The sequence below is a fragment of the Trifolium pratense genome, linkage group LG6, assembly GCF_020283565.1.
Source record: "Trifolium pratense cultivar HEN17-A07 linkage group LG6, ARS_RC_1.1, whole genome shotgun sequence".
Classification (NCBI taxonomy): Eukaryota; Viridiplantae; Streptophyta; class Magnoliopsida; order Fabales; family Fabaceae; genus Trifolium; species Trifolium pratense.
Window position 1 is genome coordinate 34,606,991 of NC_060064.1, and position 142,658 is coordinate 34,749,648.

Here is a 142,658-nt window from a genome sequence, read left to right on the forward strand (position 1 = left end):
CAAAATTAAATGTCAAAGTAATATAAAATCGAGACGACCATATGTAAAATTATATTTAAATTCTATACAATTAGGTGCAGTCACGGATCTTGCAATTTCTACCTATTCCATCTAAGGAATAGATTGCTGACATATATTCACTAAATCTCTTCACCCTTGTCCTTTCCACAATCTGCAAAGCAAGCTTGGAACAATTGATATCTATTCGGGCTTAAGGGAATGACAAATGTGAAGATAAGGAAGCATAGCCTTGTTACTTGAATTACAAGTTTCCCAACTAACTTAAAAGTTAGGTGGTAACTAATTAACTAACTTGTCTCATGTTTGTTAAGATTTGTTTCATTTCTTAACTACTCTAGTTATATTGATCTTAGTTCTTGAGATGTAAATACAAATATGAGGCATATCATTTGTATCAAACTGTTTAGTGAATAAATTAATTTTATAGTTTCTATACGCTTATATATCTCGCACCTATTTTTTTTTCCCCTTTCTGTTGGAAGGTTGATGATGGTGGGTACTTTTTTGAACAAGATGATGGTGGGTACTTCAAATGATGAATCATTCATGTGTTGTAGTAATTGAACAAATTAAGGAGAGTGGTATTTATTCACTTTATATTGCACATCATTCTTATGCTAAATGCAGAAGTAAAATAGATGGTTACTTTACATAATCATATTGTTTTTATTTATTGAAGTAGCTAATTATAATTATGTAAAGAAATTGTAGTTCTTCAAATTAAATCTTTCGAAAGTGAAACACTTGTGGCTATAAATTCCACCCATAAAGTGGATAAGTGGAGCGTCCAAAGTTCAAATCCCGACTCTGCATATAAAATGTGATATACCTATCAACTAAACTAAACTTACAAGGATTACATATTGATTTATTCGGAATGAAAACCACTTTAACAAATATGGACTAACCATTAATTATGACTATAACATTGAATATGTGTTAGCATGGTAACAAAATCCGTATTCGTGAGTATTCCACAAAATTTGTCCTGAATTTGATAGAGAAAATTTTGAGTTGATTAAATTTGGATTTTTCTCAATTAAAGTGACTTTAAAATTGTAGTTGATACTATCTCTTCTAGGCAAGTAGGAATATTTGATTTTAGTATGTTGATTTCCTATATTAAGTCGTTGTTAATGTTGAATTCTAACTTTGAGATAAAATTTGTAAAGCGACAAGTAAATATGGTTGCTCATTCACTAGCACAAGCAGCCTATTTCATGACTAGTCGCTATATTTTCGAGTCGATTTCTCGTTGTATTGATAAACTTTTTAAGAAATAAAATGAGTTAAGTTTGCTTTTGTAAAAAAAAATAAAAAAAAAACAACTTTTTTTGCAGCGCCCCTCATTCCTTCTTATACACACGCTCTCGTAAAACTCTAAAATTATCCCTCTCGCATACTCTAAAATACAAACACATTTTGAACCCTAGAAGAGGAACATTGATGAAAGTAATGTATCACATAATGTTTAAACTTGTTTTATCTAGGTTTATACACGTTCAAGACATGCACTCACATACATGTTGAAAAAACTACATTTAATTAGTTGACTATGTAAATTATGTATCTGATTTATAACTAGAACATCGACCCGTGTGATGCACGGGTCTAATTAGCTGTAAGATATGTAATTATAAATTACGATATGATAATTGCAATAATATAGGGTATATGAAAATTTTTGAGTAATATTAAACGATAGTTCAACAATAATTTTGGATAAATATTCATACAAAGGAACATATATTACCGAAGACTTCCTTATAGACCACATTCGAAGTTTTAGTCGTATCTTCGCTGTTTTAGTCTTAGTCGTATATAGCGTCGAGGTTGAGGTTAAAAGGTTGAGGTTAAAATGGTTGAAGCTAAAACATATCATCAACTACATGCCATATGACCTTGTTGGTCATGCAAGTTAAAGTCTGGCATTATTTACATCTAACGCTAAGTAAAAATATTATTAGCCAACTATAAAAATAACATTGTATAGTCCAACAGATGCTAAAGACAGCTAGCGTCGATCTATCCAACGCTAAAGCAAATCTCTAAAAAGTCATGTACATTACCTAGCGGTTGGTCCATCCAACAATAAAATTGGAGAATGAAAAATTATTATTAATAACAGTGATTTTGAACTATATAATTACTGCCAATGCAACATATTTTACATCATTTTATTTGTGTTAGGACATTATAGAATACAAAAGTGTTATATATGTGATTATTGATTTGTCCTGCGTTGTTCTTCTTTCCCTATCATAGAAATCAAGGTCAAAATATTATAAACCAAATATAAGAAAAAATAATAAAAGTAACAAAAGTTAAGTGACATTCAAATAAAATCATGGACTTTAAAAAACAAGATCATAATTTTTCAACTTACATGTTAAGTGCAGTAACAATTATAATTAGAGCACTTGGCAAGTTTAGGAGGATAGCACAAATAATTTGGACAATCATTGTCAGTCCTGCACCTCTTAAATTCTGTGATGTGAAAAATGTAAGAATATGTTAATAAAATTTGATGACATATTTATTAAAAAAAAAAAGGTAGAAAAAGGAAAATTATTATTAATAATAGTTGCACTAATAAATATTTTATAAATATTTCAAGTTGAATTCAAATTTTTTTCTCTTGATGTTACAAACTCAAACTTTTATTAATACCTCTTAAAAATTATGAAATATTGTGTATAAGATAAATAATTTTCTTTGAAAAGGAATAGAAAAGGAGCTTACCACCGTAGCCGATTACCAAATGAAGTAGTGAAAGAAAGAGGATCATCGCACAAACAAACTTCTGAATTTCAGCCATATTAATATTTCCTCCTTTGTATGGCTGAAATTTGACCAATTTATTTATAATGTAAAAAACATCATCCTCTATATATTACTTCAATTTAAAATATTAAAATTATTACTTGTTACAAAATATCTTTTGTAAAATTATAATTTTTTTTAACAAGAAATTATAATTATTATTAAATGTCTCATAAACACTTCTTCAGGTTGTCGACTTGTCATAATATTTGGCAGCGAAATGTCATTACAGATGTTGGTGCATCTAGGTGTGTGTCCAGTGGGTTAGGGAGCGGATCAACTTATCACTTTATCGTTTATTGTAATCAAATATCTCCTATCTGGCATGCTACTCTTCGGTGGTTGGATGTTGATGAGTGGGTGTCCCCTCGTAGTAATCTAGGGTTGTTTGAGGTTTTCCTGGGTATGGGGGGTAAGAAAAGTTGTGTGGTTATTAATTTGGCAAATGCTAATTAAATAGATTTGAGAGGTTGTTAATTTGGTAAACTATTATGTGGACTATCTAGAACTAGTGAAATGATGTACTCTTTTTAGAAGGTACTTTTTATGTTGAGTGTTTGGTCGATAGAGTGAAACTTTTATCTTGGAAATTAAATGGTTTCTAGGTAAAAATTATGGCATCACGTGTTCCTTTTATAAGTGGAATATGCACCCTATTTTTTGTTGGAACTAGGTCTTCGCGAGGTCTCTTGGTGGTTGATCCTTACCTCTATCTGGTCTAAGGGGTTTTGGATCTTCTTGTAGTCGGAAGTTAAGGGTGTTAATTTGCTATTGGTGTGTCCATTTGTTTACATGGGTTATAATTAACAAAAATGTTATTCAAACACATATACAACATTTATATACTTTTTACTTTTTTTAATATTTTTTGCATGTTTCGAATTGCGTGCTGTGAGGGAAGAGAGAGAATGTGTCGTATTTTTGTCTACAAATTTGTGTTGATATATCACTCCTCTTTAATTAATTAGGTATTATAGTGGAGAGTATTTCTAATATCTATGTGTTGTGATTATTCTATACTATTTTTGTCGTTTTTATATAATATTATATTGCCATTAAAAAAATGCCATGCATGCTTTGTCCATTTATCTCAACCTTTCATTATTTGTTTGATCAGAATCAACCTTTCATTAATATTTGTATTTCTGTCTTAGTAGCCTTTCATGATAGGCAAGAGAAAAATACCAAAAGAGCAATAATAGTTTTATACAATTGCGAATATACAATTGAGGCGATTATCAAAAATAAAAATACAGTTGAGGCAATTATATATTTAGGGGGCATATCATATGATAATGTCTTTTATATATGAGAGTGATGAGAATAAATTATAACCATTAGATTAAAATGAATGGCTGAAATTAAAACATAACTTTAGTGAGTCATTTGCAACAAATCCTAATTTTCCTAAAAGGACAAAAGTTTTGGAACATAGAGAGTATGTAAATAGTGTATATAGTCAAAATAATTCACTCATTTTAGAACGGAAGGAGTAATTAAGATCAATAGTTAAACTTTAGTCCCAAGAATTTGAGGCCTCAACTTTACCAACTAAACTAAAAAAAGTAATACTTAAAATTTAAATGTCTTATTTTATATTTATAACTAAATGGAACTTTTTTGAAGCCTTTGTTCCCGGCTATATAACTTTGGTGTCTAAAATCCTTGCTTGTTTAATCCTTGGACCGATCCTCAATCCCATAGGGATCTAAAATATTGATATTTTGAAAAAATGATTTTTTTATTTATTAGAAAATAGGTTCATCACAAACTCCAACCCCAATTCTTCATGCTTGTTATGTTATGGAAATCAAATTATTAAAGATAAGACAAACTAATGTAACTTATGTCTCCTTTCGGAGTATGTCGGACACCGCACATAAGTATATTTTTAGTTACGGACAGAAACTGGCTTTTCTTTTATTATCCACTTTTTTTTTACTATTGATTTTATTTCCGCTATCCATAATTTGATTCCGTAACTTCAAACCTCGTCAATATAAGGATTCATGATGATATCAAATGTTGTAATTTTGATAAGGATTATTGATTGATGATTAGTAACAAATTATTCCTCCGCCCCACAATGAGTGAGTCAGTTGACTGTGTCACGCATGTCAATGCATAACTTTGACGATTAATATTTTTAATTGTATAATAGTAAAAATTATCAAAATATGATATTTTGAAAATACTCATCGAGATTAATTCAACATCTTATATGTTAATATTTATTTTTATTTATTAGTAGAAAAATAGGGTCAAAATAAGATATGTTAATAGTGTATATAGTCAAAATGACTCACTCATTTTAAGACGGATGGAGTAATAATCTTAGGCCGAAGGAATTAAAGGATCTCCTCACATATCAATGCCTCATCATCATCATCATCATTTATTTACTACAAATGACATTCATGTATTGAATAACATAAATTTAAAATCGCTAAAAATCGAAAATGATAAATCTGCTAACAAATTCTATAATTTACTTTCGATTGTAAGGGATTGAGTACCCCTTATATTCCTTATAATACTATTTTATTTGTCAAAAAAAAACACTTTTACCTTAAAAAATAATAACATTTACCTTAAACATTACTATTTTTCATGTTTGTCCCTAAATTATTACACTTTTTTTTTCCTTCTTAATAAAAATCAAAGTTTCTTCCTTTCTTCATTTTCCTTTCATTTCACACAAATCCCAACAATACCCATTTCACAAAACTCGAACTTTTTCTCATCAATGGCGGATCCAACCAAAGTTGTATGTGTATTAATGGATGGTCCCGCCTAGTTCTTTTTCCCCTGTCATAGTAAAAAAAAAAGTCAAAAAATTATAAGCTAAGAGGCAATTTATTATAGCTTATTTTAAATAAAAAAAATCACTTTTTTTTATAAATATAATCACTTTTTATTGTTTTGTGTCTGTTTGTTACAGATTTTTAAAATAATCATAAGCTAAAAATAATCAGAAAACAGCTAAAAATGAGAAGCTACTAATGGTCCGTTTGTTACAGATTAAAAAAATAGTGATTTTGATGTAAAATAATTTAGAGATTAGTTTTTAGAGATTTTTAGAAAAGTTGAATTTACTTTGTGTTTGTTTATTATAATGAAAATCACTTTTTTTAAATAAAATAATCTTTAGTTTGTTTGGATACAACTTATAAAAGTGATTTTTTTAATTACAAATAACTTTCTTATTTTAACATTTCTTTTTTCTCTCCTCTAAAAAAAATCTATTATTTTATAAGCTACTCTTAGCGGCCGTTTGTTATAGCTTATTTTAGAAAAAAATCACTTTTTTATAAAAATAATCACTTTTAATTGTTTTGCATCTGTTTGTTACAGATTTTTAAAATAATCAGAAAACAACTAAAAATGAGAAGCTACTAAGAGTAGCTTAAAAATAATAGATTTTTTTTAGAGGAGAGAGAAAAAAAATATTAAAAGAAGAAAGTTGTTTGTAATAAAAAAATCACTTTTATAAGTTGTATCCAAACAAACTAAAGATTATTTTATTTAAAACATATGATAAACCATTTAGTATAGAAATATTGCTATTTGTTTTTGACAAAAATAGAAATATTGCTCTTAAGAGTTGGACATTTAATTTTTAAAAAGTCAAATAGTTGTATTTTATAATGTAATAATTCAACTTTTGAATTTCTTAACATATATCTTCAAGGAACGCATTAATAGATCCATAAAATTATAGACGAAACAAGATAACTTTTCAACTAACCTATTTCGCAATAACAAATATTAGTAAGACACCTCCCTTCACCACAAGAAAAACACTTCCCAACTTTTGGAGAGTCACATAACTTATCTGGACAGTCATAATCAGTCTTGCAGCTACTAATTACTAGTTCTGTGATGTGAAAAATATATAAAAGAATGTTAATAAAATATGATAATTTTATTTTGTTCCAATGATGATTTTTTTTAAATACGAAAACATCATATTAAGATATTAATAACAATTGCACTAGTGAATACTACATATTTTGGACAATTCTTACATTGGCACAAACCAAAATAAAAAATATTTGGGTGCATACACATAATTGAAAAAAAGTTAAATGCAAAATATTTTAATAACATCACTGGATATTATTTATTCATTTTTTGTATTATTTTTTATTTAGTTTTGTGTGTATGCCTAAATAATTTATATTTTAGAGTTGTGTCCAAATAAAAATACCTCACTTATTTTACAAATGTTTTAATTTGAATTTAAATTTTCTCTTGATATTACAACATCAATCTAACTACAAAGTTGATACCTCTTAGACTAAAAGATTATGCAATTTTAATTTCTGTATAAGAAAAGAAACATAAAAGGGGCTTACCAATTGGGTTATCAGAGCTGGTTACAACATGAAACAGTGAAAGAAAAATGGACATCACATAAACAAACTTTATAATTGCAGTCATATTTCTCCTCATTTGCATGTAGTATAGAAACAAATTAAAAGTTTGTAAATCAACCAATTTATTTATAATGTAAAAACCATCATACTCTTATTATACTTCAATTAAAAAATAAAAAATATTACTTTGTTACAAAATAACCTTTTTGTTAAATTAAAATTATTATTAAATGTCTCATAAGTACTAATACGTCATGCTTGACCCTTTATCTCACCGAAGTGGTGAGTTTAACTTTTTATTGGCAATCATAGTTAGTCTATTTTTTTTATCAAACTTTTATTATTATTTGTATTTCTTTTGATCATTCATGATAGACAAGGGAAGTACCAAAATGAGAAATAATATGTTTTAAACAATTGCAAAATGTTGGGTCATAAGGGGTTCATGGATCATCACATCGGGCCTTGAACAACTACACAAGTGAGTTGGACATTATACTTTTACCTAAAATTTTAAGATATTAGGTTTTTGGGTCATCTCACTTATAAATTATTCAACATTCACTATTTGATCTGATGTGGAACTTAACTCACACTTGAAATACCAATATCTCCCTCCACAAGTGTGAGTCCATCCATTATTTTATGGGTATGCTCCCCCTCGAACGAAAGTTTTTCATCCACTTCTACTGTTGTTGCTTAGTCTTAACGGGACACGTCGCCTAAACACCTTGTCAAGAAGACTTTAGACACAAGGAACCGGATCAACAACCATCGGCTATGATACCACTGTGGGATCATGAGGGGGCCCGGGGATCATCACATCCTTGTACAATTCAAACATTCCTCTCTCTTATAAATCATTCAACATTCCTATTTTATCTGATGTGAGACTCAGCTCACACTTCAAATTCCAACACAAAATTAGTTGTCGAAGTAATATAAAATTGAGACGAACATATGTAATTTTTTTTTAAAATTCTATACAATTAGGTTCAGTCAGGGATCTTACACTTTCTACCTATTCCATCTAAATAATAGATTGCTGACATATATTCACTAAATCTCTTCACCCTTGTCCTTTCCACAATCTGCAAAGCAAGCTTGAAACGATTGATATCTATTTGAGCTTAAGGGGATGACTAAACTTAAAAGTTAGGTGTTAACTAATTAACTAACTTGTCTCATGTTTGTTAAGATTAGTTTCATTTCGTAACTACTCTAGTTAGATTGATCTTAGTTCTTGAGATGTATATATAAATATGAGGCTTATCATTTGTATCAAACTGTTTTGTGAATAAATTAATTTTATAGTTTCTATGCGCCCATATATCTCGCAGCTATTTTCTGTGTGCTTCTTCAAACCTTTCCTGCGCTCATTTTTTAAATCAATGAAGCTCAATCTTTTCCTGGGTATGGGGGGTAAGAAAAGTTGTGTGGTTGTTAATTTGGCAAATGCTAATTAAATAGATTTGAGAGGTTGTTAATTTGGTAAACTATTATGTGGGCTATCTGGAACTCGTGAAATGATTTACTCTTTTCAGAAGGTACTTTTTATGTTGAGTGTTTGGTCGATAAAGTGAAACTTTTATCTTGGAAATTAAATAGTTTTTAGGTAAAAATTATGGCATCGCGTGTTCCTTTTACAAGTGGAATATCCACCCTATTTTTTGCTTAAACTAGGTCTTCACGAGGTCTGGCTAATTAGAGGTCTCTTGATGGATGATCCTTGCCTATATCTGATCTAAGGGGTTTTGGATTTTCTTGTAATCGGAAGTTAAAGGTGTTAATTTGCTATTGGTGTGTCCATTTATTTACATGGGTTATAATTAATTAGATATTATAGTGGAGAGTATTTCTAATATCTCTGTATTGTGATTATTCTATATACTACTTTTGTCGTTTTTATATAATATTATATTGCCATTAAAAAAATGCCATGCATGCTTTGTCCATTTATCTCAACCTTTCATTATTTGTTTGATCAGAATCAACCTTTCATTAATATTTGTATTTCTGTCTTAGTAGCCTTTCATGATAGGCAAGAGAAAAATACCAAAAGAGCAATAATAGTTTTATACAATTGCGAATATACTTGTCGAAATAATATACAATTGAGGCGATTATCAAAAATAAAAATACAGTTGAGGCAATTATATATTTAGGGGGCATATCATATGATAATGTCTTTTATATATGAGAATGATGAGAATAAATTATAATCATTAGATTAAAATGAATGGTTGAAATTAAAACATAACTTTAGTGAGTCATTTGCAACAAATCTTAATTTTCCTAAAAGGACAAAAGTTTTGGAACAGAGAGAGTATGTAAATAGTATATATAGTCAAAATGATTCACTTATTTTAGAACGGAAGGAATAATTAAGATCAATAGTTGAACTTTAGTCCCAAGAATTTGAGGCCTCAACTTTACCAACTAAACTAAAAAAATTAATACTTAAAATTTAAATGTCTTATTTTATATTTATAACTAAATGGAACTTTTTTTGAAGCCTTTGTTCCCGGCTATATAACTTTGGTGTCTAAAATCCTTGCTTGTTTAATCCTTGGACCGATCCTCAATCCCATAGGGATCTAAAATATTGATATTTTGAAAAAATGATTTTTTTTTATTAGAAAATAGGTTCATCACAAACTCCAACCCCAATTCTTCATGCTTGTTATGTTATGGAAATCAAATTATTAAAGATGAGACAAACTAATGTAACTTATGTCTCCTTTCGGAGTATGTCGGACACCGCACATAAGTATATTTTTAGTTACGGACAGAAACTGGTTTTTCTTTTGGACAAAACTTACATGCATTTTCATACATGCATTTCTTACTTTTCCTCTCACAAAGAGGTAGTTTTTTTTATTAAAAATTAATTTTCTTTTATTTTTTCAAAATGAAAAAACACAAATAACCACCTCTTTGTGAGTGACAAAGTAAGAAATGCATGTATGAAAATGCATGTAAGTTTTGTCCTTTCTTTTATTATCCACTTTTTTTTTACTATTGATTTTCTTTCCGCTATCCATAATTTGATTCCGAAACTTCAAAACCTCGTCAATATAAGGATTCATGATGATATCAAATGTTGTAATTTTGATAAGGATTATTGATTGATGATTAGTAACAAATTATTCCTCCGTCCCACAATGAGTGAGTCAGTTGACTGTGTCACGCATGTCAATGCATAACTTTGACGATTAATATTTTTAATTGTATAATAGTAAAAATTATCAAAATATGATATTTTGAAAATACTCATCAAGATGAATTCAACAACATCTTATATGCTAATATTTGTTTTTATTTATTAGTGGAAAAATAGGGTCAAAATAAGATATGTTAATAGTGTATATAGTCAAAATGACTCACTCATTTTAAGACGGATGGAGTAATAATCTTAGGCCGAAGGAATTAAAGGATCTCCTCACATATCAATGCCTCATCATCATCATCATTTATTTACTACAAATGACATTCATGTATTGAATAACATATATTTAAAATCGCTAAAAATCGAAAATGATAAATCTGCTAACAAATTCTATAATTTACTTTGGATTGTAATTGAGTACCCCTTATATTCCTTATAATACTATTTTATTTGTAAAAAAAAACACTTTTACCTTAAAAAATAATAACATTTACCTTAAACATTACTATTTTCCATGTTTGTCCCTAAATTATTACACTTTTTCTTTTCCTTCTGAATAAAAATCAAAATTTCTTCCTTTCTTCATTTTCCTTTCATTTCACACAAATCCCAACAATACCCATTTCACAAAACTCGAACTTTTTCTCATCAATGGCGGATCCAATCCCTATCTCAAAACCCCATTTGCGGATCCAACCAAAGTTGTATGTGTATTAATGGACTGTCCCGCCTAGTTCTTTTTCCCCTGTCATAGTAAAAAAAAAAAGTCAAAAAATTATAAGCTAAGAGGCAGTTTATTATAGCTTATTTAAAAAAAAAAATCACTTTTTTTTATAAAAATAATCACTTTTTATTGTTTTGATTCTGTTTGTTACAGATTTTTAAAATAATCATAAGCTAAAAATAATCAGAAAATAGCTAAAAATGATAAGCTACTAATGGTCCGTTTGTTACAGATTAAAAAAATAGTGATTTTGATGTAAAATAATTTAGAGATTACTTTTTAGAGATTTTTAGAAAAGTTGAATTTACTTTATGTTTGTTTATTATAATGAAAATCACTTTTTTTAAATAAAATAATCTTTAGTTTGTTTGGATACAACTTATAAAAGTGATTTTTTTAATTACAAATAACTTTCTTATTTTAACATTTCTTTTTTTCTCCTCTAAAAAAAATCTATTATTTTATAAGCTACTCTTAGAGGCCGTTTGTTATAGCTTATTTTAGAAAAAAAATCACTTTTTTATAAAAATAATCACTTTTAATTGTTTTGCATCTGTTTGTTACAGATTTTTAAAATAATCAGAAGCTAAAAATAATCAGAAAATAGCTAAAAATGAGAAGCTACTAAGAGTAGCTTATAAAATAATAGATTTTTTTTAGAGGAGAGAGAAAATAAATGTTAAAAGAAGAAAGTTATTTATAATTTAAAAAATCACTTTTATAAGTTCTATCCAAACAAACTAAAGATTATTTTATTTAAAGAAAGTGATTTTTATTATAATAAACAAACACAAAGTAAATTCAACTTTTCTAAAAATCTCTAAAAACTAATCTCTAAATTATTTTAGATCAAAATCACTATTTTTTTAATCCGTGACAAACGGCCTCTTAGTAGCTTCTCATTTTTAGCTGTTTTCTGATTATTTTAAAAATCTATAACAAACAGATGCGAAACAATTAAAAGTGATTATTTTTATAAAAAAGTGATTTTTTTTCTAAAATAAGCTAGAACAAACGGGCTCTAAGAGTAGCTTATAAAATAATAGATTTTTTTTAGAGGAGAGAGAAAATAAATGTTAAAAGAAGAAAGTTGTTTGTAATAAAAAAATCACTTTTATAAGTTGTATCCAAACAAACTAAAGATTATTTTATTTAAAAAGAGTGATTTTTCTAAAAATCTCTAAAAATTAATCTCTAAATTATTTTAAATCAAAATTACTATTTTTTTAATCAGTAACAAACGCACCCTGATTTTTATTATAATAAACAAACACAAAGTAAATTCAACTTTTCTAAAAATCTCTAAAAACTAATCTCTAAATTATTTTACATCAAAATCACTATTTTTTTAATCTGTAATAAACACACCCTAAATATGAGAAAAAATCTTGTCAAAACAAAAAAAAAGAGAAAAAATAATAGTAACAGTAACAACCGTACATATGACATTCAAATTAAATCACATGCTTTAAAAAATCAAGATAAGTTTTCAACTTGCATGTTAAATTTCATCTTAATTAAATTAATAAAAAATGTTTTAAATGTTAAAAAACATGGCATCCATAGAAAAGTAAAGAGAAAAACTAAAAATATTACCGTACATCATTTTATTTGTGTTTGACAAACATAGAATACTAAAGTTAATAATATGTGAGTAATTATATGTTTTTCTGTTGTTCTTCTTTTCGGATCATAAGAATACGTGCCTTAAAAACATATGATAAACCATTTAGTATAGAAATATTGCTATTTGTTTTTGACAAAAATAGAAATATTGCTCTTAAGAGTTGGACATTTAATTTTTTAAAAGTCAAATAATTGTATTTTATAATGTAATAATTCCACTTTTGAATTTCTTAACATATATCTTCAAGGCACGCGTTAATAGATCCATAAAATTATAGACGAAACAAGATAACTTTTCAACTAACCTATTTCGCAATAACAAATATTAGAAAGACACTTCCCAACTTTTGGAGGGTCACAGAACTTATCTGGACAGTCATAATCAGTCTTGCAGCTACTAATTACTAGTACTGTGAAAAATATATAAAAGAATGTTAATAAAATATGATAATTTTATTTTGTTCCAATGATGATTTTTTTAAATACGAAAACATCATATTAAGATATTAATAACAATTGCCCTAGTGAATACTACATATTTTGGACAATTCTTACATTGGCACAAACCAAAATAAAAAATATTTGGGTGCATACACATAATTGAAAAAAAGTTAAATGCAAAATATTTTAATAACATCACGGGATATTTTTAATCACATCACTGGATATTATTTATTCATTTTTTGTATTATTTTTTATTTGGTTTTGTGTGTATGCCTAAATAATTTATATTTTAGAGTTGTGTCCAAATAAAAATACCTCACTTATTTTACAAATGTTTTAATTTGAATTTAAATTTTCTCTTGATATTACAACATCAATCTAACTACAAAGTTGATACCTCTTAGACTAAAAGATTATGCAATTTTAATTTGTGTATAAGAAAAGAAACATAAAAGGGGCTTACCAATTGGGTTATCAGAGCTGGTTACAACATGAAACAGTGAAAGAAAAATGGACATCACATAAACAAACTTTATAATTGCAGTCATATTTCTCCTCATTTGCATGTAGTATAGAAACAAATTAAAAGTTTGTAAATCAACCAATTTATTTATAATGTAAAATCCATCATACTCTTATTATACTTCAATTAAAAAATAAAAAATATTACTTTGTTACAAAATAACCTTTTTGTTAAATTAAACCCTTTATCTCACCGAAGTGGTGAGTTTAACTTTTTATTGGCAATCATAGTTAGTCTATTTTTTTTATCAAACTTTTATTATTATTTGTATTTCTTTTGATCATTCATGATAGACAAGGGAAGTACCAAAATGAGAAATAATATGTTTTAAACAATTGCAAAATGTTGATTGTCAAACAAAAAAAACAATTGCAAAATGTTGGGTCATGAGGGGTTCATGGATCATCACATCGGGCCTTGAACAACTACACAAGTGAGTTGGACATCATACTTTTACCTAAAATTTTAAGATATTAGGTTTTTGGGTCATCTCACTTATAAATCATTCAACATTCACTATTTGATCTGATGTGGAACTTAACTCACACTTGAAATACCAATATCTCCCCCCACAAGTGTAAGTCCATCCATTATTTTATGGGTATGCTCCCCCTCGAACGGAAGTTTTTCATCCACTTCTACTGTTGTTGCTTAGTCTCAACGGGACACGTCGCCTAAACACCTTGTCAAGAAGACTTTAGACACAAGGAATCGGATCAACAACCATCGGCTATGATACCACTGTGGGGTCATGAGGGGGCCCGGGGGATCATCACATCCTTGTACAATTCAAACATTCCTCTCTCTTATAAATCATTCAACATTCCTATTTTATCTGATGTGAGACTCAACTCACACTTCAAATTCCAACACAAAATTAGTTGTCGAAGTAATATAAAATTGAGACGACGATATGTAATTTTTTTTAAAAATTCTATACAATTAGGTTCAGTCAGGGATCTTACACTTTCTACCTACTCTAGTTAGATTGATCTTAGTTCTTGAGATGTATATATAAATATGAGGCTTATCATTTGTATCAAACTGTTTTGTGAATAAATTAATTTTATAGTTTCTATGCGCTCATATATCTCGCATCTATTTTCTGTGTGCTTCTTCAAACCTTTCCTGCGCTCATTTTTTAAATCAATGAAGCTCAATCTTTTCCTGGGTATGGGGGGTAAGAAAAGTTGTGTGGTTGTTAATTTGGCAAATGCTAATTAAATAGATTTAAGAGGTTGTTAATTTGGTAAACTATTATGTGGGCTATTTGGAACTCGTGAAATGATTTACTCTTTTCAGAAGGTACTTTTTATGTTGAGTGTTTGGTCGATAAAGTGAAACTTTTATCTTGGAAATTAAATAGTTTTTAGGTAAAAGTTATGGCATCACGTGTTCCTTTTACAAGTGGAATATCCACCCTATTTTTTGCTGAAACTAGGTCTTCGCGAGGTTTGGCTAAATAGAGGTCTCTTGATGGATGATCCTTGCCTCTATCTGATCTAAGGGGTTTTGGATCTTCTTGTAATCGGAAGTTAAAGGTGTTAATTTGCTATTGGTGTGTCCATTTATTTACATGGGTTATAATTAATTAGATATTATAGTGGAGAGTATTTCTAATATCTATGTGTTGTGATTATTCTATACTATTTTTGTCGTTTTTATATAATATTATATTGCCATTAAAAAAATGCCATGCATGCTTTGTCCATTTATCTCAACCTTTCATTATTTGTTTGATCAGAATCAACCTTTCATTAATATTTGTATTTCTGTCTTAGTAGCGCCTTTCATGATAGGCAAGAGAAAAATACCAAAAGAGCAATAATAGTTTTATACAATTGCGAATATACTTGTCGAAATAATATACAATTGAGGCGATTATCAAATACAGTTGAGGCAATTATATATTTAGGGGGCATATCATATGATAATGTCTTTTATATATGAGAATGATGAGAATAAATTATAACCATTAGATTAAAATGAATGGTTAAAATTAAAACATAACTTTAGTGAGTCATTTGCAACAAATCCTAATTTTCCTAAAAGGACAAAAGATTTGGAACAGAGAGAGTATGTAAATAGTGTATATAGTCAAAATGATTCACTCAAAATGATTTGGAACATTTGTATTTCTCTCTTAGTAGCCTTTCATGATAGGCAAGAGAAAAATACCAAAAGAGCAATAATAGTTTTATACAATTGCGAATATATATACTTGTCGAAATAATATACAATTGAGGCGATTATCAAAAATAAAATAAAAATACAATTGAGGCGATTATATATTTAGGGGACATATCATATGAGAATGTCTTTTATATATGAAAATGATAAGAATAAATTATAACCATTAGATTAAAATGAATGGTTGATACTCTATCTAATTCACCTTTTAGTTCTTCGCTTGATGTCATGGATTATGCACCATAATCTTATAATTATCAAATTCAATTCTACAAAACCAACTTCTTTGTAATTCCATAACAAGAAGAAGAATTATTGTGAAAAATCTATAATTGAATTTCTTTTCTTCCACGATCCCAAGACAAGGAAATATACTCACTACATTGATCATAGTAGATGCAACAAAATAAAATAAAAATATTGAACAATGAAAAATTAAGTTTTATCGACATAGGAAACTGGGTTCATGTTATACTTGTGCAGTGATTTTTTAGCTTCTTCTAACTTCTAGCTACGGATTCAAGATTTTTAGTTACGGACAGAAACTGGTTTTTCTTTTATTATCCACTTTTTTTTTTACTATTGATTTTCTTTCCGCTATCCATAATTTGATTCCGTAACTTCAAAACCTCGTCAATATAAGGATTCATGATGATATCAAATGTTGTAATTTTGATAAGGATTATTGATTGATGATTAGTAACAAATTATTCCTCCGTCCCACAATGAGTGAGTCAGTTGACTATGTCACGCATGTCAATGCATAACTTTGACGATTAATATTTTTAATTGTATAATAGTAAAAATTATCAAAATATGATATTTTGAAAATACCCATCGAGATGAATTCAACAACATCTTATATGTTAATATTTGTTTTTATTTATTAGTAGAAAAATATGATCAAAATAAGATATGTTAATAGTGTATATAGTCAAAATGACTCACTCATTTTGGAACGTTAATCTTAGGCCGAAGGAATTAAAGGATCTCCTCACAACAATGCCTCATCATCATCATTTATTGACTACGTACAAATGACATTCATGTATTGAATAACATAAATTTAAAATCGCTAAAAATTGAAAATGATAAATCAGCTAACAAATTCTATAATTTACTTTGCATTGTAAGGGATTGAGTACCCTTTGTACTTCTTATTATATCTAGTAGAGGCCACTTCTAACATGAAAGAGTGATACAAGTGGTGCACGGTGCACCACTTGTCAATATCTCGATAACGAAAATAAATTTTATAAAATTCGTTGGGTTGAAACTTTATATCATATAGATCATTCATATAAATCTTTAGAAAAATTGAACATCATTTGATGTGTTATTGAGACCGACCAAAATTAACGGTATTCAGTAAAAATTCATAAACTGTTAATCTTAATGAGTCTCGATAACATATCAAATGATTTTCAATTTTTCTAAAAATTTATATGAATGATCTATATATATAAACTTTCAATCTAACTGTAGATTTTATAAAATTTGTTTTCGTTATCGAGATATTGACAAGTGGTGCACCATGCACCACTTGTCTCACTCTTTCATTTTAGCCAAAGCCTGTAGTAGAAATAAAAAGTTTGTAATTTGACAAATTTATTTTTAATGTAAAAAATTCATAGCCTGCTTAATTTTACTTCAACTAATAGTAATAAATTATCATTTGTTACAAGAAATCCTTTGTAAAATAAAAGTTATTGTTAAATGTCTCATAAGTATTTCAATATATACATGTTTTTCCTTTTATCTCACCGAAGTGATGATTTTAACTTAGAAATTAGAAATCTTGGTTGCAATAAAAGTTAACCCATTTATTTTATCATCTTTTCATTATTGTTTCATTTCTCTTAAAGTATCATAAAATCTTATTTTATTTCTTAAAAATGTGTTGTATATTAAGTGTTGGACATTCGTTTTAATTTGACCCTTTCTTTTACCAAATATTTATTTTGGTCATTTAATTTTTTTTATTCGTTTTATATATTTTTAAATTTTAAGTGTTGAATATAGTCCTTCTATTGGTTAAGAGCATTTACAATAATATAAAAAATCTGAATACCCGATGTTTAAGTTTCCTAAAATATGATTGATTCTAAATGGCACTTGGGCAAATATTTTGTTCATTCTTGTAAAACAAGTTTAATGGATATAGGAAAACAGAGTAAAGAAATTTTACAGACTCAATCAATCACAATTATGTTTTCCGTCTCATCATCCCACTTAATCCCACTTTTTTTATATAATAAGGAAGGTTAAAACATTCTTATTAGTTGAATGTGTAAAAAAAATTTACTCTGTCTGTTTATGTCCATTAAACTCAAAACATAAACATAGTAAAAAATGAGAGCTGTTATTTTAACATAGAAATAAACTGATGGACACCGTCTGGCTATGTGTGACCGGCAGATATGTGACATGCAAACCAAGGTGAGAAAAAACACTAAAAACTCCCAAAAGCTATAGCATACCGTATTTTTATTATGTTTGTGTTGGTGTTTTGTGCTCGAAAACCATTTCCAGTAAAATATACAACAAGATTAATGTTCAATATTTATGGCAAAAATAATGCGAATATCAGAATTTGAACTCCGGTTTTTACAAATTACATATACAATATCATTATCATCTGAACTATGCTCATGAAAACTTAATATTCAATATTTAAGAAAGATAAAAATGTGCATAAATATTTTTTTGGAATCATTCAAATCACAGTTTTTAACACCTTGAAAAAGATTTATAACTTACACCTTGAAAAAATATGAAGAAAAAAAAAGATTTTTTTTGGACCTTCAATAGGTGAACTTCAATCACTAGACTATAATCTCTTGAAAATTTTATTTTGTCAAGTAGTCTTGTTGACATAATTTCACCTTTTAAAATGAATAAGTGAAGTATCTGTGAGTGTAGTTCAATAGGTAGGCACATTGCACTATATATGCAGTGGTTGGGATTCGAACACAGATATCCCACTTATTCACCTTAAAAAAATGTGAAATTTCTAGTTACTAAATTATTTGATAAAAAAAATTGAATAAGTGGAGAATTTTAAATTCGAATTTTGTGTATTGTAAGTGATCTATAAATTAGACTTGAAATCTTTTTCATTTTTTCTGCATATATATAAGATAGAGCAAATTATTTAATTGTGTAAATAGTAGCTTACAATCGCTCTACAAATGTCTCAAAATAATTCCTAAAAAGTGCACTAGATTGGAGTTTATAAACCATGAAAGGATAAATAAAATTAATAATAAAATGTCATTTTTAAAAATAATGAAACTCAAATAACTATCAATATTTTTATGTGAGATTCTTACCAAGATCAAGTGGACTATTGAGTGACTTAAAGAGGCAAACACAACATATCAATATACTTAAGAAACACTTAATAACGACCCTAATTTTATCAATAATTTCTTTCAATGTGCTACAAAACATATAATTGAAATTAAATAGAGCATTGGTTTGTTTACTATATAAATGGATTTAAATCGATTTCTATTTGTGGCATGCATGCATGCACATGAAAAAAGCATGACAAAATTTTTCAAGTTTGTTTATACTATGATCATTTTACTTTTTGTGTTTTTTGTTGCAATTGAGGCCTATGGTAAGCATTTTTTCCCCCACTATTTTCAAGTTTTATTCTTGACATTATAGATAATTTATTGACCATTTTCAATAACATATTCTTGTTTTACATCACAGGTCAAAATTGTACCTCGGATTGCTCAAGTAGTCCTTATTTGCCTTATGAAAAACCAGAATGTTTGAAGGGTGAATGTTTATGCATGTATACTAATTAAGTTGAAAATAATTTTTACTTCTATGCCTACACTTCTTAAATGTCACAGTGAAGATTGTTATTTCTAATTCCGGTCCTAAATATAAGAAATAAAACACTTTTTAGATTCATTGAAAAATATATGTATTTAATTTATAATATTAGACTAAAATATTTTGTTTCTTATATTTTGGACCAGAGAGTACTATATTTCTCTAGCCTTTTAATTTCTTTGACATGACAGGTGGAATAAAACAAGTCATAAATAACTATATGAATCATATTTTTTCAATACAAACAAAAATAATGTTATTTAATTACATTCTCCACTTTACTATTCTTTGAGTTTACAGTATTATAGGTACGAAGTTTCTATCATATATTGTTAATTAGCAGTGATTAATTTCCGTCGAAAATTTTTTAAAAAGTTTTCATATGCAATGATCGAACCATTGATTACTTAATTAAATGGTCAAATTTTCTTATCACTTGGACCAATTCCATCTATAATATATTATAAATGAACCTATAACGCACATCCATTTAATTTTTAGAAGAAGTATTTTAACAGCTTATCATTAAAAAATGGTTAAATTAAATACAACTTGAGGTGCATTTTGCTAAATACTCTAAAAAATAAGTGGGTATAAGTTAACTCCAATAAGCATTCATAAAAATGCATGTTGCTAAAATATTTTTTCATAAAAACTGAACAGAGAAAAAGGAAGAAAAAAACAATTCGTGGATGTTTAAAAATCACAAACTAGAACCTTATAGTGTATAATGGGATTAATATTTCCATTTGCTTGATAAGAATAAAATAATTAATTTTTGTTTGGTAAGAACATAACTATATATTGATATCAGCAATGAACACATAAACAAACATACACTAAGTCATTGGTCTTGAAAATGATTCATGCCATGCCATACAACACGTGTTTCCAATGAGCTTTTCCTTACAAGATTGATCTAAATTTTTTCATGTTGGAACTTTTGGAGAAGTTTCCACTGTGATTAGCAATATGACTAATCTTCGTTAAGAAATTTGTGGAGCACATCCATATAAGTTAGAAATTAAACTCCTAATCCATGCTTAATTAAGAAGAACAAGACTTATTGGTCTATTTTATCTAATTATAACTCATACTTAATATACATCAGCATCTCTCATATTACATAGTTAGAGACAGAGTGAATCACAACCAATCATGGTGGGTCATTGCATGGGAAATTTGTATCTCTCTATCTATAAATATAGTATTTTAATATTCAATAACGGAAAATTCCAGATTCCTTTTTCTTGTAGTGATAATAGTTGGATTACGATATTAAAGGTGTCTATTGTCACCCTTACCCACACCAAATTTATCCTAATTTATTGCTCCTTTTGTAGTTTCATAACTAGCATGTTAATGTTACATAATTATTATTTTTTAATAAACTCAATTCATATCATTAATCAAATACAATTGTTAATATAATGAGAAATTAATCCAAAAATATAACAATTGGTCCTAAAATATGCCGCATTCGCTAAAGTGTGAGTGGTCATATTTATTTGACGTTAAAAACTTTACCTCGATGTTGGGAGCTAATAATAACATAGACTTAATATTAGAAATTTGAGTGCTAAATTCGGATGAATCATATATGTCGCATAGAGGAAGTAGCTTCAATAATAATTTGTGAGTCATTTTCTATGATCAAATGAGACTAGCCTCTTTATGTGACTTACTATCTTTGGGATCTGATACTACACCGCTGATCAAAACCTTCGTGCTTCCTTCATAGTCATAGTTTCTCCTTCAATTATGTTGAGTCTAGCATGAATGACATTAAAACCTACCAACATAAATCTACCTTGATGATCTCGTAGATACCATCCCCAACTTATTGCATTAGTTGTAAAAAAGAAGCTAGCATCTACGTTGCATTTCAGGTAGCCTTGCGTAGGAGGAAACCATTGATCTAATGTGTGACCAACATCTTTGTGTGATGTTGGGACTGTCTTGGCAGCAACCAACCCATTGACGGTTGCCCATTCGGTTCACATGCTCGCCGCTTGCAATCCCACGTGTCTTGCGCTAGTTTTGACTTCACTCCAACTTAATTATTCCTAGTATGTCAAATTACCCACAATAGAATAGACATCGTGTCCGCCACTTCCTTACTTTCCTTGCAACAAACATCAAAAGAAATTTACTTTTTCGCGCCCTCCAAAAAACCTCATGCGCCTTCTGAAATTACCAAACTAACCTTCCACTTTCTAGTTTGCGAGCATTTTTTGCACTCAAAGTAACAAACTAAGAAGGATAAATTATGAATTATCGAAAGAAAAAATTCAACCGAATATGTAAAGATTTTATTAGATCTCTTTTCCTACCATCAATTATGGAATTAGTGTAGTTATCTAATCAACAAATTGCCATTTTCTTATAGCAATAGACAACTCAGATTTTAAGTTCAACAAATCCAAAGTAAAATAATTTTAAAAATAACACTAATTAAAATCAAATTATCTTAAACAAGAATTATATACATAAATAATTGACCAGACTTTACTTATCTTATAGTCGAACTCGTGATTCTTAATCCTCTTTCCCTAAACAAACAGCCTCTATACATAATTGTTTTATAGTTTTAATCAGTGCATTAGAAAATTTGGTGAACATCTATCATGAAATGGTTGATTACTTAGCAGTTAATCAATAAAAAGATAAAAAGATTCTTTTCTCTATGCCCCAACTCATTCAAGTATATAATAACGTCTTGCCTTAGTCTTGTAATGATCCAAAAACCTTTCTCAAATAATATTCCCAAAAACATTGTAAAACTCAAACCAAAACAAGGGCAATTCCGTCATTAAAATAAAACCGTAATAATTGTCAAAGACACTTTTTGAATCTTACCACATTGTATTAACCTTAAATAATTACCTTAAACATCTAACAAAAAATAAAAACATTTACCTTAAACATTAGTATTTTCCATGTTTGTCCCTAAATTATTGTACACTTTTTTTTCTTCTTCTTCTCAAACAAAATCAAAGTTTCTTCCTTTCTTCATTTTCCTTTCATTTCACACAAATCCCAACAACACCCATTTCACAAAACTCAAACTTTTTCTCATCAATGGCGGATCCAATCCCTATCTCAAAACCCCATTTGCGGATCCAACCAAAACCAATCAAAAAAGGTAACTCTTGTTCAGATTTCATCATAAAGTCTCTATTTTTAGCAATTTTTATAATTCTTGTTCCACTTTTTCCTTCACAAGCTCCTGAATTTTTGAACCAAACCATTCTAACTAAGTTATGGGAACTTCTTCATCTTCTTTTCATTGGCATTGTTGTTGCTTATGGTCTTTTTAGTAGAAGAAATGGTGATTTAGAAACTAATTTAGAAACTCAATCTAGTTCTGATGATAGTAATAATAATGCTACTACAACACCTAGTTATGTTTCTAAATTTTTTCCTGCTTCAACTATTTTTGGTGATGATAGTGAAAATTCATGTGGGTTTGATGAGAATAAGATGATGCATTGTTGGAATAATTCTCAGTATTTTGATGGTTCTAATGAGGGTAATAATAGTACTGTTGGTGTTTTTGATGAACAGTACAATACCGAAAAATTGTCGGTTTCTGATGAGAATTTTGGTTATTCAGTTAGATATGATGATGGAAATGAACCACATACCAATGTGGTTCAATCTTGGAATTCTGAGTATTATTATACTGAGCCTGTGGTTGTTGCTCAACCTTACTATGGTAATGGTGAATGTGGTGATAAACCTCTTGGATTACCGGTTCGAAGTTTGAAATTGGTTGAAAGGAAAGTGGATGGTGGTTGTGAATATGTCAATGAAAATGAGAGTGATTCGAGTTTAGGTTCAAGAAGCCTTTCTTCTAAGAGGTTAGATGTGAGTGAAGATAGGGAATTTGGGGATATGGATCCTACCAATTTGGAGAAAATGTTTAATGATGCTGCTATTGTTGGTGGTGGAGTAGCTTCGCCAATTGAATGGAATTCGAGGTTTGGAAGGATAGAAAGGGAGAAAGTTTATGGCAATGTTAACGTTCCTTCGGAATTTAGGTCTTTTTCTGTTGATGAGACTAGATTTGAAGGACTTGGTTCAAGGTCTTTGCAGTCTACAACATCTTTTTCTTCTCTTCCAAGTATGTATTCTTCTTCCTTTGATTCGATTGCACCGGATAATAGCAATACAGATTTTCAAGAGGATGAAATGAGACAAAAGGTGGGTTCTTATGCACCTGCTTCAGAAAAGATGAACTTTAATGACAAATATGTGAGACGAAGGAAGACTTCATTTGTGCCTGCTTCGGAAAATATGATTTTCGAAGAGGAAGATACGGAACAAAGGATTCAGAGAAGAGATTTGGGAAAGAAGATTTCCGAGGGCCGTTCTTTAAGAAACAGAAGAATGGGAGCTAAAGGGAAACATGCTGATGGTGTTCATCCTGCAAATGTCAGGCCAATGTCTGTTGAAGAAACTCAATTCGAGCATGCTGATGTTTCTTATCCTGAAAATTTCAGGCCAATGTCTGTTGATGAAACTCAATTCGAATCACATAGTTCACAGTCTTTCCAGTCTAAAGGATCTTTTTCTTCCAACACAAGAATGTATTCGGTATCTTCAGATAATATAGAGTTCCAAGAGGAAGATATGGAGCAAAAAGAGACTTTCCCTTTGCATACTTCAGAAGATGTGATTTTCCAAGAGGAAGATATGGAGAATAAGAATACTTCCTATGTGCATGCTTCCGAAAATGTGGATTTCCAAGTGGAAGATTCAGGACAAAAGAAGACTTCGTTTGTGCCTGTTTCTGAAGATATGAATTTCCAAGAGTTGGATTTTGTAAAGAAGATTTCTCAGGTGTCTTCAAGAAACGAAATGATGGAAACTAGAGGGAAACATGCGGCTGTTTCTCATCCTTCACAATTCAGGCCAATATTTGTTGATGAAACTCAACTCGAATCACGTAGTTCACGGTCTTTGCAGTCTATGGGATCTTTCTCGTCTCACACGAGTAACGCGAGTTTACGTTCTTCTGTAGATTCTGTTTTGTCAGATAATATGAACTCATTGCAGGAAGCTTTAGGAGAAAAGAAGAGCTTGCATGGATCTTCTTCGTCCTCCTCGTCAAGTTCACCATCATCTTCAGCTAGAAGAAACGGCGAAACTTTGTTGCAACCATTTGAAGGTGGTGGATATAATATCGAAAGCTTGCTCCAAGATGACCTGAAGAGTAATCTAAATGATAACTTGAAGGGTAAAAGTGGACTTGTAGGTGAGGATCCACCTGGCAACAAAGAGTCGGTGATGCATAGTTTGCACTCGGACTCAGATAAGCCAGCAAGCCTAGCAAAAGCTCTATCGAAGATTAGGGGGAAATCAGTTAGAACAAGAAGAGCCGCTGGAATGACTTCAGGGACGACGAAAATTGATGAAACATCCAGCAAGCAAGGCGATGAAAAAGCTGTAAAGAAGCCTAATGATGTTGATACAGTAACGAGAAAAGATAAAATCAAAATTAGAGAGCCAGATCTTCTATTGAAAGGGATCAGTAAGAAAACTCTTGATTGCTATTTCCCTAATCGTGATGAGGATACTTTTTCGAGTCATCGTAAGAGAGATAAACCAGAACCATCGAAGACCGTGCATAAGGAAGACTTAGATAACAAGCTTGAGAGCATCCAAGGTAGCTCGGACGAAGATGTGGTGTCCGAATATATCAATGATTCAGGACTTGATTCCGAGGTGGATAAGAAAGCTAGTGAATTTATAGCAAAGTTCAAAGCTCAGATTAGACTTCAGAAAATTGGATCAATTGAAAGATCAAAAGGTCAAAAAATGTTTGGAAACAACAATGTTAGGTGATTTGTAAACTACAGTTGTTCATCAAAGCAGTTTTATAATTTCTTGTTTCATTGAGCTTTCTTCCATTTAGGATATTGGATTTATAGATCAAATTCTGTTATTTTGTGGCATCAGAACTTCCACTTATTTTTTTTCTCATACAACTAATTGCTTTCAGTGCCTTTTTTATTTCGTAAAAGTTTATAATTTAGTAAGAATCTGGTTGAAATTAACACTCCAAATGAATGGCATATGAAAATAGTGTCTAGATCTGTTATTATGAGAAAAAATGTTGAAATTTGTTTCTGGAATTGATATCAGGTGTCAAGGTTGAGACTTCATTCAAGTCTTAATCTCTTAGTGTTGCTTCACTTCTAAATGACACAAACCACTGACCTTTTTCCATGTATATCTAACCATTTAAGGATTGTACACTAATTATCATCCATGTTCCTATCTTCATTGAAATGTAACCAATCGGAACCACTGGTTTTTTGCTGACATTTTCAAGCGATATGAGAGACTCGGTTTTATCTCCGTGCAACTTCTTACAATAACAATATCAGCTCCAAGAAGTGTCTATTGCATCCTGAATGCATCCGAAACGCCACTATAGTCAGAAGGCAGCATTTTGTCCTTAAAATGTTGAAGGGCTACAACATTGTTTTCATCTGAGTTTTTAAATGATGTGCGTGGTTCAAACATGTGTTTAACGCAGTTTAATGAGTAGTTAATTGTTATATCAAGATTGGATAATTTATTCAATTGAATTATATTAACCACAAGTTTGAACAAATCTATAAGTGTTCCAACAACTTGTAGATTTGAAAACCAGAAAATCATACTACGTAGTTAATCTTGTTCAAATTTGTGGTCAAATTCAATTGATGATTAATGAGCTAGACCAAATAAAACACTTTATTAACCACGTGTGTGAACTACTTGCATTACCATTTTTAAAATGTTGTCCATTTATAACAACCTCTGAGAATCTTAATACTTCTATTATTGTGTTTAAAAGAATAATACTCCACTCCGTACCACAATATATGTCATTTTGTGGAAAAAATGTGTATCACAATATATATCGCTTTATATTACTAATGAAACGTTTAATGCTATTTTTCCTATTATACCCTTAACTACTCCCTCCGTCCCATTTTATAAGACCTCATTTGACTAAATGCATTATTCATATGTTTTGTTTTGACCATATTTTTCTACAAGTATATACATGTAAATATTATCATATAAGATCTTGTTTGATTTGTTTCAACGAGTATTTTCAAAATATCAAATTTCTATAATTTTTACTAATGCACAATTAAAAATATTCATAATCAAAGTTATACATTGGTGTGCGTGCAGTGGTCAAATAGTCTTTATATTTTGGGACGGAGTGGGTATTTATTACTCTCTCTTCTTTCAATTCTTCAATTTATTTTTTTCATACCATAAATAAAAGACAATTTTGTAAATCTAACTAATAATCTCTCTTTTTCATACAACACTAATTATCTTTCTTAATACGTGTAAAATTGTCAAAATGACATATAGTATTATGGTACGAATGGAGTATCAATATCAATGGTTTAATTATTGAGCTAGTATCATTCTCCTAAGCCGCGCCGCACAGTTCCTTCCTACCATAATTTTATCTTTGTTTCTTTTGTATATTGTTCATCATTAGAGGGGTGATTTTTGATCCAAAATCACCCCTCTTGATCGTTTTTTGTTTTTTTTTATTTAAATAAGTGATTTTCACATAGTTTTAGGTTTCATTTGAGTTTTCTTCTTTGTGATTTCTCTTTTTGGTGTTGTTTTAATCCCGTCTTTGTCCGGAGTATTTGTTGTCCCGTCTTTGTGCGGTGTTCAATTGTTTCAGGTTGAAGGATTCATTTGATCTAGTGCAGATCCAATCGATGTCGACTTTGGTGTCATCAACGCTACAGATCCGGAGGCATGGATATTCCGGACACTTCAATATAGTCATACTTGTAGACATATGTAATTTGCTTTTTTATGCTATTAACACGGATACTGTGAGTTTGTTCGCAGATTTATCCTTTTATTTTTAGCGAAATTGAATTTGTATTGCATGTACTCCAACAATTTGAATGAATGAATATCTTTATCTCTCAGAAGAAAAAAAAATTATTGAGCTACTATAGGACCCACATAACAACCTAATATTGACAAGTGGGTGATTATTAGCAGTTTGTGTTTAATCATGTTCGAAGTGAACAACAACCCAATTTGTGATGATGAAGCATCCACGTGAACATGACATACAAGATTGTTGGTTTCATGGTTAAAATCTGTTACAGATTCTTTCTCTCACTAGTGGATTCATACTTAAGGTTGTTGAAGCATATTACTCCCTCCGGTCCTTATTATAAGGAAAAGTTTGCTTTCTAGATTCATGGAATGTTTGATGTATATAGACTATTTTATGAACTAGATACACCAAACATTCTATGAATCTAAAAAGCAAATTTTTTCTTATAATAAAGACCGGAGAGAGTAAAATATACTCCCTCCGCTCTGGTCCTATATATAAAAAAAAGTTGACTTTTTAAATTCATTGTAAAGTGGATGTATCTAGACAATAATATAGTCTAAATACATGAATTCTACAATGAATCTAAAAAGTGAAATGTTTCTTATATATAGAACCGGAGGGAGTACTGGTATGCAAATAATTTTCTTATAATTTAATTTATATATACCGACAAGAGATACATTTACATGATACACATTTTGCACATGTTGGGGAGAAAAGGAGGAGCTGTGTGTTAATGGAAAAATGCTTTTTGACAGTGTCATATACATTCTATTGTGATGAGAATTATTACAGGCTGTAAGCATGTTCTACATGGACCACAAAACACATACGAGACACAACCACATAATTAATTCATTTTATGCAAATTAACAGCGAGTTCTTGGTGCATTCCTGGTATCTATTGAATATTTGAGTTGTTTTGTTTTGAGTTGTTTTGTTTTGAGTTGTTCTGTTATCTCAATGTATGATTCATACTTGGGAATGATCTATTGAATCCTAAAGGATTGACGCTTATGAGATGGATAAATAGTGACTATGTCACACTTCAGATGGAAGGAAAGTAGAGGATTAAGATAGAAGAGTCTACATAGTTTACTATGTAGTCGTTTATTTCATGGTTGTAGACATGAAAGATAAGTTTCTATAATCTCTATTGCCCAGACAAGAAATTTATCTTTACTCGGCTCAGTCTCTTCAAACCAATTCTCATTATTATTTATTTGATACTTAGATTAACATGTTACTTATTTATGTAACTCAAAATACTGACCTAGAAACGTGAAATCTATAATTTTTGCGTTTTAACTACCTTGATTCTGAGGTAATTCTAGGTTCAATTTTTACAATAAATATTGAACTGATAACTCATCTAGGTGATTCCACCGGAGCCTCATGATAAATAATATTCTCATCAGCACTAGGATCGGCATGATACTGGCCATATGTTGCATAAACACCAACCATAACAATGCTTAGAATCACAAATCTAAACCATGCTTCACGATGTAACTGCAAACAAAAGTTCATAAAATAATCAACTTTAACCTCTTCAAATATATAGTAATATTTTTGCTAAAATTTCGAAACGGAGAGATGGGCATACCTGGCCAAATAAGAACATGTTGAAGAAAATGCAAATGCTCGGCACAATAGGAACTCCTGGGCAAGAAAACCCTACTGAATCTCCATAAACCTAGATAACAAAATGATAAAACAGAACGTAATTAATGAGAGAAATCAACATCCAAATGAATGTTACGTGAAAAAGACATCAAAATGAAGGCTCATGAATTACAACAAGTTTAATGTTATCATGTCTGATAAGCATAGCAGAACTTATGGTCCTGGGATTGCTTTTCTATTTGTGTTTGTTATCCATCTCTATATAATAAATTTGAATTCTCATTCTCGAGTATGAGATAACCTCAGTACTTAATCTTCTTCTCATGTAGCCATGCCGTACCCTCCTGCTCATGAAGTGATCACTTGTTTTCTTCATGTTGTGATGTGTATTCTGAACTTCCATATTAAATCAAATCAAAATATTAATGTTGTTCTTCATTTTTTTTATTAAATCAAATGACATTTTTACTTCTTAATTTATTAAATAGTAGTTACATATTTTAATCGATATTAGACCTTAAATGAGTAAGGCAATAACTAACCAACAATTTCATGATATAATCCTTCCTCTACTAATGACAAGATTCAATTAAAACTTGTGATGCATAGGTAAGAGTAGGGTACCACTATGAGATATAACATTTAAAAAAAAATAAAAAAATCAAGGTACATCGATAAAAAACATGAGCTAAATTGCTCAATTCACATCAAAACATCACCGTAAAAGTTTAAAAAATAACAAATTGTGATAGGTTACAACAACAAATAACTCAAATACATACATAAATAATATTATATTATATTAATATATGAGAACACTGCAAATTTCACACTAAGCGGAATAATGAGAAAAAAGGAGTACCATACGTGTGCTAGTACCGGGTATGTACATGGTAGGTAGTTAATAAAATTAAAAATAAATAACACTGACCTGGCGGAAATGAAGAGCAAGAGAAGCACCAATTGCAACAACTATAGCCGCAATCACAAAGATAAATGAAACTTGATAATGGAAAAGGAGTCCCGCAGCAAATCCAGAAAGAGCAACAGTAATGAGGAAAATTATACCCTCCAGCCGCTTAGCCGATGATACTTGGCTATTTGTCCTATCCTTCCAGCGAAGTACAACAACGCATGCTGAGACAACTGAATAGCCAGTCTGAAATAAGTGAATATATCAGGCAAGGGGTTTTATACACAACTATAATGTAAATATATTTTTGTCAAAGCACGGCATGTGGCATTATTCGCTAAATGGAATCTGAATACTTTAAACAACACAGTAATATTCTTCTATTAGTGCATCTGATGTGTAGAGAGTCAAAGCATCACACAGAATGAACCCCACATATTTAACCCAGTACATGTTCAATATGGATATAGGAAATTCAGCCCTTCATAAAATACGATATGACTTGGGTACACTAATACAAATACAGACAAGAAAACACATTGATATTTCGAATTATATATAACCATACTAATGGGCAATGATCACAATTCACCAAAAAATACTTGATCATAACAAAAGAACACAGGCACACATAACATAGGCACATATATTACACTTGTCCATATCAAACTGTATTTTTTTCCCCACTATATATGTCACAATTTAAAAATTTCTCACCCTACCAATGTCAGAATGCAACAAAAAAGCAACGTAAGTCCTATTTAAAAATTGATTTTACTCAATTTAATTGCCTATTTTCATCTTGCACATTCTCATTATTGAAAAAGGAAAAGCTTTTAAGTATGATTCATTAAAAGACAACTCTGCTAAGTCTGGCACCATCATCAGTGGATCATGCGTCTTCACTAATGTCCCGCAACCTTGTATAGAACATGGATACTTTAGCAATTTTGAAGTATATGGACTTCATAGATACTTCTTAGTACAAGAGATAGAACATTCTAGTCCATACATTATGTTGACTATCATGATATTAGAAATTGACACTTACCAGCGTACCAACGGAAAGAATGTGCGATAGTATTTTCACATTAAGCAACCCAGCCAAAATACTGGCAACACAGCCAACCCAAATCTGAGAATAAAGAGGGGTGTGGCGTTTGGGGTGTACTTTAGCAAATATTGAGGGTAGCAAACCATCCCTGCCAAGTCCAAGATATAGCCGAGACTGCTTATCAGAAAGAAAAAACCTGTCATATATGTACATTAGCAAATGCCACTAGGCACATCAATTAATATTCAGCGTGATTTACCTGAACATAGAGACCAACAAGGAGTGCTGTTGTAAGTCCAGCAATAGCACCAATACTAATCAGAACAGAAACAAATTTTAGACCCTTAGATTTAAAAGCATCAGCCAAAGGAGCATCTTCTCCTAGAAGATTGTATGGAACCATTCCAGTAATGACTAAGCATACTCCAATGTACAATGCAATACATACCAAGAGACTTCCAATTATGCCTATTGGCAAATCCCGCTGAAATGTGAAAATTTAGAAAGAGAAAATATCATGAACTAATTCGTGAAAATAGAAAGAGGACGAAACTCGCAATGAAAAGCATGAGTTTAAATCAGACACAGCAGATGAATATATTATTGCAAGATAGTTTCTGCTACACAGCTGTTCAGTTGTAATATTACAGTTACAAAAGAACTTCAAGTTAATTGAGAACTACTGTTTAAAATCTGAATATCTACTATTTACTTATAATATAATTGATGGAAAAATAGCAAGAGCCGACTATGGCATTTGGCAGCAGATACATAAATCCAAATAGGCACTATTTACTTCTAGCATTTATCATTCTCAACATAAACATCAGATAACAGATATCACATTTATTCATAAAGCACTGGAAGAAGACAACAAACCTGTGGCTTCTTAGATTCTTCAGCAGAATTGGCAACTGCATCAAACCCAACGTACGCAAAGAAGACTACAGTAGCGCCCGTGAAGACGCTTCTCATACCATTTGGAACAAAGGGAGACCAGTTGGAAACATCAACCTCAAAAGCTCCAGCACAAATGACAATAATAACAATGATTACCTGCAGAAGACAGTAAAATAACTAGTGATTCGTTTCTCACATGAAACGCAACATTAATGCACTACTTAATGTTATGTATACTCTAGTAATTGCTGAGATGGAAAGGAACCTTGGTCACTGTCATAAAAGAATTCACAGCTGATGATTCTTTAACACCAAGACAGAGAACTAAAGTGAGAAGCATTAGGAGAATCGGAGCTAAGATATTGATGGACAACACGCCTCCAATGTTTTGACCGTGTCCAATCCATGCTGGAATGTTATCTTTGAACACAGGGAAGATCCCTAGAAATGAAACAATGTAATTTGCTAAACTTCTTGCTATGCTAGCTGCCCCAATATGATAGTCAAGCATTAGTTGTGAAAAAACAAGAAAAGCAGTAAGTTCATTAAAAGCCGTATATGTATACAGGTACGCTCCTCCTACTACAGCCGGAAATCGAGAAGCTAGCTCCGCATAACATAGTGCATTTATAACACATGATGCTCCAGCAATTATAAAACTTATTGTTACCCCTACATTACAAAAAGAAACCATGCATAAGCCACAAAGTTCAATGTACATAACAGCAAAGTAAGCATTATTTCCTGAATTAATGATCAATCTTAAAGCAGGTATATACAGAATTACAGATAGATGCATAAAAGTAAAAAATTATTGGAAATTGTGTATTTCATTTACTTAAAAGTAAAAAATTATTTTGTCCAAAACTTAATCAATATTTGAAGTATCCTTAACATATGCAGCGATACTTCAAATTAAATGAGTGTCTAGTGTCTAACCAGTGTCAAAGTCTGACACAGTACTGACTACTGACACATGTTCTTACATTTAATCGCTTCCGTTTTCTCGAATTACTACCAATATATAGGTGTCAGTACCGACTACCGACACATGTTCTTACATTCAATCGGTTCCTTTTCTCAAATTACTACCAGTATGTAGGTGTCAGTACCGACTACTGACACATGTTCTTACATTCAATCGCTTCCGTTTTCTCAAATTACTACCAGTATGTAGGTGTCAGTATCATGTTCTTACTGAATTGTGTCTGGTTTCAATGTTTCAAAGCTCTATTCTAAGCTGGTACTATAAGATAATAATAAAAAACAAAATAAAAAACATAATTAAACTAAATAAAATAATTAAACTATTTTTCAATAATAAAATAATTAATTAAAATAAATAATGCAATCTAAAAAAAATGAAAATAATGAGGCATAATGTATCTGGTCCATAATTAAGGCCGGATACATTAGTTATCCAATGAATCTAAAAATTTGAAATTTGTTTATAATTAAGGCTGAAGAGAGTGTCTGGTTTCATTTTTTCATAACTCATTTCCTAGGTACGTGATTTAGTGTAGAGTTCACTTTCAACTCAAATATTGGCTCTGGTTTCAATGTTTCAAAACTCTATTCTTTTTTTTTTGGTATACTGTTTCAAAACTCTATTCTAAGCTGATAAAAAACAAAATAAAATAATTAAAATAAATAAATAATCCAATCTACATAATTAAACTAAATGCTCCAATTTACATAAATATCACTATTTTTCAATAATAATAATAAACAAATTGAAAAATTCCATTTTTAGCAACAACAAAAAAAACTGAAAATACTCCGAGGCATTCATACCAGGTCCGGCGTCACGAGCGACGGTGCCGGTGACGACAAAGATACCAGCACCGATGGAAGCTCCGATCCCGAGAAGAATAAGGTCGAAGACACCTAGTCGGCGGGAAAGACCACGGCCGGAATTGTCGCGAGCTGTTTTCTCCGCCGGAGAGACTAAGCGCTTAGATCGGAGCGCCGATGACCAGAAACGAGAACAACAAGAAGAAGATGAAGAAGAAGTGTTACCTATTGCCATTGAATTTTATTTATTGAAGAAAAAAAGCTGAAAATAAATTGAAGAAAAAAAGAAAGAAAGTGTCACTGTTTTGATAGTATTGGCAACAGTTTTATACTACTCCACTGGATTTGGATGATGAAGAATTGTAGTGTTGTAAAATCCAATCCAATCCAAAAATCAAGATATAATAAGAAACAAATAGTAACGCTTCGACAAATCACGTTTTTTTAGTTTATTTGTCGTTTTTATAAAGGTAAAATAATAAATTTCTTTAAATGTTTTGTTTGGAAAATTAATTCATTAATTATTTGTTTCCCAAAATATATTGTAGATGTATCTTAACCAACATGTTGCTTATTGTGCGTGTAATTGGTCTTAATTTTTAACAAAATACATTAAATATTTTTGTCCAACTTTTTTTATATTTGATATTATTTTCATTATTTTTCATAAAAATATTTATAAATATCTCTTTTTTAAAAAACTCAGGTAAAATTTGATATCGTCATTTAGTCGTGACTTCTCTATTATTTTGGACGCACAAAGTAATTTTATTTTGTTTAAGGTAGAGTGGTTTTCTCTGTATATAATAGTTGGGGTGTGTTTGATCGATTAAAGAGTAAGTAATTGATAAAACAATACAAAGACACAACAACACAATACATGGCGGAACAACACAAAATAAATTTTTATGATTGAACAATTTTTTGTCTTATACGAAGTTTGGTGAACAAAATGGTATTTTGGTAGTTAAAAAATTTGTACTTAAGATAAAAAGATATGTTGTGGTTTAGTCGGGGACAAAAAGGAAAAGGAGAGAGGTGATTTTAAGAAATTGCTTTATTAAGAAAATGACACCACTACCCTTGAAAATGGATGTATGAAGCAAAAACAATGGTTCTCGAAGTCATTTGTATTTTAACCATAACTAGTTTAAAGATTAGTGTATTCACACGGGTCTATTGATTTTTATTCGATATTTAATTTTGTCACTACATTACGGTAGAAAATTTATTTTGAATAGAATATTTAAAAGTTTGTTATATAATATTGTTATAATATTGTCAACTCGATAAATAGAAACAAAGAAATGCAATATACATGGTAAGAGATGATTTATATTTTAGAGAAAAAGATTACTGCACATGATTCCACAGGGAATCATGTGTAATATGCAGTCACTTTTTATCATACACTTCAACAAACTCAAGGTATATTACTTGATGATCTACACTGTCTTGGTGCCCTGGAGGAGCTTCACATTGCATCATGTTTTATGCATGCGTTGCAAGGTATGTGTTCTCGAATTTTGACCATTCGTTCATGTTGTAAACTAATATCCTTGTCTGAAGGCATGATAGACTTGGCTTGTCTTGAGAGACTTGAAATACAAAGTTGTCCACAACTTGTTTTTCCAAGTAATTTGAACGGGCTAACTGCCCTTCGTCAAGTGAAAATCATGGACAATGATGAAAAACACCATGATTCTAGAGGGCTTAAAAGCTACCAGAAACTTGCAAGGTTGTGCAATATAGACACCAACAGTTTGCTAGAGTTTTGGTGTAAGTACCGAACCAATTTACCCAACAAAGGCGTATTAGCCTATCTAGCTTTTGTGAGGCGTAAACCACCAAAATTCATTGGAACAAAAACCTTTTCCCAAATAGCAAGGTTAAGGCCTTTGTGATTAATACCTTTCCAAATGAAATTTTCTTGTTGTTTTGTCAATTTGGTCACCAATTCCTTCTATCAGCCTTGTCTAAGAGCTTTTGTTAAAAATTGAGGAAGCTAAAGCCAATCTGCAAGCCTTGTCCAAAACTGAGGAATTCCAAAATTTGGATATTAGCCATAGCTCTATCCATCTTTTTTGCAATAGACCTTTGACCTCTACAATTTCTATGCCAAGTGAACTTTCCTCCCTCAGCATGCATATCCAAGAGATTGCATGAGTCATGACATTGATTAAGTCTTTAAACTCAATCATCAACTACATACTAAAAGCAGGAAAAACCATATACCAATTCCAAGTAAGAAGTATGATCTAGGTAGCCATAACCATTTCATCTCCTCCATGCATGGAGTCTCAGGCACATTTTTAGCAGTATTAATCAGGGCCGACCCAAGATATGTTGAGGCCTAAAGCGAAAATTCAAATTAACGAGGCCTTTTGGAAATAATGAAAAATATTAATTAAAATAGCGGTCGATGTACCTAGAGCAAAACGTGTACTTATATTAAAGTTATATTCTTTCCTTTCAATAAGAAAAATATTATTATAGATAGTTAATATTTATTTTTTATTTTTTTAAGTCACTAGATTTGATCTAATAATGAAGAATTTGGATAGTATGCATGAGGTCATAGGCACGATCCTCATTGCCGACATGTAAAAAAAAAAAAAAAAATTATCTAGTGTTTGGTAATTGTTACCAACTCCTATTACATTTCTATTAAAATATTTATTTAGTGCTTATCATTGTTAATTGATGATCGTACTTCACTGACATGAAACTATTTGTGGCAGTTTTTTTTTTTTAAGGAAAGACTTATAGCATTTCATTATTAACTATGTTACCAATATATATTAGTACATCAATAAAGAGGTGGAAACTAGCTAGAGATGTGGCCACCCTTCCTAAGGCATGAGCAACCTCATTGGCTTGTCTCCTAATAAACTCGATATGAGAGTTTCTAAAATAAGTGTTATAGACACGTACGCAATCCTTAATAATATCTCCGAGCTCAGACGCGTTAGGAGCTTACTATGGAAACTAGTGACAACATTTTTTGAATCAAGTTCAAAATCAACATTTTCCAGCTGCAATTCATGGACCCAATTGAGAGCACTGAGTAAGCCAAGAGCTTCTCCTATATCGACATCGGTAATGGGCGAAAGCCATTCTGTTTTGGCCAAAACAAACCTTCCTTGATCATCTCGGATGCATATACCTATTCCAACTTTGTTATGCTGTTTGGAGAATGATGCATCTATATTGCATTTGTACCGACCAGTTGGAGGTTTTGACCAACGAATTGCAGTATTATATTGTCGTTGCTGGGAGTGCAAGTTCTTGTGATTCTGCGCACCTTTCCAATCTGTAAGCAAGTTGATAGCACGTACATGTTGAAACGGTTCAACCCCGTCTCTCCAAACCTTGTCATTTCTTTGTTGCCAAATACTCCATAACAAAGCCATGAAAAGTGACACTTGATCTGAATTGAAAACCTGTAACACATAGAAGATAATGTCTGCAATATTATTATGTTGCAAGTGAGTTTGCAAAATATTCCACCATCCAACACTTTTCCAAATTTCCTTTGCATTAATACACAAGAGGAATATGTTAAAACTATGTGTGTTAGTTCTTAAATTTTATAAAATCGTATTTAGTTACGCATTTCATATATTTAACAAAAACCAATTAAGTTTATTAGATTACTATTAATCAAATCATTCACGTGGTATTCTTTTGATTTTTTTTTATAAGCGTATTATTTTGATTTATTGATTGTATGAATAACTTGTAATAGAATTTATTGTTGAAGAGTTTGAGGGAATGTCAAAATAATAAAAGATCAATGTTTGAGATCACAAGAGAGGATCATAAGAGAGTTGATGTGAAACTTAACTACTTATATTTGAAACTCAACAATCCCTCCTAAGTGTTATGTTTCAAGTGTATGTGGTTAAGTCTTACATCGACTATAAATGAGTGGTATATGAGTAGTGGTTCATCTTGGTGTGAGACTGAATCCTTGTATCAACTATAGCATGTGGAAAATCACACTTAGGGGGAGATTTTGAGTTTAAAGTGTCGCGATAAAGGCTCAAATCAACTATAAATGAGAAAAATGTGATATGGTTTTTTGTGTTTTTGGTATTGCGAAATTTGGTGAGATATAATTTTAGAGAGAAACCTCTCCTCAAATATAGGGTTATATGAAGAATGCTAAAGTTCTTGTTTTATTCATCATGCTTATGACTCTATATATAGAGCTACATAAAAAAAAAACACTAATCTTATAAAAAATTCTAAAGAAATCTTAAATATTATAAACAGGAATATAAATCATAAACCCTATATTATTTTATTTCAAATATAAATCTAAAACTATATTTAAATATAAAATCTTCCAAAATATATTTAGCCATTATTCCCAACAAAATGTTGGATATGTAAGACATGTGACCCATATCAAAAGTCTTAATGTTTTGGGCGAAGGTGTGACGTCTCAGTTGTAATCATGAAGTATTGACATGTTACTCTGGAGCTCCCACAAACTCTCCAACACTTAATACATCTAAATAGTAAGTCTAAGTTGGAGAGTACGATCATCTTAAGTAATTCAAGAAAAATCACCAATTTACCCAAATTAAATACACACATTAACCTCACGACAAATATGAATTTGTCGATGTGTTGATAAAGAGAAAAATCCAAACTATATTTTGCATCTAACTATAACGACAACTATATACTTTTTCTTGTAACCATATTATTGACGTTAATGTTTCTTGGATTCTGTACGACTAATTTTCGCCGAAAATTTGACATTTTTCAGTGAAATCTCTTATTTCAATAACATTTTTCATCCGCAAAATCTATCATTTAAACCACGTGTTTCATCCGTAAATCGTGAAATCTCTCATTTAACCACACGTTTTCATTCAGAAAACATTTATCATCTAAAAACCTCGAATTCAAAAACCCTATCAAAAGAATCCAATTCGAGTTCATTCCACTCTAACCGACTAACCGACATAATGACAAGAATACTCCATACTATTTGTTTTTTTTTGGTATAAGTATTATTTTTTTATAAGTTATACTATAATATTTATAATTTGTTATTTAGTCAAACAAAATAAATTTTAAACATATTTTAACAAACATATTTAGATGTGTAAAAAAAAAAAACATATTTAGAGATACAAAATAGCTTATTTTCATTAAAAAAAGTGCTTATTTTATGAGCTGTAGAGTTTCATATAGGCTTGTTTGTTCTCTCCTTCCCCATCCTCATTCTTCATTCTTCCTTCATTCACCCCTAATGCTGTAATTCTCTCTCTCGTTTTTGCTACATTTTCCCTTCTCTCTATCCTTCATCAATCACCTTCCTCTTCTCAATCATCCCTCACCCCTTTCACTTCTTGCGTCGCAACTCTTCCATTCATCACCTTGACCCTTTTTAGGGTCTAGGTTCAATTCTCTTCATATCAATACCCTAATCAATCAGCTTCGTTTTTACTTATTTTTTTACCCTTTGAATGCATCTGATTTGTGTTTTCAACCATATTATAGCTTGAGCTCACAGGTTTGATAATAAAAACCATTTTTTTAATACTTTTTATGTGTTTTTTATCTTGATTTAAATTCTGGGTTTTGTTTGTGTAATTGTATTTTGAATTGGGTTGTTTTGTTTTGTTGATTTTCAGTACTCTTTGTTTGGGTTGTAATTTGCTTAATTTTGATGTATGACTAGGGTTTTTTAGGGTGAAAGGTTGGCTTGTGTTTTTCAATGGTTTTTGGATTTGGGAAATTGAGGTTGTTATGTTTGTTGAATTGTTTCAGTGGTATTGATTGGAATTTGTGTTTTTGATGTTGAAGGTGTAGGTGTTGAATTTGGTGTGACTTTGTTGAAATATGAGCCGTAGAGTGAGGAGGAAAGTGGCAAGGAAAGGAAAAGGGAATGTGGTTTCGAGTTTCCCTGAAATTGAAGACGTGGTTGCGGATTTGGAGCCCCAAGGCGTTGTTGATTGGAGGAGTTTACCTGATGATACAGTAATTCAGCTATTGTCATGTCTGAGTTATCGAGACCGAGCTAGTTTATCAGCAAGTTGTAAGACATGGAGGGTTCTTGGTAACTCCCCGTGTTTGTGGACTTCTTTGGATCTCCGTTCGCACAAGTTTGATGCCAATGTTGCATCTTCACTTGCTTCTAGATGTGTGCATCTTCAGAAGCTTAGGTTTCGTGGTGTGGAGGCTGCTGAGGCACTACTTCATCTTCGAGCTAAGAACTTGCGCGAATTAAGCGGTGACGGTTGTAGGAAGATGACCGATGCAACTCTTGCTGTGATTGCAGCCCGGCATGAGTCACTTCAGAGTCTTCAGCTTGGACCAGATTTTTGTGACAAAGTTACTAGTGATGCTATAAAAGCAATAGCTCACTGCTGTCCTAGTTTGAATAAACTCAGGCTCTCAGGCATTAGGGATGTAAATGCTGATGCTATTAATGCATTGGCTACCTATTGTCCAAAATTGACTGATCTCGGGTTCATCGACTGCCTGAGTGTTGACGAGCTTGCATTGGGAAATGTGCAATCGATTCGTTTCCTTTCTGTTGCGGGGACACCAAGTATGAAGTGGAGTGTGGTTTCACATCTTTGGCATAAGCTTCCGAACCTGATTGGATTAGATGTTTCAAGAACTGATATTGGTCCAGCTGCTGTTTCTAGATTGTTATCCTTATCACCAAATTTGAAGATTTTGATTGCTTTGAATTGTCCTATGCTCGAAGAAGAGACTAGCTTTTCTGCTAGTAAATATAAAAACAAGTTGTTGATTTCCCTATCAACAGATATTTTTAAAGGACTAGGTTCTTTATTTTTCGATAATACAAATAAAGGAAAGAATGTGTTTTTGGACTGGAGGAATTCAAAGAGTAATGATGATAAGGGCCTTGATGAAATTATACCTTGGCTTGAATGGATGCTATCACATATACTTTTGCGTTCTGCTGAGAGCCCTCAACAAGGAGGTCTTGATAATTTCTGGGTTGAACAAGGTGCGTCACTTTTGCTTAGTCTAATGCAGAGTTCTCAAGAGGATGTTCAGGAGAGGGCAGCCACAGGCCTTGCAACTTTTGTTGTAATTGATGATGAAAATGCTAGCATCGATTGTGGAAGAGCTGAAGCAGTTATGCGAGATGGTGGTATACGCCTCCTTCTTGGCCTTGCAAAATCATACAGGGAAGGGCTTCAGTCTGAGGCAGCCAAGGTATTCTCTCTTTCCATTTGTATCTGTCTGTTCCTTCTGACCATTTCTAATAACTTCTACTAATACCGTGTTGTTTGAAAAGTTTATACTTATTTCTTGAAATTTTCTCGAATGTATGATGGATAGACACCAAACACGACATTGAAATGTCTGACACCGATAATTATTTTAAAAAATGGAATTTTTGAATGTAACCACACGTGTCGGTGTCGTATGACCGTGGCAGGGTCAGATATCGGACTTGCCTTCTATCTGAAGTGTTAGTGCTACATAGCTCTCGATAGCCAATGCTTTTTGCATGCATATCCATTGTTCAGTTTATGTGCACTGTGTGATGTCTTTGAATGTTTTGCTTAACAAGTCTGACCAAAGAAAAACCTGATCTGATGAATATCTGCGTATATATTCTCTGAACTTATTAAATTTTCAGGCTATTGCGAATTTGTCTGTGAATGCCAATGTGGCGAAGGCGGTTGCAGAAGAGGGTGGGATTGAGATTCTCGCTAGTTTGGCTAGGTCAATGAACAAACTGGTGGCTGAAGAAGCTGCTGGAGGATTATGGAATCTCTCTGTTGGAGAAGAGCACAAGGTTAGATTTCGTCGTATATGATATTATTTTTCTTTTTGAAATTTAATGTATAAGGTTTGGACTAAAAGCTGAAGTGGCTTCCATCGTAGGGTGCCATTGCTGAAGCTGGTGGAGTACAAGCGTTAGTGGATCTTATATTCAAGTGGTCCTCTACTGGAGATGGAGTTTTGGTAAGTTTTTTGGTTTTATGATTATGAATGTGTTAACTATTCTCCATTGTTTTTTAAACCTAGAAGTGGTTGTCGTTTCTACTTGTAGATCTAACAGTGAAAATGTTAAGTGCCATTTTGTCCCTTCCCATGTTCAGTAATAGAAGTTGCGGTTTTACATTGATTATTTTTTCCCTTTCAGGAACGTGCAGCTGGTGCATTGGCTAATTTGGCTGCTGACGACAAGTGTAGTACAGAGGTTGCACTAGCAGGAGGCGTACATGCTCTAGTGATGCTTGCGCGTAACTGTAAATACGAGGGAGTGCAAGAGCAGGTAGTAATACTTTATTAGTTGACCCTACTTAATGAGATAAGGCTTGGTTGTTGTTTTGATGACTGGTAATTGTTAATTCCTCTTAAACACTAGGCTGCTCGTGCATTGGCTAATTTAGCTGCTCATGGAGATAGCAACAGTAACAATGCTGCTGTCGGACAAGAAGCGGGTGCTCTTGAGGCTCTTGTTCAACTTACACGTTCTCCTCATGAGGGTGTCAGGTAATCTTCTATTGATTCTCTGCATTTAAAATGAATCCTCTGCTTCATTGATTCTCTGCATTTAAAATGAATCCTTCTGCTTCATTGATTCTCTGCATACATTTTGTTTCCAAATAAAAGCATAAAACCATTCATGTACCTTCCCTTGCAAAATTAAGCTTTTGGTTGATTGAGTATTTCGAGATGGTGGTCAGTGCATGAGTCTATGAAGTCTCTCCTCTTTGTTGGTAATCCATCCCATGGATACTTGGAAAAATTATCACTTGAGCATATCATTGTTATTTGTTATTTAGTCACATTTAATGGAGAGAATATTGGAAAGTTGAGTGAGAAAGATGAAGTCTTATGGGTTATTGTTAAGAATGGTTTAAGTGGCGTTGTGAAATAGCTGCTATAGCAGCATTATAGCGTAGCTGAACTTGAACAAATCGGTTATCGTTCCATGAACACTATTTAGTATTTAGTACAAAGTGTTGTCAAATAGTGGCTATAGCACAGCATAGTGGAATTTGAAGAAACCGTTATTTTTCGTGATGTGCCATTGACAACACTGGGTTTAAGTGAGGAACATATAAATGAAAAGACTCAGACACCTTGCTGGTAGGTTTCAAGTTAAGTTGTGTCTTTGAGACCACAATTGAGGTTTGTCTTGTCAGGCCCATTGATGTCACTTAGCCCATTGATGGAGGCTTACCTTTTGGACTTCCCTTGACTGCTGAACTGGTTGTATTAAAGCCACATCTATTTGTGCATTATCCACATGTTAATGCCCATGGTTCTTGCATGAAGGTACGGTATAAGTGCTGCTCTGACCACAAGGCTTAGAGTAGAATCCTTCCCATTCTAATAAATTAAAAAGATTGAAGCACATCCTTTGAATTTAACCACACTTCAATTCTGAAGTGTTCTTACATGAGTGGTGTGTTACGAAATGTTAACAGAAGTATAAGGTATAAGAGCTGCTCTGACCACAAGGCTTAGAGTTGAATCCTTCCCATTCTAATAAATTAAAAAGATTGAAGCACATCCTTTGAATTTAACCACACTTCAATTCTGAAGTGTTCTTACATGAGTGGTGTGTTACGAAATGTTAACAGAAGTATAAAATTGTTCATGTGCTTCACCTAAATAACTGGCTTATGCTTTTTAGATAGTTGGTTCTTGATAATTTTCCCTCTAGTGGTTCTCTTTGTCATGTACACTTGTACCTGCAAAAATATTACATTCATTCCCGTGTTGATTTGAAAATTTGTTGTAATTCTGCAGGCAAGAAGCTGCTGGTGCACTTTGGAATTTGTCATTTGACGATAGAAATCGAGAGGCCATTGCAGCAGCTGGCGGAGTTCAAGCTTTGGTATGTTTTGTGCCTTGCTTAGCTAACAATTTTTTTTTCTAGAAGAGGAATACCATTAAAGAGAAAGAAGGTGCAAGGGAGGATTGTATACCTTCATAAAATAACTGAAGAGCCGAGAAAGCAAAAAAGGAAAAACCTGCATTAGAAACCATGACAGACTCCACAATTTTATAACCTATATGAGAAAACCGAAATGAGAGGCTCCACAATTTCCTTAAATACTAACTCAAGATTCCTCAAAAGTATTTTTCTACAAAACAAAGAAGAATCCAAATTAAAACTCACAACAATCATCCCTTTATGGCTTGACCTTTAACTCACAAATCAACTTCAAAACTTGAAACAGACCCTATTAAAGCCATCTATTTCCTTCGTGAAAAGACTACCTTGACATACCTTTCATGTTCTTTTATTTTTTTATTTTAAATAGATCGTCTAGAAAGAGAAGAAATTACAATTAATTTGGGGTGGGGGGAGAATCCTCTTTAACAAAGAAAATCACACAATAACTAATCGAAATGACAACATACATGGGGAAAAGTTGCCAAATTCCTCAACATATTTTTTTATAGAAACCCCACCCTTGAAAAGAAAATATACCCTGCATTAAACGGAAGCCAAATGCATACCCTTTTTCCAAATTGAATATTTTGCTAAATTAAGCTCCTTGAAAAACTGAGTTACTCTTCAACTATATATATGCACCAAATTTCGGTGTTGATTGCACATTGTCACATGAATTTGCCCTTTTTACTTTCACTAAAAGACAGTTAAAGCTAGTATTCAAAATTTTCTCCAAATGTAAGAAACATGAATGAAGAACTAGTTCAAAACTAACATAACGTTAACACATTAAAATATATTGCGATAAATATTAATTTTCTACTGCAATCAGATTATATTTAACAATATTTAGAGAGACTATTGGTTAATGTTTCCCAACTATTTTCAATTTTATCTCACAGTTAATTAGCTGTAGCTATATAGATAAATATAACTATTTGAATAAACAATCAATTCAGTCCCTAAAGTTTCACTCTTTCAAATTCAGTGCCTAAATTATATAAAAATATTAAGTATTCCCTCTAGTATACGAAATCCGTCCCTGTAGTCCCTGCTATTAAGATATTAGAGACTAACATGATGGATTTTCATATAGTCCTAGGACTACAATGATGGATTTCATATACTTCAGGGATTACTTATTATTTTTTATACATTTTAGGGACAAAATTGGAGAGAGTGATTGTTGGGCATAAATTTGGTATTTATTTGTTTAATTCAAAGGTGGGACCAAATTATATGCAAATGCATACTTTAAGGACTACTGGTTTATTTGAATTATTTTCTTTTTCCAAATGAAAATCAATCTTTTTGGATCTTGTGTAATTTGTTTACAATAGCATTTATCTTTGGAGTCTAAAATGTTGATTTTTATGCTTTTACATTGTGGTTTATGTAGGTTGCTCTTGCCCAATCTTGTTCTAATGCTTCCCCTGGACTTCAAGAGAGGGCTGCTGGCGCTCTATGGGGATTGTCAGTTTCTGAAGCCAATAGGTACGATTTACAGTTCCATTTATATTATATTCCGACAGTATTGCTCTTGTGAATCTTTATCCCTGGGACATTCTTTTAGAACACTTTTATATGATGGATTATTGGAGTAGATCGGTGGACCTAAACAGTGTTTACCGGTTGACCAACCGTCATCCTGTGATAATTTTTTTCTTGCCAGCCGTGTTCTTCTCTGGTTTGTCTTTCTGTCAGCCGCTTCTTAAAAGCAGCTGCTGCCGTCAGAACTGGCCTCTCCCGATGGGACCATCCCCAGAAACGTGCCACCATCAAACCTTTCACACACAACTTGAAGCTTTGGCATTTTTGAAGCCCTTTCCGTCATCCGCTTCCATCGTAGCGGCGAATCAAATCTGGCTGCTTCCACCTCCAACAGACAATCTTCAACTTTGCAAATTGCAGCCTTTGCATTCCAGCACAGTTTCATAACTGTTCTTCGAGTTGTTGATCCTAGTGCATATTTGGTACCGTTGTTTTTTCCATCATTGTTTTTTGGGGGCTGATGTATCTATTTTCTGCTAGCTATTTGTGCCCCTTCTGCCAACAGAATACAATCCACTCATGCTAATTTTTCGAAGTTGTTTGATGAACTACCGGCTGCCTATTTTGATTTTCTGATGTGGTCTAAACAGTGTCAAACCTCATTCCTACTGCGCCTCTGTTGAGCACCCTCGTGACTCTGAAAATGCTGTTACTGGTCTCTCCATATCTTCTTCAATTGGTCCTTAGGTCTGAATTATTCTTCATCTTTCAGCAATTTTATCATAAAATAAAATCATAGTTTGGTGTTTGCATTTGTACTTTGTTAAGTGATAATGTGCATGAATACTTATCTCAGTCATTTCAAACATTTATGGCTTCTCATGGCATTATTCAACCAAACGTCTTGTGCTCATACTCTTCAACAAAATTGAGTTTTGAACGTAAAAAGTGTCATCTCATTGAAAGAACTCAGACCTACTAATTCATGACAATGTTACTTTTTGAATTTTGGGGGATGTTGTTCTTTCAGATGACTTCCTCTGTTCTTGATAACCAAGTATCTCACTCAATGTTATTTCTCCTTCAGCCTCTCAATGTTATTTCCCCATCAGCCTCTTCATTCTTTGACATGCCGTGTTTTTGGGTCTACTTTGTTTTTGTTCATATTCTTGCTCTTGGTCATGAATCTCATGATAAATTGTCACCTCATTTTCTCAAATTTTTTCTAGTCTCGTCTATGTGGCCTTCTTTGAGTCTGTATCTTTCTCTGGACTTTCTTCAACACTCGAGTCTAAATTAGATGCTTTACTGCTTCCTCCTGTCGCTGCTGAGTACACTCCACAGTGATAAACCAGGCTCAAGCGAACCCTGTTCCTTTTCGCCTCTTACATTGTTGGCAATTTCCACCCTTCAGGAAAGGGATATGGTCTGCTTGTAATCGTTCTCCCCATTATGTCAATTGAGCTATCGTCCTCTGTCACCTATGCATTTTCCCTGTCTTTTGTTTCTATTTCGAAAACTGCAAGTGAAGCTCTTTATCATCTTGGGTGACGAAGAACAATGGTTGATGAAATGTGTGTGTTAAGGAAGTCAATTGTTGGATGTTGGTGGGTTCTTATGGTTAAAATTAGTCCTAATGGTCAAAGTTGATTGATTTAAGAAAATACTAGTTGTTAAATCTTATACACAAGTATTTGGTTTGGATTATGGAGACACCTTCTTCCCAGTAGTGAAAATGACATTTGTTTGCTTGTTCTTGTCCATGGCTACTATTTGCCATTGGTCTCTTCATCAACTTGATATAAATAATGCTTTCCTCCATGATGATCTAATTTACGGAGTTTATATGGAGAAGCATCCTGTATTTGTTGCTCAAGGGGAATCTACAGGTCTAGTTTGCCACCAATGAAAATCTCTATATGGCCTTAAAACTTAGAGCATGGTTTAGTAAAAATTGCAGTGTTGTTCAGCAGTTTGGTATGATTAGAAGTGAGTCTGATCACTCGGTTTTCTATTGCCATTTAACCACAATTTGGATTTAATTTGTTGCGTATGTTGACAATATTGTCATGACAGACAATGACCATCAGGGAATTGCTCAAATAAAAATGTCACCATTTTCAGACAAAAGATCTTGGCAGACTTCAGTATTTATTGGGGCTAGAGGTGGCACAATCCTAGGACGGTCTTATAATTTATCACAGGAAGTATCCCATTGACAGTCTAGAGGAAACAAGTTTGATGAATGCGAGACCTACTAACACTCCTATGGATCCCATCATCCCAATGTCAAGCTTTTACCAAATCAGGGGAGCCCCTCTCAAATCCAGAAAGATACAAAAGATTGGTAGGCAAACTAAATTACCTCACTGTCGCTCACCTAGATATCTCCTTCGTTGTTTGTGTGGTAAGTCAATTTCTTAACTAACCTTGTGAAGAACATTGGGATGTCGTTATTCACGTTTTGAAGTACATGAAGACAGCTCTAGGGAAAGGTCTCATTTATGAGAACCATGATCATACTTGAGTTTCTAGGACATTGTCCACTAGCCTAATTTCCATACAAACTCACAAAAGACCTATCATGTAATGTCTTTTTTATAACAATGCTTGTGTTTTCCAGGACAAGAATTCGGGGAGGACGATTGGAAATGCTAGAGAATGGAATGACCTTTATTATTGTAATAACAAGAATCAGCCTCCAAATCTACTCAGAAACAACTTTTTTTTTTTTTTCTAAATAAATTAAGACCAATAGGGAGAAGGTTCTTCTGTACGACTGTCGCCTTGGCCATCCTTCATTTAGAGTCATAAAATAGTTATTTCCTTCCTTTTTTAAACATTTAGATGTTGAAAGTCTTTGTTGTGAGTCATAAAAAACTACTTTTTCAGTTTTATTTTGTTCATGCATATGTACGGGGTCCCTCAAATGTTCCAAATATATCAGTGCACATAGGTTTGTAACCTTTATTGATGATTGCACTTGGGTTACTTGGGTCTACTTACTAAAACAAAAATCTGAAGTCAGTTCTGTGTTTCTTCAATTTTTCTCTACGGTTAAAAACCAATTTGGTGAATATTAAGAGGATTAGGTCTGATAATGCCAAAGATTAATTTAATCATGGCTTTAATTCTTTCTATCAAAAGAAAAGCATAATTCACAAGTCCTCATGTGTTAAAACACCCTATCCAAATGGGAATTGGTTCCTCTACTAAGTGGAAAGAAACCAATAGGTTGCAGATGGGTATGCACTGTAAAATACAAGGCTAATAGATCTATTGAGAGGTACAAGGCAAAATTGATAGCCAAAGGATTCACTCATACTTATGGAGTATATTACTCATAGACATTTGCACCGGTTGCAAAAATGAATAATGTCAGGGTGACATTATCCTTATTCCTTAGCAGCTATATACAATTGGAACTTGCACCAATTTGATGTAATAAATACCTTCCTTCATGTAGAACTTGAAGAAGAAATCTACATGGACGTACCCCCAGGATACGGTGAACATACTGCTGCCAACACTGTGTGTAAGTTAACAAAAGCCGTATATGGGCTTAAACAGTTGTCACGAGTTTGGTTTGGGAGGTCTAGGCTTCAAACAAAGCCAAGGATCTCATAACTTTTTTATTGAACACTCTGAGTTAGGGGGAGTGTGTGTGTGTGTATTATACATATGCTACAACTTGAGGGAGAGTGTTGAAAATGTGCTACAGCTTGATCAGGATCTTTGTAATTATCCTATATTAGGAGTGTAATCATTATTATATTAACATATATATTCGGTTGTCTATATTGCGAATTTACACATGGTTATCAGCATGTGCTTTTCTTTTTTCCCTCTTAGCAGCATTATAAACCGTTCCAATCAAATGACTTGGCCAAAAATAGAGGAAAAAAACTAGAGGGCCTTTTCTGATCTTCTCAGTTTCTCTAATAAGATAAATGATCTAGTAGTTTTGTATGTTTTTTAATTCTGTCTTGTATTCTAAAATATCTTGTAATGAAAGATTTATAACATTTTGGTTTCATTTGTCTAATATTTGGATTTGAGTTTGACCCCCAAAGTGGTCATTCGACAATTTCAGTATCCTTCGGCTTAACATTCATTTATGTCGGTCTCTGTTTGTTCAGCATTGCCATTGGACGGGAAGGGGGAGTTGCACCTCTGATTGCACTTGCACGGTCCGAAGCAGAGGTAATTTATTTTCTTGATGTCTAATGTCTATGGATAATATGTTAATTTGATCAATGTCAGACAACTGCATAGCAATGCTGAAAAGTTATCTCATTTCTGTGAATTGGTTAGTTCATTGCCGGTCTTCGTAGCAGTTTTTAAAGTTACTTTAGACTATATTATAGTAGTATCTGTCTCCACTTATATTGGTGTGTTCTGCAAGCCTTTTTCTCTTTTGGGTTTGTATTAATAATAATTGCTTATAATAATTAATTAATGGTACATAGCACTCTTCATCAACTGGTTAAACAGACATAACTTCAATTTCTGCTACCCGCAAAGCCGTTGCCAGTATCTTCCTCTAGTTTTTAAGAAAACAACTTCTGTAGGTTATGATAAAATGTTCACTTGAGTTATTACAATATCAGAATTTTTAACCATATATACTAAACCCTTTCATACTGTAATCTGATAAAAAACAGGTTATAAATAGCTGATATAGGTTGTGGAATTTGAAGAATTAGCGTTGTAAATACACTATGTAGTGCAAACTATTGGTAAATGGTGGCTATAGCAGCGCTATAACACTGTTGCATAGTGGAATCTGAAATAATTTTCGTACATGTCAAATGCTGATTAAATCCAAAATAATTTTCGCTTCCAGGATGTTCATGAAACGGCTGCAGGAGCACTATGGAATCTTGCTTTCAACCCTGGTAATGCTTTACGAATAGTGGAGGAAGGTGGAGTAGCTGCACTTGTTGATCTCTGTTCTTCATCAGTGTCAAAAATGGCACGGTTTATGGCGGCATTGGCTTTGGCCTACATGTTTGATGGGAGGTAATGATCGTTACAAACTTAAAGTTTATTAAGCTTTAGACTCTCTTTTGGTAAACAACTTAGTTAAGTGCTTATGTTTTACCTATTTCTATAACAAAAGATAAAATAAAGTCATTGTTTTCATACAAGCTATAAACTGTTTTCGTAAGCTATCATAGAGAGCTTATAAAAATAAGTTGAAAATAGCCTATAGAAATGTTGTAAGTTGTTTCTATAAACTCTCACAAGTGTTTATGTCAGTAGATAAGTTCAAATAAGCCAATCCAAAATAGACCCTTAGTTTGAAAGGGAGTGTTAGATTATAAGAAAATGATATTAAAATATCTTAATAGTAATTTGGAGTAACTTAAGATTATATATTTACGCATTTATTATAATTTGTTTCCTTAGTATTAGGAGTCTACTATTAGTATAAATAAGATTAGTACTTTGTCTTCTCCAATATCTTACAATATGTCATTTACAAATACCAAATCAATACAGTTCGGAGTTGTAACTGTTTTTTCCTCCCAACTCCCATTAGTAAAATGAATATGTGAAGCAAATGGAAATGGTGAAATAAAGTGTTTAGCCAATTAAACTTGATATGATAGGCTGTTTCATGCATATTATTTGAGTACCACTACCTGTTTTGCAGAATGGATGAATTCGCTTTAGTAGGCACCATGTCAGAAAGTGTTTCTAAGAGCGTGGGCCTGGATGGAGCCAGAAGGATGGCTCTGAAACACATTGAAACATTCGTCCGCATGTTTTCTAATCAACAAGCATTTGCGGCTGCTGCTGCGTCATCGGCTCCTGCAGCACTAGCACAGGTTACTGAAAGTGCCCGTATTCAAGAAGCGGGACATCTTAGGTGCAGGTTTGTGTTTCCTTCTAATGCCAGATAAAGTAGCTCTTTTTATTAAGTTGTACGGTACTAACTAACTAATAAACAAACTGTGTAGCACCAAAACTTAAACTTTAGATTGAAGTCGTGTCTGTGATTATATTCAATTACTTCCTTTTATCAGATTAATACTAGTGTCTTAGTGTCATGTCCGTGCTTCAAAGCTAACTCAAAATGTATCTAGTCATATTTTCTTATGATACAAAGCCATTGCCAGCTGCCGACCATAAATTTTGCATCAAAATTTATTTGTTTTATATTTTTTTAATGAAATAGTGCATACAATTGTAAATTGTTTAGTTATCTTTGTGTACTGAATTAGTCATGTCATGCTAATTTTGAGCAATCATCTTATTCTGAATCCCCATTTCATGAAAACTAGACCAAGAAGTGTAGTGGAGTAAATAGTTAGTAAGAAATGATATTAAGCAATTCTTTAGTATAACTTTTTTCTATATTAGAATGCATCATTCATTGATTTAATGAAAATGTTGACTGGTAACTCCTGCATATCTAACTTTCATCACACGGTCTTATTTTTCCATCAATCACACATCATTTTTTTAATTTTGAAGATATTTACCGTATTTTATTTTGATTGCTCCTCAGTGGTGCTGAAGTTGGAAGATTTGTTACTATGCTACGAAATCCGTCGTCAATACTCAAAGCTTGTGCAGCATTTGCTCTTCTACAGGTAACTGTAGCATCCTACTTGGTTTTCATCTATACTTGGTTTTCATCTATACTGTGATTTTAAATAAAGGTCCACGGTCACGATTTGGGCAGTGACCTAATAATTTTGATATTGCCAAAACTGTAATGTGACCACAATTGAGGCTGTGTCAGCCACATTTAACTGCTATTCTTCACAATATTGAGGACCGCGACATTGTTGCAGCTGCTATTTAAAACCCTGATCTATACCGAGTTTGGAATCTGACCTGTATCGTCTGGCTTTCGATTGCAGTTTACAATTCCAGGTGGACGACATGCTACACACCATGCCAGCCTCATGCAGAACGCAGGTGCAGCAAGAGTTCTACGCAGTGCAGCCGCCGCAGCAACCGCGCCTCTTGAAGCAAAAATCTTTGCCAAGATTGTTCTTCGTAATCTCGAGTATCACCACCTAGAGCATACTGTTTAGATAAAATGCATCTGTTGTTTAACAGTCCATTTTCTGAGACCATATTGGACATTGTGAATCTGTGATATTTCACATGTACACAAACTTCCAACTTGCCATAAGAACACTGCTCACTGATCTTTGTTAGAAGTGAAGCATGTTATAAATTGACAAGGTTGGTTCTCTTTATCTTTGGCCTTTTTTCAGAACTTAGTGAAGAGTTCTTATACTTTGAGATGTATTTCTAGCCCTTCTTGTAACAATCTTTTCATGTCAAGGCTAGACTAGACTAGGCAAATTGATATAAATTTTATTGCCTTGATGAATTTTTTTTTATTAATCTTTGTATTATTTCTGTATAACTATAAAGTTTAGAGCTTATTTTAAGAGACTTACTAAAGGCTCAGTTTTACTTCAACTATGAATTAGTTTATGTTTGGATTGAATCTCAGTGGAACACATTTATAATATATCACTAGTTTATCTTTGAACTTACAATGGATTTGGTTAAAGCTACACTTTGAATAAAATTAAAAGCAACAAAATATTTTATTCATCACTATTCTATGGTATCCATTTGAGCTTCTCATAACCCATTTGAGCTTTTCACTTTCACTTCCATTTCAAATTTTGCATAATTGACACTTGGTCAAGAAAAGTTATAAGGTTAAAATTGGTTTTACAACTTGATTTCAAATTTTGCATTTTATACTCAAGATGGAGACTAGTTTATAGTTGTGATTTCTTCCTATTTTAGCATATTTTGTCTGTCTTTAACTTTTAAAAATAATAATGATTTTCTAGTCATTTTTTTTTATTTATTTATTTTTTATTTATTTTTATGATTGTCTCTTGTAAGGGACAAATCATGTGAGAGGTGCAGGAAAGAGATTAAAATGAGAAACAGAAAACAAAGGAAAAAAAATATATAATGTGATGAGATGCAATAGAGTGAGCACAGAAAAAGATACTAGAAATAAAATAAAATAAATAAATTACTCTTTTTTTTTATTATTATTTATTTGAATAAGTTGTTAACTATGATTTCTTAAAAGACAAAGTGCTTAACTATGATGAAGAACACTTGTAATCATTATAACTACATGTTTGTTTTCTTTTTGAATGACTATAAGTACATGTTAGTGACAATTAAAAATGATGTGAGATTAAGTAATGGGTTATTTTGTTTACAAACTCATTATAAATATTAAATTTCATCAAACCATAGCTAATTAGGCCAAAACACACATTATTTCATATAAATTTAGAATTTGCTGCTATTTAATCTTATGCATAACATGTATAATTGTAGTATTTTTCCTTTATATACTAATATCTTATTTCATTGTCAAATGGAAATGGATTTCTTGTGGTAATCAATCACCAAAGTAAATGATCTCAATCGTTGTTCAAGATTGGAGATTAAGATTATAACTTAAATCATGATGTGAGTCATTTGATTTCTATATATGTAACAACTTAGATGAATCGACTATACTTAATCTAAGGAAATTTTGAGTGCAGAGAATCCAGACCTTTCCGCGAAACATTATTAGTCATATAACAATATTACTAAGTAAGATATAATAAATAGGAGAGAAAAACAATGCTTTTGTTCACTTTGTGACAAGTGATAGTTGTTGGGGGGAGGAGTTTGTAGCAAAGTCTTTTTGCAATGGTAACTCAAAGTGATAGCAAATAATTAATCTTCAAATGAACCTTCTTCGTAGCTATACTTGTTTTATTGTAGATGATGGCTTCTTATGTTGGTATCTTCATCAATCACTGAATCACAAGGAAACATAAAGAATAATTATGCAATTAAACATAGTAACAAAAATAGACTAGTTTGCTATCACCAAAAAGGACGAATTTCGGGAGAACCCGAGTTCGATTCCTGGGTGGAACAATTTCTTGGCCAGGCTTTACTTATCTCACGGCCGAACTTTGGACTACTACTCTACTAGGGTCCCTTTCCCCTAAGAACCAGATGATTATAAACCAAAAAAAAAAAAAAGAGTAGTTTGAAATATAGCGAGATTCAAATCTATATCCTTGTAAGATCTGACTTGAATCCTTATCGACTGAATCAGTATATGTTGGCTAGTTTTATATATTACCCTAAAAAATAACTAACATTGATACATAATAATAGTTGACCTAATTTATTTCTTGATCAAAGTAAGAAATAAGGTTTCATTTATGACTAATTACAACATAATTTGAAAGAGGAATTAGCATACCAACCAACCTTATTATGTTTTAATATTTGTAATATACTTGAGTAGCATGTCAACAACTTCTGTTGAGACCTTTGAACCTGATTTCTTTAAGTCTTTAATCTTAGCATCTGTCTCTTGGTCAAGCCTTTTAACATTTGATCCAGAGCTCCCAGTTGTCTAAGGAAACTCAATCCAACAGTAAAGAAAGAAAATTCTTTAAAAAAAAAAAAAAAATTGTCAAACTTATTTAAAATTTGAACTATGAGACTTTAGATATCATTTGAAACACATTCATTATATGTATGAGTGTGTATATGTCTTTTTACACATGTATTCAATGTCAATTTTACGATGCAAAAGTGAGATATGTCTTGCATCATGTACACCTTAGTTTTTACTAATAATTCAATAAATTTTAACACTGTATCAAATGAGATACGATGAGATCTTTATTAATCTAATGATGAAAAACACATTTGTGAATGGTGCAAGACTATTTTACTTGTGCACATCGGATAAAACCTTCAATCAAATAATGCCAAATAAATATTTATAGTGACATTTTATGAACTACTTAAAAAAGTGGCACTATGGAGTAATTCGACGGAATGCATGTGTAATTTTTTTTTTCACATCGTCATTGTGTATATAAATTAAACTCATCAAAATATATAAATATGAACGTTTACCTCTGAAAGTGACTTTTGATATTCTTCTTCCATTTGAGATCTGTATTGAGCTGCCTCCTTCTCAGCCTCGTCTTTTGCTTGCTTCAACCTTTGAGTCCTCACTGAGAAATTTTCATTCATTTCATCATATTGATGAAAAATATGACTTATAAATATTTTTCAACGTACATTTTAACGTGCGACTCAACAATGAAAAGTGTGTTTGTAACTTTGAAGCACCAACAATTATGATTGAAGGGATGTTTGGTGTTCCTCACATGTGACATGTCGGTGTCACACATTAACATAACACTGACACATGTAATTATAGTTAATAATTGTCTTAATCTATAATCAGCGTCGATGTGTCAGTGCCGTGTTTTGTATATATGTGTCAAAGAGATAGGAATAAAAAACAATGGATCTTAACTAAAAAGAACATTGAATCTTACAATTTCTTGCATTAGAAACAATATGTTGAGCTTCTTGTTCAGCAGTTAGAAGCATTTGAATGCCACCTTGACCTTTGAAGGGATCCATGATAACTATAGATCAACAAAATCAACATTCATAGAAATCAGAAAATGTATATAGCTTGAAATAAAATATATAACTTTGGTTACAATTCAACATTTATGAAATGAGAAAATATAAAATAGTTTGAAGAAATATAACATCATTTTTCTTACCAAAAGAAAGGTAACAATTTCAAAATAAGGTGTTGGAGGAATATTGAAGAACTTTGATATGATTTGATGGAGAAATTGTTATCAAATATGAATTCCCTAAAAGCAATGCGAATGAAGTTTTGTTACATACCAAGTCAAACTGCGAACTTTGTGTGATGAGATTGGAAAGTTATTTATTAGAAAAAATATATGGTTATTGTAAGGAAACACAATCCTGTTTTATTTTGTGATTTCTTTGCGTCGGTGCGTCTCGTCTTCGTGCGGTGTTTGTTTGATCTCCGTCTTCGTGCGGTGCTTGTTTGCTTTCCTGTTTGTTGCGGCGTTCGTTTGATTCAGATTGACATATCAACTTTGATCAACTACTGATTCAATCAATGACAAGGTCATCAACGATGAAGATCCGAAGACATGGTATTTCGGTTACTTTTATTTTGTCACATTATTTTTAGGCTTAAGCATGTCCTTTTATGCTATTAACTTGGATGCTATGAGTTTGTTGTGAGTTTGTTCGCAGATTCATCCTTTACGTTTTTAGCGACATTGAATTTGTGCTTGTATCTGATGTATCTATCAATTTGAATGAATGAATATTTTATTTTAGTAAAAAAAAATGATGATTAAATAATTAATGTTAGAATTTAAAAATAATTGTTAATTTTCAAAAGGAAAATTATACTCCCTCCGGTCTTAAATATAAGAGAAAATCTACTTTTTAGATTCATTGAGAATCTAATGTATTTGGTCTATGTTATAAGCTAGATGCATTAAATTTTCAATTTATCTAAAAACTAAATTTAGGATCAGAGGGAGTATAATAACGAGGAGGGATCCGTCTATTCCAGGAGTAAGTCTCCATTGACTTACTCCGCTTAATAACTCGATATCAACATTATATTTCTTCAATCCAACCATTAAATTCAAAGATCTTATTGAGTATATCAACTCCATAAATTTTTATAAAAATATGATAATCTTCAAAGATATTTTTTTTTAGTAAAATATTCTTCTACTTCGAAAATTATATATGTTAATGTGAACATTATTATGCACGTTATTACAATTGTAATTTCTTAGTCTCCGCTTGGAAATGGAAACTGAGGCAAGTCAAGCTCACTTGCACCCACAATTTCGCATACTTTTATGTCGATTTTCCATCATATCTTCACCTTCCATAACCGGTTTTTCCAACCTTTCCTCCTCTCTATCCATACTTTCGTCATTTTTTTCCGGAATATCCTTACTCAACGAAACAAAACGAGATTCTGTTGAATGCTTATGTATATTAACTCTTGTCAGAGTAACATCCAGTCGGAACATGAGAATACCTCCCCTCCGTTGCCGGTGTGTTGTTCTTTATAGTAGCCATTTTCCGGTTTCTCCTTTGTTTTTGCACAACCCTCCATGGTCGTCAGCTCCAATCCCTACATTCTTCTGATTATTCACCACTCCACTCCCAGCATTCTCCCTACCTTCATGTTGGTTAATATGCACCATCCCTTTGTTCGGACACCCTTCTTTGTAATGTCGAAACCTTCCACAAGTTATGGGCAACAAATGTAACCTTTTATAATCTATAGTTAACCTATTCTTTAAAGTTAGTTCTATAATACTATATGTTGATTGCGAAGAACTTGGCAATATTTTATGTCAGGCTGAACTTGTCATTACAATCTTGTAATTGGTTTAACCGTTGCTCAACAATTTCCTATGGATTCGGATTCGAACTTATGTATCAATATTTGAAAAATATTTCCAAATTGAAATCTCACACACCCTATCGACACTTATAATTTGTCCCGCACGGGTACATGAACTAGTTAATATATAACAATCAATTATCAACTGTATTTGTTTTATAAAATTATCAACAATAATTATCAATGCTAATACAAGAAATATACATTTCATTTCAGCAGAGACCAAACAATTTTTCAAGGTTGGAATCAAGAATCTTTCATTTGGTCCTTCAAATATGGCACTATATGATTATGGTCCTTTAAATAAGGCACTATATAAGTTTTCATGTCACTGTGAGTGATATCCAGGTGATCTCCTGACAAGTTAAAGAATTTAACTTTCCCAGCTTCGTCTAATGTCCTTAAGCCAATCCAATCTTCAGTATACAACTTAGTCTGCACAAAATGATATAAATAGCTTAAATATGTTTTGAATTCCTAAGAAATACAAATATGTTAGACAAAAATAAAATGTTTTACATAGTATTAAACACTAACGCATACACCGAACATTAACATCAACACCAATAAGAAAATAAAAGGCAATTGAAAGTAACCACATACATCGGTATTGGACACTACTACACACATTCAATTTAAATGTAAATATTAAAAATGAAACAAAAAATAAAATAAATTGAGGCCTATTTCTGAAACAAATCATATATTCAAGAGACTGACACGCAACACCATCAAAACAAAGGAAAATTCCATTATGGACCACTGTGATAGACGGTCTACCGTAGATCAGTGATGAAAATCATTCAAAGTTTCAACAACGTCGGGCATCACATTCCTAAAGTAGAAGTTCATGCTCCTCGTCTTCACTCCTCACAGCTGAGACGGTGACTTGACCGGTGCCGGTTAGAGAAAAAACAAGGGAAAACAAACATGTATGCACCAAAATTCAACTCATATTTGTGTTTCTTTGTTTTTGTTGAACCGGCACCGATCAAGTCACTGTCTCAGTTGTAAGGACGAGGAGTAGTAGCAGTGTGAACTTGCACCTCGAAGGGGCGTCATCGATCGGAATTAGAAATTCAAGTGATTTTTAAGTACAGGAAACTGCGGACCATAGAACCCGCCTCAAAATAGAAAAGAAGTTGGGTAAGCAACAATGCAAAAATAAAGACATGAAATATTTACCTGTTGTGGTTGTAAAACAGAATGCAAGGCACCATCTGGATAAAAACCAAACCATGCTGTTTCTTTTGGTATTAAAATCGTATCACTGTCAAACTAGTTTTCATGCAGACAAACAGAGAAAGATAAGCCATATTGACATAATATTTTTAAATGGGAAAGTTCTAAATTAACAAGAGAGGTCAGATGACATTGCAATAGAGTTTTTTTTAACGCACCATAATAAGGACCAAATTTTCTAAGCTAGCAAATCGTTGGCTGTAAGTGGAGTTCCTCTTATTGATGATTTCATTGTTAAGCTTTGGAAGGAATTTACATCCCTTAAGGTAGCCAGCAATATCCTGGAGAAAAAAAACAGAACATTTTTTCTTTCATCTAATTTGTAGGTCATGTCCATAGTGGGGAAATTTGATTTGGTATACCATAATAGTTTACTAATGTGTCGGACATTATGAAGTACTGAAACCGACACCAGATACGTGTGGTCCTGATACTAACACGTTGACGCTAGTAATAACCTAAGAAAATGGAATTATTGAATGTGTCACGCATTGGTGTTCGACACCAACGTGTGTTGAACACCAGATACATCTTCAATTTGATGCATCGGTGCTACATTCAATCAAACAAGCAAAATTCAGCTTATATTAACTGATTCGTCAGTAAAATGAACGCAATTGACACAAGTAAGATCAAGACTGTATTGTTAACAGTGTAATAAATTGCACTAATAACATCTCCCTGTATGCACGGCTGAGATGTTTGAGGATTGAAAGAGATGTCCGACACAAATATCATCCAAAATAATAGGTACTTGAGAATAGCATGATCATACTCACTATTGGCATTTTAACATAGCCACTGGGAGCCAAAGAATTCTGCATCAACACATTAGATAAAGTTAGGGAAGTATGTCATGTGTTTTAGAAATGGATTTCAGAAGATACATATGTTCAAAATGAAAGTATGAACTACATAATTATCATCTGAATAAAATAAAAAGAATAAAAAGGCAAAGTTGAAACCTGGACTAGGCTGCTGTAGACCCCAAATTTTATTACATCGTCAATAAGGGTGCATACTTTCTCAGACTGGAAAAATAGTGAGAAATAAAACTTATGTTAATTATTAAAATTTAACAGATATTTAACAGCTTAGTTATTAAACTTTTAAATGTTTTTACTCAATCAACATGGCAGAATTCATGGCCTGCCATATGTATTAAAAAATGAAAATAAGATAAATTTTGAAATTGAGGGTGTTTTTCCTATCATTAATCAAGAAGGAAGATCTTTCTCAGCCTAATTGAAGAAATGAAGAAAGATGTGTGGATGGAGTAGTGAACAGAATAAACAAGTAAAACTGGGCAATTGCAGATTGCGAAAAATAGTGGGTTATTCAAATTCTTCTACACTGCAGCATTATAGAGCCGCTATAGCCATTATTTGACAACAATTTGAACTAAATAGAGTATCGTGAAACAATAGCAATTTGACAAAATTAATTAGTTCACCCAGGTTTTGGGGGGCGGGGGTTTGAGTTGTACAATACAGGGCAGGTGGCAAGAACTTGACAACTGGTGATTCAAAGAAATGAAATTCAATAAAAATCCTAGAGGATCGTCTGGAGTAGACATGCACAGACTCAAACTTCTCTTGTCTTTAAATACTTAAAAAAATATTATTTGAGTTGAGCCTTCAAAACACGTACATCCTGTCACATTGTGTTACTGAATGTATACACATTGTGACCAATCAAAACATGAAATTTCAGTCACCGTAGGTTGGTCTAGTTGGTAAAGGTGTCACAATCCACAAGGACGTAAGTTCAAATCTTAATGGGTAATCTATTAGTAACTCTGTAAGTGCTCTTTGAACTGTGACCGTAAGGCTCGACCTGACTCTGGTGAGTCTTCAGAACCCAACTCTCCTAAACTTTATTCATAATAAAAAACTTTCAATTTCCAGATTCAGTGCAATGTCTATGACAAAGAGAATAATATTGAAAATTCTCTATTTATCTGACCGGGCAACTTTGGCGTCTATGCCAAAATAATGTATCATTAGTCTCTGCTGTTTAACATAGAAAGCCATCATCCAGTGGATCAAAATCATTTTTATCTCTTAACCTTAGAAAAAGAAATTAGAATATAGAAGAATGACAGAGACTTTCTGAACACAACAGTTTTTTTTTTAACAAGTTCTGAACACAACAGTTGAAGGATCACATACCCCACAAAATGGAATAGAAGCAGTACCAGCATGTGGACCACCAAGGGATATAAAATTCTTAACCTGTCAATATTACATATAAAGAATAAAAGTGAAATAAACTACATAAAATATTGGTTCAAAAGAATAAGTACCAAGAGCTAAGAAAACATCCAGTCTTGCAAAAACTATTATTATCAAAATTATTGGGTTAAGCAATACCCAAATTATTAAAATCATACTAATATGATATGAATAATATGTTACAAAAGATAAAATGCCAACCCTTTATTTTATATTATTATACTAGAATCCAAGTTTTAATTTATAGCAAACAAGTTAGTCCTTACCGGAGGTCCGCCATCACAAAATTCAATAATCCCTCTACCAATCACGTTGCCCTGATAACCAAAAGAACTAATATGCTGTTAAAATAGGAAAACTTTTATTGAAATGTATAAATAGTCAAACCCTAAGATGACTAAGATTAGATTTAGTTTAGTAATGAGCAAAAAAATTACTATGATGATAAAATAGAAAATGTTATTGAAATGCATGTATAGTCAAACCCTACAATGTGATTTAATATAGTAATACTAATAAGCAGGTCTAGTACGAGATTAGAGTCCCATGTAGGCTAGGTGGCAACAGTGGAGTGTGGGAAGCACAAGAGGGATTGGACTTTAAATGGGTGGACGTAAAAGAAAAAGGGACTAAGAAATAAGCGACTAAGGCATTGAAGGGATAGATCATGGCTTCCCTCAAATGCCTCAAATCATTTTTTTTACCACATACAGAAACTGATAACACACCATTCTCAACCTCACCTGCATAAGAGTAATAATACTCTGCCATCTCTAGCATTGTATCTCCTTAAAAAATGCTGAGTAATACTATACTAGAATACAAAGGTCAGGCCTGAAAAAAACTGCCATAATTTTCTGGTTTGGATGGCTCTATAACTACCAATAGGCTGAACTGTTTTGGTTAAAGGTCCAACTCACTAGTTATTGGTCTAATCAGAAGAGGCCAGTGCAGGTTTAATTTTGTCCATTAGATTATTGCAACAGGATTTCATGTTTCACTTTCTTTTACACCTCTACCATTTATTTCAACTAGTAGTTATAATAGTTATAATTTTATATATCAAAACAAATACACATAAGAACCTGCAAGGTATATATGGAAACATAAATAACTATATCAGATCTATGTCCATAGATATGTGCATTTAATCCATAAATATTATATTGTTGCAGGCTTCAATGCACTTTAAACATATACAAGCAAAATAGATGAAGTTTGGCCTCTTAAAAGATATTGTTCTTTACTAAATTCTCAGACAATATTGGATATGGACTGGATCCAAAACATCAAAGGACAAATCAACACATTCTCACAGCACTGATTGCAAAAACAAAAATGAAATAAAATTATAGTTGCATATAACAGATTTACCTGAGAAAGTCCAACAATGTTGTAACCTTGAGTTAGATCACTCATTTTCTTTACCTATAGATAGGAAGAAACACTTGTTTAAAAACAAAGTATGATCAACTACCGGGACAGAAAATTACCAAACAACTTCACCACCTTCTCACATGCAATTGCTGTCTGCAAGGATAGAGTAAATCAATGGTTACTAAAATTGTCAAACACCAAACATCATTAAAACTGATGCAATTAATTCGCGAGTCACCTGTTTTAATAGGGGCTTGGTCCAAGAAGTCCACATTCCATTTCCAATTTCTCTACAGATAGACCAAGTACACATAACTAAATATAGATATAGAATTGTTACATCCCTAATTTAAATTTCAGGGTTAAAAGAAATTCATATTGTGAAAGATTTTACACAATTGCCTATACTTATTGCACTCTAGAACAAAGATTTTGAATATGCTATATGATAAAAACATAGAATAATAAATAATAATAAATTTAATAAAAGCTTACAGGCAGTATCCTTGAGAACCAGACCAATCACTTAAAAGCTTCACAAAGTTTTTGATTCCTCCATTCTTGCATTGATCTCCAATACCTGACAAAAAGTTCAAACACAAAATCAGTATCTTATGGTTATAGTTGACTATCCAATAATTTTTCAAAGATCAAGTATTCTTGCTAAAACATAAATTCAAATCTAAATATCTACAGCATTCATTTTGCAGTAAAAACAATTTTCATGACTTGTGTTAGGCATAACTCCTGTTAGGATACCCAAGTTTCAATAATTCCTATTATGATTTTCCTGAACTAATGCTAGTTTCCTTTCAACTATATCATTTTCTATCTTAACTAGGATTTCCTTTCAATAATAATTTGCTTTTAACTCTGTTGTTTACTATTTACCAAGGTTTTGGAACAAATATTCTAGATGCTGTATCACTTTCTCCCATATCTTTCTGTCCAAGTTCCTAACATTCTATGAAGAACCATAGGATTATCATAAGATATATCATGAGCATTAATGTTGGACACCCCCTACAAAGAAAGTCCAAGTCATGATGTCTATTGACAAGGCATCCAACAACAAACTAGAAACTATAATAGAAACACAGCTCTACGAGAAGATGGAGTTGCTACAGTTATTAGTATCTCAAACTGTTCTGATCAAGTAAACTCAACCAGCAAGAGAGTGACTTGAGCACTAACTGAAAAAGGAAACCAAAGGACAAGCACATAATAACTATGCTATCCGCTGCGAAGTATAAATATAGCATGAATTTCCTCGTTGGGAAGGTGGACACCCAAATGGGATGGATCACTAGAGCTGAAATTATGTTTCTGTTTCCATCACACATCGGAAACCTTGGGATGAATCAACTGCAAGTCTCGTTGTGTCAACAGGGTTTCCAAAAAGTTCAGGGAACATAAACTGGGCTACAACATCAAGGTCTTTTGTGTCTCCACGACTGCGATTGAGAACACATCAACCTTCAATTCATCTCATTATCAAGGATTACAATGCAACCTTAAAACCTTTGAATCAACCTACCTCAAAACTCACCTAACCTTAAATTACTAGTAACTCAGACTGTTGTTCTTCGGACTATACTCTTTTCTGTTATGCATATATAAACTCGAATTTCCTCAAATGTTAAGGTGAGTTCTCTGATGAGATGAATCCTAGAGCTTAAAAACTTTTCACTTCCACCATACACCAAAAGCTTCTAAAATAGAGCAGTTGATCGAGATTCAATGCTTAGATATAATTTGTTTGAGTATGTTTTAATGGTTCCTACTCCTCAGCTCAACTGAAAAGTCTGCCACCGGAATCTGGGTTGCGATTCGCGAAGTCAAGGTTTTTGATGTCTCAATTACCACAATTGAGGTAACTTAACCACCACAATTCTCCTCATTGTCAAGGATCGTGACACAACCACAACCATGGCTTAAAATCTTGGTCAAGTCAACACATATCAGAACTTATGAACCAGTAACAATTGAGGAACAAAAATATATATTAAATTAAGCTAAAAACTAAACTTTGAGTTAATCAAAAGCTGACCCAACATATAAAATTGAAGCAACAAACTGATTAAGAAAGATTGCAACATAAACATGCAACAATGAACCATGAAAATTACACAAATTGCTATTTTTAGTTAAATTAAAGAAAGATCATAGTTGAAGACATTTTATCAAACAATAACTGTGCAAAGTGATTAAAGTAGTCAATTAGATGCAGAATTAGAAACATAATTGAAAATTTGAAGATGAAACAAACCATGCAAGACGATGAATGGAAGAGATTGAGAAACAGTGATGAATGCGAGAAAGAAGAGCACAGTGACCATAACTCGTTGGTTAACCATTTTCAAACCAAATCAAGTGAGTGGCGATGAAACACACAGGAAAAAATAATTCTTTATTCTTACACTTTGTTGGACAAATTTGAAATTTCAAAAACTTAAAGGCTATGTTTGGATTGATGGTACAGAATGGAATGGAGTGGAGCGGAACGGAATGGAACACAAATTCCGTTCCATTGTTTGGATATTCAATAGCGGAATGGAATAAAATTACCACTCCATCGTTTGGGAAATGAACGGAATGAAATAAATTATAACATTTTTATTCCAATTTTACCCTTACTTTAAAACATTGAACTATAAGTCATAACCCCAAATGCCAATATCCTTATTTTAAAACACTAGTGCAGAGGCAAAATTTCAATAGTCAAACATGAGCATCAAACATGATAACAATCAAATACTAGTTTCAAATACTAGTTTCTAATCACCTAAACATTGACCATAACTTTTTCATTGCTAAGGGAGGGAGGACATAAATTATAAAATAGTACATGGTGTATGAGTTATATACCAGTCATATACCTCATCCCCAACACACAAAAATTGCACCCAGTAACACTGTAACAGGACATAGACTTCCATAATCAAAAACAAAATCCATATAAGAATTCTTAAACCAACATGAGTACAAGGTCACAAAATTATAATACGAGTTTATCATATCTAATACTAAATAAAAAATGAATAACGTGTGTATATATATATATAACAAAATCAAATTAGCAATGCAACGAGTTGCACACAGTTAAAGGACAAACAACGATGAAGAAGAAATGTGAAGAGAAATGCAAGCATGTAATAGAAGAGAAGAGTAGGGACAAAATTGTAATTATATTATTAATGTGTTTCATTCCATTGGATACACCCCAAATTGGATGAAATGAAAAATTGAAGGAATGAGTGGTATTGGATGGAATGAGTTCCATCATACTCCATTCCATTCCATTCATTTTGTACAAAACCAAACAATGGAATCTGGCTTTATCCCACTCCACTCCATTCCATTCCACCACTTTCCATCAATCCAAACATAGCCTAAGGGACCAATTTGCAAATTTAGAAAACTTTTAGGGACCAGTTTGCAAAATTGAAAAAATATAGAGAGACCAATTTTCATTTTTATATAGGACATTAATAGTATTTCTTCATTTGGTAGAAAAAAATTAAAAAAAAAGTTATTTTTTCTTTTTAAGTCATAGACGAAATCATAAATAGCACAAAAATTTACACCTATTACAACGTATACAACCTAACAATAGCGAATCAACACGCACAAGTGGTAGATACTTGAGTCTCTTAACCATTTGATTCTGGGTTTGATCCCCGACCGGTGCGTATGAAGAAACATTTGCTGGAGAGGTCAACCCCTTAAATGAATCTCAATTATCTCGAGGGGATTAATCTCTGCAGTTGCGCGCGGATGATACATTTGATTTACCAAAAAAACCTAACAATATCGAGACTTTTACAAGTTGAGTTAAAACCTACTCCCTCCAACCTTAATTATAAGTAAATTTTCACTTTTTAGTTAGTAATAACAAAAAATAATATTTTTTTATGATAAATGATAGTTTCATATTTATTTTTTATTTTTATCCGGTTCACCGGACGACCTAATCTGATTCGTGGATCAGTTCTGACATCAAGTGATTTCAGCCTCTTTCCTATCGTAATTGCGGGAAATCGAATCATGATCATTCCTATCAAGTCAAGTGTCAATCACCAAAGTTTTTTTGTCGGGTCAATAATAATAAGCTCTCACACAAAAATAATTAAAATAATTTATTAAATTTTTTCTTGAACAATTTAAAATAATTTATTAAAGTACCTTGCCTTATTGACGTCTTGATATATTTTGCTTGCATTGTCTTTTTTTTTCTCTTTCTCTCTTATTTTTTTTTTTTTGGAAAAATAAAAAAAAAACAGAAGAAAATTTTACAGTCACAAATTCAAACAAACAATCGAGTAGTGTCAGTTTCTCACCTGTAAGTGTTTTTCTATCTCTCTTTTCTTATTTATTTCAAGCTTTCGATTCATGTGTCTTTGATTTTTGTTTCTGGTACGATAATAATGTTCTGTTCTGTCTATTACTTTTATTCCATAAAAATTGAATTTTTATTTTATATTTGTTCATATTTTCAATGAAATTTTTGATTTTGATGATTTTGCAATTGTTAATCTGCAATTTCTTCATATGGGTCTATGATCATGTCAAATTTTTCTTTGATTATGATGTTGTTGCTATGCTATGGTTTCTGAACAGGTAATGATTGAAAAAATTGAATCAAAATTGGAACTTGACAAGACAGAAGAAGGTGACCTAGGAAAAGACAACAATGTAACAACTGTTGAAACTGTTTCAATTTCAGAACCAAATGAACAAAAATTGGTTTTGAAGGTTGAAACTGAGGAGGATGTTGAAGTTAATATAATTGGGAATTGTGGTTTGAAAGGTGTTGAAGATAATTGTGTGGATATTATTGAGATTGAGAGTTCTAGCTCCAGTTCTTTTGATGGTACAGGATCTGATACTGAGCTCAGTGATTTTGATGATGAGGTTGAAACGCGGCAGCGCGAGGAGTGGCGTAAGTATTTGAGGTATGTTTCGAAATGTTTTAAAAACTGGACTGAACTAGAAATGTTTCGAAGTATTTGAGGTATTCGTAGGTCGGTTTGATCTTGGTTGTGCTTTAATTTGGTTGAACCCTGAGATTGAACTAGTTGAGTCGCGGTTGGCGGTTCATTTCGTTTTATATTTTTCGTTTATTTATTTCTTTTACTTTTTTGATATGGTTTAACCGGTTGAAGCATGACTTAGAGATTTCATTGTTTTGATATCCAGTCTGATTTTTAAGAGATTGATGTTCTAGCTAAGGATTGTTCCAGTTTGGGTTCGAATTTGGGTTATTTGGAATGATAAAAGATTGATCTTTTAGACTCGTATTCATTTTTCATTTTGCTTATAGGGATGTGCTTTGTATTATATTTATAAGTTATTTTCCAAGAAGCATCCACATCCTTAGTTGTAGGTGTGTCCTGTGTGGCTGTGTCCATGTCCAACACGTTTAGGACACCGACATCGGTACAACACGTTCAAACACCTAATTTAGATGTCCAATTAAAAGGGAACTTTTTAATTCGTTCTGACATGATCGGGGCATCATTCTGGAGGAAAGGGGAACTTTTTTTTGGTGTATTGTGCCTACTTTTTTATGATTTTGTTGTTGTATTCCATAACTTGTGTGGATATTTATAGTTGTTTTGGATATTTTTGTGCTTTTGATTGGTCGGATTTTGCTACATACTTTGACAATAAATCATCAAATTTCACCTCCTTTTATGTGTCGGTGTCCTACATTTTGGACATTAGTATGTCTATGTGTCCGTGTCTGTGCTTCATAGGTTCTGATGATTGAAGTTGTGATACATCATAAATCATAAGTCATATTTGTATGCCCAAATTATCTTGTCTTGATCGCCATATGTTTTTATATTAGGATTTCATCCAATTGCTTGTTTTAACTTTTACACTGTTAACTATTCAGAAAGAGAAAAGTGACTGATCATTGGAGGAAGTTCATTCGTCCTATAATGCTGCGCTGTAAATGGGTAGAGCTGAAACTGAGGAAACTTAACGCCAAAGCACGGAAATATGAAAAAGAGATCGCGGCATACGATCAACAAAAACAGCTTGATTTCTTGAAGTTTGCAGTAGATGATTTTGATGTCAAGTCAGTACCTAGATCTGAAGGAATTCAAAGGTATAAAGTCATGAGGAGAAAGAGAAGGAAGAGAGCTGAAGAAGAATGTGATCCATCATCATATATGTCAAACCATCGTTTATTCTCTTACTATGGTACGGGATTACTTGGTTTTTTGTAGTATTTTTGTTTTCACCAATGTATTTCTTTTTGATAATATACTTAGTTTTTTCTCTTCTTCGATTGTCCAGAGAATAACAACCGAGATAATGTTGCTCCCGTGGAAGATCTTCCAAGTGATGTTGTGAGTAAGTAGCAGTAATATATGTGTTATTTTTCTTATTCTTATTATTTATGCAACTAATAAAATCTGAATCGTCCAGTCAAAAAAAATAAAATTGACTCGTCGTTAGCTTTTTTTTTAACAAAACTGGCTTTAATCAATTGTTATATGTGTCTACATATTCCATGAAATTCTAAATTTTTAATCCTACGTCTGTTTCATTGATATGAGAAGGTGATATTGATTTTGCTGATAATGTTCGGGAGTTCAAGGTGAATAGTATGCGGTCTTCTGTAGATCATCATAATGATGCTGATAAGTCTGCAATTGACACCATTGAAACTATTGAAGAATTGTTGTCAAAAGTTGAGAAATTAAAAACTCGGATTAATACTGTGATGAATGAAAATCCAGGTAAGTTCTGTTCTGTAACTCAATTGAGCAAAATTAGGCCATCTAATGGATTTAATCATTTTGTTCATAATTCTGCTTCTTTTGCCGGTTACAGGTAGTTTTGTTAAGGCAGAGGTGGAAGATTCACTTCCGACCGACAATGCATTACGAACTCATGAAGCAAAAGCTCCTTTGATTGAAAATGTAAGCTTTTTCCACTGCCTGCACCATGCTCTTGGTTTTGTTAAGTTTCTATTACACATTTGCGCCATTTAATATCTATCCATGAAGAAAGTTGTGTACAATTCACAAGAATTAAGATGCCACAGAACATTTATAACCTTGTTTTTGTTTATTCTCATTTCTTGTTGTCCCAAATATATGTCTTTGGCGATTGATTTTAAAACGTTCTTATGCATGTGTATAATAAAATGTCCTTATATAAATCCTCTTGACCTTCAATAACCCTGCCGTGTTATCTATCTGTATTCTTTGTTGCTTACTTTTAAGTGTTGTCTATTACGGATAGTAGAAAATAACAGTTTGTACAAATTCTGCTATGCTACATTGCAATAGTCCCGCTATAGCCTTTATTTGAGAACACTATACTAAATAGCGTATTGCGGAACAACAGATTGTATGTTAGTATAGAAAACTTTGACCAGTTATTGTGTTTTAGGATTATTACAAACATTGTAAATTTGTAATGTTGTCATTTTCTTCTATACAGATCAACAATCAAGTTATAATTCAGAATCAGACAGCTAAGAAAGAGTTGCATGATTTTACGAATGTTATAGTAAAGTTTGAGGATAAATCAGTTGAAGAGCAGAAATTCATAGCTGCAGCTCAAGTTTCAGACTCTGACATTGACACTAAGAATGTTGTACCTAACATTGGTTCTATTAAAGCATGTTCATCATCTCAGACTCATTTCCCTAGGAACACAAGGAGGGTAAAGAGGAAATTTGGCCCTTAGAATTGAAGCAGGAGATAACTGGTGCCATTGAATATGTAATTGTTATTTATTCATTAAAGAGCTTGTGGATACAATGATTTACAACATCATCATCATGTGTAAATTGTGGTTTACTTGGTATATATTTAACTGCATCAAGAAAAGATATTTTTACATTATGTGAATATGGAGAGCATACTCTTTCTTCAAGGATGCTTTTAATTTTATCTATTGGAGAAATCTTGTATAAGGGGGTATTGTTTGTTGATGTACTTGGTGATTATTATTATTATTACTTCAATAACTGAGTGGATATTTTCTTTTTTTATTCTGCACTGTTTTGATATTTGAGTAAATTGCTATTTTGGTCCTTGAGTTTGTAACATGCAGTAAAGGCAGTGTTTAAACTTAACTAAACTAAAAGTATATCTTTGAAAATAGCTCGCGATTAGTCAAAATTGACAGTTTTGTTGGTTAACTTCACAATAGTTAGCATATTTTAGCATGACCTAGAAATATTCGTTCGTCAATTGTGGCTTTTGAGCGCTGTCTATGGTTTGTCTCTTTCTGCCATTCGTGGATTAACAGTCAAGGTTATTTATTTCATTATCTTTTTCCTTTTTCATTATTGGAAACTTCAGTTAAATTTATTGATAGAAAGGTTGTAAATTGATAACTAAAGGCAGATAATTTGATCATATTGGCTAATTTAATTATGCTGGATACTATATAAGTTGTGGTAGCATGAAATTTATTGTTGATGCTAACTATTTCCTTTTTGTTGACTGGTGATTTGAAATGTATCTCTTGCACTATGCACCATCATGGTAGTGCAGGGTGCATCAGACAAATATTGAAGAAATTGATTAAATATTGCATAATATAATACAGCTGCATTGTTGTAGTAAAATTTTTTTTTGAACAAGCCAAAATGAGACAAAAAGAAGACAGTATAGAAAAATGGAAATAAGCCACTACAATTATACTTTTGGCAATGGGATTAAACCTCATTGAAACACCAAAAAGTGATTCAAAGCACACTGGTAGTTACTAGATGCAATCACAACAACAAAAGGAAACAAGAACAAATGATGACAGTATAGAAAAATTGAAATAAGCCACTACAGTTATACTTTTCAGCTCCTGAATATGTTTCTGATAAAAATGAATCCAATTTTACTTTTGCTTTCATCTTGTTCATGCACTGAATATTAATGTATTAGAGGTATATCAGAACTGTTGTTTTTTCATGTTGTCAAAATGCATATATTGCACTATCATGTCACAGGTTCAAATATTAGTTTGACAAGTCAATGTTAGGGATAAAAAGCTGACAATTCTCTTACATTAAATACAATTACTTGTAGCTATATAAGCAATAATCCTTATAGTATCAAATTCAGACAGATTCATCTGCTTCAATTCATTTACATCTTGCACTTCCTTGAAGCCAAATGTGGTTTTGTAAAAGAAATGATTACTAACTGTGTGTCATGGAACATGAAGAGTAAAAAAATGATGGTTCAATGGCTTGGCTCACCAAGCTTTTTGGACCGGGAATGCTGTGGCCTGTGATCCCTCCACTGTTAAGAGAAGGAGGTGTTCGCTGCTCTGTGAAACCAGCCTAACGCAGTGTCCTCCGGTCTAAGAGGCAGGAGACCTGAACCTTCGCTCAAGTCCCATGACTCAACTCTCAACTTGGAGTGGGCAGGCCAACATGGTGCACCCTCCAGACCAACCTGACAAGCCAAAGCTGTGTTCCATCACCTTAATGCCCCCACTTGGGTTACAAGTTGAAGTTACCCAACTCAGCAAACTAACTCATGTGTCAGATGTTTATAAAGAGTCATTTTTGTTATACTCTAGGCAATGTGGGACTTAGAAATGACATAGGATTGGTTATTTGCAGAGTTTTAATCATTGAGCTTCTAGTTCACACATCACACCACTGATTATTGAGTATACAGATTACAGAAGCTGGCCTTTTGTTAAATCGCCGATGCAGCCAAATAAATCAACCAATAACTCCTCTAATTGAATTCATCTATATCCTTCTAGAAACAAGAATAATCACCCAAAAATATATAAGGATTAAGAAGTAAAAACATAACATATAGTGATGCCTATTCAAGAGAAAAAGACTTAGATGAATTTTGTTTTCCCTATTAAAGTCAATCCACGATGTTTTCTTCGATTGTTTCCAGAGAAAAGAATGTTGGAAGATGGCAGGTTTGTTGAGCGTGGTTCAGCATCATGTTCGTAATCATCAATCTGCTGCAGCAGTGTTGTTTGAAAATATGAAGCTGTGCGAGGACCGGGTGGTAGCAGGACGGGTGGCACTAAAGGTGTGGATACTGTTGCAGAATCGGAATAATTAGGTGTGGAATAATGATATATTTATGGCAGAACAGCTGGGGAAACAAGTGTATAATATGTGGCAGGATTGGTAAGTTTATGTGCAGAAGAGCCTGAAAAACGACAGCAATAGCAGGCCTAATTTTGATGCTTAAGTAGTACTAAAGGTCATCATAGAATCCATTCCCTTTCAATAGTTGGTTCTGTGTTGCGATCGGTTTCCTCTACACTTTGCAACTTTTCCTGCTGTGGACTTATAGTTTTTTACTTGTTAGTTATTATTCAGGTGAGTATGTTATCCAACTAGAATGACAAAGTAATGTAAGATTAGTTCTTTTTTATCTTTCAAAAGATTATGAGCTTTACGTTGATTAATTGTAGTTTTTGAGCACTGTCTACGGTTTGCTTATTTCTGCCATTCGTGGATAAACTGTCAAGGTTATTTATTTCATGATCTTTTTTCTTTTTCATTATTGGAATCTTCTGTTAAAGTTATTAAGAAAAAGGTTGTAAATTGATAACAACTTACGGCACATAATTTGATCATAATAGTGACTAATTCAATTATATGTTGGATACTAGAAGTTGTGGTAGCAAGAAATATATTGTCGATGCTAATTATTTCCTTATGGCAAAATCTAATACAGCTGCATTGTTGGAGTAAAAATAATTAGCAGAAAAAGAAGACAATGTATAACAATTCAAATAAGCCACTACAATTATACTTTTTGGTAACCTCATTGAAACACCAAAATGTGGTCCAAAGCACACTGTTAATTACTAGAGGCAATCAATCACAAGAACAAATGAAAACTATACCAGACAAAGCACACTCTTATTATAGGCAGTCACAACAATAAAAGGAACTAGAACAGATGAGAACAGTAAATACAAAAGAAAGAGAAGCTTTTTGTTTTCAACTAAAAATAACCTTTCAAGCCATCCAAGCACTTCCCAATGCCACTCCGCCAACAAGACCACCTATATACCCGATCAGAATTACATTCCAGTAAAGTTCAAACAAAGATTCCGAGTCATTGTCACCATCAGAGGCAGAAGGTGGAGAAAAAGAAGGCCCTTTGTGATCTACACATTTGTTCAACAACTGATCCCCACACAGACCTTGGTTACCCTTAAATGAATTATCTTGGAATGTAGAAAACTGCTCATTTTGAGGTATAGGACCTGAGAGATTATTAAAGGACACATTAAGGAACTCCAAAAAAGTAAGTTTTGCCAACTGTTGTGGGATCTTCCCTGAAAGAATGTTTAGAGAGAGATCCAGTGCTTCAAGGTTTGAAAGATTCCCTAAGGAAGATGGAATGCTGCCAATTAGGATATTGTTTGACAAGTTGAGGAAAACAAGGCCCTTCAAGAAAAAACTAAGCGGTAAAAATATAATCCAGTAAGTAATTTGGAGAAATTATAGCAAAATTGACAAATTTGTAGTTTAGTGAGAGTATCAAAACTCGAATTATAATCCATGCATAATGCATATTACATGCAAAGCTCCTATCAACTAAATTATGTTCACGGTAACTACTTTAACAAACTTTTAAATAAATACTTATTTATTTACATAATTTATTTTTGTATTAAATCTTTGATTCTCAATAAAATAATCCAATATTCCAGAGTTCCGTCTCGAAGCAAATGATGTCTTAAATTTATTACTCCCTCCAATTATTTTTATAAGAAACACTTTGAAAAAAACACAGAAATCAAGAAAACACATTGTAAATGTTATTTTCATTTAATACTCTTAGAAATTTAAATTTATTCTATATATACCCTTATCTAATTAATCTTAATTCAACTAACTTACTTATTTTTAAATTTTCTCTCATAATAAATAAGGGCATAAGGGAAATTAAACATTTAAAACATTTGAAAATTGATCAAAATTTCTTATAAAAAGTACCAAATTTTTTCTCGAAAGTGTTGTTGCTTATAAATAGAAGTGGAGGGAGTATTATTTTGCATGGGTTCAATACGAAAATGCAGAATCTATCTAACTTTCTTCTCTTCTCTCTCACCATGGCCATATTTCAGTTCTTCTCTCTTCCTAAATTGAATCTTTGTTAGAAATCATGGAATCGAAGGGATAAAAATCATATATGTCGGCAAGGTAGAGAGCATAACGGTATTCATGAGGAAGATACTCGTAATTCATATTGATTGATAAAAGAATGAGTAAAATGTACAATGGAATAGCTTATTTATAGGACTATTTGGAGTAACTAACTCCCTAACTAACTATCTAACCTCCTAACCAATTTAGTAACATATCAACTAACTCTTATTGATTAACTAAGGATCTATATTCTTAACAATCTTCTATGTATAAATTTCTGATTCAAATCATCAATTTGAGTTATTAAAAGGTTAAGGTAAGAATAAAAATTCATTCTTCCACCTTCTACCTCTGACATTGCTAAACCCTAGGCCCCATTTGTCAAAATTCCATTTTTCATCTTTTCTCTTAATAGAAACCCTGCATGTGAAAATCTTAGCCCTAATTTTAGTTATGTATTGTAGCTATTTAGGATGAAGTTAGAAAATTTCCCATTTTTCCTCTTTAGTAAAGTTACTATAACTCAAAATAGGGGCTGATGAAATAATAATTTAATTCTTTCCTAATTCTGAAACCATAGGTTAGATGACTAATGGTTAATTAAGCTGGTTTTGGAATGTAAGCTGTTAAACTCTTTGGTGTTGTTGGATTGATGCATCTGATATATGTTATAGACCGGATACATTAGTTTTCCAATGAATCTAAAAAGTGGGTTTTTACTTATAATAGTGACCGGGTGGATGAAGTCTTTAAAATAGTGAATTTATGACAGTAATTAAAACAGTGTAGCTGCTGTCGCGTTCCCAAATTTGGTGACGTTAGGACCTTCCCGTAGTAAATAAAGTCCCATGTTATGCCTAAAGTTTAGTTCCATAGATTTTGGAAGCTAATTTAAATTTTAGACCGAGGATTATGCAGACTTAGAACCCCTAATGAGGTAGTTTCCTAGTAAGAAAATCATTAGGATAACAATAAGTTTTATCCTAGGTAGTTTTTTACTAACTACAGCCTATTATTTCAGTTGATCGACAAAGAAATTGAATGGTTAATTTTAAGCAATTCCACTAGAGAAGTGATTATTAGCCTTTAATGCTAATAGGATAGGATTTATGTGCAAACATTGGATCTAATAGGCTTTGTATCTAACTCACCTTTTATTGTTTTTGTTTTGTGCAGAACACAAGTATTTAAGAATGAAGAGACTTAAAAGACAATTTGTAACTGATGAAAAAGATACACAAACTGATGTTGGTTTAATTCAACACCTTATGTCAAAGAATAGCGAGGAGGTTTCATTTCTATCCCTTTATTCTCATCAAGCTAGTGCAATATATAGTGATAGAAAGTTAATGGAGTTTTTTGAATTCAAAATGTGGATTTCTATGTCCATAGATGATGATCTAATCAAATTAGGAGAACTACTAATATCACTACAAAAATACATGGTTGGAAAAAGATTTCTCCTTCTCATAGATAATGTTTGGAATCTTAAGAAAGAGAGGGACATGTTGTTCAAAAATTTGTTAAGCATGAGATGCAAACAAGGGAGCAAAGTCATTTTAATTACATGTGCAACTAAGATATCTGACTTACCAGATCCTATTCTTCTGAAAATTCTTTGCAAACTCCCTATTAGAACTGTTTTTGCTTGTAAATGTGTCAGCAAAGAATGGTGCACACTAATTGAGGATCCTATTTTTCCAAAATTGCACCTCGGACAAGCTACTTTCTGTCCAATATTTAGAACAATTGAACCTATAAGTTGGCCTAGTTGCTTGCACATGCTTGAGGTTATCAAAACTACTGACCTTGATCAACCATTGAAGTTGCACTCCAAGTTGTTACCCCCTGATGTATCATTCCTTCATAGTACATGTAGTAAGTTTGAAACGCCTAAGTTTGGTGTAGTGAACTCTTGTAATGGCTTGCTTTGTGTGTGCACTTGCCCTGACAATGACCCTATCTATGTTTGGAATCCTATTACTGGAGAATATATATTGACTCCGGAACCTGAAAGAAACCCACCACATTATTCAAATTATGTTGTTTCTGGTTTTGGATTTAGCTCAAAGGCTGACCAATATAGAGTGATGAGGGCATTCGGTGCGGTAGAGAGGGGGGACATATCTACAATAATTGTTCAGGTATGGACTCTTGGTTCAAGAAAATGGAGAACCCTCAGTGAATTGTTTCGTTGGAAAGACTTTGGGTTGAAAGCAACACATAGTCGAATATTTTCTCGAGCACCATTTAGGCAATCATTTTGTGTATTATACCTAAATGGAGCTGTTCACTGGCTTGCTACTGGTGGCTCAAGTTTGATATACATTTGTTCCTTCAACTTCGATCAAGAGAAAATAATTAAATTGTCACTACCTGAAAGCTTTAATGAAAGTGAAGAGAATCGTGCAATTGGAAACATGAGACTAGGGGTGTTGCGTGATTGTCTATATGTAAGTGATGTAAGGTGCTATGCTCACTTCGAATTATGGGTACTCAAAGATTATAACGATGACAAGTTTTCTTGGACAAAAGAGGTTATAATTGACAACTTTTCTGTCGACATTTGGCCTAGGGGTTTGTATCGGCCAATAAAGTATCTTGACAATGGAGATCTGTTAATATTCCACCCTAGTAATGCATTGGTGTGTTATAACCCAAAAGAAGAAAGCTTTCGTTATTTCAAGATAGGTGAAGCTGATTCAGAGTTTGATATGATTCCTCACATTCCTAATCTAATCCGGATGAAAGATGTTATAAATCTAGAAGGATTGCAAGTAGAGATTCTCAATGTGAGGTAATATTTTATATACTTTTCGTTACATTTCTTTTCCTTATCAATCAATTTTAGTAGATCTGTTTGTGTAGATTTTTCGTTATATTTATTTATGTTTCAGCTCTCTTATCCAACATTTTTCCGTAATAAAGTTTAAATTTTTTGTGATGATATATTAACTTTGGTTTACATGTTATCTATTGATGAAGGGTAAATCTTTTGAAGAAATTATTGGTTAAAATTTGTAACAAAATAATTCTTATTAATGTGTAAAATTGTGATAATTTCTAACTATTGTATGTGATAATTTTTTAACTATTGTTTGTGATAATTTTTTATGTATGTATGTGTGTATAAATATGTCATTCTAATATAAATTGTTTGAATATTTAGGGATGGTGGTGAGTGGTCACCTCAAAATTTGAAGGAGTACACAGAACTTGCGTTGGATGAAAAAAATGAGGATTTTATATCTGCTGCATTTTCTAAAATCATGGAATGGAATTGACATTTTCTATTGTCATCATAATTATGCTAGGGCCTTTTTCTATTGTCTCATTTGTTTTAATTTTAATGTATTTTTTAGTAGCATGTTCTAATGAACTTTGTTATTAGCATTGTTGAAGCTGATATGGATTAAATTATATGATGTCTTATATATGCAATTTATTTATATATTTGCTCATGTCTTCTTTTTTTTTCTTTCTTTTCTAATGTCATACTCATGTAAAATTGAGAATAAGAATAGCTTGAGAGTCTTACACTAGATAAGACATCTTCTGATAAATATATTTACAAGTGAAAGACATTTCACTTTACAAGTCGGTTTTTGGTTTTGTGGAATTTGGTTTTGTGGAAGTTGAACTAAATTCAATCCAAATTTGAACAATTACCAACATTGTATAAAAATTCAAAAATAGTGAAAATGAAATTATAAAATATCATTGATGTTTTTAAATTGTGAAGTGTTGAACATGATGAATTAATGTCAAACAGAGACAAGAAATTGTGAAGTTGACTGGTGTTTTTACCTTTTTGTTTGAAGGAGAAAATGGTTTGGTAATTTAGAGTTTGGTCGGAAAGTAATTATAGTTTGACCAATGGTTGTTTCAGTCAAGGATTAAACTCAAGTACTTCCGATTGATTCAACTACTTGTGAACTTGTTTTCCTAATATTTTTCCTTTATTTTAATTTTTTTTTTCTGTCACTTCAAAACTTTCTGTTCATTTGGGACACATACATATAGTAATTAAAATGGCACAAAAAAAGTTTTCTAAACTAATAATTGTCCTAAGTGAATAAGAAGGATCAAAAGTGCAAGTATGAATGCATGGATTAATGAACTTTTAATAAAAAATAAAAATAACTTTTTTGCTTCAGTTACAAGCTATTCCATGCCTAGAATCAGGCCAATAAACAGTAAAAGATTTGATATATTATACTAAATTAAAGCATAGAAACTAGAAAGTAATTCTTTCCTTTAAAACAGAAATTAGAGATACCCTTAATTTAATCCACCACCCTAATATTTCTTGATATCATCATAGTTGATTGCTTCTATATATTGTTCAAGTACAAATTGTACAATCATACAAAGCATTATGGGGATGAACACAAGTTTAATGAGAGGAAAAGGTTAATATTGAATTTGTTTTCCTTTCATAAAATTAAATACTTATTTTTCTACTAATTAATAATGCTTTATTATCATTTTGATTTTGCATCATAGGATTGTCAACTTCCCAGATATTGAGTTTGGTAATGAACAAACTGTACAATCAATTTGTTGAGAAAGATATCAAAGAGTTTGAAACATTCCATGTTGCTATTCTTGATACCTTCAAGTAAGCATGTAATTCCAATGAAAATTTAATCTCCTCTTAATTTATTGCCTTTGAGTGATTAAGACTATTGTGGATTATGATATTATACGCTAATTTGACCGAATCCATAACTAGCTAATAGAAAAAATGTTTAATACTTGAAGAAACGTGATTGAGAGAAGAGATCCTACTAAAGATGGTTGGTCAGGTTCATCGATGTAGATTGGTCGTCATTAAAGTCGATGGATACTTCACAACTATAACGTTATAGAATTCAATATGGTTAAATGTATAACATGCAATCTCGCAATTTGATTTTTGCATTATCACCATAACAAAGAATTAATTTTTATGCAGCACTGTCAACATGGCTTTACCTGGGAAGCATTATGATGCACCATCATATAAGGATGTAAAGGTTAGTTATCTTCTCATACAATTTGTACTCAATTGCATGCATCTTGTGAAGCTTCATTAACAGTTCAGATACTTTTAAATTTTAGTTTACGCTATATATAGTGTAAAACTGGTTTACACCAGGATGAAAAACCACAAACTTCTAAATAAGGGCGACCGGAAGCTCCCACGAAGTGAAGTCTTTGAAGGGTAAAAGTATGCAGCCTTAATTATCCTTAGTGAAGAAATATTCTCAAGATTTATGTTCAGACCTCAAATCTATTACCCGGTTTACACCAAAAAAATACCTCAAGTTTGGATATTATATGTAAACCATCATGTAGTCTCAATTCGCTAGCAATGTGGCTATTTGGTGTATCTGAGCAATAACCTCCAATTCGAGGCTAAGGAGCTAAAGGGTTTGTCAGCCCTCGTGCTGTGTCAATGTTCGGATTTCAAGTCCATTACAAGGCTTTTCTGAGGTTTTGTCCACTTTGTGTCTTATGTGTAACCTCGATTCTAAAACAATGTGTGATGTTTTAGTGTACCGGAACAATTTCATTCAAACTTAGCATAAACCAGTAAAATTTTCATCAACACACAATCACTTGCATGTTTTCAATCATGCAGGAAATTTTCAAACAATGGAAAGAATGCAATGAAGAATGCAGAAAGAAAATGTTCACAAACTTCATGAATAAGAATGTGAATCTAAACAAAGTAGATGAATCAATGATAATCACTGCAATAGTTGCACCACCAGCAGCAATGGTGGCCAAAAGAACAGGACAAACAACATTACCTCAACTAAAATTCATGAATGCAGTCCCTGATGTTGTTTTTGTTCCCTCAGCTACAGTTTTGGCTCTGATTGCTGTCAAAATCCTAAGGTTAATGTTCCTAGGAAACACCATAACATCAAAGGGTACAACAGATAACATTGTTGATCATGTAGTGCAACCCTCAAGTGTTGATAACATGATTCCTCCACCTGCACTTGAAACTACATTAGATCAACAAGACATGCTAAAGACATCATCAAATTCAGATGCAAAACAAGACATGATTAAAACTGCAACAGATGCACATCTACTCACAACTAAGGGAAATTATTGTGCCTTGTGTAAAAAAGTTCATGATTATTGATTGATCAACAGTTAGAGGCATATACAAGCATAAGCCTAAGATTAACAATAATGATACAGAATTGTCTAATTTCTCACTAGTGATATAGTTCATAATTGAAGGAAACAAAACTCATTCAGTCAATAAAAAAAAAATCAAATTAATTGAAGAAAATTTCATAATCTTAGTAGATGAAATAAGGAAATTTTAGAGTAATCAAAGAAATTAAAAATGATCCAATCAAGTTTTGTGCTCCAACTCTTACAATTGCGGTATTGGGACTAACTTATCTTACAAAACCGGCATGTTAGGTGAGAATTGCCTCTTAATTGTAAACCCTTATCCAAGTCATCTCACATCCGATGTGAGACTTCTTAACACACCCCTCACGCGCAACACTATTGGGCTTGTTGCGTGAATATAAATGGTGGGTAACCTAACGGATCTTGGAGAGACTCTAATACCATCTTAGAATTGGGATATTGGACCGAACTCATCCTTACAAAACCAACTTGTAAGATAAGGATTGACTCTTACTTATTACATCTGATGTGAGAGTTCTTAACACCAACTTAGTTCCAAAGAAAAGTGTGTTTAGATGAAAGTGTTCAAACACATCAATAATACTTACCAGGGAATGGAACCATTTTGCCTTTCGAAGCCTCTCAGAAGACGGTGGCGTTCACGCTCTGTTTCGCTCGATAGCTCTCCGTGTCTCTCACGCTCGCGTGGAGCTCTCCCTCGTCTCCTTCCTTCCCTTTTTTGCTTTCGATTTGTGTAAGCTTTTCCCTCCCTCCTTTTGCCTCGTCTGGATCCGGCGGAAAGAGTTTTGCCAGAAAACTTTCGATTTGTGTCAGGGCCGAATTGCAGGTATGCTTTTCCTTTGTCGTCTTTCCGTTTGTTTTGGCTATAAGTATCGGGTTCATTTTCGTTTCATTCCTCATTCCGTTTCGATCTGTTTTCTTCTCTTTGTGTTGCTTGTGCTTGTTTTTGATTTCTCTTCCATGGCTGGTAGATTTGATTTTCTGTGCGATGCGGTTCCCGGGAGGACTTCCTGGCGATTCAAGGTTAGGGTTTCAAGGATTTGGGAGGTCACTGGTTATATGAGGGCTGATCAGGTCAATGCTGTTGAGATGGTTCTTTTGGATTCTAAGGTTCGTCTTCTTGTTTTATTGGTTGTTTATGGTTGATTTATATTTCATTGTGATTGATTTTTGGTAAATTGATGAATTGCTTGTATTCATGTTGATTGTTGATATACTGTTCCTTTGCTAAATGTATATAAGAACCAAGGACTGTTGATGCGAGGGTTATTTAGTTGGGTTGAGATCATTAGAAAAAAATAAAGCATGTTGCCTGTAAATAAGAAGAGGAGGGGTGGAGAGGGAGTGATATCTTGTTATTATTTAATAAAGGATCTGGGACATTCGGTATAAGCAGATGCAGATACCCCAAAGTTCTGCGGTGTTCTATCTTTGTAATTGGGGTTTGGACCTATTTCTTTCTAATAAGATATTGTGTTGTTATAAAACTTCAATCTAAAAAAGTGAGCATATCCACTTTCAAGCATCTCCAAGTATTGTATATACAATATAAAGTGATCTGATACTGATAAAGATAAGAAGTAGAAGTAAAATACTAAATCACCATGTACTAAAAGGAAATACATTCACACTTCACATATACACAAGAGAGCAGAGAAGTATATACTCACTTGTTCTTTGTTTTATATTTTGGTTGTTGTTTCTTGTTCCATTTTTTAGGGTGGAAAGATTCAAGCTACTGTGTTTTATATTTTGGTTGTTGTTTCTTGTTCCATTTTTTAGGGTGGAAAGATTCAAGCTACTCTTCGGAAGCAGTTGCTGTATCTGTTTCAGAGGATGTTGGAGGAAGAACTTGTTTATGTTATGTCCTTTTTCACTGTGACTCCCAGCTCTGGTGCTTATCGGAGCACACACCATCCATATAAGCTTGTTTTTCAGATGAAGACTAGGATTGAATTGTGTGAAAGCCCAGAGATTCCTCGCTATGGTCTTTCGTTGAGTACCATTGCTGAGATTTCTGCTGTGCGAGGTTAAGGGGACAGGAGGTTGTTATCAAGGTGCAAAGGCCTGGTCTCAAGGATCTTTTTGATATTGATCTTAAAAATCTGAGGGTCAGTGTTAAACTTGTTGCTGTGTGCATATGTAACATTACTTTTTGATAATTTTATTACCTTGTCCTTGATTTATCTTATAACTTTTATTAACCTGCAAAAATTGACTTACATATTTAGAAGATTATAAAAATTGACAAGTCTGCAAAAATAGCACGACGGATGTTTAATAATATGGTTTCCAGCCTTTGAAGACTTACAGAATTTCATAAAACACTGATATCTGGGTCTTCTTTTGTCTCTCCAGGTTATTGTCGAATATCTTCAAAAAATTGATCCTAAATCAGATGGTGCAAAGAGGGATTGGGTTGCTATTTATGATGAGTGTGCTTCTGTTTTATATCAGGTTCTAAGTTTTCATTGTATTGGTATAATCTGTCATGGCCAATTAAATTGCGTAGGAGTGCTACTCATATAGAGTTTGATTAGGTTCAGGCTAATGGAAAGGGTTAAGAGGCTGGCTCTGCTTTTGGAATGGCATATGGGATAACCAAGGAAGTTCTTTTGGGTCATGAATGTGGAAGCCTGTTGAGTGCAGGGAATCCAACGGACTTGAAATTTTAAAAGAAGCTTTTATGTTGAGAAATGTTGGAGTTAATTTGGGTTTTGTTAAGAGTACCACATTAGATGTGAGATGACCTGACATGAGTTTATAAGGTTTATCGTGCAACTAAAATTTCACTGTATCCACTTAGAATTGGGAGTGGAAAATTCAGGGTTGAGTTTGCCTTGTGATTTTATTTTTCTTACTGTTTATTGAAGGGAAGCATCATCAATTTTCATAATCTGGGCCAATTTTTTCTTAGATATAAATTATGGAGAACAGAATTATGCTATAGAATGCTTGTTTGGAATTATCAAATTTAAATGTTTACTAACCTTTCTTGTTACTGAGAGGCAAATCAACATCCACATCCACATTCACACTTTCATGTGATTAACTTAGGACTTTGTTGCTTTCTTGCGTGGTAAAACAGTTATTTGATGCATGGACTCTGCATTTGTTTATGTTGTTGCTGGAGAATGCAATGATATAATTTTCTTAATGCTTTTTTTAGGCAATTTTCAGAATGCTTATTTACGTAAAAATATGAAATTCAAATCATTTCTTTTCCCAACTACACCAGTTCTACTTTGGTCTCTAAATATGTAACAGTATTTAATTAATTCTTTGTGATCATTTTTACATTATGTTTACTTCTTTCAGATTCTGTGGAAAAGCCAACATATGTTAGGTTTCTGGTATCAAACTCTGCTGCTGGTTCTGTTATTGGAAAGGGTGGTTCAACTATCACTGATTTTCAGTCACAATCTGGAGCACGAATCCAGTTGTCGCGCAACAATGAATTCTTCCCTGGAATTACTGATAGGATTATCATGGTATCTGGTGCAATCAATGAAATACTAAGAGCCGTATTCAAAGTTGCTCAGTGAGGTAGTCACTTGATATTGATTTAATTAGTTAGTGGAAATGTGGAATAAAATATGTCTTGCATTGCTTGCTTGCTTCTGAGCTTAATTTGCCTTATATTATTAGCTTCATAGTGAGGATGACAAATGACGTTGAGCCAAAAACAAATGTGAGACTCATTGTTCCTAATGGTTCTTGTGGTGGAATAATTGGCAAGGGAGGTGCTACCATTAGGTACCATTCCTTTTCTTTGTCAAGTTGTAGGGCCTACTTGTTTGCAATATTTATGAAATTAGCCTTTATCATTAGTTTTTGATACTTATGCCTTCTGATTTGTGTTTTGTGAATATGTTTTGAATTTTGATTTCAAGAGGTTGTTTCTTATATGAATGCCGGTTCTTTGTTGTCAGAGTTTTTATTTCCCTATGACCTATGCTTCCCCTGCAGTTAATTACATTAGTTTTGATATATGTCAATGTCAAGTGACATATACTTTGTTTGAGAAGAAAACTTAGCTAGGATATTTCAAATATAATGTTAGTGGATCAAATTGTGTTCTTATCCAGCATGACATTACCTATAGTCTATATGAACCAACTTATATAATATCTGCCAACTGTAATGAATGTTCTGTTCTGCTTAATTTGTTTTTAGTTTCTTGATTACATAAAGTTATAATTGTGGTTTGGTGGTTTTTCGTGGTCGTGTAATATTTCTAATCTTGTAGCAATAATTGAAACCAATTTGGTCAAATATAATAGGAAATGTTTTCTTTAAAGACAAAATGAAAGATGCTTTGGCTTAATCACAAATAGTTGCAAAAAGTGAGAAATTTAAATGGGTAAGTGTCCTACTCTTTTTTTTTTTTTTTTAAATAGTTAGTGGTTAGAAATTTCACTCGTAAATATTTTGATAAGGAAAGAAGTATATGGTTGAAGAAATTTTGGGACGGTTGACCGAAAAAATGAAATAGTGATAAAAATGTAGGAATGACAAAGCGGGAGGGACTCGTCGGACAATTGGGCCGGATTTGTGTGATCCAAATGAAAAATAGCTTCATTAGCTTTCTTAGATTAATTCCCATTTTCAGCTAACAAAATATTATTTTAAAATTGGACAAATTGTGTTTATGGATTGAAATGTGAAATCTGTGCAATTATGTCTTAAAGAAGTTGGGACTGTGTATATTAGTTGATGGCAGTGTCTACAGTGCACAAGTCCTTTAAAATTTTTTACGGTGAACAAGTCATAAATATTTTTATAATTTTATTATTCTAATTTTTGTAGATCTGAATCGAGAGAGAGAGAGATATGTATCAAAACATAACCTGTGGGTGGAAATTAAAGAGGCGATTTTTCAAGATATGTATCAAAACCAATACTTGTTTTACGGGATCCAAGTCATCATCATCATCAAGTATGTTTGTAATTTTCCTTTACCATTTATCAATTGTATTATTATTATAATATGTCACTGGATTTGGTGTTTTGTTATTCATTCATTCTTTAATTTTTCGAATAATAATCTTCTATTTATTCGCCTGTGGTCATTTTGCATCTCCCCCTTTTGCACAATATGAAGATCCGGATGGATGAGATCCACAGCCAAGTTTAAAAAACTGAAAAGGTAAATTCTGTCATATTTATTTATAGTCATGAGATCTTTTACCTCTTCCAATTCCAAATACACCAAGGATTTATTATAAAATTCCATGATGATGTATGTATGTATGTATGTATGTACAGTATGGTGATTGGTATTGTAGGCAATCCCTTGGTTAGTCGCGGGCTGGGGTGATTAGAGAAATATAAGGCATGCTGCCAATGAATAAAAGGGCTGAGAGGGAGGGAGACATGACTAGTCATTAGTTAATGAATTTCGGTGTTAGGGCAGGAAAGTTGTAGACCCTCAAGTTTATGCAGAATTCCAATTAACTAGATTTTCCCTATTCCTTATAATAAGATACCTGGTGCCTATTAATTGCTATCAGAGTGACAACTCATATCGGCCAAGAAATCTGGATTTATTCATGTTTTTAAATATAAATGATGGAGATTATTTTTGTCTGATATTTTTTTAATTTTTATCATAGCAGTTCTAGATATTTTTCATTATAATCTGGCAATGGTGACTGGATCACGACGGTCCCCTTATCCAACACTTTTAAATATGATTGCATTTTTATCCTTCCAACAAATTTGACCAAGGTTGGAGTTGTATGGCTGTCCTTGTTTTGGACAGTCTTTGGAAACCTACTGGAAATAATCAAATGCCAGCAAATAGTTCTTGGAAGTATGCAATTCAGAGTATTTTACACAACCCTTTTCCACGAGGACAAGGTAATAGGGGATAGTATTAATAGGTACTTCCATGGTCATATAGCAAGTTATTTTAGGTTGGGATGATTAGAGAAATAAGTAATGCTGCTTATAAATAAGAAGATGGGTTGAGAGGGAAAAATGGCTAGTCATTTCTGCGGGCTTTAGGGTAAAAGAAGGTTGCAGACCCTTCAAGTTCTGCAGCATAGTAATTAAGGGGTCTTTCTTTACTCTTTGCAACAAGATCGCCGGTTCCTATCATGTTTTCACACACGCACCGAGGATCTTATACATGATCGATTCATAAGGCTTTTCCAACACTAAACTAGCAAATAGCAAGTTGGTAAAAATGTGTTGGCTGTTTTCTGAGTTCCTTAGTAATGATGTGTTCATTGTTTTCTTTATATGTTAATTTATCTATATTGATGTTGCAGGTGTAATGATGTTGCTGCAATAGATATCAACATGGGATGCCCCAGGGCATTTTCTTTGAGTGGTGGGATGGGTGCTGCTTGTTGTCCAAACCCGAGCTTATCAGTGACGCAAGTCTAATAGTTTATCGTTGCTTTGGTTGTGGTAAGATACTGGATTTGGGCCTAAGCCCAACATCTGTGCTGAACATGAAGTTAGAGTGGAATGCTGATATGGGTAGTTTGTTTGTTAATAAGGAAATTATAGGGAGAGTAGGGGGGAGAGAAGGAAGTAATACATTCACTTTCGTACTATTTTGTTCTTGGGTTCCTATTAATTTTGCAACATGTTTGAATACTTCCTCTTTAAAACATGATACAGTGGAGCTTGCCAGGCGAATTGAGAAAACTGGTGTTGATGCTATTGCAGTTCATGGAAGGTAATCTCCAAATTTGTTTATTTTTTCAGGACCTTTCCAAATTAAGGGGAAACAACCACATGGTTGTTTTAACTTTATAAGAGCTCATTTTCAAATCACTTAACAAAACCAATGAACGAGCATCATCCTACTATCCTTCAAAAAAAAAAAAAAGCATCATCCTACTAGTTGGTTTACGTAGATCAATGTTTTAAAGAATTCACCCAAATTTTGTTGAACATTACATAGCTGAGTTAACTGTTCTCAAATCGGTCAAAGTAGGATTAGTAATTTCCAGATATGTTAACTTTTCAGACAGCTAAGTTATTCCAAATAACTACAACATGCCAAACTATTGGCACATTTTTGTTAGAATATCTACATAATGATGCGTAATAAATTAGTACACACACATATAAAAATTTATATTCATAATTGGGGTAATTATGTTACCTTTTTAGAATATTGGCTTAGCTTGTGTTATCAATATGGCGGTTCGTGTCGCGGAAAATGAAAGAAAGTAAAAAATCCACTATGTCATATGGCGGTTAGTTTTGTGGGCAAAAGCAGAAGTGGCATAACGGTTAAAATAAATCTGTTCCAAATATAAAAATTAAAGCTGTATGCAAATAAAATAAGTTGCATAAGAATGAAAGGTGTAGCCACAATCGCGGCAGTCCGCGGCGGGTCTGTGTAGCAGCCACATGCCCACGTAGACAAACAAACAATACACCGCTAAGTTAGATCATGACTTTATTAACCGTCTATCTTTGTTGCTTTAAAATCTGCCTCATGTTTTTGTTTTAATCTATTTACAGATATGTCTTAGATAGGCCCAGAGATCCGGCAAAGTGGAGTGGAATTGCCGATGTTGTGTCAGCACTATCTATTCCAGTTATAGCAAATGGTGATGTCTTTGAGTATGACGATTTCCAACGCATTAAATCTGCTACAGGTATCTGATTTTTTTTCTCTTCAAGATTTTAGCAATTTTCAGTTATTTATTAAATTGTAGAGACTATTCCATGAAACAAACTTGTCTGAGTATTTTTTTAACATAAATTTCAGAAGTATGAGTTGTCTTTTCCTTACTTCATGTTCTGTTGCAACCTAATCTCTGTCCTTGTTAATGAGTTCTTCAATGAAGGTGGGTTCGGAAGCAAAACCCCAAGATCAGGAGTTGTTTATACCATATGAGAATTGAGCTTTTGAAAATTATTTGATAATCTGGATTACAAGCTTGAATCATGATATATGAGCTAAGCCAAAAATATGCTAATCGGGAACTAAGGAAATACAATATACTCTAATAGTTATATATTTTATTTTCCTAATAATTGAAGACACCATTCTATCCTTAGAGAAATCTGCATATTTACAACAATATATGTGCTTATTTTTCATCATGATAGTGACTGGAAACTCACTTTTCATAATCTTTTTTACTTAAACCCATCCCAGGTACATAATCTTTTTTACTTAAACCCATCCCAGGTAATACGCACAGAAGCTTCATTTTGTAGTTGATTTTTTCTTGGACGACTCATGAGAACTATCTTGTAACCTAGTGTTCTCAAATAATGCAATAGGCGTTTGTTAATCTTGTCCTCAGAAAATAGGGCCACATAACTGCCGGGACTTGCTCTGGTTTCAACTAGATTTTGCACATCAACCCAAAGTTCCTCAAATACTTCTTCATCTGAAACCATGTCTTTTATCATATTAACCAACATGGTTTTTTGTACCCTCTTTATCATCACTCTTATTGCCCATGACATTAAAATTTGGCATAACGTACATCTTTCAGCATTCCATTTCACTTTCAGGCGCCAAAATATTATATCCTTTAAGATTTCATAATCAGCCTCATTGTTCCCCTTTGGAGTTGGGTTGTAGTTAAAACCTTCAATCCACTTGTCTAAAAATCTCTTGCAGTACTTAGGGTTTGAATAAACCTCAATCGGAGGCAAGTCTTCCCAAACTTTGATAACATTTTTGTCTTCCAATTTTGCTTTTAACACTTGCTTCATCTTTTCAAGTGTTACATCTTTGTCCAGCCCTAAATTTTCAAAATCCCACCAGATGCCTCCAAGGTGTGACATTTCCTTTCCACCATATTTAGAGCTTAACATGCTTGAAATATAAATCAATATTTCAATGTCATAGGGAATCATCTTCCTGTCATTGATATGAAGTTCTATAGCTGCTGCCCTTAAAAAAATTGCAGTCATATCCTCAAACAGCCAATCTACTTTGTAACGAATCCTTTTGTTAAAAGTATATGCGTGTCTGATCTCTTCTTTTCCCTCTTCAATAGGAGAAGAGATAACACCTATACATTACAAAAACTATCAGTTTATGTCACATGATGTTAACCAAAGTAAACATGTTTCAATACTTACTAATTTTTGTTGTATGTTTTTCTTCTTCTTCAATTACTTTGCTACCCTCTTTCTTTTCCCTTGGGTGGCAATTCACTACCAAATACAATCAAAATAAGTTAATATGTATCGTAAATAATAAATAAATAAATAAATAAACATTGATTTGGTAGTGCTCACTTTTGTGACGAAGACATTTTATTCCGTAAGGTTCAATTGTAGCTTCATTAATCGAAGCCTGAAACAAATTTGTTTACAATTATTATTTACATTTGAAATAAAGTGATACAAATTTTTTTTTTACTGATAGAGAGCTAACTTACCATGATTTTCTTACTAAGCTCGCTGATATTTCCTTCTACCTTCATTGAATCTGAATGACAGTCTGCTACTTCAGTTTCAAGATTTTTTCTTGAAATGTCGATCAATTTTGCTACGACATCGCTCACATTGTACGATGACTTCTTGGCATCAAAGACCTGTTTAGGACAACATTATTAAAAAGCTGAAAGACACGATGACGATAAAGCAAAGCTGCAGGTTTATTTCCTTAGTTCCCGATTAGCATATTTTTGGCTTAGCTCATATATCATGATTCAAGCTTGTAATCCAGATTATCAAATAATTTTCAATTCTCATATGGTATAAACAACTCCTGATCTTGGGGTTTTGCTTCCGAACCCACCTTCATTGAAGAACTCATTAACAAGGACAGAGATTAGGTTGCAACAGAACATGAAGTAAGGAAAAGACAACTCATACTTCTGAAATTTATGTTAAAAAAATACTCAGACAAGTTTGTTTCATGGAATAGTCTCTACAATTTAATAAATAACTGAAAATTGCTAAAATCTTGAAGAGAAAAAAAATCAGATACCTGTAGCAGATTTAATGCGTTGGAAATCGTCATACTCAAAGACATCACCATTTGCTATAACTGGAATAGATAGTGCTGACACAACATCGGCAATTCCACTCCACTTTGCCGGATCTCTGGGCCTATCTAAGACATATCTGTAAATAGATTAAAACAAAAACATGAGGCAGATTTTAAAGCAACAAAGATAGACGGTTAATAAAGTCATGATCTAACTTAGCGGTGTATTGTTTGTTTGTCTACGTGGGCATGTGGCTGCTACACAGACCCGCCGCGGACTGCCGCAATTGTGGCTACACCTTTCATTCTTATGCAACTTATTTTATTTTATTTGCATACAGCTTTAATTTTTATATTTGGAACAGATTTATTTTAACCGTTATGCCACTTCTGCTTTTGCCCACAAAACTAACCGCCATATGACATAGTGGATTTTTTACTTTCTTTCATTTTCCGCGACACGAACCGCCATATTGATAACACAAGCTAAGCCAATATTCTAAAAAGGTAACATAATTACCCCAATTATGAATATAAATTTTTATGTGTGTGTGTACTAATTTATTACGCATCATTATGTAGATATTCTAACAAAAATGTGCCAATAGTTTGGCATGTTGTAGTTATTTGGAATAACTTAGCTGTCTGAAAAGTTAACATATCTGGAAATTACTAATCCTACTTTGACCGATTTGAGAACAGTTAACTCAGCTATGTAATGTTCAACAAAATTTGGGTGAATTCTTTAAAACATTGATCTACGTAAACCAACTAGTAGGATGATGCTTTTTTTTTTTTTGAAGGATAGTAGGATGATGCTCGTTCATTGGTTTTGTTAAGTGATTTGAAAATGAGCTCTTATAAAGTTAAAACAACCATGTGGTTGTTTCCCCTTAATTTGGAAAGGTCCTGAAAAAATAAACAAATTTGGAGATTACCTTCCATGAACTGCAATAGCATCAACACCAGTTTTCTCAATTCGCCTGGCAAGCTCCACTGTATCATGTTTTAAAGAGGAAGTATTCAAACATGTTGCAAAATTAATAGGAACCCAAGAACAAAATAGTACGAAAGTGAATGTATTACTTCCTTCTCTCCCCCCTACTCTCCCTATAATTTCCTTATTAACAAACAAACTACCCATATCAGCATTCCACTCTAACTTCATGTTCAGCACAGATGTTGGGCTTAGGCCCAAATCCAGTATCTTACCACAACCAAAGCAACGATAAACTATTAGACTTGCGTCACTGATAAGCTCGGGTTTGGACAACAAGCAGCACCCATCCCACCACTCAAAGAAAATGCCCTGGGGCATCCCATGTTGATATCTATTGCAGCAACATCATTACACCTGCAACATCAATATAGATAAATTGACATATAAAGAAAACAATGAACACATCATTACTAAGGAACTCAGAAAACAGCCAACACATTTTTACCAACTTGCTATTTGCTAGTTTAGTGTTGGAAAAGCCTTATGAATCGATCATGTATAAGATCCTCGGTGCGTGTGTGAAAACATGATAGGAACCGGCGATCTTGTTGCAAAGAGTAAAGAAAGACCCCTTAATTACTATGCTGCAGAACTTGAAGGGTCTGCAACCTTCTTTTACCCTAAAGCCCGCAGAAATGACTAGCCATTTTTCCCTCTCAACCCATCTTCTTATTTATAAGCAGCATTACTTATTTCTCTAATCATCCCAACCTAAAATAACTTGCTATATGACCATGGAAGTACCTATTAATACTATCCCCTATTACCTTGTCCTCGTGGAAAAGGGTTGTGTAAAATACTCTGAATTGCATACTTCCAAGAACTATTTGCTGGCATTTGATTATTTCCAGTAGGTTTCCAAAGACTGTCCAAAACAAGGACAGCCATACAACTCCAACCTTGGTCAAATTTGTTGGAAGGATAAAAATGCAATCATATTTAAAAGTGTTGGATAAGGGGACCGTCGTGATCCAGTCACCATTGCCAGATTATAATGAAAAATATCTAGAACTGCTATGATAAAAATTAAAAAAATATCAGACAAAAATAATCTCCATCATTTATATTTAAAAACATGAATAAATCCAGATTTCTTGGCCGATATGAGTTGTCACTCTGATAGCAATTAATAGGCACCAGGTATCTTATTATAAGGAATAGGGAAAATCTAGTTAATTGGAATTCTGCATAAACTTGAGGGTCTACAACTTTCCTGCCCTAACACCGAAATTCATTAACTAATGACTAGTCATGTCTCCCTCCCTCTCAGCCCCTTTTATTCATTGGCAGCATGCCTTATATTTCTCTAATCACCCCAGCCCGCGACTAACCAAGGGATTGCCTACAATACCAATCACCATACTGTACATACATACATACATACATACATACATACATACATACATACATACATACATCATCATGGAATTTTATAATAAATCCTTGGTGTATTTGGAATTGGAAGAGGTAAAAGATCTCATGACTATAAATAAATATGACAGAATTTACCTTTTCAGTTTTTTAAACTTGGCTGTGGATCTCATCCATCCGGATCTTCATATTGTGCAAAAGGGGGAGATGCAAAATGACCACAGGCGAATAAATAGAAGATTATTATTCGAAAAATTAAAGAATGAATGAATAACAAAACACCAAATCCAGTGACATATTATAATAATAATACAATTGATAAATGGTAAAGGAAAATTACAAACATACTTGATGATGATGATGACTTGGATCCCGTAAAACAAGTATTGGTTTTGATACATATCTTGAAAAATCGCCTCTTTAATTTCCACCCACAGGTTATGTTTTGATACATATCTCTCTCTCGATCCAGATCTACAAAAATTAGAATAATAAAATTATAAAAAAAAACTGGAACAGATGAATTAAAGAAGAACAAAAGAAAATTGATATTGTTTCATTCACCGATCGATAAAACAAGATTGAAATTTGGAAAGATGATTAATTAAAAAGAAAGATGGAGATTACCGATTTGGTTGGTCATAAGGAAGAGAAGAGAAGAAAGTGCGTGCGAGCGAGTGGCTTGATTTGCCAAAGTCAAAGTAACAACTTAGACTACCCACAATGGTCTCAACACCATTTTATATTCAACACCCACTTTTTCACTCCACATCATTTTCTCTTTCTTCCACCTAATCATTCAACACACATTCAACTTTTACCCTCTCCAATGGTTTTTATATTCAACACCATACCCCACCACTTTCTCTACCCCACCACTTTCTATTTCATATTCTTATTTAAATTTTAATTTTTGTTTTTATGATTAAATAACATTATAATTATCGATTAAAATTAAATTAAAATAATACACTTAACAAAATTTATTTAAATATTTTTTTTTTATTTTCTTAATTTAAAATGCAATACATCATACAAATAACGTAATTAATACGATACAAATTAACTTAAAATGCAATACAACACACAAGTTACATAATTAATACGATGAAATTTGGTGCTAAACCAAAATTAGGTGTGTTTTGAGGATGTTGATTGAAAAATTGATTTGAATTTTGATAATTGTTGGGATTTTGATAATTATTGGGGTTTTGATAATTGTTGGAGTTTTGATAATTGTTGGGATTTTGAGAATTGTTGGGATTTTGAGAATTGTTGGGATAATTAGAAGAATTGTTGGGATCCATTTCACTAAAAAAAAGATTAAAACTTCAAAAGAAAGACTAATTAGAAGGTAAATAATAGATTAAGATAGTGTAAAATTTGGTTTTTTTTTCTGTGTCCAAATGAAATGAACCAAGTCTCTATTTGTAGAGAAAAAAAAATCACGAATTTTGGTATAAAAATTAAAAATTAAAAAATTAATTTTCAACGAAATAATTGAGTTCAAAGGATAAAAATCATAAAAATCCACCGGACCAATCACAAGCAGCCACGTGGTCTGCTTTATCCAAAGGAGCTTTCTCTCTCTGCGTCCACTGACGGCCACTCTCCTTTGTCTGCGCGTGTGCCACACGCGCCTGGATTGGCAAATGAAATCGCGCCAGCTGGCCCCCCGCGTCAGTTTCAACTGAGTTGAAAATTTTCAACACCTCTTTCATCCACCTAGGATTCAACATAGAGCTCCAATGGTTTCAACTTGTATATTGCTGTTGAATATACATTCAACACTACCATTGTGGGTAGTCTTAGTAACTTCCGGGTGTACTTTGTGCGAGTAGCCTTTTTATTTTGTTTTCTTTAGTACCAAAGTCACTTACATGTGTGTGTGTACTTTGTGTTTCACTTTCACTTCAGTTGATGTTTTTTTATTTATTTATTTTATTTTTTTAAGTTACAAACATGAGAAATACTTCTATGGGCACAAGCCTAAATTATACTCCCTCTAGTCTCATATATAAGCAATTTTTTACTTTTTAGATTCATTCAATAATTGATGTATCTGGTCATTTTTTGGTCCAGATACATCAATTATTGAATGAATCTAAAAAGTGAAAAAGTTGCTTATATATGAGACTAGAGGAGTACTTGTTAGGCACACTCATAAAATTTTAATAAAAATAAAGTAAAATTGGTTAAAGTGATATGACAACTTTATTTTTTTTAAAATTTTTTTAGTTTGTGTGAGTGTGCCCAAATTTTGTGCTCAAAAGCTTGTGCCCAAGCAAGTGTTGCTCTACAAACATATATACTTGATGATGATGATGACGACGACTTGGATGAGTAAACAAGTACTAGTATTGGTTTTGGGCTCATGCTAGGGTGAGAGATCATCTCATATCTCTCACCAGTGCATACAATGAGCAACTGTTAAATACCGTTAGATTAAGAGGGTTTATAGATCTTATTGTGAGTCATCAGTGTGATATTTTTTTCCTTTTATTTGAGCTTTACTTTTTTCTTTATTTTAATTCACTTGAAATTTAAAATTAGTATTATTGTCTACGTTTAAAAAACATAAATTAATAAGTTTCCATAAAAAAACTCAGTATTGTTTTTTATAAAAATTAAACATCGGTCTCGTGAACTTAGCTCAGTTAATAAAAACATTGCATTGTATATATAAGAGTCGGAATACGAACTGCGGACATCCATTTATTCACATTAAAATGTGGAATTTCTAACTATTAAGCTACTTACAAAAACAAAACAAAAAAAAAAACTAATTATCGAATTTTCAAAACATAAATCCAATTGTCCTCAAATTATAGCTCAACTGACAAAAATAGTGAAAGTGTTAATATCAGATACTATGATCTAGATTCAAACCCCGATCCCTCTATTTTATGTAGTGAGTTTTTAATAGTTTGTTATTTTTTTTATTAAAAAAAATATAAACCCAATTTTATTTTTTTTAATATTGACACCAACAATTTTTCTTTAAACCCAGAAAACTCAAATACAAGATACAGTGTTTTTTTTAATATTGACACCAACATTTTCTATTTAAACCCAAAAAAAATCGTTGATGTATGTCTGATTTACCAACTCCATTTTCATCCAAATGAAACTACTTTTGCTCTCAAAGTTTCAAATCTAGAAATAACTCATCTTCCTCCAACTTCATCTCCATCTTCTTTTCCTTCTTCAACCTCCTCTCTACCAACACCACAAACTCAAATACCACCCTTCAAACACAAACAAAGCTATTGCTCCCAAAACAATAATAACCCAAAAAATTGCATCTTCAGGAACAAAAATTAATTTCTCACTTCAGATCTATTTCTTTTTTAGAGCAAAATAAATTTTATTTGGGTTTGAATGTGTTGAGTTTGGATTAAGAAAATGTTTCCATGAGAAATTTCAATTTATTTTGTGAAATTTCATAGTTTGGGTGAAGAACATGATAAAGATTATGAAGAACATGATTTTTTAATTTTAATATAAGTTTTGTACTTTTAAATAATAAAATGTATCAACTATTTATTATTTATGATAAATTATTAGCATGAATAAATTTATTTTGTAAAAAAATGTTGAATTTATAAAAGTTAAAACAATGCAAATATGATGATGCTTTGAGAAGACCGAACAAGAACAATGATAAAGTATAATACATGTATCTTGTACCCTCATCATTGAACGGTTGAGATTCATTATTTAAGGTGTGCACCGGTGAGAGATATGAGATGGTCTCTCACCCTAGCATGAGCCTTGGTTTTGAGGCGAAGTCTAATGTGTGCAGCAACAACTTAAGTCTTGCACGTGCAAGAAATTTTTAGTACCATTTGATTCATCTATTATACCAGATTTAATGTACACCCTTAACACCAAATCCTTTTCTCCAAAGCTTTTTTTTTTTTTTTACATTTTTCCAAAGTTTTTTTTTGTAAATTATAAAAAAAATACAATTTATAATTTGGATATCCAAAAGCTGATCTAAATTAAACCGCATAAAATTGCATTGAATCGAAACAGATTTTTTTTATTTTTCATCCAAAACCGAACCAAACTATAGATAAAATTAGAAATTTTTTTTTCTACCCCAACAATTGTCAATCTACCCCAACATTAATTTTGAATGGACGAATTTGTCCTTATATATAAACTAAAATCATAAAGAAAAAAATTTGGTTATCTACACACTTTGAAAAAAAGTATGTAGGTATGTAAAACTCTAAATATATTTTGTTACCTAAACACTTTGGGAAAAAAGTGTTGAGGTATGTTAAATTTTTCTAATTTTTCATCACAATCTTCTTTTTCCATGGTTGGTGTTCTCATTGCATCACTCAAAGATTTTGTCACTCACAATCAACACATACTGCTTCTTTCTCCTCTGTTTCATCCTCTGATTTTTCTTCTTTAGCATATTATGTATCCAATATTTTCATTTACATCTATGCCGCCATCATCAACCCACCACCATCTTCTTATTTGTCTTCCTTGTCAAAATTTGTAGCAGTTTGAATTGTCAAAAAAACATATGCGAAGATGGTCGTGAATTCTATCACTGTGCTGCAAATTGTATTATGGGTTTGAGGAAAATTGTTGAAAATTATGGGTTTTCCAGGTCGTTTTGAAATTATGGGTTTGAGGGAAATTGTATGCAATTTATCTACACAATTCATAAATCTCAAAAAGAAAATAGAGGGATTTTATATCTGCTACCGGAGACAGGTGACGAAGAACAAAGCAACAGTGGCGGCTAGCAGTTAGCGGCAGAGTAATTAGATAGTTTTCTGGTAAATGGTATGTGGGGGTGAAGATGTTTTCTGAAAAGGGTAAAGTTGAAAATTACTTTTGAATGTAGGGGTAAAGGTATAAATGTTGGGGTAGAAAAAAAAATTTCCCCATAACTTATGCCGTTTTCTTGTAGTGTTACTGTTTTTCTTTTCTAAAATATCTTATATGAATTGGCATATCTAATAATAATTTTCATTCCTTCATGTATAATTTGTGGAATCATGGTCATCCATATAAGTACTAAAATTTCTTTTTTTGGTTACACAATATTAAAATTTCGTTACCTATCATAATTTTCTCAAATTTATTTGTTGTAGCCTGTAGGGACGTCATTGTGTCCTTTTTTGTCTTTTTCTAGTAGGAAGCAAGAAGTGGTGTCACATAAAACCATGCGTGTGCACCCCACTATGAGAACCCACATTTTTTGCTTGTCATCATGCTTGAAATATATAGCTGGCTAGATATTTAAATTTTCAATTTTTTAAAATTTTCAATTATCAATCAATTTATTGATTATTTTGTTAACATTAACCAAAAATAACCAAGCATCATCATATGAAGTACAGAGTGAACAAACAAAATTGGATATTCGTAGGAAGAAGATCCAGACACAAAATCTTTGAAATTGGATAACTTCACGGATATTTTCACTTGCTTTTCACATGTATTTTAACATTTTTCTTAGCAAAGTTTCTGATAAAGAAAAATTTAATTTTTATACACCGTCAAAAATCACAATCATCATGTATGTGAGAGTTGAACTCAAAGATGAGTTTACTTCTTCTTATTAATGGTATCAACTCCTTTGTTTGTCTTTGAAACCAATAATATTATATGGTGTATCTATCATTTGTAAAAGGCATTTGTATAAAGATATTTGCTTGGTGCAGCAATTTACTTGCACGTAAATATGTAAATAAATAAATATTGACTTACGTACTTCTTGAAGTTTTTGGGCCACTAACAAAATATATTTGTGATTAGAAAGTAAGTGGTACATTTTTTGTTATTGAAAACTGGCTATAGTATCCCCAATTTTCTATTGGGGAATGAGGATAAAATTGGATGTATACCTCGTCATCAATGTGAAGTTATTAATTTGTGTGGTTGTGTCAGCTGTTCTAGATTATCCAACAACAGTCTAATAGATTAAATAATTTTTAATAGCAAATAAGGTTTAAAATAAATTTTAGGTATTTTTTTTATCAAATAATTTATTAGTTAAAATTTCACCTTTTTTTAAGGTGAATAAGGGTAGTGTTGGAGATTCGAACTTTAACTAATACAAAGCTAATTGATCATCTTCACCCATTTGATTAGCAAAACTAAATATATATTAGCTCTGTTCATATAAAAAGTTTGAAATATCTAATTATTCATACTCAATTAAAACATAAAAATCTAACAAAACACTCACATGATTAAATAATTGAAATATCTAATAATCAAAACATATACCTAAATACCAATTTCTTAATCTACCATACGATGAAACATTAACGAAGGGAGAAACTGGACATGAAGGTGATTTTGAAGGTTAATTGATGAATTTGAAGATTAACGAAGGGAGAATCTGAAGCTTACCTTGAACAAACGAGTTTGGATCTGAAGAAGATTGAATCTGGAACGAAGTTCGAATTTGAAGGAAGAATCGATCTGAGTTGTGAAGAAGTAACGAACGAGTTGTGAAGAAGATTGAATCTGAACTCGTGAGTACTAGCTTAAATCAGTTGTGAAGATGATTGAATCTGAGTTGTGAAGAAGTTTGAATCTGGAACGAGATGAATTTCAATCTAAGTGTGATTGAACGAGCAATTTGTGAAAGAAAAATAGAGGGAATGAGAGTGAAACTTCTGTGCTATGATATCACTCACCCACGACGGTTTAGACGAAAGGGTCGTATTTCCTAAATTTAAAATTATCGGCGACGGTTTGTAGGAACCGCCATGAGCTATCAGTCGCATATCAAACCCTTTTTTGTAGTGAATATCCTCCTGCTAGCTATGCTAATGGGACTTTATTTTATAAATAATTTGTTTGTTGTTTGTTTTCCCTTTTCTTTTACTCCTTGTACAAAAATACACGGAAATTTTTTTTAAAAAAAATTATATACATTTAGCCTAAAAAGTATCATAATCAACTTCATTTTTTTTGACAATCATAATCAACTTCATAAAAGTATTGAAAATTGTGTTTTCAATACAATTTTTTTTATATCCTTATAACTTCCAAAGAACACTATAGTTAGCATAATTTTTTATTATTATTAAGATTTTTTTATTATGTGCAATTTTGAACATATTAAAAAATTTAAAATAATAAATTTACATTGAAACTTGTGAATTTCATATTAAATACTCCCTGCATCCCAAGTGATTTAATAAAAGCCAAAAGGGTTGAGGAACTACCTCATACGAAACCAGCTATGTCAATATTTAATTAATGAGATAAAAGTGGATCACTATTGCTTAGTTCAAAGTATGTGAAAATCAACTTTCACATATGGATAATGTTAAAGCTCGACCAAGGAAATTAAAACTGTAGCCATTTTATGATTCTAAGAAACTAGAGAGAGCAAGCTGCACTAAAATAATGGGAAGGAGAGAGGAACCTTTTCATAAGCATCTTGTTCTTTTGAAACATGAGATGGCATCCCATTTTTCAAATTCCAAAATAGAAGCATCCAATGTTTTCATATATATATATCAATACATGATTATTATATATTATATATTTCTTGTGACTAAGTTTGCCTAATGCTTAATAATGGATAAACTTTTCTTGGTTCGAGTCTGGTTAATGGGAGGTAAATATAATTATTTTTATATGTATTTGAAGAGCTCTAAAATTTCCCTATCTTGAATTGGGACATTTAATATAATGGATAAACTTACATAATGTTTTGATCAACATTATTTTTTATTATATTACATCCAAAAATTGAAAATTGGTGGGCTACACAACAAATTTGTACAAATTTATATGTTGGAAATTTGAATACTGAAATTGCCGTAAGAGGAGCAGACTACAAAAGGTAGCATAAATGTGATGTTGAGCTATGCTCTGTAAGATTTTTTTTTTTGTTACAAGCTCTATAAGATGTTGAAATAGTGGTAGGGGCAAATGATACAGAAGAAAGGTTAATTACACACTTTATTTTATACAATATATATATATATATATATATATATATATACCGGGACATTTTTGCTATTTTGTTAACAAAATGGAAGGGCAATTTTGTCAAACTAAAAATTTTATCTTCCACTTTTCTGCATGAATAGTGTTTGCGTAAGATTTGTGTATCAAAAAGTGTGTCATAATAACATAAAAAAAGAAAAGAAAAAAGAAGAATTTGAATCCTTTGAAGTTTGAACTATTGTGGTACTTACAGAGTCGTTAGATCTAAGTGCAACTTGCATCATTCATATGCATTCACTTGCATTTTTACTCAATGATTCTAAAGTGTAAGTGAAACTAATATAAAACGTTAAACTGTGGAATTTATATATTATTTTTACACTTTAAGATCTCACACATTCACGCAGTTAATACTTTAAAAGCAGTTGAATTAAGATTAAACAGTTTATAATAAAATCTCATATTTTATACTTTTAAAAAACAAAACCAACATCAAAATATGAACCATTTAATATCGATCTAACAATCATCGATGGCTAATTAAGTGATTGTGTGTGTTTTGGTTTTGTGACCATACAAATATGATTTCTAAACAATGAGGCAATAGTTTGAGAGACCCTCCTTGCTATCATTTTCAAATAAAGATTGATTGAAATAATAATGACTTTATAATCCCCACTTATATTAAAATATGTTTTGAAAAACAAAAAAAAAAATCCTTTGGAAAGGAAGGGGCATACTTAGTAGAAATGTTGAACCAAAGGCACTCTCAAGGGCCACACAATACAAAGAATTTCTAGAGGGAATATGAGTGCTCTCTTTAATTGCCAATGTGGACACTATAGGATTAGAGAATTGATAAAATTGTGAAAATGACAAAAAAAAATGTTTTGTTTTACGTTCGTTTATGTCATCCAATTGTTATAGTTACATAGATTGATAAGAGTCTCGTGAACTTCGCTCAGTTGATAAGGATAATGCATTATTTATGCAAGGGAGTCGAGATAACAGTAGTTTCTTTTAGGCATGCTAACTAGCGATCAAGATACACAAATTAAGGAAATCAAAACAAATAAATTATATTTTTAAAAATAATGTTCTTATATTTTTTTTAAAAATATTAATTATACAAATTTCAAAATAATTTTACTATATTTATTTTCTAAACTAATACCCTAAAAATATTAGTTAATATTTTTCTTATTCTTTTTCGTTGGGGATACTAGATTTTATATCAGTATAACTACGCCAGCTAAAAACCGCATGTTTTTTTTTATTTTTTATTTTCACCACTAGTATCCGGCCAACTGAACCGACTAATATGGTTCGGAGTAAGTTTTGACATCAAGTGGTTTTAGTCCCCTCCCGATCACAGTTGCGGAGAATCGAATCGCAGTTCTTTCTACCAAGTTCAGCATCAATCATTACTAATTAACTCAACTACTGATTGGTTAAAAAAACCACACCTTTATTCGGTATGTATATGAGTCAAAATTCAAGTATATGAGAGAAATATTTAAAATCATTATAACCGAAGAAAAAATAGTGATTGCAAACACAATTACACCAGTTGAGTTATCCACCCTGTCTCTAAAGTGAGTGTTCCTAGCCTTACTCTTTCAAAATATACTAATGATGTAATGGTTGGTTAGAAACAATGGGTCTATTTATTTAGTCTTTCAACAAAAATTGTGAACAAAGAGTAAATCAATGTATTGTTTCAAATTAACATTGTTAAAAATCTTTTAATAATTGTTTTCCTTCATCAATTGGTATGAGTTTCTCTATAAAAGAGTTACTCGCACAAACATAATCTAAAGATTCATGTTTACATTAATCTAATTTTTGTTTAAAATATATTTCTAAGGTATTTCTACTGCACAAGTTTATAAACTAGTCCAATAAACTAGACTTACCAAACACACCCTATATATGCAGCGAGTCGGAGTTTGAACCCAGATAATCTTAATTAATAGAAAATTGCAAAAATCAAATTGATTCTTAATAAAAAAAAATTAAGAGAAAATACTCCGTCTACTAAAATGTAAGCACGTAATAAAGAGTAAATCGTCAAATACCCTCATGAAATTTTAAAATTCGTTAAATATTCTTGAAATTTAGAAATAGGCAAATATCCCCTTAAAATTATAAAAAGTCCATGCTAAAAATCTTGTTTTGTTTTGAAGTGACAAACCCCGCCAAGATAACAAGCATTTTCCATACTAAAAATCTTGTTTTGTTTCGAAGTGACAAAACCTCGCCAAAACAAATACATGTTACATCGTATATCTTCCAAGGCTCAACTCTCAGAGTCAGATAGCACCACCTTTCCCATATTTCTTTAATCCAAATGAACCCAACAAAAAAATTAACATTTTCCCATATTTTCCAAAAATGTTCCAATCTAAAATCTTTGAATCCTGGCAAACAAGCTCATGCTCGGATGATAGTAACTGGTTTTGTTCCCACCATTTTTGTTTCCAACTGTTTACTTCAATTTTATTGTAAATGTTCAAATTTGAATTACGCGTTCAATGTGTTCGATAAAATGCCTCAAAGGGATGTAATTTCTTGGAACACAATGATATTTGGTTATTCAGGAATTGGAAACATTGGATTTGCGCAGTTTTTGTTTGACTCAATGCCGGAGAGAGATGTTGTTTCGTGGAACTCTTTGCTCTCGTGTTATTTACAAAACGGGATTCATCGAAAGTCGATTGATGTTTTTGTTAAGATGAGATTGCTGAATGTTCCGCATGATTATTCTACATTTGCTGTTGCTCTGAAAGCTTGTACTGGTATTGAAGACTATGGTTTAGGACTTCAGGTGCATTGCCTTGCGATTCAGATGGGTTTTGAGAGTGATGTGGTAACTGGTACTGCTCTAGTAGATATGTATTCAACGTGTAAGAAACTAGATCATGCTTTTAGGGTTTTTGTTGAAATTCCGGAAAGAAATTCGGTGTGTTGGAGTGCTGTAATTGCAGGCTATGTTCGAAATGATCGGTTTATTGAGGCATTGAAATTGTATAAGGCTATGATAAAAGAAGGTATGGGGGTGAGTCAACCAACCTTTGCTAGTGCGTTTAGGTCGTGTGCTGGATTATCTGCATTTGAATTAGGCACACAGTTGCATGCTTATGCTCTAAAGACAAATTTCGGATATGATAGTATAGTCGGAACAGCTATATTAGACATGTATGCTAAATGTGACAGAATGAATGATGCTAGAAAGCTGTTTAACACATTCCCTAAACCTACTCGGCAATTTCATAATGCCATTATTGTTGGATATGCACGACAAGATCAAGGTGTTGAAGCTTTAGAGATTTTCCGGTCTTTACGGAAGTCTTATCTTGGCTTCGACGAAATTAGTTTGTCCGGTGCTTTGACTGCCTGTTCGGCTATCAAAGGCTATTTGGAGGGGATTCAACTACATGGATTAGCTATCAAATGTGGATTAGAGCTTAATATCTGTGTTGCGAATACCATTTTAGACATGTATGCAAAATGCGGAGCATTGATGGAAGCTTGTTGGATATTCGATAATATGGAAAGAAAGGATGCTGTGTCTTGGAATGCAATCATTGCTGCTCACGAGCAAAATGAACAAGTAGAAGAAACACTTTCACTTTTTGTTTCAATGCTTAGGTCAACTATGGAACCCGATGATTTTACTTTTGGCAGTGTTGTAAAGGCATGTGCTGGTCAGCAAGCTTTGAACTATGGTATGGAGATACATGGAAGAGTTATTAAGTCTGGTATGGGGTTAGACTGGTTTGTAGGAAGTGCCATGATTGATATGTATTGCAAGTGCGGAATGCTAGTCGAGGCAGAAAAGATCCATGAGAGATTGGAAGAAAAAACTACTGTTTCTTGGAATTCAATCATTTCAGGATTCTCATCACAAAAGCAAGGTGAAAATGCTCTGAGGTATTTTTGTCAGATGCTACAAGTTGGTGTAATACCCGACAACTTCACATATGCTACGGTTCTTGATATTTGTGCTAATTTGGCTACTGTCGAACTTGGAAAGCAGATTCATGGACAAATTTTAAAGCTGCAATTGCATTCAGATGTGTATATAGCCAGCACTATTGTTGATATGTATTCAAAGTGTGGGAATATGCAGGATTCATGCGTAATGTTTGAGAAAGCACCTAAGCGGGATTATGTGACTTGGAGCGCCATGATTTGCGCATATGCATGCCATGGACTTGGAGAAGATGCCATTAAATTATTTGAGGAGATGCAGCTTCTGAATGTGAAACCAAATCATACGATTTTTATTTCAGTCCTCAGAGCTTGTGCACATATGGGTTATGTAGACAAAGGGTTGCATTATTTCCGTAAAATGCGAAGTCACTACGGTTTAGATCCCCAGATGGAACATTATTCTTGTATGGTAGATCTACTAGGAAGGTCAGGACAAGTAAATGAAGCTTTGAAGCTTATTGAAAGCATGCCTTTTGAAGCCGATGATGTAATATGGAGAACTTTACTTGGTATTTGCAAGTTGCAAGGGAATGTCGAAGTTGCAGAAAAAGCAGCGGATTCTTTATTACAGTTAGACCCTCAAGATTCTTCTGCTTACGTTCTTTTGTCAAATGTATATGCTATTGCAGGAATTTGGAGCGAGGTTGAGAAAATAAGAAGTTTCATGAAGAATTATAAATTAAAGAAGGAACCAGGATGTAGCTGGATTGAGATAAGAGACGAGGTGCATGCGTTTCTTGTTGGAGACAAGGCACATCCAAGATCTGAGGAGATATATCAGCAAATTCATTTCCTTGTAGATGAGATGAAGATGAAGTGGGATGGATATGTTCCTGATATTGATGATTTCCTGCTTGATGAAGAAGTGGAAGAACAAGATCCTTATGAGGGGCACAAAACCGCCATGTGTAGTGTGAGATAATGTAGAAAAGGTTTCAAACACGCTGCCTACAATGGCCTAATGGAGAATTGGAGCAGGAGACTCTGAGGAATCAGGCTGGCTGGGAAAAACTGAGCAACTTGAAAAGAAAAGATTGCCCTGTACCGAATAGTGGCTTGAGATATGTTGTTTCATTCACAAGCTGAGAATCAGGTCTAGATTCTTGATTAATAAGAATGTCAACACATTAATCTGAGTCCGGCTGAATACGGTGGCCTTTTTAGGGTGTACCAATGGGTTTGGATGGTTTATCGAGCAATCTAACTGCCTTCAATATATTCATCATCCATGCAGATTGGTTTAGAGCAACGAGAATTCGCTTGAAGTTGGTGTGTGTGGAGGAGAGGATTCAAGTATGTGAATGTGATGTGATAATGTAAATCTAGAAAGGAAAAGCATGTCATTTTTTAATTAGATTCTCTACTGGTTTTTTTATTCATAAACCAGATACTCATCTTCATACCATAGGATTGATATGAACAGATCCATGAAGCCATCAAATGGAACTGGAGTGGTGGGTAGCTCCAAGCCACTCTTTTTATTTTCCCATAAGTTCACTTCACGAGAGGAGTTCAAATCTATGTGATAGTTGTAAAATGATCATTAGTATCACCGTTAATAATAACAATTTCTCGAAGTCAATTTTTATTTTTTTTTAAATAATTGATTTATATATATATATATATATATATATATATATATATATATATATATATATATATATATATATATATATATATATATATATATATATATATATATATATAAAAGATAATTACACTTGAATGGAGGCAAACTACAATAAGCTGCGCCGCTAATCCAAATAATTGTGTCTGAGGGACCGGTGGTTATTGTAGCCGGCTAGCCGCTACTGGAGATATGATTAGAGGATGGTACCGGAGGAAGACCTGGAGATTAATGAATTGGATAGTAATATGATATACAGCAGAATATGTTCAACATTGATGCCCTTCAATGAACCTCTAGCCGATCACACCAACGTTGTTTTGATCCGTTACCAGATGCACCCTACACCCCGTCCAACACAGTCCCCTTTTGTGTCAAATACCAATCCCTGTGAGACCTCAAGCAACCACATTGTTCTGGTTTAGTTAATTTTGTTATTCTTTGCTTGCTATTTGAATGTTGGTATATATCTAAATTGATTTGAATTTCAAGGATTGTGAGTTGTGACAAGTCACTGTTGGTATGCTGCTTCATAATTTAGAAGACCACACACAGGAGTATGTTGAGTTTATGACATGAATGCATCAAAAAACATAATGTCAAATGCTGTTTGGCTAGATAAGTTATGAGCAGTTATTATTGTTGCAGATGCTCAATTTTGTTTCAGATGCACAAAGTAGTATGATCATATTGCACAATTTTAATTTTTTTTGGGTCTAAAGAGAAATTTCATTCATTCAAGAAGCTAAATTAGCCAAATATAATACTTCATGAGTAGCCTCACTTACCACTAACGGGGTAAAGTACAGAGTTCATGCAGAATCAAATAGATACAACCTTAAGCTCTAGACATGTTTCTGACTTGTAATCTAATAGATCACGGTAAACTCGGTAAGCTAAGAATGAACAAAGAAGAGCCAACAGACTACAACAACACTAACTACGACCAACAACAGCCAAAGAGAACAACAAAAATACACAAACTTAGATCTAAACTAAAAACTAGAAAGACAATACTATCATCACTAGAGAGCTAGGGTTCGCCGAAAAGGTTTAAACAAAGGAGTCAAATCTAAAGATATAGCTTACTATACATGCCTGCTATACACACTTACGGAAATTTTTACCAATAATAACAAGGGTCATACATCTATCAGCAAAAAAACTAGCAGGTTGAATGCCTTCAAAATCTCATTTGTTTCTTACAAATTCTGTTTTTTTTTTTTTTTTGGTACACAAATTCTGTTATTTTATTCTATAGTTGACAGAAAAGAAAAATCTCAACTAAAATATCACACCAAAAGCGAAGGAGCTATATAGATATTAAAAATGGCAGGATGAATGGGAAAAACGCTTCAAGTGTTTAGCCTCAAGGTAGACCACTTGACTGTGTTGCCGATTGGTTTGTCAACTGGCCGAAGACGGTCCAAGTAAATTTAAAAAAGAACAAGGACAGAAGTTATCTAAAATAAGAGGAGGTAGGAGCATGATATTGCAGGGGTGGCGCAAGACAAAGAATCGTGGTGTCAGTAATCAGCTATCTGTGTATCATTACACAAACACTTAAGTCGTGTGCTATAAATGCAACTGAATCATGTTAGAAACAATAAGAATAATATCTACCACAAAAAACACAGCAAAAAAAAAAAAAAAAACTATTGACCTTGTAATAAAGCCTACAATGTCAATGACCTTGTAACCTACTACTATGTCCTCAACTTACCCCAGGTATTGTTTTTAAGGGATTCTATCCTTCCACATTATGGCATTCATCATCCTTCAACCGTAGTCTTTTGTCTTATAAAATAAAGCATAAATTCCTATCTATTCACAGACTAAAATCAACATTCAAGTCCTTGAAATACAAAAAGGTTACTGCTGAAAGCAGTAAGACAAACAATGATATTAATAAGTGCTTAGAAGTAAGAACTCCTGGATCTATTCTCCTCACAGTCTCAACATCTAGCATAGAATCAGACTTTACTTCATTATCATTTGCAGATGAATTTTTCTTGTTTGCCTGGAAAAGAAAAATAGGAGCAATAATTAGAACTTTGCTCTGTCCATATTTCTCTTCTGTTATTACATAATATATATATCAGAAATGATAAAATGTTATTACATGATGAACGATATAGGAAAAAATGGACAATTTGGAAGGAATGTAACTAGATCTGAATAACATTGCATGCTTTATGCGCGTATTGTTAACCAAGAAACCAGGTATTGTTTTACATTTGTTAAAGAAGTACATCCAACTAACATGAGGTAACATATTTCACTTGGGAAGAAAATGTTGATACCACATAGAAGGCACTCGTACTGATAACAAAACGATTTTACATTATCCACCAACACAACTACCATGAAAAGAATATTTAACTAAACTAGGAGCCTAGAAGTAGAGCTATATATTATATGACCCCCAACTATTATGCAGATATACTTTGTTGTTGACAAATTTCGTTGTTGACAAAGTTTTGTGTGTAGTTATTAGAGACTGAAAGTGCCAAAGCAAGAAGAATAAATTTATCTATCAAGTGATATATTTTGTTTTTCCTATTTCTATTAAGTTTTTACAAATAGACTTATTTGAGGTAGCTAAATCTATATTATTAAAGTATCTAAATATGAAAATACACTAAATTATTAAAAAAAAAAATGTGGCTACCCCAAAGACACACTACCCTCCGCCCCAACTATAATTTTATGCTAACTACATAGGAGATTCTTGCGTATCAGTTACATATACAAATAAAAAACATGTCCATAAAGTCTGAAGTACCAACCTCGTGGTCAGAGGAAAAATTCGCACTAAAGGGAGAAGAATCCTTATATGCCTGCTTCAGCTTCACAACCAACATTTTGTTCTCGCTTGCTAAGGAAGATAGCTGCAAATAAAGTACAACAATTTCAACTAACCATGTACAAAAAATCCCAGAATAGTCCAGCAAACATGACATAAATGTTTAAAACATATGGGAAAACCCCATACATCCCATCATCAGCCAAAACAACTACTGCTAAATTTTCATCATATGAATTTTCAATCAAGTTTATGTTCAATTAAAAATAAAAAGGAAAAAACTCCATACAAGCTAAATACTAAACTACTTAAACTCAAAAGGTAGAAAGTGTGAAAATCAAAGAGGTGAAAAAGAAGGTTTTGCTTATTCAATTGTTATTCAATTACTGACACACAAAAACGAAGCATCGCATAGTTTTATGTGTCGTTAGTTATTGATACAATATTCAATTATCATACTATGCAGATCAATTGATACCCTACATGTTTCTGTTTATTAAAGAGCAATAATTAAATAGTGTTGTCAATGGGAGATTGTGGAAAATCGCAGTTTGTTCAAATTCCGATATGCTATAGGGCTAAAACGCCACAATAGCCACTATTTGACAATACTATGTACTCTAAATAGTGTATCAAGGAACAATTGCGATTTGTTCAAATTCCACTACGCAATAGCGCCGCTATAATAGCTATTTGACAACAATAATTAAATATCATGTATGGCTGAAACAAGATTTCAAAGGCTTGGTTTTTACCTTCTTATTAAGACGCTCTCTCTCCAAAGCCAGCTGTGTCACCAAACTTTTGAAAAATTTGGTTCGCTTTCCAATATCCTTTGCAGTTGTCATTTTTGCTTCCTCCGCTTGGTGCAGCGATCTCTCTAAGCATTCCAATTTACTCCTCAAGAAATTTACTTCCTCATTTAAATCAGCATTAGATTCAGATAATATGATACACTTGTCCTCTGCACTGTCAGCATGACTCTCAGCTTTTAAAACCTTCGACTTAAGATCCTTTATAACATGTTCCATATCTTCGATTGTGTCATACAACATCTTTTGCTTCTCTTGACTAGCTTCAGCAGTCGCTACTGCATGCTGCAGCTTTAAATCACACTGCTTTAGCTGCCTCTTGAGTAACTCTACGCTCTCGGATGTGATTCCGCCGTCTTTTAAAAGAGCCAGCTTCTTGTTGAGTTCTTCATTAGTTTCCGTCAATATTTTACACTGAGCTTCTGCAGCATTAGCCCTATTTTCTGCATTGGTTACATTTTCTTTCAGTTCAATGATAAGGTTATCCATTTCTTTAATATGAGAACACGTAACATTATACTGTTGTTGATATTCATCGGCAGAGGTTTTCACATTCACTAACTGGCACTCAGTTTCTTGTAGCTGTTTCTCAAGTGAACACACCTTGCCACATTTCAATTGCTTCTTAGAAGTTTCCAGCTGAGCTTTAAGCTCAAACTCATTTTGTCTTAAACCAACCACATTGAACTGAGAAAGCTTGAGTCTAGCCAACAATTCATTTGAAATTCCCTTTAGGATCTCACGTGCATTGTCTGCCTCAAACCATCTTTCCCAAACTTCAGTTGCTTCTTCCTCCGTTTGAATTACCTCGTCTTCCAAAGAAGCGATCCTTTGTCTTAGCTTTTCTTCAATTTTCTTTGAGTCGTTGAAATTCTTCTCGAGATCCATTTCACTTGCCAAAGATTTCTCAAGCATCATTAGAATGTTTCTATGTTGCTCAGTTGTTTGCATGTTCATCATGTTGTTTACATCCAAATTTCTATCACCCTCTTCGACACTTCCACCCTCTTCAACATTACCTGTTGTCATTGAAAATCCCACAGATAAAAAAGGACAAAAAATATTAATTAGAATTGAATTCATATACACTATGTAAAGAATTTTTACACTGTCAGATTATTAAAATCAGTTGACTTTAATCATAACCACTTCTAAAGTCACATATATGATTGGTTGTGATTTATTGACGGTGTAATCAAATTGAACCAATCAATTCAATGTTCTTCACAACTTTTTCTTCCTTTTCTTTATTCTTTCATTTTAAAACCAAAAATAGAAGAATTCCATTAATGCAAAAAAGGCATTCCTTATTCCCATTGCATAAATATTCCACACACGATATTACGTGGAAATTGAAGTGGACCCCACATAAAAGAATATACCATTTTCTAACGACTAAATGAAAAAAAACAATTGCTTCAAAAAAAAATGAAAAAAACAAGATCATGAACACAAAAAAAAAAACAAGCAAAGCAATCAATGTTCAAAGTTCAAACAAAAACAAAAACTACATAAATAAATATCAATCATTAATTAGAACCCGAAAACAATATCAATCATTAAGATTTTCTACTTACCATTCTCTTCCTTCTTATAAGAAGACAAAGTCCTTTGAAAATTAACAGAATGTTGCTTAATCTCATAGAAAAGTTCCTCCGACAACGTCAAACTTTGTTCGATCTCAACCAACCTATCTTGCCATTCGTCAACAGACGAAACTTTTCCTTTAGCATCAGAAATCTCGGCACGAAGAGTATCCGAAAACAAACCTAAATCTCTAACTTCAGAATCCAACACCCCACATAACAAATCAAACTCAAAACCCTTTGTAACACAACCTATATCAATGTTTTCTTCATCCAAAACTAAACCCTCTAATTCACCTTCCATAGTTTCTAAATTCATCACAAAAATATTCAAGTTTGAAACTTTCTCAGAGAAACATGCTATACCCAATTCCAAATTACCAATAACTCCTCCAACATCAACATTAACAGTATTATCTTCAACACTTTGAGTATTCATTTTTCTAATCTTAAAAAACTTCAACTATTGTTGTTCATGAACCTGGAACAATTTCAACAAAAATCAAAATGCAACTAAAAAAGATTAAATATTTAAGCTATAAAGTGAGTATAATATAGTGAATCTCACACCAAAAAAAAAAAACCAATTGAAAAATTACAAAGAAAAAATGAAGATATGAATGATTGAATTGAAAGAACAATTGAATTTTGTTGTAAAATTGAAGGGAATGGAACTATACCAATTGAAAATTGAGGAATTTGAAGATGATGATTGGGTTGATTTTGGATCCGTTGGATTGATGAATTTTCAGATAACGGAAACGGTTGCGCCCTAACTGAAAATTGATTCAGAGACTTGCACTTCACTGTGAAACGCAGCGTTTTAGCTAGGAAGTGACATGACATGGATATTCTTAATTCTTGTTTGGGTAAGGATGTTATTATATGTTTTTTTTTTTTTTACTTTTGCGAAATTTGGTGGGATGTATTTTTATATTTATAAAAAAAAATATTATTTTTTTTGACACTAGAGAAAAAATATATTATTATTTGGAGATTTTTTTTCATGGATCAAACTTATATATAGTTTCATATATACGGTTCTTATTGTGCTAGATATATGGGAGGAAGTTATTTTTATTTAAAAACAATTTTCTTTTTCTTTTTTTAATTAAAAAATATAAATAATTACATTTTTGTGAGAGGAACAGGAAAAACTGCATCTGAAGAAATGCATATAAGTTTTGTCTTTTTTTCATGTCGTTGTTTTTTTCTTTCTTAATGTATTTAAATAACAAATAAATCATATAAATTCTAAACAAATTCTAAATATTGTAAACTGAAATATAAATCTTAAATTATAATTCATCTTATCTACTTCCCTACTTCTAATATATTAAAATCGATTACCACCAAATTTTCTAATTTATTCTTATTAGTTTTAACCACATTGCAAATTTTGTAGGAGTATGATTCATAATATAAGATATCTTTGTTTTTTAGCAGCAATTTTTTTTTATTAACAAATTCGCCATAGCATAAATTTTTTTTTACATAAGTTTGCATAATAGAAAGTTAGACACAGACAAATAATTAGTGAAAAGGATCAAAGCAATATTTTTTTTATTTTTTTTAGAAGCAGAATCAAAGCAATATATGTATTTCTTTTTATAAAACATTATATATGTAGTTTTTTAAGAGATATTATCTATAACATGCTTCAAAAAAAATAAAAGATATTATATTCTTGGTTCATGCAATGGGTTGTTGTGTCTGTTTGATTATGATCAACGTTGTGTTAAATTGTGGAACCCTTCTATCAGATATGAATCTAAAAAGTCTCCAAAGTATGATTTTTATGATAATAACAAGGTGTTGATCCTATATTTTGGCTTTGGCTATGATGATGTTAATGACAAGTACAAGGTGCTAATGGTTGTGTCTCGCGTCGATTTTAGTGAAAAAGTGACTAGAATATATACTTTTGGTGGAAATTCTTGGACAACTATTAAGAATTTCAATTCCCCTTGTCTTCCTACTAAATCCGAAGGAATATTTGTGAGTGGCACTCTAAATTGGATAATATTTAAAAGAGGTGTTAGTTCTAAAAAATATGTAATTCTTTCCTTTGATTTTGAGAAGGAGACTTATAATAATAAGCTGTTGCTGCTGCCGGATAATGATGGTGTCAAAATTACCTCCACTCCTGTTCTTGGTGTTTTGAGTAACTGTCTTTGTGTGTTTTTTGAGTACTCCAACAAAACTCATTGGGATATTTGGTTGATGAAAAATTATGGAGTTGATGAATCCTGGACTAGATTGGCGACGATTCCAATTAAGGATCTAACCCTTAGTACACATCACTGGCCTTGCTATATTGAACCTTTGTTCATTTTTGGAAACAGTATTGTTCTGTGTACATCTACCAAATTTGTCCTATATAACTTAGATGATGGAAGCTTGGATGATTGTCTTCCAGAAACCAATGTTCATTCTAAAAAATATATTTACTATGAGAGTCTTATATCACCACAATTGTAAAGACTAAACACACATATTTGTGGAGGTGAGTCTTTCAGGTTTTGATTATGTGAATTTTATTGCAACTCTTGTTACTGGTTTGTACTTTAACTAGTTTGCTATTTTTCTTGAATATGTATTACGGTGTCTACTGATTACATAAGGTCTGCATTTTTTATATATTTTGCACTGTGTGGATACCATTACTGGTTGCATATATTTGTATGCACTTTGTATTGCATCCTATCATTGCTAGGACTGTCTGCTACTCTTTGTTTCTAGCACAGTGGATACAAGCAACTGGGTTTATAAAGTTTCCTAAATTTTTCGCATTTCAAATTACCATTTGTTAGAACGAAACAGTGTCATTGTTCTCTTGCAATTTTTCGGATTTGGATTTGGATTTGGTGCTGTTGAAAAAGCACGCAGTTTCACGCTGTTGTGCATCTCAGCTGTTCATTCTTAATCGGATGTCTCAGATTAAATTCAAATAAAGTAATCATCAAATGATCTCATCCATTAATACTTGATCGGACGGCTGAGATGCACAACAGCGTAAAACCGTGTGCTTTTTCAACAGTACCAAATCCAAATCCCACTTTTTCCAGCCCTCAACAATTTATGCAACTTCTTAGTACAAAACTCATTCAATTGGTTTTTTAAACATAATATCTTGACAATATTTGTATGAAGTTTCCACTACCATTAGCGATAACTAATCTTCATTAGGGAACCTGTGAGGCACACAAGGTGGGTTCTCCTTTAAGAGGCAACCGAATTTTCTCCATATGTATGTATGAGTCAAAAATTGAAACCACTGATCACAAGTTTAAGAAGATAAAAACCTTTGCTATCAAAAAATAAAAAGAAGATCAAAACTCTTACCACATAGACTAATTCTTATTTAACTAATATTTTTGTATACTAGTGAGTTCAATTAAAATATTCAAAGAAATCTGACATAATGTTTTATACAAAGATTAAGAAATATAATACTATTTTGTCAAAAAAATAAATAAATAATGTTAAAAAAATCGGACAATTTTACTATTAGTGTATATAAAATACCCTTTGTAATATAATAGATTAGCATTAGTTAATCTGTCTTAGGTCAACTAAACATTAGTTAGGACCTTCTTATGCTAGTACAGTACTGCATATATAAACATGTAATCACTCTTGTACAAACAGAATGAAAAATAGAAAGATTGAAAGAAAAGTTTGTTACGATGCCGTTATGGTTTCTCTGAAAACTAACATGGTATCAGTTAGACCTTGATCCATGGCAGAAACTTCCACATCACCGCTTTCACCTATGGCTGACGCCGCCGCAAACGTTCTCAATCCTCCACCGATAACGGCGTTTCGCGAAGACAATTCATCGAATCAGATGAATCTCACCTTCTCTCTCAAGATCTCCGAGAAACTCAATGAGAAAAATTTCCACATGTGGCGACAACAAGTCGAGCCGTTCATCAACGCACACAATCTTGATGATTTCCTCGTTTCACCGGTGATTCCGCCGCGTTTTCTCACTGCCGACGATCACATCACCGCCACGTTGAATCCTGAATATCGCAAGTGGCGACAGAAAGATCAGATGCTGATGTCGTGGATTCAAACGACGCTTTCTAGCGAAATCCTTGCTCGCGTTCTTGGTAGCACACACACGTTCGAGCTATGGAACAAGATCCTATCCTACTTTCAGAAACAGATGCGAGCAAAAGCGCGTCAACTTCGTGTTGAGTTACGCTCCACAAAGCTTGAAGATCGTTCCGTCAAAGATTATTTGCTTCGAATTCGTCTCCTCATCGATAATCTTGTTGCAATCGGTGATCCGGTACCTCTTAATCATCATCTCGATATTATCTTGGAGGGATTACCCTCGGATTTCAATTCTGTGATTTCTGTTATAGAAAGTAATTTTGACTCCATGGATATGGATGAGGCTGAAGCATTACTTCTTGCTCATGAGACTCGTTTAGAAAAGTCCAAGAAGAAGACTCTTGATGAAGTAGCTTCTCTCAATTTGGCTCAAGCTTCGACTTCGAAATCTGTTCAAAATACTGATTCTGAATCCACTCAACCCTCTGTCAATTCCACCACTGGTCCAGATCCCTCGAGTTTCAACTCATATCGTGGCAGAGGAGGCAGAAACAATCGTGGCCGTGGCAGAGGAGGAGGAGGAGGACGCTACTCCAATACTCAATGCCAGATCTGTTTCAAAACTGGTCACCCTGCTTCTGAGTGTTGGCACAGGAGTAACTTGCAGTATCAACCACAAATTCCTCCAAACTATCATGCTGGTTATGGTCAAAATCCACCTAGTTATGGATTCATGCACTATCCTGCACCACACTACAATGGATATGGCAATGGTTTTGGTGCTTCTTCATCTGGTTTCAATCCATATTTGCCTCGTTTTCCCTCTCCAATGCGTCCCTCCACATCTCAGGTAGCTCCACCTAATGCCCTTATTGCTAATGCACCTTCTGTAAGTGGTTCAGGTACTTGGTATCCAGACTCTGGGGCCTCCTATCATGTCACTGCTGATGCAAGGAATATCCAAGAGCCCTCCTTCTTTGATGGTGCAGACCAAGTCTACATTGGAAACGGACAAGGTTTGCCCATACACTCTACTGGTTCTAGTGTGTTTCCCTCACCTTTATACCCTAACATTAGTTTAAGCCTTAATAATTTTCTTCATGTCCCTACAATAACCAAAGACCTAATAAGTGTGAGTCAATTTGCTAAAGACAATAGTGTTTATTTTGAATTCCATGCTGATCAATGTGTTGTCAAATCTCAGGCCACTAATGAAGTCCTACTTAAAGGCAATGTGGGCTCAGATGGCTTTTACCAATTCCCAAGTCTCAATATTCAATCTGCTCCTCTCATCACTACTTTACCTTTATCCAATAAAGCATCTGCTTGTACTGTTGGTAATATAGCTAATGTCTCTAGTAGCATGCATCATTTATCCAATAAAACATCTGTTTTTACTGTTAGTAATACAACTAGTACTACTAATAGCATGCATCCTTTATCTTTCAGTTCTCAATACTTGTGGCACTTAAGGTTAGGCCACCCAAATGAGCATGTTTTGAAACTTGTTTTAAAGCAGTGTAATCTTTCCTTTAGCAATAAAAATAAAGACTCTTTCCAATTTTGTACTGCGTGTTGTATGGGCAAAGCTCATAGACTACATTCTTCCTCATCACATACCACTTATACTAAACCTCTTGAACTTGTTTTCAGCGATCTTTGGGGTCCTTCCCCTACTGTCTCCACCTTAGGGTACCACTATTACATTACTTTTGTTGATGCATATTCCAGATTCACTTGGATTTACCTCCTTAAATCTAAATCTGATGTATTAACCATTTTCAAACAGTTCAAAACAATGGTTGAACTTCAATTGGGTCACTCTCTTAAATCTCTTCAAACTGACTAGGGGGGGGGGGTGAATTTAGGCCTTTCACCCAATACCTTACTGATCTTGGCATCACACATCGCCTCATTTGTCCTCACACTCATCATCAAAATGGTGTCATTGAAAGAAAACATAGGCATATTGTTGATTTAGGCCTCACACTATTAAGTCAAGCCTCTTTACCCCTCAAATATTGGGACCATGCCTTTTTAGCCTCTGTTTATCTCATAAATAGATTACCATCATCAACACTTCAGTTTCAGGTTCCTTACACTGTGTTGTTTAATACCGTTCCTGACTATCATTCTTTTAAAGTTTTCGGTTGTGCTTGCTTTCCACTTCTAAGACCCTATAATACACATAAATTTGATTTTAGGTCCCATGAGTGTATATTTTTGGGATATTCCTCAACCCACAAAGGTTATAAATGTCTTTCACCTTCTGGCCGTATATATGTGTCTAAAGATGTTCTCTTTAATGAGTCCAAGTTCCCATACACCTCTATGTTTTGTGAGCATTCATCTCCCTTAATGTCAAGTGTCAGAGATGTACCCACCAAAATATTACCCATTGAACCTTCATCTTTCCCTAACCACAATATTACTCCTATCAGTCCTGATAACCCAATCCCTACCACATCTACCATACTACCCTCTTCTGACACTTTACCCACCACTGTTGAAACCATTAATCATGCTCCCAATCCACCACCTTCCCTAACCATTTCAAACAGCTTCAATAACCCTCCTTTACATCCTAACAAAACCACTGTCCCATCTAATTGTCACAACATGCAAACCAGATCTAAATCTGGTATTTTTCTCCCTAAACATCCTACCGTTCTCCTAACACACAGTGAACCTAAGAGTGTCAAACAAGCTTTGCAGGATCCTAAGTGGCTTACTGCAATGCAGAGTGAGTTTGATGCTTTACAACAGAACAACACATGGTCTCTTGTTCCTTTGCCAGCCAACAGAAAAGCCATTGGCTGCAAGTGGATCTTTAGAATAAAAGAAAATCCAGATGGCTCAATTAATAAGTACAAAGCTAGGCTTGTTGCAAAAGGATTCCATCAACTTCAAGGATTTGACTTCACTGAGACTTTTTCTCCAGTGGTAAAACCCCTCACTATCAGATTGATACTCACTCTTGCTATCTCTTATAAGTGGTCTTTGCAGCAACTGGATGTAAACAATGCGTTTCTCAATGGTGTGCTTGAGGAAGAGGTTTATATGGAGCAGCCTCAAGGATTTGAGAACAGTAATCCCTCCATGGTTTGCAAACTTAACAAGGCTTTATATGGACTGAAGCAAGCCCCAAGACAGTGGTTTGATAAGTTAACAACTACTTTAGTTCGTTTTGGTTTTCAAACAAGTAAATGTGATCCTTCTCTATTCATTCTCAACAAAGACAATCACATTGTATATCTGCTAGTCTATGTTGATGATATAATCATCACTGGCAGCTCATCACAGTTGGTCACCTCTTTGGTTCACAAGCTTAACTCTGTCTTCAGTCTAAAGCAATTAGGCCTTTTGGATTACTTTTTGGGTATAGAAGTTAAGCATTTGCCCAACTCTACTCTGCTGCTTACTCAAAGCAAATATATCAGAGACCTCCTAACTAAGACAAATATGCTTGAGAGTAATCCCATCTCTACTCCTATGATGTCCACTTGTAAACTTTCAAAAGTTGGTTCAGATAAATTTCATGATCCATCGTTATATAGATCTGTGGTTGGTTCTCTTCAATATGCAACAATCACAAGACCAGAAATAGCTTACGCAGTCAATAAAGTTTGTCAATTTATGTCTAATCCTCTTGACTCTCATTGGACTGCTGTAAAGGGAATACTTCGATATCTCAAAGGAACCCTACATATGGGTCTAATACTGTATCCCTTTGATGTCCACAAACCTGTTTCTCTCAAAGTATTTTGTGATGCTGATTGGGCATCAGACCCTGATGATAGAAGATCTACTTCTGGTGCTGCCATCTTCTTTGGTACTTCCTTAGTCTCTTGGTGGTCTCGAAAGCAGCAAGTTGTTGCAAGATCCAGCACTGAAGCTGAATACAGGAGCCTAGCTCAGGCCACCGCAGATGTTCTATGGATTCAAACATTACTCAAGGAGCTCACTATTCCATTCTCTCAACCCATCATTTACTGTGATAATCAGTCTGCTGTACTTTTAGCTCATAATCCCATTCTTCACACTAGGACCAAGCATATGGAAATTGATTTGTTTTTTGTCAGAGAAAAAGTTGCAGCCAAGCAGCTTACCATTGTGCACATTCCTGGGACTGAACAATGTGCAAATATTCTCACCAAACCAGTGTCTACAACAAAGTTTCTGCTTATGAGAGACAAGCTCAATGTGCAACCTTGTCAACCACATTGAGCTTGAGGGGGGAATATTAGTGTATATAAAATACCCTTTGTAATATAATAGATTAGCATTAGTTAATCTGTCTTAGGTCAACTAAACATTAGTTAGGACCTTCTTATGCTAGTACAGTACTGCATATATAAACATATAATCACTCTTGTACAAACAGAATGAAAAATAGAAAGATTGAAAGAAAAGTTTGTTACGATGCCGTTATGGTTTCTCTGAAAACTAACATTTACTAAATTAACATTATTTACTATTGAAGTAATGTATTAGAAACAGTGTACATTAATTCAATTAATTGAAGGGTACAATTGAAATAAAATAATAATTCTAAATGTTTTTTTATAAGCAAAATTTAAATTATAAGGAATATAAGGGGTACTCAACCCTTATAATTCACGGACTATCGCCTCACATACATTGTAAACAGGCTAAAAGATTATTACACCAATTTGAGAAAATCAAATTTCAATTGTTCCCGAATGGCCAATAAACCAATACCATGAAAAGTAAATAATTTGCTCGTTAAAGAATCAATATCTATACAAGCACCTCTAAATAATATGTTGTTGCGCGCCAAATGCTCCACGGTGTCCAAATTGAGTATTTACTATACGGGGTAGTGCAAAATAGTGTTTTACAAGTAGTGTGAAGCTGGAAGGGGGTACGCGGTGGAAAGATGTGCGGGCAGTGGCTTGTCATTGCCTTTAGTTTTGGAGAAATAAGGAAAAGAGCACCACAACCATTTTATTTGCCCTCTATATATATGTATATTATGCAGAGTCCGGGAATATCAAATCAGCCATGCCCCTAGTAATATAGTACAGCAGGTTTAGAGGAGTGAATAGTCTTGTTTGGTGAAGCCCCCCCGGAAGGAGAGTGGGTGAGATTAAATACTGACGGAGCTTGCAAGGATGGTTAGAGAGCTGGGTGTGGTGGTCTTTTGCGTGATAAGCATCGTGGTTGGTTGGGTGCTTTTGCTAAATATATTGATAAATGTCGTGCTTTTGTGGCAGAGTTGTAGTGGTGGAAGGCTTGAATTTTGTTGGACAAAAGAATTTTGGAAGGTGGAGCTTCATGTGGACTCGTTAGCAGTAGTTCAAGTTATTAATGATGGAGGGATTTGTGGTGTATTGGGTTACTTGCTAATCAAGCAGATTAAGCGCCTCTCCTAAGTCTTGATTGAGATGTTAAAGTTTGTCATTCTTATCGTGAAACAAATGTGTGCAGGTAAATTTGCAAATATGAGATGTTTATTAAGCAGTGAAATTATGATTTTTGAGGAATGTCCGATTCAAATTTGACATTTGTTTACTTCTAATACTATGGAATATTCCATGCATCGCTTGATCCTTTTGTAGTTTTTTTTTTTTTGACAATGTGCTCTAGGGGGGGTGGTGAGTTTTGACAATGTGCTCTATGCAATAAAAATATATATAAAGAATTTACAAAATGAAGTTATGAAGAAGAGAAAATGAAAAGAGAAAGAAAATGAGTAACATCTAGAGTAACACGTTACACTATAAATAAATCGACTATCCATATTATTGGGGAAATTAAAGATTAAGTTTTGTTAAAAGGTTTGGTAACATAGTAGCTGATCAATTGGGTTGGACTAGCTTAGTTGAGCACAATTCAAATTGGCTTTTTACACCTCCCCCTTGTATTGTTTCCCAATTTCTTTTGGATTTGGACCTTTTTAAATCTTAATGACTTTCTTCTTATTCAAAAAAGACCCCACGAAGAAGAACATCATTTTTTTAAAGTAGAACGTGAAGATCATTGTATTGACTAACGCTAACATATAATGATTGATCTTACTAATTATTTTGAGAATATGAACAACAGAATAGTATCTGACTATTTAATTGGAAACAAACAAACATACCACGCAAGTGCTTACTTTTAAAAATATATGACTAATTATTAATTAGCATTATTTTAAGGAAGTTTAATTGCAACCACAAGTTTATGATTAAAATATTTGATATCACGGTTCACCACATATCTTAGGTGTAGTAATATGATATGGTAAACCAAAAAATTGAGTGTTATTGGAGGGTCTTTTAGTGTTAAGATATCTCAGCAATGCTGACTAACATTGCAACATATATTTTCAAGATTTTTTTCATTGAAAATTAATTTAAATTTTGATGTTTTTCAGAGACAAATGATTGTGTTGTGTTTAATTTACTAGAGAAAGAAAATTTTGTTTTCAATGAATATTTAATATTATTTTTTTAAATGGCAAATGTTAATTGTTAAATTCATTCTTTTTTCTTTCTATTTTTTCTGGAATTAAACTTGAGATATCAAACTCATTTTAACTATTAGTTCAAATCAGTTGAGTAATTCCATTGAACAAACAGTGATTTAATCTTGAATGTCCTAATGGCGGAACATGTAAGGGTTAGGGTTATAGGGTGATCATTTTATGTTTCTTTGTTAACCGCAAGTAGTTAACTATTTCAAAACCTAGTCAAAATAGAAGAACTCAACTTGTGTGTGTGTGACAAATTCTTATGCGAAGATTAAGAATTGAAATTGACTTGCTGTAAAGTTTCACGCAGTTTGGCATTGTACTTAATTTCATTCATTAAACTGAAATCAGATGATTTGAGTTGCACATCAACTTTAACACATTTATACAATCTCGGCGTTTAATTGAAATCGAACGACTGCACATGTAGTATCTCAAAGATTATTGTTACTTAACACGTAACAAATATAGTCAATGACATATATGTTGAGTTTTGAAATGGCACGCCTTTGTGACATTTTCATACTTTGTGGTGAGAAAGTTTTAAATGGTCATTTGATATAATATTAAAATATATCAAGTAATGACACTAACAAAAATAAAAATTAACCCTGTATAAGAGACAGTGAAAATATATTTAAAAAAATTTGTGGAGAAGAATGACCAACATTTCACAATCAAGTTCATAATCATGAACATGAATTATGCTTTTTTACCAAACAACTTGAATTGGCTCGTGAATGACGATGATTCATATAAGTTAAAGTTGTTATAATTGGATAGTTTATTTATTGGTTCACGTTGAAGTTGAACCTATTACAACAATATAGATGACACATTATTAATATTAATATTTTAAAGTATTCTACCAGTACTATAGGTACTTGATTTGTGTGGCTGCTAATTCGAATTGGTATGTGTTGTTAACTTAGGATTGGCTATTTGTTTGGCTAATTAGTAATTACTGTTTTTACTGACATTAATCGTGAAGAAATTAAAGCTTTAAATTTTTTATTTTTTTAAGCTTAATTTTGTAATTTTTTTCTAAGCAGTTAGTTTATCGATTAGATTTACACATTATAAATGTAAAAAGGTAAAAAAATTTAAGTTTGAATATATTCAGACAACATATGTGTTTTTTAAAAAATTACCTTTTGTTTTTCTTAAAAAAAAACTAATACTTTTTTTTGTCAAATAGTGGAGAGTCTGAGATTTAAACTTATCAACAGAGTTAAGCTCACAACAATGAATTGGTCCAAGTGGTAAGGGCCTTGGTCCCCTTAAGCATGTGGTCAGAGGTTTGATTCCTGGCTCATGCGTATGGAGAGAATTTAGTTGGGAAGGGAGAACCCACCTTGTGTGCCCCACAGGTTCCCCGACGAAGATTAATCATCGCTATCGGCGGTGGAAACTTCGTACCAATATCATGATAACAAAAAAAAAAACTCACAAGATCTCATATTTTTTATATTCACTTCTTATATTGCTATTTAATTTTTGTTTTGGTACATAAGCAACTTAGGAATCTAATCTAAAAGTGTGTTTGCATGAGCTAATTTGAAATTCTAATTTAGAAAACCAAAATTTTAAATAATTATATGTAGACATCGAAAGTTTACATTTTTTTTAAATACTATATATACATTTGTTATCTCTGTTAATTATAATTATGAATATTATAAAGAGTTGAATGCAAAATTACATGAGATAGATAATTAAATGATTGTTTAGTCCCTTATATAAAGAGAAATATTTTTGTTGATCTTAAAAATGAGAGCAAGAGAAAGCATTGTCGCTTTTTTTATTTAACTGAGAAAGCATTGGCACTTATAATGTTTAACAATTCATCCTAAACTGTTATTTTGAGTATAATAGATACAACAATGAATAAGGCCTCGTTTGGATTATTTTATTTTTGAGTTTATACAAACAGTGTATGTAATATAAATTAGATTTTATGTTATTTTATAAGTTCACACTAATGAAAATTGCATTTTTATAATCTATATTTAATCATAAACTACCTTGACAAACTTATAATAATACATAAAAATTGCATAAACTTAAAAATAAGATAATCTAAACAAGACCTAAGTCTTATAAAAATTTGGTAGTAATTTAAAAAATATAATATTTTGTTTCAAAAAGCAAAAACTACAATTTTCATAGGCTTTGATAACAATTATTATTTTTGTCACAAAAAGAAAAACAATTTAATTATTTTTGGTTGTTGGTGATAATAATTATTTATGTGGGGAAGGGAAGAATGGTAACGATCTTGAGTCTTAGATTGAATATTAGCTCCATTGGTCGGCTATGGACAACTGCTTGGGACCATAGGCCCATTTTCTATTCTGGCGTCACATTTGTGTCTTGTCATCCAAATTAATGTGAAATAATTTCAATCGATTTTTGAAGATATGGTCAAATAATACTAGTAGTTTTGTTGTAAACTATAACATATACTAGTATAATAATATATTAAAAATCATTGTGGAAGGATTATGTGTGAAACATATGAAATATAGTAAAAATAAATAAGATTAAATATTTAAACTAATAAATAATTTTAAAAGGCTTGATATTTTTTTTACAAAAAAAAATTGACATTGTAAACTCTAATATCGGTGTCAATTAAGAGAGAGATGAAAATGAGCTTTGACTTCGTCTTCTCTACTCAACAGTGACGTTCAATAGAAACATGTTACGAAATTTTTCAATATTAATTTTAAGTCATCAATGTCAACCATGTCTTTTCGTGACAACCTTAGTTTCAACGTGATCCTTCAAAGCTTGTGAAAAGGAAGACATGATTGCCAAAAAACTAGTTCGATTAATAGAATATATGAAAACGACAGCCGACTCCTTACAAAAAAATTTCATGACACCAAAGTTTTTCAAGATATGTGCACTCTTTTGAAAGATACCTAGACCACATATTGCAAGACCCATAAGAAATGAGGTTGATCCTAAGTGCCTCTGAATAAAATACACGACTGAACCAAGACGTTTAGTTGAAATTATGTTAAAAATGGAGCGAGTAGGCCACGTGTGATGATTAAAAAAGTTACCTCTCAAAATAAGTGGTGAGAAATGAAGTAGCAAAGTTTTTCACAAGAAAGGGGGGGTTTGAATTGTGACCCTTTTAAAATTTAAACTCAAGTCACAAAATAAATAGTTAGTGATAAAATTATTTGTGCTCAGTGAGATCGTTCTAAGAATGATCTGTGCTGTGTAAAAATAGTTGCAGAAAATAAAAGTTTAAGGGAAAGAAGATAAACACAAAGAGTTATCCTGGTTCACCCCTAATCTTTGGGTTACGTCCAGTCCCCACCTCCTGTGAGTTTGTCCACTAGAATCACTTAAAAGTTATAGATCCAATACTTACAAATTCACCTTGATCTTGACCTAAGATCAACAACTTACCAAAGCTCCTAGAGCTTTGAACTTTCCTAGTCAACTTGACCAATCAACACTCAATCAATAGTCACGTATTGACTTGAGCAATTACAATATAGATGATTTGTTTCTAAGCTTGATTTCAGACTCACTATAAAAGAGAAGCTTAGATGAAAGCACTCTAAAGAGATTGGAACTCAGATTATGATACAAAAGAGTGACTTAAAAAGGACTTTGAGCTAAAGAGATTGAATGGGATTTATATCACTTGAATTGCTTGAAAACTCTTGCTCCTTCCCTTGGACTTGATTGCCTTTTATAGATGCTTGCTTGAGATTGAAGCTTGGCCTTCAAGTATATCAGTTTAGAGAGTAAAATAGAGCTGTTACTCAGTGCTCTATATGCAGCAGACAACTTCTGCATAATGTGCAGATTCTCTGTTCAGTCTTGGAACAGTCTTGATTTCCTTTTGGCTTTGATCCATAAGATCCAAATAAGTATGAGCTGTTGCCAAGTGTATATGAGTTGTTTCTTACATCCTTCCACTGTCATGTATCAGATATAGCCGTTTGGATGCTCAGAAAAGGACTCATGACAGTTGGAGATGGTTTTGAAAAACTGTGTGCAGGATCAGTCTTGCATTGGTCTTGAAACAGTCTTGACTGCACCAGCAAATAAGATGAACCTTCATCCTTCCTTCCTTGTGGTGTGCAGCTGTTAGATAGCTCTAAGGACTGATCAGTAGTAGCCTTAGCAAGAGAATAAAACCAGCTGGAATAGTACAATAGTATATGAGACAAAATTGTACTTCTATGACAAGCCATGGAAGAATGTTCCATTTGTGTACTTTGCATAAGTACAATACAACTCATAGTTAAAATCTGGTTGTTCCTTTGTGATTGGTCCATGATATTATATCAGATGTATTCATTGGTTGGCCAATACCACAATTGATCAAGCTCATGGTTTTCTTCATGATATGTGACTAGGAAAGCATATACTTAAATTCCATCACATGTTGTTGATCCCAAAAGAGATTATCTCCTGTAGTGATTTGGTCCATAAATCCATTGTAAAGTGATTATTTGTTTTGTTCTTAGTTGACTTGAAAAACCAGAAAGCACTTATTCCAAAACGTGCTTATTTGTCAAAACTGCAGTCTGTCTGCTAAGAATGTTCTTAGAATGGTCTTGAAACAGCTTTGCAGGATTTTTACTTTGCAAGTGGTTTGTTAGAATCTATTTAATCTTATGCCACTCAAAAGCACTTGTTAGATAACAAAATGATCAGAATCATTTAAAATATAATTAAAGATGTTTGTAATCTTTAAAACATCAGAAGTGGATTTTGCCTCAACAATCTCCCCCTTTTTGATGATGACAAACTTCTTTAATTTAGATTTTAAAAATGATTTCTGATTTAATCAAATGATAAATGTACTAGTGTTTTTATCAAAAAGCTCCCCCTCAATTTATGCATTCAATTTCAAATTATCAAGATAAAATTGAGCAAGATAAAAAATCTGAATCATAACACATCCTTAATCATTCAAACTTCAAATAAGCATTACAAATCATGTGTTCAGCAGGATTAGGATCAAAAGATGATTCAGAACATTTTAAAGACAGATGCTTAAGACTTAGATTACATAATGCTAGAAGTTCTATCCTAAGATTAAAACTTCCTACAATATCTAGTCATCAAAAGTTTTTAAAATTTAAACACAGTATACAAAACAAACACAATACATAAGCAGAAATATTAAAAATCCTAGCATTCTTGAAACAAGCTTCTTCTTCTTTTTCTCCCCCTTTTGTCATCACAAAAAGTGGAGGGACTGCAAAGGTTATTAAGGAGACACAGTAGGGCTGGAAGCATCAGATGATGGATCATTCTCTGGCTGAGGGAATTCAGGAATGTGTGGAGGAGGATGAGCTGGAGGATGAGGGATATTGAGAAGAGGACAAACATGATCACAGAGCCAGGTGCGATAGTTTTGTTGTTCAAGCATGATATGCATAAGCAGATTGTTCTGCTGCATCATAGCTTCCAAAATCTTGGTGGTTTCTCTCTTGGTTTTGGAAACATCCTTTTCCATTTTGGTTCTCTTAGGTCTGGTGCTAGGACCAGCAGCAGCAGGATTATCAGCAGGTGGAGCAGCATCTTCAATGTTTTGACCAGAGGAGCAAAAGGATTTCAATGAACCAAACAGAGGTGGAAAGGAAGGTAAGGAACCATCAGCAGAGTACAATGGAATTGGAAGTTGTGAGGGTTCAGGACTTGGAATTTTGAGCAAACTCTTAAGAAATTCAGAGCTGGATTGAGAATCATAGAATGGTGGAGAGAAAAGAGCTTTGTTGGTGAATCTTGGATTGGTGGATAATCCTTCAAGAACATGTGCAGCATTTTGGGAAAGAGTGGGTTGGTTGCTTAATCCAAAGCTTGAGTCAAAGCCTAGTGAAACATCAAGATTAACAAAAGGAACAGAAATTGTTGGAGTAGGTTCCAAACTGAGATTTGCAGAGGAAGCAAGGTTGAGAACGTTCTCAGACTGTTCTATAATACCAGTAGCAGTTAAATTTTTGTCAGCTTCAAAAACTTCTCTCTTTCTTTTCTCACCTACAGTAGGTTCATCAGCTGCTTTCTTCATGTGAGATAAGTTTTTCAAATCAAATACTTTAGAGTTGTTAAAACTCTTTTCCTTCTTGAGTTCTACCTTGCATTCTCTAAAAACCTTGGTCAGATGCATTCCATAGGGTAGAGTGATTTTCTTAGAACCAGAAGATGCAGCCTCTATCATGTTGTGAATGATAACATAGGGTAGGTTCAGCTTTTTCCCAGTTCCCAGATGATGCATCACCATTAAATCTCCATCATAAACCTTCTCTCTAGTTCCTATTCTTGGAAAGATATGGTTTTGGACCATATTGAATAACACTTTGTATTCAGTTTTCAGGTAAGAAGCAGGTGGTTGAGGTAATTTTGCACCTTCAGCAACAAACATCTCCTGAATTAAATCCTCCTTTTTAACTTGAGCTTCAGAGTACCAAGTGTCTCCAATCAATTTGGCTCCATCAATGGGTAGATTGAGATACTTTCCTAAGATCTCAGGGGTTAGTTTGATTTCAACATTCCTAAGGGTTGACTTAATTAGATCATTCTCAGGATCAACTTTGGCATTGAAATAGAAAGCTTGAACTACTCTAGGGTAAACAGTTTCTCTCATTCTAAACAGGTGAGTCCAACCCTGTGATTCAGTAAGCTTCATCACATCAATACCCCCACTAGCTAGGTTTGCAAAATCATAATACCTACAGCTAGGGACAGGTTTCCCATTCCAGAATAAATCAAAATCTTCTCTTTCAGAGTAGTGAATAAGAGGGATTACCATGTTCTTGGGCAGTAGTTGAGTCAAAGTTGGTTCTTCAATTTCTGGAGATTTCCCTTTTTCTCCATTATCATCTGAGTTCTTCTTAGCTTCTTCTTCTTCAGAGCTTGAAGTTTTTCCTTTTTCAGCAACATATTTTTCCAGATGATCAAGAAATGCTTTGCTTGGAGTTCTTGTTTTGACAGGAGCAGATTTGGTGGTTTGAGTTGATTTGGACGGTTCAACAATTTGGGATAAGGGTTTGGTGTGACGAGTGAGAGAGGTGGTTTCCAATTCTTCAGAGTCACTATCATTTACTTCATAAATGGTGTTGTCTATGACAGGTTTCTTAGTTCCTCCACTAGATAACAATCTAGCTGATCTTCTTACTTGAGGGATTTTGGTTGATTTGGATTTGGATTTTGTGTAAACAATGAAGGGTTTTGGAACAGTATTAGAGGGTTGAGGGTTTGATTTTGACACATCTTCCTGAGACAGTTTCATGATTGTTTCAGCAATAATCTTCTCAGCATTTCCTAATTCCACTGAGGAATTTGTTGGATTTTGTTGGTTAATTTCCGTATCAGAGTTAGGAGCGGTTGTGAATCGTTCAGAGATGGTTTCAGAGATGGGAGAAGGAGGTGGAACAGGCGGTTGAGATGGTGATTCATTTTCAGCAGTTGGTGGAGGAATGGGAGCAGGAATACGACCGGTGTTCTTAGTTCTTGCCATTGAGAATGGAAGAAGATCGATGGTTTTGGAAGGAAGAATGAAAAGAAATGAGCAGTTATTGATTTGATTTTAAAGAGGGAAGAGAAGAAGGGTTGTCTAAAGAGAGTAGGTGTACTTAAGTGTACTATTTGTCTTGGAACTCTAAACTAAAACTTACTCATTCTATCTTAAATGTACTAACTATTATTATAAGCATAGTAACCTAGGTCTGTAGGTAATACAACTGGTTTTTACTCTCTTTTTAAAACTACTTATTAAAAAAAATTATTTTAAACGCAGAGGAGGTCATAAAATTTGATCAACACTAAGAACGTTCTAAGACTGTTCTTTAGACAGGGCTTTTCATTATTTTTAATTTTTCTTTAATAAAATTAAAACGTTCTTCTACTAATGGCTTAGTGAAAATATCTGCTAATTGATTTTCAGTATCCACAAAGGTTAATTCAACTTCCTTTTTATTAACATGATCTCTAATGAAGTGGTGTTTTATTTCAATATGTTTTGATCTTGAATGCTGAATAGGGTTTTTTGATAAATTGATAGCACTAGTATTATCACATAAAATTTTAATATTTGTGTACCTTAATGAGAAGTCTTCAAGTTGGTTTTTGATCCAAATCACTTGAGAGCAACAGTTTGCAGCAGACACATATTCTGCTTCAGTTGTTGAAAGTGCTATGGTATTTTGTTTTCTGCAACACCAACTTACAAGTGCTTCTCCAAGAAATTGACATGCTCCACTTGTGCTTTTTCTTTCCAATTTATCCCCAGCATAGTCAGCATCACAATATGCTATAAGATCAAAATGTGAACCCTTTTTGTACCATAGACCAGTATCTGGTGTTCCCACCAAGTATCTAAAAATTCTTTTGACAGCAGTGAGATGTGATTCTTTTGGAGATGATTGAAACCTTGCACATAACCCTACTGAGAAGACAATGTCTGGTCTACTTGCAGTTAAATAAAGGAGTGATCCAATCATTCCTCTATATTCCTTTTCAGATACATCCTTTCCTTTTTCATCTTTGTCTAGACTTGTTGATGGATGCATTGGTGTAGGCATAATTTTAGCCTCATTCATCTTAAACTTTTTGAGGAGATCTTTGACATATTTTTCTTGACTTATAAAGATTCCTTCTTCAAGTTGTTTGATTTGAAGACCCAAAAAGAATCTAAGTTCTCCCATCATACTCATCTCAAATTCACTTTGCATGAGGGTTGAGAATTCTTCACACATTGTTTCATTTGTAGCTCCAAAGATGATATCATCAACATAAACTTGAACTACTAAAAGATCATTTTGGTTTTCCTTTCTAAAAAGTGTGGTATCTTTTTTTCCTCTAGAAAAACCATTGTTTAAAAGGAAAGTGCTTAATCTTTCATACCATGCTCTTGGAGCTTGCTTAAGCCCATAAAGAGCTTTAGTTAGCTTAAAAACATGATCTGGTCTATGTTGATCAATAAAACCAGGTGGTTGATGAACATAGACTTCTTCATTTAAAAATCCATTTAGAAAAGCACTTTTGACATCCATTTGAAAAAGTTTTAAACATTTATGAGATGCATATGCAAGTAGTATTCTAATTGCCTCTAACCTGGCCACTGGTGCAAATGTTTCATCATAATCAATGCCTTCTTGTTGATTATATCCTTGAGCCACAAGTCTTGCCTTGTTCCTTATAACTTTTCCTTCTTCATCAAGTTTATTCCTAAAGACCCATTTAGTACCAATGATTGAATTTTCTTGAGGTTTAGGTACTAGCTTCCAAACTTCATTTCTTTCAAATTGCAGAAGCTCTTCCTTCATAGCTTCAATCCATGATTCATCTATAATTGCTTCATCTATGGATTTTGGTTCTATTTGAGAAATCATAGCTAGATTGTTTTCTTTATTCTGAGTAGCTCTTCTTGTTCTTACACCATCTGCTGTACTTCCAATGATTTGTTCTTGTGGATGATAATTGACCATTTTCCATGTCCTTGGAGGAGCTTGTGGGGATTCTTCTATTTCATTAGTTTTCCTTTTCTGATTTGTAGTTTCCTCTTCCTCATCAGCAGTTATGGTTGTTTGTTCCTCAAACTCATCAAACTTTACATGCATGCTTTCTTCCATAGCTTGAGTTCTTAGGTTATAAATTCTATATGCTTTTGAAGTTAAAGAATATCCTAAGAATATTCCTTTGTCTGATTTTGAGTCAAACTTACCCAGATTATCTCTAATATTAAGAATGTAGCAGTAGCAGCCAAAAATATGAAAATATGATATGTTAGGTTTTTTATCCTTCCAGATTTCATAAGGTGTTTTCTTTAAAACTTTTCTAATAGTTACTCTGTTCAAGATATAGCAAGCAGTGTTTATGGCTTCAGCCCAAAAATACTTTTCCACATTTGATTCATTTATCATAGTTCTTGCCATTTCTTGTAGAGTTCTATTTTTTCTCTCTACAACTCCATTTTGTTGAGGAGTTCTAGGACAAGAAAAATTATGAGAAATACCATTTTCATTAAAAAAGGTTTCAAACAGAGAGTTTTCAAATTCACCTCCATGATCACTTCTAATGGAGATAATTTTTGTTTCTTTTTCATTTTGAACTTTTAAGCAAAAGTTTTTGAAAGCTTCAAAAGATTCATCTTTTTGTTTTAAAAACAACACCCAAGTAAATCTGGAATAATCATCTACAATAACAAAACCATAATTCTTACCTCCAAGGCTTGTGGTTCTGACTGGTCCAAACAAGTCTATGTGAAGTAGTTCAAGAGGTCTTTTGGTTGAAATAAATTCCTTTATTTTAAAACTACTTTTTACCTGTTTTCCTCTTGCACATGATTCACATAACTTATCATTATCAAAGCTTATCTTTGGTAATCCTCTTACTAGATCAAGTTTAGAAAGTTTTGAAATGGTTTTCATACTTATATGTCCTGCCCTTTTGTGCCAAATCCACTTGTCTCTTTCAAGAGACACAAAACATGATTCATCAGGGAGTTCATCTAAGTATATGATATAAACATTTTTCTTTCTTGATCCATTGAAAAGAATTTTGTCAGAAGATGAGTGTTTGATTTCACATGTATCAGGTTTAAATATAACCTCAAAACCATTGTCACATAATTGACTAATGCTTATTAAGTTATGTTTAAGACCTTCTACATAATGGACATTTTTAATTTTAGCAGAGTTTATCTTACCAATTGTACCTTTACCTTTGATAGTAGCTGTCTCATTATTACCAAAAGTAACTGATCCTCCTTCTTTCTTTTCAAAGGAAAGAAAGCTTTGTCTATCTCCAGTCATATGTCTGGAGCAGCCACTGTCCAAGTACCATGGCTTCTTCTTGACTGTGAGAAGACATTCCTCGTGTGTTTCTGATCTTGTCATAAGGCATACATTTGCTTCTTGTTCCTCTTCTTCTTCTGGGAGTTCATCTAATTCATCCCAGGTTGCCATCATTGATTTCTTTGCAAAAGGTTTTTTGAGTTTTGGACAATCACTTTTGTAGTGTCCAAATTGATTGCATTCATAGCATTGAATTTTGCTCATGTCAACTTCAGATTTTGCACTACTTCTTTTATTTGGAAATGTTCTTCTCATTTGATTTCTTCTCATCATGAGTCTTTGAATTCTCCTTGAGAGTAGAGCAAATTCTTCTTCATTATCTTCATCAAGCAAGTCTTTGCTGAAAAGAATTTCTTTCTGCTGAAGACACTCTTTTGTTTGAGAGTCCAGAGCAATCATCTTTTTCTTTGGAGATTTATCCTCTTGAAGTATTGCTTCATGAGCTTTAAGAGAACCAATTAAGTCCTCCATTTTAACTTCAGAGAGAGTTTTTGACTCTGTGATGGCTGTTACTATATGCCTCCATTCTTTAGGTAGACATCTTAGTATCTTTCTTACTCTTTCATGTGTGGTGTATGTTTTTCCAAGAGAGTTGAGTTCATTTATGATGATAGTGAATCTTCCATACATCTGATCAATGGATTCATCTTCCTTCATCTCAAATAACTCAAACTTTCTTACACCAATATCAATTCTTGTTTCTTTGACACGACTGGTTCCTTCATGATGAGTTTTGAGAGTATCCCACATTTCTTTAGCATTTTTGCATTGCATGATCCTGTCATATTCTTCCCTGCACAAAGCACTTTTAATAAATAATTGAGCTTTAGTATTTAAAAGTACCCTGTCTGCTTCAGTGGTTGTCCATTCAGCTTGAGGCTTTGGAGTGGTAGAATCTTTTGCCAATGGTGTGTATTCTCCATTTTCAATCACTGACCACATGTAGTTATCTTGTGATCTTAGGAATAGCTCCATTTTATCTTTCCAGTAGTAGTAGTCATTTCCTTCAAATAGTGGTGGCCTAGTTGATGATCCACCTTCTGAAATAAACTTTGCAGGTTTTGACATACTTCCTTCCTGAATCTTTTCCTCTAAGCACTTGTTAGATGCTCAACCTTTAGAGGCAGAGCTCTGATGCCAATTGAAGTAGCAAAGTTTTTCACAAGAAAGGGGGGGTTTGAATTGTGACCCTTTTAAAATTTAAACTCAAGTCACAAAATAAATAGTTAGTGATAAAATTATTTGTGCTCAGTGAGATCGTTCTAAGAATGATCTGTGCTGTGTAAAAATAGTTGCAGAAAATAAAAGTTTAAGGGAAAGAAGATAAACACAAAGAGTTATCCTGGTTCACCCCTAATCTTTGGGTTACGTCCAGTCCCCACCTCCTGTGAGTTTGTCCACTAGAATCACTTAAAAGTTATAGATCCAATACTTACAAATTCACCTTGATCTTGACCTAAGATCAACAACTTACCAAAGCTCCTAGAGCTTTGAACTTTCCTAGTCAACTTGACCAATCAACACTCAATCAATAGTCACGTATTGACTTGAGCAATTACAATATAGATGATTTGTTTCTAAGCTTGATTTCAGACTCACTATAAAAGAGAAGCTTAGATGAAAGCACTCTAAAGAGATTGGAACTCAGATTATGATACAAAAGAGTGACTTAAAAAGGACTTTGAGCTAAAGAGATTGAATGGGATTTATATCACTTGAATTGCTTGAAAACTCTTGCTCCTTCCCTTGGACTTGATTGCCTTTTATAGATGCTTGCTTGAGATTGAAGCTTGGCCTTCAAGTATATCAGTTTAGAGAGTAAAATAGAGCTGTTACTCAGTGCTCTATATGCAGCAGACAACTTCTGCATAATGTGCAGATTCTCTGTTCAGTCTTGGAACAGTCTTGATTTCCTTTTGGCTTTGATCCATAAGATCCAAATAAGTATGAGCTGTTGCCAAGTGTATATGAGTTGTTTCTTACATCCTTCCACTGTCATGTATCAGATATAGCCGTTTGGATGCTCAGAAAAGGACTCATGACAGTTGGAGATGGTTTTGAAAAACTGTGTGCAGGATCAGTCTTGCATTGGTCTTGAAACAGTCTTGACTGCACCAGCAAATAAGATGAACCTTCATCCTTCCTTCCTTGTGGTGTGCAGCTGTTAGATAGCTCTAAGGACTGATCAGTAGTAGCCTTAGCAAGAGAATAAAACCAGCTGGAATAGTACAATAGTATATGAGACAAAATTGTACTTCTATGACAAGCCATGGAAGAATGTTCCATTTGTGTACTTTGCATAAGTACAATACAACTCATAGTTAAAATCTGGTTGTTCCTTTGTGATTGGTCCATGATATTATATCAGATGTATTCATTGGTTGGCCAATACCACAATTGATCAAGCTCATGGTTTTCTTCATGATATGTGACTAGGAAAGCATATACTTAAATTCCATCACATGTTGTTGATCCCAAAAGAGATTATCTCCTGTAGTGATTTGGTCCATAAATCCATTGTAAAGTGATTATTTGTTTTGTTCTTAGTTGACTTGAAAAACCAGAAAGCACTTATTCCAAAACGTGCTTATTTGTCAAAACTGCAGTCTGTCTGCTAAGAATGTTCTTAGAATGGTCTTGAAACAGCTTTGCAGGATTTTTACTTTGCAAGTGGTTTGTTAGAATCTATTTAATCTTATGCCACTCAAAAGCACTTGTTAGATAACAAAATGATCAGAATCATTTAAAATATAATTAAAGATGTTTGTAATCTTTAAAACATCAGAAGTGGATTTTGCCTCAACAAGAAAGAGGAAAATCAAGTCAGGAAACAAGTAGATGATCAACAGAGTAATACATATCCTGATATGCGTATTGTTGACTCTTTAAGTGATACAGAGATAAAGAATGAGTATAATCGAGAATATAGAGGTAGAATCCTCATGCATGTAATGTGAGGAGCTTTTTATTTTTCTTTCACCGGCCATTAAAAGAAATCCTCAAATCCAATAGTATGAATTAGACCAAAAATTCAAATTAAGATCGTATAAGAGTCTTGTCTTCATGATTTATTAGACCACCTGTTATCATATTTTTGTTATCGAAACACCCATCAAACTCAATAGTTTTGGGTGTGATAAATGAGTGTGTTAAAAGACTCACATTTAATAATAAAAAGATGACTTAAAAATATGTTTCTAAATATTAAATATTATTGAATTGTATGTATGATATATATTGAAGGTTTAATGGGTTCTATGACTCTATCTTTGAATTTTTCTCATATTCCTCTTTTTCTTCTTAATTGTTGGGTTTTTGTAAGTTGGCTACATTTTGCAAAAACATATTTTAGCCAAGTGTTGAGACAAGTGTGCTGACCCCAAGTGTTGTGACAAATGTTGTTACACTTTGGAACAACACCTGACTCTGTTCCTGCGCGCGCCAGCTAAGGCGTTATTATTTTCTACGCAATCTTTTGAAGATCTGTTTGAAGAATTTGTTCAAGGTATCTTGCAGAAGAAGGCGCACGTGTTTAATGTGTTTCATGAGGCAGCTAAACCCTAGTTTTATTTTCCAAAGGAATTATATTTTTGGAAAATATATTTTTGCGGTTTCAAAAATATAACTATTGATTTCAAAAATATATCACTGCTGCCGCAATTCTTGAAGCCCTAATTTTGTCTTGAAGCCCAAGTCATTCTACTACTATAAATACGAAGGCAAGCATATGGTTTCAAGCATCTAAAATCGTGTTCTTACAAAGCGTGTGTTTTAGGGATTTTAGAGTGTTAATTGTGAGCCTATCTTGTGTCTCATTGATGCAAGCTTAGGACCTGAGTGTTATTGTGTTGTAAGTGTGAACTTCTCCTAAGCTTTGAAGTACGGAGATTGTTCTATTGTGTTGTGTGGTTTACTCGCAAGCTTTTAAGCAAGAGTGAATCCTAGTTTCTTAGGAGTGTGTCTCCACCTGTTGTGTTCGTGGAATTGAATAGCAGCGCTGTCTGTGTTGCTAAGGTGGGAATTGGGACGGGGTCTCATATCTAGGAGTTCCTAGGTAGAAGGGTCATTGGGTGGTGATTAAGTGAGAAGTTGTAAACGGGTGAGTTTAGCTTCGAAGTAATACTGCTGATAGTGGACTTCATTCCTGGATTGGTATCCCCCAGAGTAGGCTTTAGGCTGAACTGGGTTAACAACTCTCGTGTGTTATTTACTTTACTGTTTGTATTGTTTTATGTTATTTGCTCTGTTTATAGACAAGTGTTGGCGCACCAGTGACAACATCTGTCTACAACAGACAAGTGTTGCTACACCTTGAGCAACACCTGTCCACTGTGTGCCAGGAATTTCAATTGGCATCAGAGCAGGCACCCTGTTCTGAATTTTAGGGTGAGCTCCAGGGAAATCGTTTCTGGCAAGGATGGACAAAGAAGGAGGTTTTGTTACCAGACCACCTCTCTTGGTTGGTGCTTCAAACTATGACTATTGGAAGTCCCGCATGATGGCCTTCCTAAAACAAATTGATAGCAAGACATGGAAGGCAATTCTGAGAGGATGGACTCCACCTGTGAAGATGGACAAAGATGGTAAACCAACTCTTGAGTTGAAATCTGCTGAAGAATGGTCCAAAGAAGAAGATGAGCTTGCTCTTGCAAACTCAAAAGCATTATATGCGCTATATAATGGTGTTGACAAGCACATATTCAGACTCATCAAAAAGTGTGTCTGTGCTAAGGAAGCTTGGACAATTCTTGAGACTGTTCATGAAGGTACTTCTAAAGTGAAGATGTCGAAGCTACAACTCCTAACAACTAAGTTTGAGAATCTAAGAATGAATGATGATGAAACCATTCAGGATTTTCACATGACCATACTTGATTTTGACAATCAATTTGATGCCTTGGGTGAAAAGATACCTGAAGAAAAGCTGGTAAGAAAAATGCTCAGGTCTCTACCTAAGAAGTTTGACATGAAAGTCACAGCTATAGAAGAAGCAAAGGATATCACAGATATGAAGCTAGATGAACTGGTTGGTTCACTACAAACCTATGAGGTAGCCACAAATGAAAAGATGGATAAGAAAAACAAAAGTATTGCTTTTGTTTCAAATGCTGAGGAAGAAGATCAACTGAGTGACACAGAATCTGAACAAAGCATCTCTGATGCAATGGTTCTTTTGGGAAAACAATTTAATAAGGTGCTAAAGAGAATGGACAAACGCTCTAAGACAGGTGCAGCTGACATTGGTCGCAACACTTACAGGAATTTCAGAAAACCTGTAACAGATGAGAAATCAGCTCCAAATAAAGGTGTTCAATGCCATGAATGTGAGGGGTTTGGTCACATCAGAAGTGAATGTGGAACCTTTCTGAAGAAACAAAAGAAGGGGTTAACTGTAACTTGGTCAGATGAAGATTCTAAAGGAGAAGCCGATACTGCAAAAGCTATACATTTATTGACAAGTGTTTGCACATCTGACACTGAATCATGTGAAGAAGAACTAACCTTTGATGAGCTTGCTGAATCATATAAAAAGCTGTGTCTGAAGAGTGCAGAAGTCTGCAGAGTCTCTGAAGAGCAAAAAGAGACAATCACTAAGTTGCAAACTGAGAAAGCTGCTAATTTGTCAAGAATCTCTGAATTTGGTACTAAATGGGAAGATAGTTTAAAGATCATTGAGCAACAGAAGGCAACTATCATCAACTTAGAAGCTGACAAGATCAAACAACTGACTGAGATAGCCCATCTGAATGAAGAGGTAACTGAACTAAACTCTCATCTTGAGAATTTAAAGAAGCATGTTCTTAGGCTATTCAAACGAAGTGATCTAGATGAAATCCTGGAAACTCTGCCTGCTCCTAGTAGATCCAAAACAGGCATTGGGTATGAATACAAAAATGTTAATAGGATTATGGGTTACAACAAAGAAGGGAAATATATGCCTGAGACAAGTAAACAACCTTCTCCAAAAATGCATGACAGGATGTCGCCACATCTGGCTCCTAGACAGCAGAGACAAGTGTCACCACATGTGGCACCACATCAGCAAAGATGGCAGAGACCTAGATTTATACCTAGACCTAGAAGCAGGTACCACTCATGGAGATGTCACCACTGTGGAAGAAAGGGACACATAAGGCCTTACTGCTACAAATTGTATGGTTATCCAAGTGAAGTTCCTCAAGAGTCTGATCCATCCATTACTAAAACAAGGATGGAATGGAAGCAAAAAGATGATGCAATCAATACCAAGGAGTATACAGCTGAAAGCAGTGGGAAAAGTTTGATTGCCCATACGTCTCTCAGAGCCTCATCAAAAGAAGATTGGTACTTTGATAGTGGTTGTTCTAGACACATGACTGGTGTTGAAAAATATTTAAAGGAAGTAAAATCCTATGCCACAAGTTTTGTGACATTTGGAGATGGAGCAAAGGGGGAAATCAAAGGTATTGGAAGACTGATTGACCATGGTCTACCAAAACTTGAAAATGTTCTCCTTGTAAAAGGACTAACTGCCAATCTAATCAGTATAAGCCAACTATGTGATCAAGGCATGAAAGTCAACTTTACAAAAAATGAATGTCTGGTCAGCAATAATGAAGGAGACATCCTTATGAGGGGTGTTAGATCAAAAGACAACTGCTACTTGTGGATCCCTCTTGAAGAAGGTAATGTATCTACATGTCTCTTAACTAAAAATGAAGAGGTTAAGCTGTGGCATCAAAAATTAGGACACCTTAACCTGAAGAGCATGAAGAGAGTCATATCAGAAGAAGCTGTCAGAGGACTACCAATCTTACAGATACAGGAAGGCAATATCTGTGGTGAATGTCAGATTGGGAAGCAAACCAAAGTGTCGCACCAAAAGTTGCAACACTTGTCCACCTCTAGAGTTCTTGAGTTACTACATATGGATCTGATGGGTCCCATACAAGTTGAGAGTCTTGGAGGTAAGAAATATGTTCTTGTTATTGTTGATGACTTCTCTAGGTATACTTGGGTGAATTTCATTAGGGAAAAATCTGAGACTTTTGAAGAATTCAAAAATCTTTGTGTACAACTTCAAAAAGAGAAAGACTGTGGTATTGTAAGAATCAGAAGTGACCATGGTAAGGAATTTGAAAACTCTAAATTTGCTGATTTTTGTGCTGCTGAAGGAATAATTCATGAATTCTCTTCACCAATTACACCTCAACAAAATGGTGTGGTTGAAAGAAAGAATAGAACCTTACAGGAATCTGCTAGAGTAATGTTGCATGCCAAAAATGTTCCTTACAAGTTCTGGGCTGAAGCCATGAATACAGCATGTTACATTCACAATAGAGTAACATTAAGGAAAAGTACTGCTACAACATTGTATGAACTATGGAAGAATAGGAAGCCTACTGTGAAGTACTTCCATGTGTTTGGGTCAAAATGTTATATTTTAGCAGATAGAGAACCTAGGAGAAAATTGGATCCCAAAAGTGATGAGGGGATATTTTTAGGTTACTCAACCAACAGCAGAGCGTACAGGGTTTTTAACTCCAGAACAAGAACTATGATGGAATCAATTAATGTTGTTGTTGATGACAGTGATACAACAAGTGCAGATCCAGCTGAAGAGACAGATGTCATAACACCTGTCCCAACACCTGATGATGATCAAACTGAACCTGAACCTGATCAACATTCTGAGTCTACTACAGAGGTTCCTAGACCAAACAAGGGACCATCTACTAGAACACAGAAGAATCATCCTCTGGAACTTGTCATTGGAAATCCAAATCAAGGAATTGCAACAAGAAGATCAAAAGAAGCAATTTCCAATTCATGTTTCATATCAAAGATTGAACCAAAGAATGTTAAAGAAGCTTTGACTGATGAATACTGGATCAATGCTATGCAGGAGGAACTAACTCAGTTCAAAAGAAGTGAGGTATGGGATCTAGTACCTAGACCAGATGGTATAAATGTTATTGGTACAAAGTGGGTGTACAAGAACAAAACTGATGAAAATGGTGATATTACTAGAAATAAAGCCAGACTTGTAGCACAAGGATACACCCAGATAGAAGGAGTAGATTTTGATGAGACTTTTGCTCCAGTTGCTCGCTTGGAGTCCATAAGATTACTTTTGGCTGTGGCATGCATTTTAAAATTCAAGCTATATCAAATGGATGTAAAAAGTGCATTCCTAAATGGCTATCTAAACGAAGAGGTATATGTTGAGCAACCAAAAGGGTTTGTAGATCCAAGCTTTCCTAACCATGTTTACAAACTAAAGAAAGCACTCTATGGATTGAAACAAGCACCTAGAGCATGGTATGAAAGACTGACTGAATTCCTTGTCAGCCATGGATACAAGAAGGGTGGTAATGATAAAACCCTGTTTGTAAGAGAAGAGAAAGGGAAGCTAATGATAGCTCAGATATATGTGGATGATATTGTATTTGGTGGAATGTCGCGACAAATGGTGGAACATTTTGTGCATCAAATGCAATCTGAATTTGAAATGAGTCTTGTAGGTGAGCTAACTTATTTTTTAGGTCTTCAGGTCAAACAAATGGAAGACACCATATTTATCTCTCAAGAAAAATATGCAAGAAACATTGTGAAGAAATTTGGAATGGAAGGTGGTAGTCACAAAAGGACACCTGCACCCACACACTTGAAGCTTACCAAAGATGAGAAAGGGATTAATGTGGATCAAAGTCTCTACAGAAGTATGATTGGGAGCTTACTATATCTCACAGCTAGCAGGCCTGATATCATGTTTGCAGTTGGTGTTTGTGCTAGATACCAATCTGAGCCCAAGATGAGTCATCTGACTCAAGTAAAGAGGATCTTCAAATATGTCAATGGCACATGTGGCTATGGAATTCTATACACTCATGGTAATGATTCTACCTTAATTGGATATTGTGATGCAGATTGGGTTGGAAGTGCTGATGATAGAAAGAGCACCTCTGGTACATGTTTCTTCTTGGGAAACAATCTAGTATCTTGGTTTAGTAAGAAGCAAAATAGTGTATCTCTATCAACAGCTGAGGCAGAATATATAGCAGCTGGAAGTAGTTGCTCTCAATTGTTATGGATGAGACAAATGTTGAAAGAGTATAGTGTGGAGCAAGATGTCATGACACTCTACTGTGACAATCTTAGTGCTATAAACATTTCTAAAAATCCTATTCAACATAGTAGGACTAAGCACATTGACATACGTCATCATTTTATAAGAGAGCTGGTAGAAGAAAAAATTGTTACACTTGAGCACATTGCATCGGAAGAACAATTAGCAGACATTTTTACTAAAGCGTTGGATGCAAGTCAATTTGAAAATTTAAGAGGCAAACTTGGAATTTGCCTTTTTGAAGACAAATAGCAGTTACAGCATGCAATGCGTGTAACTACCTCTCATCACTTTAAGTTACACG

General features: G+C 33.0%; 13 protein-coding genes and 3 long non-coding RNA genes across 24 annotated transcripts; 8 read left to right on the plus strand and 8 right to left on the minus strand.

Annotated features, from left to right (window-relative positions):
- Positions 1 to 5,220: 5,220 nt before the first annotated feature.
- On the minus strand, positions 5,221 to 7,357 carry LOC123890697. Its single transcript, XM_045940352.1, has 3 exons — positions 7,203 to 7,357; positions 6,593 to 6,721; positions 5,221 to 5,652 (listed from the first exon to the last, which is right to left on the minus strand). Exons 1-3 carry the CDS (start codon positions 7,303 to 7,305, stop codon positions 5,621 to 5,623), a joined length of 264 nt encoding a protein of 87 aa, XP_045796308.1. The 5' UTR covers positions 7,306 to 7,357; the 3' UTR covers positions 5,221 to 5,620.
- A 3,308-nt stretch (positions 7,358 to 10,665) lies between these two features.
- LOC123890699 lies at positions 10,666 to 14,676 on the minus strand. Its single transcript, XR_006802933.1, has 2 exons — positions 13,650 to 14,676; positions 10,666 to 11,137 (listed from the first exon to the last, which is right to left on the minus strand). It is a non-coding gene; the product is annotated as an uncharacterized LOC123890699 (long non-coding RNA).
- Positions 14,677 to 19,266: 4,590 nt separating this feature from the next.
- On the plus strand, positions 19,267 to 19,749 carry LOC123890700. Its single transcript, XR_006802934.1, has 2 exons — positions 19,267 to 19,524; positions 19,623 to 19,749. It is a non-coding gene; the product is annotated as an uncharacterized LOC123890700 (long non-coding RNA).
- Positions 19,750 to 28,838: 9,089 nt separating this feature from the next.
- LOC123890701 (cationic amino acid transporter 9, chloroplastic) lies at positions 28,839 to 34,423 on the minus strand. 2 transcript variants are annotated; one of them, XM_045940353.1, is made up of 9 exons: positions 33,930 to 34,355; positions 32,401 to 32,807; positions 32,115 to 32,291; positions 31,495 to 31,719; positions 31,233 to 31,409; positions 30,200 to 30,427; positions 29,570 to 29,659; positions 29,249 to 29,338; positions 28,839 to 29,154 (listed from the first exon to the last, which is right to left on the minus strand). In XM_045940353.1, the coding sequence occupies exons 1-9, from the start codon at positions 34,162 to 34,164 to the stop codon at positions 29,011 to 29,013; spliced, it is 1,773 nt and encodes a 590-aa protein (XP_045796309.1). In that variant the 5' UTR covers positions 34,165 to 34,355; the 3' UTR covers positions 28,839 to 29,010. The 2 variants fall into 2 exon arrangements, with proteins under 2 accessions (XP_045796309.1, XP_045796310.1); XM_045940354.1 differs by lacking the exon at positions 29,570 to 29,659 and having other exon boundaries at positions 33,930 to 34,423.
- Positions 34,424 to 39,085: 4,662 nt separating this feature from the next.
- Positions 39,086 to 52,874, plus strand: LOC123890703 (protein ARABIDILLO 1-like). The gene is made up of 13 exons (XM_045940356.1): positions 39,086 to 39,462; positions 39,756 to 41,144; positions 41,575 to 41,733; positions 41,823 to 41,903; positions 42,085 to 42,216; positions 42,310 to 42,437; positions 43,704 to 43,791; positions 45,254 to 45,348; positions 49,485 to 49,548; positions 50,192 to 50,367; positions 51,005 to 51,226; positions 51,863 to 51,947; positions 52,221 to 52,874. The coding sequence occupies exons 2-13, from the start codon at positions 39,792 to 39,794 to the stop codon at positions 52,395 to 52,397; spliced, it is 2,760 nt and encodes a 919-aa protein (XP_045796312.1). The 5' UTR covers positions 39,086 to 39,462; positions 39,756 to 39,791; the 3' UTR covers positions 52,398 to 52,874.
- Positions 52,875 to 54,028: 1,154 nt separating this feature from the next.
- LOC123890704 (V-type proton ATPase subunit G 1-like) lies at positions 54,029 to 55,806 on the minus strand. Its single transcript, XM_045940357.1, has 4 exons — positions 55,719 to 55,806; positions 55,288 to 55,388; positions 54,628 to 54,775; positions 54,029 to 54,161 (listed from the first exon to the last, which is right to left on the minus strand). The coding sequence occupies exons 1-3, from the start codon at positions 55,804 to 55,806 to the stop codon at positions 54,632 to 54,634; spliced, it is 333 nt and encodes a 110-aa protein (XP_045796313.1). The 3' UTR covers positions 54,029 to 54,161; positions 54,628 to 54,631.
- Positions 55,807 to 57,745: 1,939 nt separating this feature from the next.
- On the minus strand, positions 57,746 to 64,930 carry LOC123890706 (palmitoyl-protein thioesterase 1). Its single transcript, XM_045940361.1, has 12 exons — positions 64,775 to 64,930; positions 63,001 to 63,085; positions 62,744 to 62,795; positions 62,638 to 62,658; positions 62,503 to 62,556; positions 61,395 to 61,445; positions 61,066 to 61,128; positions 59,860 to 59,925; positions 59,674 to 59,712; positions 59,053 to 59,175; positions 58,838 to 58,930; positions 57,746 to 58,087 (listed from the first exon to the last, which is right to left on the minus strand). Exons 1-12 carry the CDS (start codon positions 64,860 to 64,862, stop codon positions 57,899 to 57,901), a joined length of 924 nt encoding a protein of 307 aa, XP_045796317.1. The 5' UTR covers positions 64,863 to 64,930; the 3' UTR covers positions 57,746 to 57,898.
- Positions 64,931 to 66,704: 1,774 nt separating this feature from the next.
- On the plus strand, positions 66,705 to 70,525 carry LOC123890705. Of its 2 annotated transcripts, none has more exons than XM_045940358.1 (7): positions 66,705 to 66,847; positions 67,126 to 67,460; positions 68,408 to 68,718; positions 68,815 to 68,871; positions 69,081 to 69,260; positions 69,355 to 69,443; positions 69,970 to 70,525. In XM_045940358.1, the coding sequence occupies exons 2-7, from the start codon at positions 67,129 to 67,131 to the stop codon at positions 70,216 to 70,218; spliced, it is 1,218 nt and encodes a 405-aa protein (XP_045796314.1). In that variant the 5' UTR covers positions 66,705 to 66,847; positions 67,126 to 67,128; the 3' UTR covers positions 70,219 to 70,525. The 2 variants fall into 2 exon arrangements, with proteins under 2 accessions (XP_045796314.1, XP_045796315.1); XM_045940359.1 differs by lacking the exon at positions 66,705 to 66,847 and adding an exon at positions 66,848 to 66,921.
- A 2,721-nt stretch (positions 70,526 to 73,246) lies between these two features.
- LOC123892161 (putative receptor like protein 25) lies at positions 73,247 to 74,597 on the minus strand. The gene is made up of 2 exons (XM_045941984.1): positions 74,569 to 74,597; positions 73,247 to 73,934 (listed from the first exon to the last, which is right to left on the minus strand). The coding sequence occupies exons 1-2, from the start codon at positions 74,595 to 74,597 to the stop codon at positions 73,487 to 73,489; spliced, it is 477 nt and encodes a 158-aa protein (XP_045797940.1). The 3' UTR covers positions 73,247 to 73,486.
- A 1,030-nt stretch (positions 74,598 to 75,627) lies between these two features.
- On the plus strand, positions 75,628 to 78,087 carry LOC123890707 (F-box protein At3g07870-like). The gene is made up of 2 exons (XM_045940362.1): positions 75,628 to 77,423; positions 77,796 to 78,087. The coding sequence occupies exons 1-2, from the start codon at positions 75,820 to 75,822 to the stop codon at positions 77,908 to 77,910; spliced, it is 1,719 nt and encodes a 572-aa protein (XP_045796318.1). The 5' UTR covers positions 75,628 to 75,819; the 3' UTR covers positions 77,911 to 78,087.
- Positions 78,088 to 78,904: 817 nt separating this feature from the next.
- Positions 78,905 to 84,763, plus strand: LOC123890709. 3 transcript variants are annotated; one of them, XM_045940367.1, is made up of 6 exons: positions 78,905 to 79,038; positions 79,133 to 79,247; positions 79,584 to 79,644; positions 80,253 to 81,617; positions 81,763 to 81,901; positions 82,574 to 83,687. In XM_045940367.1, the coding sequence occupies exons 1-4, from the start codon at positions 79,005 to 79,007 to the stop codon at positions 80,766 to 80,768; spliced, it is 726 nt and encodes a 241-aa protein (XP_045796323.1). In that variant the 5' UTR covers positions 78,905 to 79,004; the 3' UTR covers positions 80,769 to 81,617; positions 81,763 to 81,901; positions 82,574 to 83,687. The 3 variants fall into 3 exon arrangements, 1 of the variants encoding a protein (XP_045796323.1); XR_006802936.1 differs by lacking the exons at positions 78,905 to 79,038; positions 79,133 to 79,247; positions 79,584 to 79,644 and adding exons at positions 84,110 to 84,337; positions 84,440 to 84,762 and having other exon boundaries at positions 81,341 to 81,617; positions 82,574 to 82,902; positions 83,150 to 83,248; XR_006802935.1 differs by lacking the exons at positions 78,905 to 79,038; positions 79,133 to 79,247; positions 79,584 to 79,644 and adding an exon at positions 84,440 to 84,763 and having other exon boundaries at positions 81,337 to 81,617; positions 82,574 to 82,902; positions 83,150 to 84,337.
- An 836-nt stretch (positions 84,764 to 85,599) lies between these two features.
- LOC123890711 (tRNA-dihydrouridine(16) synthase-like) lies at positions 85,600 to 88,424 on the plus strand. Of its 2 annotated transcripts, XM_045940369.1 has the most exons (5): positions 85,600 to 85,730; positions 85,896 to 85,940; positions 87,067 to 87,208; positions 87,425 to 87,482; positions 88,280 to 88,424. In XM_045940369.1, the coding sequence occupies exons 3-5, from the start codon at positions 87,103 to 87,105 to the stop codon at positions 88,422 to 88,424; spliced, it is 309 nt and encodes a 102-aa protein (XP_045796325.1). In that variant the 5' UTR covers positions 85,600 to 85,730; positions 85,896 to 85,940; positions 87,067 to 87,102. The 2 variants fall into 2 exon arrangements, with proteins under 2 accessions (XP_045796325.1, XP_045796324.1); XM_045940368.1 differs by lacking the exon at positions 85,600 to 85,730 and having other exon boundaries at positions 85,742 to 85,940; positions 87,067 to 87,482.
- A 280-nt stretch (positions 88,425 to 88,704) lies between these two features.
- LOC123890708 lies at positions 88,705 to 95,418 on the minus strand. Of its 4 annotated transcripts, XM_045940366.1 has the most exons (8): positions 93,718 to 93,809; positions 93,439 to 93,564; positions 93,229 to 93,273; positions 91,932 to 92,073; positions 91,658 to 91,715; positions 90,720 to 90,856; positions 89,864 to 89,938; positions 88,705 to 89,793 (listed from the first exon to the last, which is right to left on the minus strand). In XM_045940366.1, the coding sequence occupies exons 4-8, from the start codon at positions 92,035 to 92,037 to the stop codon at positions 88,937 to 88,939; spliced, it is 1,233 nt and encodes a 410-aa protein (XP_045796322.1). In that variant the 5' UTR covers positions 92,038 to 92,073; positions 93,229 to 93,273; positions 93,439 to 93,564; positions 93,718 to 93,809; the 3' UTR covers positions 88,705 to 88,936. The 4 variants fall into 4 exon arrangements, with proteins under 4 accessions (XP_045796322.1, XP_045796319.1, XP_045796320.1 ...); XM_045940363.1 differs by having other exon boundaries at positions 91,658 to 92,073; XM_045940364.1 differs by lacking the exons at positions 93,439 to 93,564; positions 93,718 to 93,809 and adding an exon at positions 95,403 to 95,418 and having other exon boundaries at positions 91,658 to 92,073.
- A 1,875-nt stretch (positions 95,419 to 97,293) lies between these two features.
- LOC123890712 lies at positions 97,294 to 98,099 on the plus strand. The gene is made up of 2 exons (XR_006802937.1): positions 97,294 to 97,373; positions 97,613 to 98,099. It is a non-coding gene; the product is annotated as an uncharacterized LOC123890712 (long non-coding RNA).
- A 5,116-nt stretch (positions 98,100 to 103,215) lies between these two features.
- On the plus strand, positions 103,216 to 106,627 carry LOC123890713 (pentatricopeptide repeat-containing protein At3g02330, mitochondrial-like). The gene has a single exon (XM_045940370.1). The coding sequence runs from the start codon at positions 103,388 to 103,390 to the stop codon at positions 105,953 to 105,955; it is 2,568 nt and encodes an 855-aa protein (XP_045796326.1). The 5' UTR covers positions 103,216 to 103,387; the 3' UTR covers positions 105,956 to 106,627.
- A 1,676-nt stretch (positions 106,628 to 108,303) lies between these two features.
- LOC123890714 (WPP domain-interacting tail-anchored protein 1-like) lies at positions 108,304 to 112,346 on the minus strand. Its single transcript, XM_045940371.1, has 4 exons — positions 111,856 to 112,346; positions 110,222 to 111,297; positions 109,450 to 109,551; positions 108,304 to 108,680 (listed from the first exon to the last, which is right to left on the minus strand). Exons 1-4 carry the CDS (start codon positions 112,301 to 112,303, stop codon positions 108,489 to 108,491), a joined length of 1,818 nt encoding a protein of 605 aa, XP_045796327.1. The 5' UTR covers positions 112,304 to 112,346; the 3' UTR covers positions 108,304 to 108,488.
- Between the last annotated feature and the right edge of the window lie 30,312 nt (positions 112,347 to 142,658).

Coding starts and splice junctions, on each gene's coding strand:
- LOC123890714 (XM_045940371.1), bottom strand. CDS start 112,303: ATGAATACTCAAAGTGTTGAAGATAATACTGTTAATGTTGATGTTGGA. Junction 109,552..110,221: donor GAGAGCGTCTTAATAAGAAG/GTAAAAACCAAG, acceptor CTTTATTTGCAG/CTATCTTCCTTAGCAAGCGA. Junction 108,681..109,449: donor ATTTTTCCTCTGACCACGAG/GTTGGTACTTCA, acceptor TTTCTTTTCCAG/GCAAACAAGAAAAATTCATC.
- LOC123890703 (XM_045940356.1), top strand. CDS start 39,792: ATGAGCCGTAGAGTGAGGAGGAAAGTGGCAAGGAAAGGAAAAGGGAAT. Junction 41,734..41,822: donor CTGTTGGAGAAGAGCACAAG/GTTAGATTTCGT, acceptor CTTCCATCGTAG/GGTGCCATTGCTGAAGCTGG. Junction 41,904..42,084: donor CTACTGGAGATGGAGTTTTG/GTAAGTTTTTTG, acceptor TTTCCCTTTCAG/GAACGTGCAGCTGGTGCATT.
- LOC123890713 (XM_045940370.1), top strand. CDS start 103,388: ATGAACCCAACAAAAAAATTAACATTTTCCCATATTTTCCAAAAATGT.
- LOC123890709 (XM_045940367.1), top strand. CDS start 79,005: ATGGGGATGAACACAAGTTTAATGAGAGGAAAAG. Junction 79,039..79,132: donor AAGTTTAATGAGAGGAAAAG/GTTAATATTGAA, acceptor TTTGCATCATAG/GATTGTCAACTTCCCAGATA. Junction 79,645..80,252: donor CATCATATAAGGATGTAAAG/GTTAGTTATCTT, acceptor TCAATCATGCAG/GAAATTTTCAAACAATGGAA.
- LOC123890711 (XM_045940368.1), top strand. CDS start 87,103: ATGCCCCAGGGCATTTTCTTTGAGTGGTGGGATGGGTGCTGCTTGTTG. Junction 87,483..88,279: donor GCTATTGCAGTTCATGGAAG/GTAATCTCCAAA, acceptor ATCTATTTACAG/ATATGTCTTAGATAGGCCCA.
- LOC123890697 (XM_045940352.1), bottom strand. CDS start 7,305: ATGCAAATGAGGAGAAATATGACTGCAATTATAAAGTTTGTTTATGTG. Junction 6,722..7,202: donor CAGCTCTGATAACCCAATTG/GTAAGCCCCTTT, acceptor TTCACATCACAG/AACTAGTAATTAGTAGCTGC. Junction 5,653..6,592: donor TATTTGTTATTGCGAAATAG/GTTAGTTGAAAA, acceptor TTACTATGACAG/GGGAAAAAGAACTAGGCGGG.
- LOC123890701 (XM_045940353.1), bottom strand. CDS start 34,164: ATGGCAATAGGTAACACTTCTTCTTCATCTTCTTCTTGTTGTTCTCGT. Junction 32,808..33,929: donor CGCTCGTGACGCCGGACCTG/GTATGAATGCCT, acceptor TTTGTAATGTAG/GGGTAACAATAAGTTTTATA. Junction 31,720..32,114: donor AAGAATCTAAGAAGCCACAG/GTTTGTTGTCTT, acceptor TTCACATTTCAG/CGGGATTTGCCAATAGGCAT.
- LOC123890706 (XM_045940361.1), bottom strand. CDS start 64,862: ATGGTTAACCAACGAGTTATGGTCACTGTGCTCTTCTTTCTCGCATTC. Junction 61,129..61,394: donor TTTGTGATGGCGGACCTCCG/GTAAGGACTAAC, acceptor TAATATTGACAG/GTTAAGAATTTTATATCCCT. Junction 58,931..59,052: donor AAAATTTGGTCCTTATTATG/GTGCGTTAAAAA, acceptor CATGAAAACTAG/TTTGACAGTGATACGATTTT.
- LOC123890708 (XM_045940364.1), bottom strand. CDS start 92,037: ATGCCCCAGGGCATTTTCTTTGAGTGGTGGGATGGGTGCTGCTTGTTG. Junction 90,857..91,657: donor GCTATTGCAGTTCATGGAAG/GTAATCTCCAAA, acceptor ATCTATTTACAG/ATATGTCTTAGATAGGCCCA. Junction 89,794..89,863: donor AAAACATACAACAAAAATTA/GTAAGTATTGAA, acceptor TGTAATGTATAG/GTGTTATCTCTTCTCCTATT.
- LOC123890705 (XM_045940358.1), top strand. CDS start 67,129: ATGATTGAAAAAATTGAATCAAAATTGGAACTTGACAAGACAGAAGAA. Junction 68,719..68,814: donor TCGTTTATTCTCTTACTATG/GTACGGGATTAC, acceptor TCGATTGTCCAG/AGAATAACAACCGAGATAAT. Junction 68,872..69,080: donor TCTTCCAAGTGATGTTGTGA/GTAAGTAGCAGT, acceptor TGATATGAGAAG/GTGATATTGATTTTGCTGAT.
- LOC123892161 (XM_045941984.1), bottom strand. CDS start 74,597: ATGGCCATGGTGAGAGAGAAGAGAAGAAA. Junction 73,935..74,568: donor GTGAGAGAGAAGAGAAGAAA/GTTAGATAGATT, acceptor TTTACCGCTTAG/TTTTTTCTTGAAGGGCCTTG.
- LOC123890707 (XM_045940362.1), top strand. CDS start 75,820: ATGAAGAGACTTAAAAGACAATTTGTAACTGATGAAAAAGATACACAA. Junction 77,424..77,795: donor GTAGAGATTCTCAATGTGAG/GTAATATTTTAT, acceptor TTGAATATTTAG/GGATGGTGGTGAGTGGTCAC.
- LOC123890704 (XM_045940357.1), bottom strand. CDS start 55,806: ATGGATCCCTTCAAAGGTCAAGGTGGCATTCAAATGCTTCTAACTGCT. Junction 55,389..55,718: donor TGTTTCTAATGCAAGAAATT/GTAAGATTCAAT, acceptor AAAATTTCTCAG/TGAGGACTCAAAGGTTGAAG. Junction 54,776..55,287: donor ATCAAAAGTCACTTTCAGAG/GTAAACGTTCAT, acceptor GAGTTTCCTTAG/ACAACTGGGAGCTCTGGATC.